We start from the raw sequence: 104,576 nt of genomic DNA, 5'->3' as shown, positions 1-104,576 counted from the left end.
ACATGGCATCTGGTATTTTGTCAGGGACGGAAAAGCATGTACACAAATGACACAAAAATGTAAATATAGATTCTGAAAAACTGTCTGAAAAACAGTAACAGGCTCAGACTGCATGTGAAATTGTAAAGAAGTAATGTGGTATTTGACTTTTTTTTTGCTTCTCATATTTGGATGATATGTTTAAAAAAGAAGTATTTTCAGTTTTTCAAGGTTCTTAGTCACTTGAACTGGCCATTAAAATATATTAACAAAGAACGATGTAACAAAGTATTAATGTATTAGTAATTAACTTACTAAAAGCATACAATAAAATATTATGTGTGTATGCAAAGAGTCAGAAAACCAGGCAACATAAAGCAGCATAACTTAAGTGGAAGCAGTGGAGTTGTGTTCTAAGTAACCTCAAGACATGGACCATCATTTTGTTTAAGAAGGTTACGGCATAAGATGGGAATTTGAAAAACCACTTTTGCCTTGTTGATGTAATGAGACAGCTGTTGTCTCTAATTTCTCATTAATTTGGAACTACTAAACAACAATCACTATGCTGATAACTAACTGAAGGTGTTTTATTTAACAAAAACTAGGTCTGTGTATACTGAACACATGGCAAGAGTCATGTTTTCAATATTGCTGTAATGTTTCCTTATGCACATTAGGTGTAGCTACTGTAAGGCCACTGGAAGCTGTTAATTAAAACACAAGTATCAGTTTTTCTTCTTTGCAGTGTCCTTTTTTATTATTTTCTTTAGGTTAACAAATTCTCTACTAGCAATCCAGGGAACTCTGTAGTTCAGAGATTTTTCTAAAGGGTTCACAAGCACAACATTTATTTCTAAGTAAGTGTCCTAGCAATATAAAATAAACATGTCTTTATTGTGAGACAGAATATTTACTGTTACCCACTCACAAAGATCGTTAAACAAGAAGAATGTAATACTAAAGCAAAATTAGTCAAATAATACAAGAAACCCACCCTCCTGAGAATTTTTCTAAACAAAAGACAAAAAATTCACTATTTCTACAGTGATGTGGCAGCTATAAAATAAGAAATACTTTCAATATACAAAATTTTTTGTAGGAAATAAGTCTTCTCGTGACACAGTATGATTTGTGACTAGATCTTCTTTCTTGCCTACAATTCCCATTTTTTTTAGACTCAAGTTAGTATTTGCTTCTTTAGCTGAGAATGTAAAAGTTGAATAAATGTGACCTTTTTGTACTTGTGGATTATAATCATATACTATGAAATATCTTCAGGTGAATTGAATGCAACTTTAAAAATATGTCCAGAATTAAAACAAACAAAACCCCCACAACCAAACCAAAACAGAATCCCTATTAATTAAGAGGTATTTTATTCAAAAATTCTAAATAGCAGAATCAACTCAATACTTATATTTTTCAGTTTATCCAATCATAACATTTTGAAATGGTATACATATATAGAAAAATACAATCTAATAAATCAAATTTGAATTAGGATGAGAAGAATAAGTTGGAAAAAAAACCACAGCTTAATAGCTATATATTTGATATCAGTACAAAATTACAGTGCCACAATAGCCGCTTCTTTTTACAAGATTTATAATTTAATAAAAATAAGGTGACTTCAAATGTATATTGCTCTCCTCAAATGTACTGAAGGCCTTTGAAACAAGTTCATAGTTACTGAAAATATTCCCATTTGTTACAAGTGTTTACTACACAACTAAGAAATCCAAAATCCAGCACTCTCGTACGTTAATTTTCTGCCTGTGAAAATAATCCTCTACTGATTCAATGCACAAGCAAAAACAAAAAAGGCAAAAAAAAAAATTATTACAAAGAAATAGTGTTGCATTTTTAACGTCTTAATATCATAACACACACAGGTTTCCATCATGGACTAGAAAGGGCCTCCTAAACCTGCAAGCCTTTTTGATGATGCAAATGCGACACTAATCTTCATTTACTTTGCAAAAGCCAAGGGTCAAGTTATTTAACCTTAATGCAGCATATTTTCATCACATGAAAGGTTAGATTTCCTGTCTCATATTAAAATTCTACACACTGGAAAAAAAAAATAGACCAAAATGCTAAATACCATAATCACATGAAACAGTAGTAGTACTACAAAGTCAGACTCATTATTATATAGGCTCTAGTCAAATTTTCCACAGTGGACCTAAAGAACACTGTACCAATTCTTAGTAACTCAGGAGTTAGTAATGGATGCACCTTAGAATATACATCATGTTTCACTCAATGTGGGTGATGAAAAACTTGCTATATCATTCATTTATCACCTCAATTTAACACACTGGTTTTGTTAGTGTCCTTAAAAATACTGATGCTTGGAAATCAACAAATGCTATATTCCTTGTTCTTAGGCAAAGAAAAATAAGCAGACTACTAGGCAGTGAACTAGATCTGATCATGTTATATTGCACTTGGGAATTAGAAGCTAAAATTCAGTACCAATGATCCCATTCAAGGCAATGAGAGTTATTACAGCTCAGCTTCTAATCATGATAGGAACTGTGGGATTTGTTTGTGACAGGAGGCCACAGCCAACAGAGAACTAACAGGTTCTTTCCATCTCTGAAATAGACAAGCTGTAAGGCTCTTCCATGGTCTGCCAATTTTTGTATTTTCATTTTCCTTTTATAAAATCCTATCATTTTTTCAGCATTAAAAGCCAGCAGCCCTGAATACAAAGGGTCACATTCAAAGCAAGATGCATTGCATGTCAGGTTTTCTATGACTTCATTAGACTCTGGAATAGGTCTTTAGTCTGGACCAGAGACAAAAACTGACTAGATTTTCACCAGGGTAATGCTGCTTTGTGACTACTGGTGACAGTGTAGGAATAAACACTGCAGGGCCTTTGCCAGGGTAACCAACAGATTTTTGCAACAATTGGGTTTGCTAAGTGCAACATGAATCTTTAGGATCACCAAGAACATTCTGATTATAGTTGACATATTTTCAAAATACCTGTGAGAGTTTACCATAAAGATTATGTAAGCATCAAAGTTTAGAAATAACTAAATATTAAAAGTCTTTGCTTGGAAAAAAATGCTTTATAAAGAGCGAGCATATAAAACTTTCTTAAAGTTTTCACAAGCATTAAGTGAATCAAAGATCAATGTGTAAATAAAAATTTAAAACAGAAAAAATGGGACAAATAAAATGATAAACTTGATACTGATATCTGTGAACATTTCTTCAAAAATTTCAACTTCTGCTGATAAATGTATCCTATATTTGACTTTGCAGTCACTCTTAAACAAAAGCTATCTCCAAAATGTGTAGTTTATGGAAAGAAATGTAAACCTATAAATTAGGTTCCTTATTTTATGTTTTCTAAATATTGTCAGTCAAATTTAGTATTAGATAATACGCCTTTTGTAATAGAAATAACTTTTTAATAGTGATCATGAGATGCTACAGTAATGGCAAACTGGAGTACTTAGAGAATTTCATAATTCATTGTAAAAGATATATCTCTTAAAATGTTTTCATTGTCTAAATAATTACATAGCTGTTGAATTTATATAATAAAAAGTAATGGTGCTGAAACATAACTCTCAAGAGGACTAGTTTTCTGTTACTGTACTTGTAATTCTTCAATACTTGCAGTATGCATCTTACGCCCATAATTTCTGACTCAAGGGCATTAATTTAATTTCAAAATAAATTTCTAAAAGTTTCTTTAAAAGTTTTAACATCATTCTACAATACTTGCTGTAAAAATACATCAGTGTCAGTATGTCAACATGAAATTTATATTGACACAAGTACATATATATTCTACAATCTTACTGCTGAATCTAGAACATGAGATCAAATACTTTCTGAACCCCCATTCAGGAACATGTCTTGTACAGAACCTTCCTGACAGAAATGGTACTTTAAACTGAATTTGATGTGTTATATTCATGTTCGCTAAGTAACCTGCGTTACCATTTACATATGGTACTGTTTTGTTTTGTTGGCTTTTAACCAAACTGGAAATTAGAGAACATGGAGAAGCAACTATTTGCTTTCATTCTCCAGTAGAATGCAAGGAAATAAAAATCATTTAAATAAGTCTTACTTTATATAGCTTAAGTAAATGGAAGAATCTTTCCATAGCTACAGCAGTTGTACCAATAAAATGTACCTTTTTATCCTGAAAATCATCAAAATGAGTTTCCAGTTGCCACAGTAAAATTAAGATGCAGCTAGCGCTGACAGTAACAATGCTATGGGTGCCTTTCATGTAAGCTGAAGAGATCTCGACTGTGCTTTTTTAAATTTATTTTCATCTCCTTATAATGCTTAGACATGCAAGTAGCCTAATGAGTTTCAAGTCACCACAGTGTGTACATGTAATGAAAGCACACATGTAAGAATTAGAGCTGTAATCTGTCTGACAGTCTCTTAAACCTTTTAACCTACTAAGACTTGGTAAAAACAATCTCCTTACATATAGATAATCAGTTCAAAGTGTGTGAACTAGAAGCCTGCATAAATAACTGAAGTTCTGTTTTATAATCACATCTTGAGACCAGGATCAAAGCCTGACTCCTGATTCTTTACTATATTACTAGTGACAATAAGTTATTTTATAAGACAAAAATAAAGTTCCCCACACTGAAGACCTTGAAAATTCAGTGAAGGCAGAATTATGCCCTATATCCTCTCATATAAACTAATTATATATAAACGAATTGTCTAAAACAAAAACATGTAAAAGGGTAAATATTCAAGCCTATATCTGATATATGTAACTGCTCCCTGCCCCCAACTTTGTTCTGTCTCTCTTAATGACTAAAATGCCATCACAGTTCAGTAAGAACGAACTTGACAACGAAAGCCATGTGCAGATTGTAAATTTTGGAAAGGATGCAGAAATGGGAGTTGAATCAAACTCTTCAGATAATTCTGGATTTATTGGGTATTGCAGTATTTATGGGAGAGATGCAGCTTTGAACAGAAAACCCTAGATAAAAACCCAAACCAAAGCAGAGGTTTTGTTGTTTGAAGAGTTTGTCTACATAGAAATCTCACTGGTATAATTACAGTAGAAGTCTTTGTTTTTATATGTGGCTGCATACAGGGAGTTCATAATGTAATTTATTCCGTTTTTGGAATAGAGAGTAAACAAATCTCATATAAGGCACCTTTGTAATAGTTTAGGTATGTCCACTCTCAGGTCTGTGTAACACAGCTACGCATGTTTGCAAGCCAAACCACCTCCCAATTTGCAACTACATGTCTACTGAAATGTATAAAGACAATGTTGTTCTATTCTCTCTTAAATATAAGAAGCTCAATTTTGCCACACCAAGCTAAGAATAACAAACACGTGCTTTAAACCACTGAATTTTTGGTAGGTTTAAAAAACAAACAGTTAAAGAAAATATTTAGTATCTTTTATGGTAATGAAATGTATTGACATAATGAAATGTCTTGTGCAATGAGATGCGTCTTGTGCAATGAAGCATACTATGAGAGAAACACTGAAAAAACAAAATAAAACAAGGCAAATTAACAGTCTCTTTACAAACAAACCCTCCTGCATTGCCAGCTACATACAGACTTCATTTGTCAAGCTCACTGGTCTCTCAGGGCAGGTGGCAAGGCAGGCCTGACAGTAGCGGAAGTACTGATGTAATCTAGTTATGTTTGGCTGGCAGATACTCTAATTTAAACAGTCCCTGTATTACTCCATCCTGCACTTGGACATGGTCAACCACAGGCTGTGAAAATTAATAACAAGTTTCTTACTGTGCATCAGGTAACCTGTCACAAAGTATTCCTTCCATTGTTTTGGAGAAACTGAAATTCAACCTGAGTAATATACAAACTTAGCTTTCAACCCTGTGGAGGTTTATCCTTGAATATAAAGGCTATGAGTTTTCTCATCAGACACATCTGTTGGAAGCCACAGTCCAATATCTTGTCCCTGGCAGTATCTGAATTAATTGCTACCAGTAATTCTGTGGAACACCTGTACCCTTCTCTGTGGAAAAGCACAGCAGTCTTTGTATCTTGCCCTGAATCTTTTCACTAGATCTCATAGAAAGTACATCATCCCCAGCTTTCTATGGCTCACTTCTGTTTCTGTAAGCTCAGTCCCTCCTGTAAGAGACCTAGGACCTGGAGAACAACTATTTGTAAAGTCTAGAGGGAAACCACAAGACTGAGCCAGAAGAGGAACAGGCATGCAGATGTGATTGATTACACCGAATAAGCTCAAAGGAATAAGCACTGGATATTTTTTTGAGCAGGAGGAAAAAAATAAGCAGAGTTAATGGTCAAAGAATATTCTTCAGTTTTGTAAAACAAGCTATACTCATTTTTTTGTGCAACTACCTTTCAAGAGCTAGGAAATGTAGTATACACCAACAAAAATCAATCAAAATGTGTGTAATCCATCAAGTATCTATGGGAGCTGTTGGCTTCAAGAGCAAACACAGAATCTGTGTAGCAATTCATGTAAAGTTGGTCAGTGAATCAAAAAAGATGATGTCTCCTACGTCCCAGTAAGCAAAATTATAGCACTACATATTATTTTAATTTTTTTCACACAAAAATCAGTGCAGATGCATTAGTCACATGTATGAACATAAGTAATACAAAAAGGAGGATTTAAATATATTGCTCCTATTTTGTACATGCTGATACATTCCAAGACCAGCAACTTTGCAGTCATGAGTGTTTTTTTCTTTGGGGGGAAAAGCAATGTCCATAACCAAGATGTAGGCATTTAAAAAATTCAGAATGTCTTACAGATAAAACTCTGCTTAAGCTTCTGATGTTCCTTCCCCGTTCTCATGTGGTTGCAGTTGTTCTCTTTCTTGTTCTTCCTGAGGTGGTCTCACACGTTTGAAAAAGCCCATCTGTGATTCAGAGAACAATAAAGAAAACTGTGCTGTGTTTTTCAAACATACACACATCCTTTCTCTTTCATAATCAGATTTTATTAGATATTTGATTTCCCACCCACCCCACCCCCACTCTCTTTTTCGTTTTTCTTGGCCTCCAAAGAAATGTAACTGATTCAGCTGATTAAGGGACCAAGGTGTTTCGGTAAGCTGCTGGTACTATTTGAAGGAACACATCCCTAGTAGGGAAAAGAAAACAATACAAATCCCCAAATATGGTACTTACCCTGTACATAACAAATACTAGAACAGCCAAGAGCAATAATCCTGCTAGGACAGCCAAAATTATAACCCACACTGGCACAGGCATAGGCTGTGGTTGAATGCCCCATGTAATGTTTGTAGTAACCTAATAGAAAATCACAATAAATCACACTTTGCACAGCAGTGACAAGCCAACTTCATTCATGCAGTTTCAGTCTGGTATACTTCAATATATTTAATATTTATTAATCATTTAATAATACTTAAATATGACATATTCTCTTTCATGTCTCTATGAAACCCTCCAGGGTTTCAGATGGTCCTTTTGTTCCACATTCACATAGTACTTCATATATATAATAAAGGTCCATTATTCAAGCTTTAAATGCTAATACAGTAGAAGACAATTTTCAAGTAAAATATTTCACTAACAATAATGGTATTAACAAGAACATTAGGACAGTTCATCCCGTTTTTCATTTTAAGTCTTTAAAGCTACAATTATTGTCAACTCTTGGTTTAGGGCAAAAAGTTTTGCTTTGCCCTCAACTGTATGTGTATAACTGAAATTAATATATGAGTCAAATATTTGACAAAATTATCATTATACCAATCCACAGAAAGTTACTCAATCATCACTGGTTTTGTATTCATTTCAAAGTAATTATGTGTGGTAACTCAAGCTGGATGTAAATGACTTACTACTGTAGAATTGTGGATATCTTCAAAGGAAAGGTTCTTATAAGGAAATTCTATAACATTGAAAGAAGCAGAAGATTTGAGAGAATAGGAGTGATTCTGATTTTCTTTCTGTGTAAGAAAATACAAAATTAGTATCACGTGGATAAAAAAAAAAAAATCACTTTTTATGTTTCAGAAGCAGAGACAGAATATTCAGTCACTCACATTCATGAAAGTTTGGGTCCAAAGGCGTGATTTTAAATACAATATTGCACTCTTTCCCCTTTCCAGGTGGCCAACTTGACAGACTATCTTTAAACAATCAGCAGTTCCACAACCCTGCATATAAAAATAAGGAAGGATATTCTGAACATGAAAATATTTGAAAAGTCATTAATGCCATTACCTTACTATAGACAATTTTTTGGCCTCTTTTCCTGGCAAAGCACTAGAAACAAATCAAATGTATTTAATAACCCCTAATATTGAATAATTACTTACAGTCTCCCAAAAGTTTACATTCAGAAAATTATTACATGAGCCACTTGGATCCCAAACATGAAACAGCTGGAAGTGGCTTTAAGGTATATACTTTATCTATGTACATAGCAAAAAAAGTCGGAGGGTGTGGGGGGCAGTTTCTGATCAGTTCACATTACCATCCTCCATATAGTTTTTGACAGGAAAACTTATGGCAATTATCTGCACTTGGTGCCAACAAAATATGCTTTGTTGCATTCAATGGAAGTCTTCAAAATTAACTGACTGCCCTGATCTGTAAGCCATACTTAGGACTACACAAGTTCAACTGGCCTTTCTCAACCACATTTCCATTAAAATCCATCAGATAATACTGATGTTAAACCATGAGTTTTATGAAGAAAACAGATCAAAAGAAGGCTTCATTTTATAACTGTGATTTTAGCTATATTATAGATAAAAGCACTGTACAGTGAAAGTACATTTGCCAGTGTAAGTACAATACAGTGAAGTTATTATGAATACTGGATATTAGTCTGTGAATTAGTCACTGATTCTGAATGAAGTGCCCAACTTGACCTTTGTTTTTCAGGACTTGGAAACATAACAGCACAAAATCATAGTCATATGTCTCACTGGCTGACTACCCCAAGGAAAACTGATGCATACTGGGGGAAAACCCAACCAACAGCTCAAGAGCATATGACTTTTTTGTCTGGTAACCGTTTAAATGGAGGACATGGATTTTTTTGAAATTACTCTTCATCCCATGGAACTTTCATCTTCACCTTCATTTTAAAAAAACCTAAAAGTATTATCAACATATCAATGCTGAGAGCTTACCAAAGTATGCACGTCTCCTTCAATGGCAGCTATATCCCTTCGACTGATACGATGATGGCGATTATCTTCCCTGCTAATTGTTTCATTCTTATCACCATCTTTAGAAGCAGAAATCTAGGATACATGAAGGAAAACCAATAAATAATTCTTACATTTAGATACACTTGAAGAATCCTAAATCAACGTGAAGAAAATACATAATTAATCCAGTTTCTCTCTTCCTAACCTAGCTATTCTTCAGACTCTGACTTTACCTACTGCTGTGATTAAAATGTTACTCCTGCCTTTATTAGACCACTGATGCAAATTTCTGTTAAGAACTAACACAGAGCCTTGAGTATCTTAATTATTTTTCACCTCAAACCTTTGTCATGTATAGAAAACAAATACTCCTCGACTGCAATAAATAATTTAACTTTGCAATATGTTAAAGATTCTTCCTCAACATTTCTGGCTTTTACTCTGAAAAAATAGCACTAGTATGGTACTGATGTACCATATACCCCTGTACACATGTACACATGTCCAGACATACACAGGTCCAGGAGGAACTGGAAAAAGTGAAACACCTGTATTGACCTGTGTGGCATTTGGGTGAGGGCCTAGATAAAAGAACTAGTAATAAAAAAAAATGTGCCATTTTCTTCCAAAAAATAAACCCCAGAATATTTACATAAACAGCACAGAAGCATCTGGCATGTTTTTGTTCATGACCACATTCAATATAATTCCACTGCTTTGCATTTAGAGCTCATACCATACAGTCCTCAAGAGAAAAAAAAACAAGACAAATTTATTTTGGGGTTGACAATCTATTGTCTATTTTTTATTTCACCTGCTATATACATTGACAAGTGCTATCAAACAGTGCAGTCTCATTCCTTAGCAACAGATGAAAACTTAACCCAGATAGTGTTAGATATTCTCAGGGATTTGGGTATTTTGAGTGTGGTTTTAAAACAAATATACTTCAAAAGGAAAGTCCTACTTACCTTAATTTTTAATGGATTGATTTCCATATCAGAAGTGCAGTTCATGGGACCATCAATTTCATACTGAACGATATACAACAGTGTGTAGTTTTTGTATTTGTAAGGCCACTGCAGAGTCATCATCACCTTGCTGAATGCACTTGGACCATTGTTTCTTAGCTGATTATGAAAATAAAGGTAACAGATATAAACTAAAAACTGAATGCTGCCTTCTTTGTGCACGTACTTCTTATTTTAAATGATAAGGCCACTAACCTTTCCCCAGCTACTTATGGGAATAGCATCAACTTGACCTGAAAATGGTAGCTAAACTTCAGTCCCCCAACAGGCAAAACATAAAATGACTTCTGTATTCAGTAAAAAATACTTTGAAGAAAAGCCATATGGAATTAGGTTTTTTTGGAAGTCTGTTGCACAAATCTCAGCTACTGTATGTGTCTTAGCCAAGAGACTCCGAGCACAGATACATACACCCTTAAATTTCATTAGATAAATGGTCTTCTAAGTTTTAGAACAACTTTTAACTATTCTTATTCACACAGCTTTCTCAGTAAATTTTGCTTAATTAAAGAATCTAGATTAAGGCTGTGATCATTCTTTTAAGGAACTTTTAAATACTTAAATTTTTTCAAGGCAAAAGAATTTACAATAATATTTCAGAACAGTTGGAATATCAATGAGAATACTGAATAATTTACAGTATAAGTTACTAAGTTACTTCAAAAGTTTTATCTAGATTTTTTGAAAGGAAGTAAAGGGCTAGGAAGTAAAGGATGTGTAATGATGTAAAAAAAAAAAATCAGCCTTTTCTATTTGGCTGCTGCAAGCACTGCAACCCTTCTTGCAGACACCAGTTATTGACCCAGCATTAAAAAAATTAAATCTTTGTTTCCATGCAAGAACAAATTGAAGAAAAAAAATTGTAATTTACTCCAGAGAAAAGCTACACCAAAAAGATTTAATTTAACACAGAACTGTGAAATTGAAATGAGTAGTAACTGCACACCTCATAGATATGCTGCACTAGAGGCCCAATATCATCTTCTGTTTCTGGATTCTCTTTCGGCTGCCAATTTGCAACAGGAAGGAATATGTGATCAGGAGACGATACACTAAACAGCAGAGCAAACAAGTCATTATTATAAAGTATAAATGATGAACATAATTCACTAGAAAATCTCACTAGAAAATTAACATGCTTAAAATACGATCTCCAATTTTTCTTCCTCTGCATGAAAAAACAGAAAGATCGAGTGGCCTTTATATTAAATGTTCAGTTTTCTTCAGCACATGAAAACATGAGCCTTCTATTCAGATCTTTTTTTTTCCTGCCCTAAACTTTGGATTCATCCTACAGAATCTAGTAAACCATTAACAGAATTGATATATACAAGTCATCCAAAAACTACAAAGTGTGCAATACTTAGATAATGGAAATATTGATGATGCAGAGACTTATCAGTACAGTGATGACTAATTCAGCATGCAGTGAAAACAGTGAAGCTAGCAGTAATGGTTTTCAGTTGTGCCAACCCACACTTCTCAAAAAGTAACAAAATTAGACCACAGTAATGAATGTATAATAATACAATATTAATATTATACTTCAGATTGATGAAGCTGAGAGCATTGCAAACTTATCTTCAACAGGATTTTCAACTTTGGTTCTAAAAAGGATTTTAGAGGTTTTTTGGATGAAAACAGAGTCAGTTCACAGAGGAGGAAAGTGACCTTGAGAAAAGTGTGCAACTGCGAAAACGAGGGGCAATTTTTATTTCTTCTCCTAAAGAAACCTCTGGTGAAAGAGGCACAACACTCCTTTTTGGAATTCATTTTGTAATTATTTAGAATTATTTATGATCTGAAAGTTCAACAGGTGGATAGAGAAAAACATAATTTCTTTACAAATTCCCTAAGGCTTCTTTAAAACTTACACAGATGTGAAAGAAAGTTAATTAGATATAAAGATGCAAACATACAAAACTTATCTGAGGGAGACAATTATTAAAACAGTATCAATGCTTACCCTCTAATTTCAACAGCTGCTAAAATTGCAAGGTCAGCCTGATAGAATGCTACTGGACTTAGATTATCATACAGGTTGGAACTGCAGAGAAAATAAAAGTTAATCACTGAAATGAAATAAGCTAAGTATTTAAAACTCCCAAACCTTAAAACAACTGCGTGAACACCATATCTCTTCATCCACTATAGGAAAGCACAATTACTAAAAACTAAGAAGCAGATTCCAGCAAATTCTCACTTAAATGCCTGACAGTCCCACCCTCAGCACAGTTTGGAGGTTACTCAGCGAGCGGACAGAAGTTAATAAAGGACAAAGAGCTCATGCTGACTCCATCCTTAGACTGCCACATGTAAAAAAATTCAAATGCCAGTGCTGTGGGATAACAGCATCTCTATAGCTAGCAGAGCCCTAAATTCCACAGTTACGACATGTGTTTTGCTCAGAGACTTTTTGGCCTCAAACTAGTCCCAGGACAGAAAAACACACTAGGGCTACTTTTGATTACCCCTCTTTACAGTGTTTAAACCAGTTTACATCTGATTCCTACACTTGAGATGCACCAAGAGATGACAGATATCAAGGCACACAGAGTCATTCATACATAAAATTTCTTTGGACTTTCTTTGTAAACAGAGAAAAAGAAATACAGGGAACACCTATTCTCCTCAAAGTGGAGCTGGGAACAGAATCCTGATCTCCTTAGACACATATGATTATTCTGTCATTTTAACCAGTTTCCTTTAGAAAGATAGAAGATCTATTCTTCACTGCCACTGTAATCAACAAATACATGCAACTGTGTTTTCTTCCTGACCTGTAAATACCAATATGTGCACTGGCACAGCTTACTAGCTGATGGAGAAGAGGGGAAAAAATTTGAACACACAGCAATGTGAGATCAAAGAGATATTTAATGCTGCCAAGGCCTTTGATCAGTATGAATCACTGTATCATTAAAGTGGAATGGTAAGTTTAAACTTATTTAATCCTTGTAGCCAAATGTGGATGAGAATAATTTATTCACTAGGAAAAAAAATAAATAAAAGAAGCAGCCCTTAAGTGATAAGAAGATAAAAAAATCCCAAACAAACACAAAAAACAACAGAAAACATAAAACAACAACAAAAAACAACAACAAAAAAAAAAACACAAGAAAAACAACCAAACACCAAAACCTTTTTCAACCATGGGGGGAACAACCAACATATATTGCCTTTTCTGAAAGGCTTATACCTCTCATCCTTAAAATACATAAAATTTGAAATTCTGGCTTTACTTCAGAAGGAATTCAAACATCAATTTTAAAACAGGGCTAGAAACCCAAAGGCACAGTCATTCTGTGGCACTGCACAAATGTCAGACGACAATGATATGCAGGTAGAAAAATACAGGGTATTTTAAAATGGTTTTGTTCCTCATTATTAGTATTTCACTTGTGCCATGACCTGTCTAAAAGCTGTAAGCAAAATAAATTACATTCCAGCAGAAAATTACCTTTTCTTACATTTTCTCCTCTATTTTAGAACACAAAATTCATCTAAAGGGTGTGTTTATTTTTTAAGCTAGTATGAAGCAAAGACCAGAGAATTAGTCCAGAGTATCTACTTAGTTCAAAGTGTATTTACTTAGCATGTTTTCTACCAGGTGAGGTACATACTCCCAGATTTCCATACCTTCGAATTTGCAAGTCAAACTTCACAGAGGTATCCATTTCAGACTGCTGGTGCACACTGAAACGCAGGCCAGCTAATAGCTTTAGAAATAAAATCACCATGGCTCAGTGGAAGCATGATAAAATACATGATAAAAGCTTCTTAATACAACAACAAAAAATATATATTTATATATATATATATTTATATATACTTAATATACTACAACAAAATTGCTTGAGGCTTGTAGTCATAAGAGAGCACACACAGAGAACTGGCAAATAAAACTTGTCCACTTCATCAAGATTAGAAATGTATGGTCCTCTTTAGATTTCAGCCAGTGCATCACTACCACAAAACAGAAATGTAATATTTACAATCATGCTCACCCCCCTTACTTAAGCCATTTCTACACAAAACTGAGTCTCCCTATGTGTTGCAAAAAGCACTGTAGCCTGAAGAAGAGGGCACAGTAATGATTTGAAATTCAGTTCCCAAAGTTTGTTCTATGTCAGTGATGATAGTTACTTCAACATATGTACTGTTCAGCTTGATGTATTTTAAAGACTTTGGGAATAACATTTATTCATCTATTAAAAATGTCTCATGAAAGAAAAGCACCTTCAAACTGTTTATAATCATGACTGATCTTCACATTATTTCCTCGGAAAATAAGACTTATTGCATAACATCATCTTAATATCTGCTAGGTCCCACTAATATTTATTTAATTCTTCAAATTCCAGCTACATTTGGTGGAAGTGCAGAGGTCTCAACTAGACAAAACTCTCTCTTAAGCCACAAAACAAGGCAGAAGAGAGAAGCATTATTAGGTTTACACTAAAAAAAAAGGTGTGTTATGAGCTAGCTCTTTGTTATATACTAAAAATACATATCCAATAAATCTAAGGACAAACTGAAGAGACACCAGAAATAAATCTAAAGACAAACTAAAGAGGCACCAGCATTCATTAATTCCACTATTTAATTAACTACTCCTTTTGAGTTATGATATGACTCATGAACACGCCTTTCAGGCTTTAATTTAGCCAAAAAGCTAAAACAAATTATCACTGAACTAACCAAACATGTGGGTAGCTAAATGTCAGCTACATCTAATCTTAAATTCCTGTGAGTAAAAATCCTGCCCAGACACTACAGTGATTAAGAAAAATGCTGACTGTACTGCTTGAGATAACAGACACCTCTTGGACCAAACCTTACCTTAATTCCTGCTTTCATGGGATTTCCCAGGTCACAAACTACCATGCGAGTTTGATTCTCTGTTTTAAATGCACAAGACAGTCTTGCTAAAGCCTGCAGTAAAGCAGAAAAAAGAATGGCATTCTTTACATCTGGATACCTGGATGAAAGTCTGGAGAAAAGTTCTAGATATGCTGTGTTAATTTTAATATAATTTCTCAGCCCTAACACAGTCAAGCACTAAAATTAAATAAAACCGAAGTATGAAAGTCTCCATGGAGACAGATATTTTTAATGTAAGATAGATGCTCTTTCCAAGGTTATAAAAAGAGAAATTCAATACTCCTACACTGGGTATCACTGATGATTTTTGTGACCTAAAGCATTTCTCCATATGATTCTTTAAAACCTATATGAAGAAACTCTGGCAATCATGCAAACTCTGCATAAGAAAATAAAGATTCAAATGCAAAATAACATGAATTCTTACTAGCTTACTCAAAAAGATGTCTTAAGAGGAGCTATCAGATTTTGAACAAAGCCACATCACAAAGCACTTAGAATAGCAGAGGCAAACTGGAGAATCAAAGCAAGGCATGGTCCAACATGTATGAAGGATGTGGTTGTAGATCAAAGTTGGAATCTTTTGATATAGGGCAAAAAAAGTTTTCCCCCTAAGATTCTGCAACGTGATATTGATTCATCACAGATTAAATCAAATAAAAACAATAACAAAGAAAATCTGAAAATATATTACTTCTGTATATCTGTAATGGGCTAAACCAAAATTTGGACTATACCCATGTGTATTCAGAGAAAGAGAACTTATACAGACATTTTCTAATACAAGGGAAAATTAGGAAACATACTTTCACTTTTTGCCTCACAGGTGCCTAGTTCTTTATCTAGCATGAGATGCTAAATCTAAATTTAATTAAGGGTACAATTCAAACAAAGTGTTGAAGCAGATAAACTTGGTGTGTCAAGCTCCAACACACAGATGAATATCATTTGTTGTTAGCAGTAAGCTCTTAAATTGGAACCATCCAACCAGGTGTTATACAGCCTTGAGGCTTGGAAGAGCCTTACCATTTTTTCAGTGCTTTACTTTAGGATCAAAGCATAAAACCCACCACTAACAGGCCCTCTCCCACAAACTTCCATAGCAGCACCTGAAATCTAACTACTCAAAGAAGACAGTTGGAATTTTACCTCATTGTTACGAACAACACCTACAAAATCTGCTTGGGGTGGAACAATGACAAAGAGCTCTGCTTCATAGGCTCCTTCTCCTAGATTCTGGGCACTGACAATTAATGTCAAGGGATTGTCATCACCAATATAGATCTGCTTCTGATCACTACAAAACAAATGCAAAAATGAACTGTGCGTTCAGGTTTTCAACTGTATTGAACTGGTTGAACGTAGAGAAACAAGAGACATTCTGAAATTGCACAAGACATTAGAGAAATCTAGAGGCAGTACCTATGCTTCAGGAATATCAGGAGAGCTCTACACTATGTTTAAAAAGAAAAACCCTGTAGTATGTATAATCACAGAAACGGAGCAAATATTACATGCTGTTTTTTAAAAATCTTTTGTACAAAGTTCACAGTAAAACACAAAACCACCAACATTCCTTTAACAAGGAATAAACAATTATGAACAGCTAAATCACTGTGTACATTTTGAATTACATGCCTACTTAGCAGAGGTAGAAAATTCATAATGTTTTGATGGAAGGCTCAACAACAGAATACACCCAAGACCTCTGTAATACATTTTTTCCAAACACAAAAAGAATATCGGTTCAATGTATTTTAATTCCACCAACTACAAGGAAATGTAACTGTATCTGCACTGATATAAAATGCTTCTGAAGTATTTGCATGAATTAGTATATTTGTGAACTGTACTAAATACACACGCATATGCTACAGCTCTGCACTAAGGGCATGGAAAACCCCACCAGATGATGTTACTGAGTAGAGATAATTCACTTAAGAATGGCTTTGGGGCATAAAAAGCACAAAATATCACAACTTATGAAAGAATTATGAGTTGAAATTTGTTTCTTTTTTCCAGGTTTAATAAAACATACACCAATACCAACAATTTTTTTCATAAGATATGACAACACAGCTCTACTCTACCCCTTGCTGGATAAAATCACACCTGTTCACATCTTCATGGTGGGTCTGTCTAGTATTAAATGACAGAACAGTGGCACAATTGCAGCTCAGTGGCACAATTGCAGCTAACACTGATTTGTGCTTGCCATGCATGTCCAGCTTAGCAAGCATACACATAAATCCTGTGTACTTACAATGGGGGATAGGGTGGGGGTATGTGCTGTCCCTGTATTACCCGCTAAAAATATTAGGTTACAAAGCAGAAAATGGGTTTTCTTTAAGACAAATAAACATGAGTTTAGATTGTATACACTGAGGAGGTCTACTTATTTCAATACATCATTTTAACAAAAGTATTACAAGCTCTTGCAGTTTAGAATTGAAGTAGGGAAGTTCTTTTTCCCTGTAGTATTTTTCTCATGTATTTACCTTTCTACTGAAACCTTCAGCTTTGGTTTGCAGACATTATCATCACCACAATCCAGCAGAATATGTGCCTATGCAAAAATCAAATGCATATTGTTGTAAGAATTCCTGCATCTGTTCTAACATACATTTCCAATAATGCTGTTTCACCACCAAATAAAAATTTTCTAAATAGCTGGTTACAAGATATCTTCAACTCAGTCTCAGAAGAGAACAAATGAGTTCTTATAGAAGGGGGTATTGTGCCTTATCCTGACACACTACAACTGTAGGACTGATGTCTACAGACATTAATTGTGTTTCCTCTGAATAATCTGTTCATTTGAGTTGCATCTCCACAATCCTCTTTACAAACAAGTGCAAAAATCTGTATAATGGGCAGAAACAGAAAAACTATGGTTATTACTGTAGGAGACTTATAGGAATAAATATAATATACATAGAGCAGCATAGTAGGAGCAATGGATGAAATACTTCAGTCCTTCAAGACTGACAACTTTAATACTACTCTGTCTACTCTTCTGCAGAAAACTATTCATTATATGCATGAAAAGGAAGTCCTGTCTCAAAAAAAAAGAAACCTGACACAGAGAGAAGGAAGACAAATAGACAAACATACAATAACCATCAATGTTTCCATAATTAAAAGACTAAAGTCTAGATACATATTTTGGTATCTTAATTCTTCAGAAGTTCTAAGATGAACCTTAGTATTGAAAGCTGAAAATGTGTTCTGGGTTCTGTCATCACAGACTGATGACAGAAGAATTATACCTGTCTGCTCATATTAGCGGGAGTGAACTGGTTAAGGATAGGCTGCAATCCTGTTGCATCTGCAGCTGTTCTGTAATCCAGACGATATTCCATAAAGATAGTAATGGGAGTTAGTTTGTCTCTAAATTCAGATTCATCCTGAGGAAAACAAAATTTGAATTACAATTAGAACATGTGAAGAAAACAGCAACAAAAAATATCCTTCATAAGTCCCTATAGGCAACAAATAGTCATCCCAAGAACAATACTGAGCAGTATTTTTATTTATTGTTCATGTTGTAATAACAATGAAGAAGCAAAAACAACACTAAAACTTCTGAGCTCTTTTCACACTAGAAAATTTCTTGTTGGAAAATCTGCAGTGCCAACTTTGAAGATGGACAGTTTTGGCAGTAACATGCCTGTTTTACAAACGCAAACTTGGAGCATACAGAAGTATTAAGTCCTAGAACTGTAACAGTGAGGAGCCTAAAGGGCTATACAATCTCACTTTTTCCTGTCAGACAAAATTCACTATGCTTTTAAGATCCCTCACAGATATTTACCATTGGACATGTGATTTTTCCCCTCCTGAAATTATTACCTTGCACTTGGAGTTGCTGACTTTCATATTCATTTCAAATCATTCTGTTTATCAGATATTGATCCTGCCCTTCCGACATCTTAGAAACCATCTCTTTGCTTTATGTCACAGATTTTTATAACTGTAAACTCTGGTTCATTATTTTCAAAAATGAGAAGAATGAAAATAACTGACCCAGAGCTCATTGCAGGATCTTACTTCAGAAGCTATCTTCTATGAGCAGAAACCTATCGATAATAGTTTTCAAATGGTTCTGCTTTCAATTGAACATAATTTCATAGAGGTCATGTGTCATTACTTTCTTTATGAGAATGTCAGGTGGAAAAGTGTTAAAACTTTACTAATGATCTCGGAGGTGTATTTCCATATATACCCCACTCACAAGGCCAGTCAAAGAAAGGTATTACCTATCCTCCATGAATCCTTAATGATTACTAGTATTTTCATTAGTTTTGCAGATTTGTTTTGGTTTGGGGTTTTTTTGTTTGGTTTGTTTTTTTTAAGAAAGAAATAAGTATTGTTTGTTTGATTTATAAGCACTCAGAGATAAATCTAAGCTGCAAGTAGATAGCTACATTTTCAGATGTCTTTGCTATTTCAGCCAGTGTTTCTTCTACTGGGTTACACTTTTTAATTGTGTTAGCATCTGTCCATGTTTGTGGGAACAGAAAGACTGAGAAAAAGCAAGCTTCCTATTTCAACCTTCTCTGTCCCCTTTGTTACTTGCTGATCTTTACCTTGTAGTTGAAGATCCATATTTTTCTTTACCTCCAAAGTGAAAACACAACCTCTGCTTGCTGACTTTCACATTCCTTGGAAGTATAATTATAATTTTGTGCCAAGATGACTTGTCCAGGAAGTACATAACAATGCTCAGAATTGAATTTCTGATCCATTTAGTGACCAGGACCTTAGTCACAATAATACCTATTGTTCATACTCAGACAGAAGTGATAACCCAGGACAGACATATAGTTTCAGTAATTTTAGTCTATGTGGGGCATGAAGTGTCTCTAGCACTTATTTTTTCTTTTTTTTTTAAACACCTAACACAAGGATTCTGTAATAGACAATGCACCAAAAATTATTTGCCTAAAACATAAGTGGCTACTTACCCTCAAAAAGGCATCGAGTTCTTCACAATTCATTTTCCCCCCCTTGGTAATAGTCATGTTCTTAGTGTGGCTAGGCTGTTTACTGTGGAGAAACAGAGCTCTCCTTATAGCTCCTTTCTGCTTAAGTTTATCCAACAGTAGCTCCACTTGGAAATCTGTCCAATCCAAAGCGGTTAGGTTAGGGATATTTCATTCAATTAAAAACACTACAGATTCCCATCAGAAATGGAGCTGAATGCTGATTTCAGTTACAATGAAAACCTAGTATTTAGAACTTTTAAAACTTCCCCTTCCTTCAATATAAGAATCTGTTTCTACATTAGTTCTCTACATTAGGCACTGTTGTCCTAAACTGGTCTCTGCCTTTTCCTTAAACACTGGAAACATACAAGAAACATTCAAGGCCAGGTTGGGCAGAGTCTACATGGTCTAGGGTGAGGCATCCCTGCCCATGGCAGGGGGGGTTAGAACTAGATGATCTTAAGGCCCTTTACAACCCTAACTATTCTATGAAGAGCCGTGATACATTTATAGTTGCTATAGAACTGCATGAGCAAGTTAAACTTCCCCCCCCCAAAAAAAAAATTTAAAGCAATCTTGTATGTAACACATTACAGCATGTAACTGTATTGCTAATCTAATTACTTTGAATATTTGATATAGATAATGAAATTTAAAATATGTAACAGCCATTTATATGAATCTTGCCAGATGATACCACCTCTATACATGCCATACAGAAAATAAGGAAATTATTTTAGAATCAGTAGACGAAACCTGATTGTAGCAGGCTGTCTGCCACACTACAAAATCTCTTAGCAGTAACTTAAAAACCTGTTTAAAACAATCTTTTCCTAAGTCTGATCCAGAAAATCTGATGAAAAAAATTAACAGTATCAATCATAAGGTCATGATTTCAACAGAAATATGAGAAGTCCTTTGTTGCTTGTCCATATTTTTCAGGCCTAACAATATACATGCTTGAATATTCTTTTCTAAAACTCCCCTCAACAAGAGTTGATCTCAATTCTGTAATACAAAGGATTTTCCAAGACTAGTTACACCAAGTGGTTAAACATATGTCTGAAGTCTCAGGTATGCTCAAATCTCACTGACTTCAACAAAACTTCAGCAAAAGACATGCTGAAGGTATATATAGATGTGTATGGTTACCAGACTGGCAGTATGGCGCTGTAAAAGGTAGTCAACGATAATGAAGAACAGTGACCAGTGCTCATGTCTGCAAACAAGATATAAAAAGACTTTAAAAGTTTTTAAATTAGCAGAACTTACTGAGTGAATTAGGGAGCTTTCCTTTGCCATCCGCTTTTAAGCAGAACTTTACTTTGAAGCTGTTTTGGAGGAAAAGAAAATATTAATTTCATGCACTTTTTCTCTCATTCTAAAATTCTTTATTATTTTTCTCCGTTCAAAGGTATTCTCTTTTGAGACTCTAGTTCATTCCCAAATGCTATTTTCTACTAGTGGAGAAGACACTATAACCTATTAATAAGTAGACAACAATGCAAAGCTTTGTAATCTTAATACATGCAGGAATAGCATGTGAAGCAGAGTGTTTATTACTGAAATCAAATGTGCCTCATCTACTTTTTTTGAAAACTAGAAGGAACTGGAATACCAAGTTAAAAAGGAAGTTAGCACTAGAAAGGAAAAGTGGGTTTGGATACAGTACAGGAGCAAGAACCAAAACCAGTTTGCAGAGATCATTTCCCAAATGTGTTTACCATGAGCTCATCTAAAAAGTAAGTTAATGGGTAAAAACACTACAAAAGCTGACTAATCCATTACCATCTTGAGAAGATCTTATTCTACTCAACACAGCCAATTGGCAGTCTCCGCAGGTGGGATGTAACTTGGTAGTCAATCTAGCATCCATTGAGGAGAATGTTGGACCTCCCACTGTTGTCCAAGTTCTTATTTTGTATTTATTGTCTGTTCTTTCAGAAATATCTATGCTTGATTGCCCTTTTTAATTAGCTAACTAGATTTCCTGAATCCTTTCAAAATTGAAAGTTTATGAAAATAAACACCAAAAACATCCCTCCCCACAAAGGTAAACAAAGATATCCTGCATACCAAGAAACCTTTACATCTGACAGCGAACAGGCTTTGTTCTCTGGGTTTAGAATGGTTGGATTAACTTCCAGGGCAGCATTTACTCTAATAACTGGTCTAGCCCTGCAAAGAAAACATCCTCTTGAACAGCATTCAACACCACGTTAGAAAACACCCTCCCCCTCAAATTGTGAAATATACACATGCACACTTAAGACAATATTTAGTGAAACTGCAATAACAAATAATCATTGATTAGAGAAAAGCGGGAAACTTTTCTATGTCCTTTCATTACTATCAGAGGCAGAACACAGGCAATTGTGTTAAGAGGATGTTCTATCCCTTTCTAGCCCAGACAAATTATTTTCCCAAAATGAGCAAGTATGGATGCTAGTATCAGGACTGCAGTTTAACAGCAGCACCCTGAATGTGTCAGAATCTAGAAAACTGTCACTTGGAAAGCCTTGAAGACATCCTATTTATATTATCTCTTAACTATTGAGAAAGATATATACTAGGTAGACTGTAGATTCACTCAGTGAAAACAGCAGTATAACCTTTTTTGATCTTCAGCAGTTTGGAATGTGGAGTTGCACAATTACAGACTCCCCTTGATGATGCTTGCTTTTGTAACTCAAGAGTGCCATTGAGCTTTGCTTGCATGTAATGTAAAAGCATAAAGGGATACTTACCTATACAAAACAGCTGTGTCAACACCAAAGGCTCCAACAATCAAATCTAGGAATAAGGAAGAAATATTACACATTACAATTCATTTTTTCAAATACACTGTCAGTGAGAGATGGGCTTCTATGAAGTTATTCTAAAGTGACATTTAGAGCAAAGGACCTGGGTATCCATTTTTGTCCACATCTGTAGCTCCTTTCAGCGAGTACCCAAAACTGGGTGGTATAGTGCGAGCAGCCCACTGCCCTTCAAGAATTTGAGATGGGACTGCATTTAAACCATTTGCTCTTCCATTGTAGATATAGACAAGTCCTCTCTTGCCCTCTCCACCATATGGTGCAGCAACTGCAATATCTGTAAACCAAAAGAACAATCACCAACATCTCCAGAGAGAACATATTTGTGCTTACATCAATAACTTCTAATTTTTGATATTACAGTTTCAGTATGTGTCAGTAGGGAGGAAATAAATGTTTAACAAGATCATATATCACAAACTTGGGGAGGAGGAGAATGGCAAGGAATAGTTCTACAAACACTTCTACACTTCAGTAACTGACTTATAGCCAAATCATACGGATTTGAGATGTTTTGGGGAATATTAAACACCCAGAATTGTTGGCACCAAATCACAAAACTAAGAGGGACTATAAGCCCATTTCATTAACACACTCATGTTCCTCCACAGTGTGTGACATTTTAATAATTCTGGAAAATTTAAATCAGCCTGTAACAATGGAAAATAGCAAATTCCAGTCAGTCCTGATCATGGCTTGGCAATGTGTTTTATGGACAACTTTCAGTTAGTGTAATTGTGCTGTTAAAGTTTAATAAATTTGGGAGTACTCATTATCAATAACTAATAAGAAGTAATAAACAAAACGCTAATTGAACTATCTGTAAAGACACCTTTACAAGTGTATGTAAGATCTAAATTAAACATTTCCACAGTTGGTTCACAGACGAAACATGAAACAATATACAGAATAATTACATTACACGTTACTTTTTCTGTAAATTTGAAAAAAAATCATGAAAAGAACAAGGACTCAAAAGTTTAACGTTTTGTATTTTTGACTCATCTTTACAAACCTTATGTAAACAGTAAAAATTCTTATCTTGCACCATACTGTGATGGAAAGCATTTTAATTAATACTCCCAAAATAAAACAGAACAGGAAAAAATAAGATTTAAAAGACTAGACTAAATAATGGCAAAGTAATTAAAAAAGAGACAAATTTTGCTATGATTTTCTCACCTACAGTGATTTCAGATTGAAGTATGATGGAATCAAAACATTTTTTGGATAGTCTCATTAAGTGACTACATTTCTGGCTATCAGCTGTAACCTTCTCAATGGCTTCTGTAAACCGTTGCAGTGATATTGCATCTTCACACTAACTGTATAATTTTAGCAACTAAAGGTCTAACTCAACCTATTCTGTAATACGATGAATGTATGATTTCATTTTAAAAATAAATTTGAGCTGCCTGGGAATTTGAAATATTAGCATATTATAAATTTTTATCTTTCAGAAAATATTTAGCTTGCAAGCAGAATGAAGAACTAAATATGAGCATTTTCTTGCAGAACCCAAATTCCTACCACTCTAGGCAACAAATCTGGAGTATGATTTGCATAACTAAGTTCTCCCTAGTATTCCTGGAAGTTTCTGTCCCCAAACCACATGATTTTCTGTTTCATTGCTCTTCATTGCCAAATGAAAGTAACAAGAAGCACTGGCAATGGGTTTGAGAGTCTACAGCTTCAGTCGTATCAGACTCAAGACTTCCCATCCACATACTGACTCCAGACACTCAGCTCTTGGTACAGATGGCTGTTGTTATGGGATATTTTCATCAGGCTCTTCTATTTTGAAAAAACAAAACCAACCAAAAATATTAAAAAAATCTAGACTTTTCTCAGGAAAATCTCTTCTATCAGGTAATTTTAAAAACCAGCTTTCTGAAACAAAACCTTCTTTTCAGTCATCTGAAGGGGAAAATCAGCTTTAAGCAATGGAAAAAGGAAAATTATATTGGAGATGTCCTAACAAGTCACAGTAGAGAATCAGGTATTTCACCAAAGTTTCTACTGTACTTAAAGTAGTAAACTGATCAGTATAACAGCTAAAATAATCCATGTTGTAGTTTAAATGGTATAGTCTCTGCTCGATGCATACATGTAACCCCTGTTAGCATTCTTGGGAGTAGCATACAAGCATCGAAAGGAGTCTAGACCTTAGTGTCCAACATTCAGTCATGGTTAGAATGCCTAAGGTTTGCATGCAGAATCCACATTCAGTGTGCTGTCTAGATTTCATGTTTGAATAGAAAATACTGATCAATAAATGATGTCCTACCATTGAAGCCATCCTGATCTATATCCCCCAGAGGTGCAATAGAACTGCTGAATCTTGCAAATATCTCAAAACCATTCAGCTTTGTGATGTGAAACCCTCCAGAGGCTCGTTGAAGGCAAATGGAAACTTGGCCGACCTCTTGAAGTTTCCCATCAGAACTTCGATCCATAAAAAGAGGGGCTCCAATAAACAAATCTGTATAACTGGAACAAAAAAAAAAAAAGATAAGTTTCTTCAGTAATAACATGAAAATTCAGCTTCCTTCTCTTCTGCATCTGTTAGAAGGACTAATTCAGCACTGAAGTTAATAATATGAAAGTTACCCATCTTTAAATTGTAACTGAAGGCAAAAACTTATTAAGTAAGCACAAATATACTAGAATTTAATGCATCTAAAGCATATGAATGCACACACGTATTTGTGTAAATAAATACAAAAATAAATCTACAACTTTTTAAAAAATGTTATAGAATCATAGAATAGTTAGGGTTGGAAAGGACCTTAAGATCACCTAGTTCCAAGCCCAATGCAAGGGCAGGGACTCCTCGCCCTAAGCCATGTCACCGAAGGCTCTGTGCAACCTGGCCTTGAACACTGCCAGAGATGGAATATTTACCACTTCTTTGGGCAACCTGTTCCAGTGCCTCAACATCCTCGCAGTAAAGAGTTTATCTAATCTGAACTTCCCCTGTTTAATTTTAAACCCATCACCCCTTGTCCTATCGCAGGGGGGTTGGAACTAGATGATCTTAAGGTCCTTTCCAACCCTAACGATTCTATGATTCTAAGAGTCCCTCTCAGGCATCCATGCAGGCCACCTTCAGATACTGGAAGGCTGCTCCATGCAGCTTCTCTTCTCCTGGCTGAACAGCCCCCAACTTTCTCAGCCTGTCTTCATACGAGAAATGTTTAAGCCCCTTATCATCCTTGTGGTCTCCATTGGACTTGCTCCAATAGCTCCAAGTCCTTCTCATGTTGAGGGGGACACCAGAACTGCACACAGTACTCCAAGTGGGTTCTCACAAGAGCAGAGTACAGGAGCAGGATCACCTCCTTCGACCTGCTGGTCATACTTCTTTTGATGCAGCCTAGCACGCGACTGGCTTTCAGGACTTCAGGCACACACTGCTGGCTTATGTTCAGTTGAGTGCTAGCAAGAAAGTGTGTTGCACAAATACATGTTAAACCAGTAATGAAGACAGAAATCTAGGAAAAGACTTTAATAAAGTAGGAAAGACCTCCTACTTTTTTTAGGAAAGACTTTAATAAAAGCTTTTTTTTTTTTTTCTTTCCAAAAACAAGCTGGGTGGCAGCTGGGAGAAGAGGGCACTTACTTGTCCTTATTGATATCTGTGGCAGCAACTGAATACCCAAAATAAGCAGCCATCTGGAAAACAAAATTCAAACCAAACTGGTGAGTTGCACTGATATAAACACACAAACAAGTTTATCTAAAGTTGTATAGAAAAGATGTTAGTGAGATGATAATATATACCACCATTTTTGTCGTTATTTTCCTTTCTATTCATTACTCTGTTAGAAAGTGAACCAATTAGTTACTTTCCCCATTCCCCATTTCATGATGCAGTCCTTTCTAATTCTAAAATAGACAGCATTTCCTTCATTTAAATAAGATTCCTTTTCTAAGTAGTACTACAAAGTGGGAACTCACAGAACACATACTTTAAGGATTCTTACAGACTTTTTATTTTTTATATTTGGCACATAAGCTAATAACATACAAAATATTATATATTCCAGTACCCTAAATACTGTCTCAACATGTCAACTTTCCATAAGAATAGCCTCCCAGTCACCCACTACACTCAATAAAGCTACATACCTGCTCTCCAGTGAAGTTGTACATGGAAGACATGTTTTTCCCATTATAAATAGACACCTGCACATGAAGAAATACACATTTCAGCGCACCAGTTATTTTTGAGGGTTTTTTTGGTAAAGTTTAAAATTTAAAAATTTCAAATTCCTACCATGCCTAGAGTTCTTGCTGCTCTTGGGACTCCTGATACAAAGTCTGAAAGATAAAGAAAGACACCCAAATAACATCAGGTCACAAAGTGCAATGACTTTGATTGAACAGAGTAGTTCATTGCTAGTGCTCTAGGCATTTTCCTGTGCACTGCATCAGTTGTTCTACACCATTTATTTGAAAGACCTACCCAGCCTATAACATGACTTTTTACTGAAGCAAAGTACTTACCTTCTATGCCATCACTATTGAAGTCTCCAACAGTCACCGAATAACCTGATCAACAGACAAAATTAGTAAACCATTTTAAAAACCTTACTAAACCTTTCATTTCTTTACACTCTTCATAGGTCTTTATGCTTTACCTTTAAACACAACGGAATAAATACTGCCTTTAAGTAGCTTAGACTGTGAACAGCTACATGAGTAGAATATAATTCATCACCATCCATGAATTTGAGGTCAGAAGATGGAAATTTTAAAATTATCATCCTGGGATCTGTCTTAGTCTGTCCTTGTTTTTTTCTGAACCCGGTTAGACATATATAGAGGTAAATGATAACTTCCCACTCCTGTAAGGGACTCTCCATTATTTTTCTTCCCAAACATGATTCTTTCACATTTTATTTTGTTTTGGTAGATTATTTAGAAACAGCTGCTTTTCTAAAAAAATAGGTATAAAAAAATAATTTGGCACATAAGAATCATACCTCAGCCATTCCCAGATCCAGCTCAAGTCATTGAGCACAAAAAAACATGGAAGTATTTCCATTTCTTTCATCATCAAGTACTTTTTGAATCAAGCCTATGGCAAGATAACTAAGCTTCCATCATGCATAAATTACTGCATTTTCAGGTATGTAGCTCTTTAGTTATCTGTCAAGTGTTGAATTAATAGTAGTATGATTTAGACTTAAATATGGATACTGCAAGGGATTTTTTCAAGTACAGCTAGGTTTGCTTCATTTTCAAACTACGCACCCAAGTAGCTGTCATCAAAAGCAGCACTGGCAGGTCTGGTTGCTAACTGGTCATCATACTTTGCACTGTAGACTTTGGAGTCATATTTAGCTACAATCTCTGTTACTCGATCAGAAATAAGTTGTCCTAAAGAGAAAGAAACAGCTTAAAATGACAAATAAAATGTGTGCACATTCATTCAGTAAGCAACAGAACTCATTTACAGATCGCCTGCTTCTAAAGCAACAACTTTTCCCCAATACTGACCAGAAAATAGGCAACAGCAGGAGCACTAGAAAGGATATAAATGAAAATCTGTATCCAACTTCAGCAAAAATTTATGCACAGATTTAATCAGAAGCACACTAATAGTTTTCACTGAAAACAGAAGCTGCATGTAAACCAGGATTTAAATGGGTCTGCCCAGTTAGGTAACAGTAAGCATATGCTTACAGTAGCGCAGACCTGAGTCGTTGCTCCTTGTCTAAATACTATGACATGAGAGCTTAATACAGCAGCCAAGAAGCTAATGAGATGAGCATAGTGGATTACTGCCTTCTGTTCTCACTTCACCAGCATCTAAGTGGTGACTTCATCACATACTTTTCTTTGAGTTCAAATTAAATCTTGAATCACAAAAAGTTTTCAGAAGAGAACTTACTTCACATACATACTCATACATGTATGAAGTATAGAGAAACTAATCTTCCAGCATCTCAGAATGTGGAATAAAAATTTGGCACAAAAAATCTAGTTTTTAGAAGTATACTATTGTCTTCTATTCAGAGGCAAGATTTTTTTTTTCTGTTTTTGGTGGTAGTAGAGAATAAGGTTGTTTTAGAAGATGAGATGTCACTTTTGGTAAATAACATAATCTATATCATACTGTACCTTGAGTTTCAATTATTCCATTTTTATCAGAATTTAAAATGTAGCACAGGAAACAAGCTTCCTGTGCTGCTGTTTCTAAGTGTAAGCTGGCGTAATACAGAAAATCTCTTATAAACTTAGTATTAAAAAAAAAAAAAACAGGCAGCAGAGTTTGGCAGCTATGTCCTGATGGCAGCATCACCATCTTCTGAACAAAGAGCTATAGCAAAACATGGAATGATCCTGCAAATACTGACTGAAACCCACATTAGCAAAATATATAGGTAACGTTCTGTGTAACGGTGCAGTTAGAGGCAAAATATGCACCATGGCACAAAAAGATCAATATGAACAAATGCAATACATCTTTGCTGTCAAAGAAAAATAATGATAATTCTCTTTGGAGGGTACATTTCTCTTTGAAAATACACACTTCATGCATGCGTCAAAAATTACGAAGCATGTAGATTTTGAAACAAGAAAAATATCCTAATGGAAACTTATCATGTTCTTTTCTGGTGGAAACAAATTTCAGATTTCTGGAAAATGCCTTGAAAATGATCATAGAGTTATTTTTAAAAGACACATCTATACAATTATTACTTCGGTTTTAATCTGTAGTTGCCTTGATTATTCAGAAATATTCTGAAAGACAAAGAATTATTTCTGTTAGTTCTCTTACTGAGGAAGACTGACAGTGTTTGGAGGAGTGCAGATACAAATGACCAAGAGGCTAAAGACTAAAATCAAATAGTCAACTTCTCTGACTTAAATGATGTATCTCACCTTGCCAGTAAAAACTTCCAGGTCCTCCAAGCAGCACTCTGTCTCCCTTGGAGGGCAGGGAGAAAGAAAAAGAAAAAAGAAAACACATGAAGCATAAAGACATGAGAACATGTCTTACGGGAAGTAATGTTTATGGGAAGTAATCCCATGCATGTGTATCAGTGTAGCTTCACTGACCCCAATACGTTTTACTTTTTTAAGTAATGATTCATTGAAAATGCATCTTGTAAAATACTGAGATTAAAAAAAATATGCCTTCAGTGACTTGCTTCTCTATTTCACCCATTTAAAGTTCTAGGCAGAATTCTGCTTATATTGCAATAGACCCTTCCTCCAACATATATCTTAAGACAACAGAAATACAATTAGGAGAAATGTTAGGAATGTTACAAGATAATAACAACAACATGTTTTTAGGTTAGTACAAAAACCTAATTTCATCTTCTGCCCCTGCCACATTCTGTAACATATCTTTAAAAAAGTTTAATTCAGAAAAACTGTAATGTAATTTCCCTCAGTCCATATTCCTTAGTACAACAGCAATCCACAAACCATTTTATGAAACTTCAACCAGATTAGCTGTTCCAGTGCTGGGAATTTGTTAAGTACTGAAGTGGATCATAAGCTTTGCTGCATAATTAAGCCACTTATTCAGGTTTTAATCTTAAAAACTCCTATATTCACCACTAAAAGAATCTAGGTCAGAGATTTGGAGGTACCTTATACCCAGGCTTGCCCACTCAGCTGGTTTTGGATTAGAGCCCAAGGCTGGTTTTAACTGGGACTGGAGTCTGCACAGTAAGGCTGAGAGGTGTATGCAAAATAGACACAGTCCTACACTGCACTTTGCACACTTTCCTCTGGAGGAAAACAAGAGTGTCCTTGGGCTAACAGTGAAGGGATATGACACAATAAGACATTATGAGGTGTGAAGAACTCAAAAAACTTTCAGATCACAAATAGGACTTGTGTGGTCTTAACATGTCCAGACTATGCTAAACAATTTAACTATACAATATAAAAAACTACAGTTAGCGCTCAGATTTGTGCACAGTTTTAACATGCTTGAATTTAAAAAGTAATTGTGAATTTAAAAGAAAAAATAAAAGATCTATAGAAGGCAGGGAGAACATAAAAGTACGAAAACTAAGACAGCAAAAAAAAAAAACCAACACTCTATCTGCTCCCTGATGAGAAAAACGAAACAAAATTCACAAGAACACTGTTTAGTAGTTCCCTTTTAGCAGTAAGTTATTCTTCCTCAGGAAATACACTAGCTATGCACCAATCCCTTCAAAACAAGTGTCTCAAAAGCCTGACTATTACAGATTATTTCATTTGAGGACTAGCTGCAACAAAGGTTTATAGTGGATTATTTGTTCAGGATATGATTCCTACAAGAAGTGGAAGTGTGCTGCTGTGAAGATGTAGGGAGAAACCAGTTCATAATATCTGAGTGGGTTGAAATTCTTTTGCTTATTTAAAAGAATGAATTTGGTCATGGTTCTTTCCCCCAGGAACGGTAGTTCACATTTAGTTTTGTCATAGCTTTGTTTGCATGTGGTTGTTAACTTGTAACTGTCTGCTGACTTGTAGGAATTGATGAAAAATATCACATACCTTTGTAAAGTCAATACTAAATCCACCTTGACAAAATCCCTGTCCATCAGCATCAATAGTGGCTACAAACAGGATGGATAGAAAAAAGAGAGAGAAAAATGAACAGAATAAATATTTTTAGTACTAGATCAGATGATTCTGTGGATACTTCCCAGTGCATCTTCCAAAGTAGCCTTGCACTCCTGAACTTGAACCTTAGAATTTTTTTTTTTCTCCTAAATCCATATTTTTGCTTTATTAACAATTCACAACCAAATGCTGTGTCAATTTTAGGGTTGGCCTGGTGTATACATAACATTGACATACATCCTAGCCTAACACAATCAAAGTAAACTGCAACTCCATATTCCTTTGTATTTAATTTTCAAAAGTTTTGGGGAAAAATATTTCCTATTTGTATTCAGGAAAAAAAGGTATCTGGAAAATAGGGAGTAAGTTTTTCTTTTGGTATGGAATGAAAGTCTGAAAGGTACATAATGGTAAGTTGCTTCAAGTATTGGCTTAAAACAAAAACAAACAACAACAACAACAACAAAGAATACCTGGCTGAACATCTCTACATGCTAAGACTGATCCCAGCAAGAACTGTTACGGCGGAGTTAATCTTATGAATATACAACTCCAGAGCAGAAATGTTGAGGCCCCATTATCTGGAAGTGTAACTACTTAACTAGCATGATTTAGTTTAATATATGCTTGTTTAACTTATTTTTATGTTGGACCACACTGGCTTTCATTCCTGCTGTTCACCAATGATCTTCAGCAAATAAGAAAAAAAAATTTTTTTAAAATGTATCTTTTAGACTTCCATATTTTAAAAAAGGTTGTAAGTGTCTGAATAAGCTACCAACTCAACTACATGATAGGGATGCAAAGCTTCTGGAAAATAAAAAGTCAAATGTTCAACAATGAATATAATTAAAACAATGCATTGCTACGTATGTATGCATACATGGGAATCAGAACTTACTTGTGCAAAACCTTGGCTTCTAAAATGAGCTTTCTCTTCAAGTTACTTGAATAACAACAATTAAGCTTCAGAAAATTCTACAGCTGGTCTTTGAATAAGCACTTGCTACATAATATTGCTCAAGTGATTACTACAGAATTGGTCCTTAAAAAAACTGAAATTCTCAATCCCAGTGATACTTGGATCTAAGATTTTCCTCTAACCTACAGTAGAGAATCAAGGTCTGCATCCTGAGCAACAACTGGAGGAGAATCCAGATGTCTGGATGTATCTTAGATTTTCTTCTAATTTCTACGAGGCTGCACATGGAAGGGGGAAATACGTGTAAAATATCCCACTTCAAATGTACACAAGATATAACACAAGAAAAATTTCAAACACAAAAGCAACAGAAGGTGTCTACACTTACTTGACCTGCAGGGTGCATATTCCACAGATTTAGATCCAGCAAGCAGGTAACAAGTTCCTACGGGCTCTCTCTCTTGTTTTGTTTCAGTTCTCCAGTGGTACAGTGGAGCACAGGCCTAAGGAAGAGCACACAGCAGTGAAGAAAAACTCCTCTTCAAAATGCTAGGGGTACAGACTAATATCCAATTTATACTATCAGCGCTGGGGCAGACGTATCACTGGTTTGTATCTTTAGAAATAGCTGATCTATCACAAGAATTTCAGAAACAATATATTGTTAAAGCAACAACTGGAAAGAGTTCATGAAGAATTTAGAACACATTCTAACGTCAGCAAACTAATTCTACTGCTTTCCTCAAAACCAGACAAAATCGCTACAATCTTTGTTTATACAAAGTTCAGAAAAGGCTAGCCAATAAATTCTGAAAAAGACAAGTCATGCTGATTAGTGGGATTTTAGTTACATTCTGAGTTATCTGGATCTTCTCACATTTTTTTTCCATTACAGTATTCCAGAACTGGGGCATTTCAGGGGCATCAACCTACCAGAATTTTATCAGTTTTGGATCTCACAGAGGCTCCAAACCACTGATGAGACTTAAATTCTAGTGGATCATCAGGAGCAAAATCTCTGTTGCCTAAAAATAAAAAAAAAAAAAAAAAAAAAAAAAAAAAACAGAAGAATGATTTCACAGGCTTTAAAAATATCTATTACTCATTTTTACATCTTGGGCCAAATGCAGCTCTTTTTACATATGAAGCAGTAGCACGTTACTGATTTGTTGTGAGAACGCCAAGTTTATGGCATCTTTGACAATGACACAGTAAATACCTCATACTGGAGATATTTGACTTTCAAGTCAGATTACAGCACTGCTCAAGAATCAGTGCCAAAGCTAAGTTAGGACTAAGGATTCTGGAAGAAATATTGCCCTAATTAAATTATGTAAATTTACCTTCGGCTAGAATCAGAACAGAAATTCTTCTGTTATTCTACCAAGTGTTAATTTCTATTCTGAATGTCACTGAAGTGTACAAAGAACAGCAGCCAGCATTCTTAAAAACTACCAGTAAAGCGAAAGACTCTTCAGTAACAAAAAGGTTAGAGAGTTTTTCATATAGCTGAATAAGTTAAATAAGGGATAATTTGCCCTGATGTTTTTATGTGAACTGTTCAGTGATCAAGGTTAGTAGAAACAACTTAATGAGTGGCATTCCTGCAAGTATGAATGTTAAAAGTCTTCAAATTATTTAATGTCTCTTATGTACTTCCACTGGACCAACACTGGAAACTTTGCGAGGTGAGAGAATGAGAAAATGGATAGAACACTCTGCAAAACATCTGTTTTAAAAGAAGTCATCTAAATGGCTGGTTTATGGTGCCTAAAGATAAAGGAGTCAACAAAGACAACCGTCATACATCAGTTCCACAAACTGCTGTGGAGAATCCCCAAACCCTGTGAGTCAGACTTGTGACCACTTGAATCGAAACTTCCTTGCTTGTCTTACACCCTGTAAAGAATGTTACTTCCATAAGGAAAATCCCATGAAAAAGACAACAAAAGTGATTCTAATCTGTAGAGACGAGCAAGTATACAGACTGTTTTTTGCTTTTAGATTAGAACGTGGAAATGAATGCCAAGTGCATAGCTTCACAAAGAACTACCATGTTTTCTTATAATTTTATTAAAGGTAACTAAAAAACCCACTTCCTACTGTCATACACCCTCCTCCCCCACTCTCTTATTGAACACCTGCTAAATACAAAGGCCTGATGATTAGCACATCTGCATAGATTTATGTACGTTTGAACATTTGTACTATCACCTTTGCACAGACAGAAATGTAGTCTGGAGACCTGCATGTCACCTTCTCATGGTACAGAAAACCAAAACCAGATAAAGATGTATTCCAAATAGGGATTTGTCTTTAGCACACTTCTAAAATGTGTGGTTTATTGATATCTTTTCCCTTCTTCACCTTTAATTCACGAAAATCCACACAAGGACAGTATTGCTCAAAGAATGCAGTTACATGACTGAGTTTCAGATGAAGCTGCCACCAAAAGGGGCAGCAGTTCCCATTTGCTAATGTCCACAGGTTCCTGCAGGAAGTCTCTGTATTGGCACTACTGCCTTCTGTTCATTTAGTCCCAACATGAACCACCTAATAAGGTACCCATTAAAAAAAAAAAATAAAATCTGCTGAATCAGAGACCAACCTAGATAACTGCATAGGGAGGGAAGTAGTGCTGTAACCTCCTGGGGAGAAGACAGAAACATATGGATGGGAGCAGTGTCTTTTTTGGCAGCATCAGGGACTTAAAATTGGTTTATTCTGCTAGTAACCACATCCAAGGCTATGCTGCCTAGAAAGACAGATTTGGCTTACATCCTCTGTTTGTCTAGCTACTCTTGAATATAAAGAAATCTCTCAGTTTTACCTGCCAAAAAAAAACCTTAAATAACAGAAAATCTGATAATGGTTATGGCATGGCATTTTACACCTTTCTCTACTCATGGAAACTTATACAATGCTATATATTTATGACTAAATTGAAATGTAATATAGCAGTTTTATAGCATAAAGCAGAATCCTGTTGTGCTAGGTACACTAAAAATGTCTAGGATGTAAACTTCCCATGCAAGTTTAAACAACAGCCAGCGAGTAGAAGGAATAGTTTTGCTACAATAACAGGTAAGCAGCCGCTCGACATTATTAGCAATCTGATTTTATCACAGATGTTAAGGAAATTAGTTAGGGAGTTGCTGATCAGCTTCAAACTGTTGTAGCACAGGAAAATGCATGAAGACACAAAAACTAGATAAAATAGAAAAGTACATACATTAGAAACAGGCTTTTTGGATAAAAAAATTGCAAACGCTAAATACAGGCCAAATTCGATGCTAACTCTTTCTTTAAAAAGTAACCTTTATTTACTCACACTCATTCAAAATTCTTCCCAGGAAAACACTGTGTAAATGGACTATAAGACTTTCCCTCAGATCTAGGAGAAAAACTAATTTCATGAGGAAATCTGGAAAACACCTTATCATCAAATATCCCCTTGCATTAAGTGAGAAACCATTTGGCTTTCTGTTCCTGAATGGGGAAAACAAACTTAAAGAACACTCAAATGCAAGCCTTCATTGAAGCAAATTAGTGTTAAATAACACGGTTTAACTATTCTTTAGATCTGTCCCAGGAAGATACAAGACTGAGTTCAGCATCTGTGTTTTAGTGTAAGTAAAGGGCCTAACTTATTATTTTAGCATGGTATAACTTTTCATTGGTAGTTAAAAAAACGTGTGTTACCCCTACCCTTTAAAAACAGTACCTACATTAAACAAAGCAAATGGTAATGCAGGTAGTATTCAAACATATAGGGATTTATAAATGCAGACCAATATTTTGATGTATTATATGTAAGCCTTACTATTATAACAGTTCTAAAAGCCACTGCTGGTTTTCTTGTATTTCTAAAATTCAGAGTGTCTCAAGAATACCTTAGAAATGTCTTTAAAGCAATGATGTATGCAGCCCTGAGGAGAATGACTTACGGGGTTGGTTGACAAGCTTACCATGAGCTGCCAGTGTGCACCAGCAGCCCAGAAAGCCAACTGTGTGCTGGGCTGCATCAAAAGGAGCGTGACCAGCACGTTAAAGGGCGTGATTCTACCCCTGTACTCCACTCACATGAGACCCCCACCTGCAGTACTGTGATTCAGCTCTGGGGCCCCAACACAAGAGGGATGTGGACCTGTTGGAATCAGTCCAGAGGAAGCCACAAAGATGCTTTGAGGACTGGAGCACTTATGCTATGGAGACAGGCTGAGAGAGCTGGGCTTGTTCATCCTGGAGAAGAAAAGGCTTCAGGAAGACCTTAGAGCAGCTTCCAGTGCCTCAAGAAATCTGGAGAGGGACTTTTCACAAGGGCCTGTAGGGACAGAACAAGGGGGAACAGCTTTGAACTGACAGAAGGGAGGCTGAGATGAGATAGGAAGAAGAAATTCTTTATTATGAGGGTATTGAGGCCCTGGCACAGGCTGCCCAGAGAGCAACCTGGTCTAGTGGAAGGTGCCCTTGCCCTTGCCCATGGCAGGGGGTTGGAACTAGTTGAGCTTTGAAGTCCCTTCCAACATAAACCATTCTATGATTCTATGATTACTTGACTCTTATCCTTAAGGGAAGCTAGTGAGACTAACACTGCTATACAAGTATGTGGGATACTTCCTTGGTAAAATGAAGTTTTACATACAGTAAAAAACATTTTATGATTCTATTATTTTTAAAAGGCATTTTAACAAATATAACTAGGCAATACAAACTATGACCTGACTATACTCAAGAAAATGTTCAGAATTTTTACAGAGTGCTATGTGTTGGACGAAAATGCAGCTACTACAGGGCCTTGTACTTGATGGATCATTAATTCCAGGATTATGTCATTTGACCACAGGGTATTACTTTATATCTGAAAAGACAGCTAATGCCATGGTTTTTCTTTTGGTCTTTCTCACTGTAGTAGACATCACATGATGATTTTATATAATCTTTTCATCAGGGAAAAAAGGCTGACACGCCAAGTCAACAGCGCTTTGTCTCACCAAGTACTTTCCAGGTGGGGTAATGGGGTTATCAAGGCAGGAATTGCTTTAAAAAGCCATTACATAGGTGTGTTGTTGCTGTTGGACAAAAAAAAAAAAAACAAAAACATTATCACTTTACTGTGTTACAAAGAACTTAAAATTTATAAATTGAAACTAATGTGGAGAGATGCTGGGGATAAATTGTAGAAAAGGGAAAAAATAGTCTAAGCCATTTTCCAAGTAAAACAAAAAGATCAAAAAGTTCTTTCAGTGCTGGATTTTTTGTCTGTCAGCTTTGACAGTTTTTTCTTTTTCCAATGTAAATGTTATCACAGAAACAATGGTGTTGTTACGAAATTACTGCAGATGAGTAAATTGTAACTTCCTGCCTGTTTGCATCCTAATGAAAAACCTGAACATTTGCCCCTGATCTTGAGTGCTTTATTATCACTTAACTGAGATAAACATGAGCCATGAGGCTGATGAAGCTGATGAAGCCTGGTTCAGTGTCATCATGCTATGAATACTTAGGAGGTCGTAAAATTTAAACAGTCATGGAATTTCCATTAAAATAAATCTCTCTGTAACTTTGCCAATTGAAAAGACAATGAAAAGTAATGTTGAGCCTTTTAGGTAAATGAAAACTTCATGCAGCTAGCCAAAAGAAAAACAAAATATAAGAGCCCTGTTTCCAAAATATGAGAAACTTACATAGTATGAAGGTATCTCCCATCCAAAATCTCAGCTTTAGTTAATGGGGCAATAGGGAGTGAATACAAGCTTATCTTTACTTGAAACTCCCAATGCTGTTTAGCAATCTTGGTTTAGCCACAGTGTTTTGTTAATGACTCAGGGGGACAGAAATACAGAACTTCCCACTATTGCCCTTCCCTCTTAGGAGGTATGAATCCTGCTTTTTTCCCTGGGTGGTGCTGGAACAAAAGCATCTTTTCCTTTTGCCTAATACAAGACTTTTTTTTTTCCAACTAGTCATACAGTTGAGATCCAGCCACACACACGCAGAGCCAAGAGTATCCATGCAGGACGATACCTAATCACAAAAGCATGAACATTTTTCCACTGTCAGCTATAACAACATGCAGAGGAGGTTTCATACATTCCGCTGCCCTCTTTTGTATTCGGAGCCATAGCCAGAGTCCAAAGCAGACTTCAGTTACAGTACACATGATAAAGAAAACAACCAAATACAGTGAGACTGAGGTAATGATAGATTTAGCAAGATAAATATCAAATCATCTTACTACAAATGAATGAATGGTCTTTACAAGATTTATTGCCTTATTGTTGACTAAATCAATAGCCTTTGAGATTGAAATCCCCCATACAGATTGCACCCTAATACCAATAAAACGATCATCTAAAAAGAAAGCAGCATATTTTCACAAAATACCAACCTATGCCACACTTCCTTATCCATCTCCTTACTTATGGAAGTGGAAAGGATAGAGTAACTGCCTCATTTGCACAAATGATGAAAATCTTCAAGAGACAAATATAAGCCTGTGACACCCACTCCAGTCATAACTTCCCAACATTGGCAAATCTTATGCTGCACAATGCTACAGCACAAAGCTGTGCAAGGCTGTTAAAACACCCAGTTCAAACTAAATAGGTCACAGATAGATACAGCCATACCAAACTGGTGGTTTAGGCTTCCAGACAAAGCCTCCTATTGTCTAGAATCACCCACTTCGGGATGGGTGGGGAGACAAATCTCACCATAAGGGGAAACATAAGGAGGAATCAGGAGAGGTTTTTATAAATATTTTCCTTTTCAAAGCTTCTTTCTCTTTTTTTTTAGCACAGATCAAAATAACCAGTCTTAGAATTTCATCTAAAAATATTTAAGAACAAAACAGTTCTCTTAAATTACTCTGGTGCATCAAAACACATGGTGCGGGGAGAGGAAGGACAGTACAACTATCAAAGTGATAAAACCTTCTACAACAAGGGGCTACAACGAATTCTTTTCCAATGCAATAAAAACACACCACAGAGTTAAAAACGTTTGAGATGCTGTTAGTGTATAGTATACAACAGCTTCTGTAAGTTTCCTCAATCCTGAATTTTGATACCTGAAACAGAGAATGAAAGCAGTAGGGAAAGCTGTTTCCAAAAGCAGTACTGATAATTGAGCAATGCATCAATGGATTTTACTGCATGTCTCAGAAGAGCAAAACAATACATTGCCTGACCAAGCAGATCTTCCTGTGCTAAACCCAAAATCTGCAACTCATTAGCATAGAAATTCAAAGTTGCTTTATGAGCATCTTTTCCTTTGTAACAGTTCATAGAGCTGTCTGCATTTCATCAGAGTATTCTAAGTGCAGGAGCTCTTTAAACACTCTCAGTACTACATTTTTCGACGCTGACAAAGAGCTATGCTTTCAAGCATTCTATGCTGGAGCAGGTACGGTTCTAGATCAAAGTTTTCTTTGTAAAACTGGCAGGTTTCTGCAAGAGAAACTTCACCATCACAAAACTGGGTTTGTTACATTTTTATGAAAAGCCATGAAGGTATGCTATGTCTACCAACACAATTCCCACTTTTCTTGACCAAGGAAGAACTAGGACCCCAAAGATGAAGAGTAAAATAGTATGAATAATGATGAAGACTGTTTCCTTTTGGAAAACAAGCACATAGAAAATTCAGTTGGTTTATATTTATTTGCTGCATATTGCTCACATATGTACACTCTGATTAACTCCAACTGATTAGATAGGTCTCTGAAGAATTTTTTGGGTTTTTGTCAGAATGAAAATTCACAGTGATCCTGTTCTCTAAAATTCCATGGCCAAATAATGAAGATATTTATCTATATGTCAGACAATTAGCTGCTATTCCATGTATGCCAAACTATAAAATACATAAAACAATAAAGCACCTAAAAAGCACATTTGACAACCGCTCTGCTCACTGGTTTTGTTGTCTAGCTCAGTGAGCTTTTGATCCTTCTCTTGTACATAAAGACACATTTAATTGCATATACAAAAAATGGACAACTACACAAAACAAATATAACTCACAAAACAACCTTTAACTCTTCAATAATCTATTCCCTGAGCAAGATTGTGGAAATACTTTCAATAATATTGAGCTTTGCTGTGCTAGTCTGTGAAGGCTGTGAAAGGAGAAAAGGGAGAGAGAACAGATGTGTCTTTAAAACAAATGGGTTTGGACCTTTGTCTCAAAACTGATCAGAAACAGAAAACGTTCTGCTATATTAAGAGCACTCCTTTTACAGTTTTTTCCCACAAGAAATATCTTTTTCCTGGAAAAAGCTCCTAGGCAGCTGGCAGATGAAGCCAACTGTTAGGCTTTCAAAAGGAGGAACCACCTCTCCAGTCAGTTGCATAGACAGAGCAGTACTAGGGCTCAGCAAGCTGTAAGAGCAGTTTTTTCCACCATTTGCTTTCCCAGATTGTTTCTTCTTTATAAGATTCAGAACATTCCCCTATTGCTATGGATTAAAGCACACAAAAACAAAAGTAAATTTTCAGTCACAAAATTATCTGGTGTGAAGAATGGAGACAAGTGAACACAAATACTTACCCACCTTGACCTATAACTCGTGGATTTTGGTAGTTTGAATATGAAATGTAAAACATCTTGCAAAGGAAAGGATTACTGATCTTGTTTATGCTTATGACAACCTTGAAGAATATACTATCTGGCAAATAAAAAATTCTTCCCCATGCTTGTCCTGAAAAAAATAGAGCCTCCTGGACATTCTGAAACTCTGACAGTTAACTGAGAGAGAAAAAAATCCAAAGTATTTTACATAACAGTTTCACTGGAATTGTGGGGATGCTGTGGCAATTGTAGTAAGAAGTCAAATACCAGAACTTTTAGTTTTGTTACAGTAGCACGTTCAGCTATTGAATTAACTAGATAAACAGGAATAAGAAAAAAAAAAGTTCAGTGCTTACACAACATTTTTAATTCAGCTCTATTTCTATCTACAGTTGCAGGATAACTGCAGATAAAAGGACTGCTTCATATTTCAGTTTTGCAACAGAATCAACAAAAGCATGCATGTGAGCAAGCTTGCTCTGCAGTTGATTCCTTTTTAAGTTCATGTGCTTCTAAGTGCAAAAGCTAGCCTGAAATACATGCCTACTGATACTTGAAAGCCTTTAAAAAAAATATTTTTATTCTAACTTTCTGGCCATAGCCATACAAACACATCCAGTACAGCTATATGCACCCCTGAATTTGAGGGCATTTACTATCACACGTTTGTTTGGCAATTTTCACATAGTCATAACCATGTTAAATCAAATCCAACTGATTGCAATGCTAAAATGCTCAGAAGCCCCACAGCGAAGCATCTTTACATTTGGGAATTGTTAATGTGCGGTATAAACATTTTGCCTTCCAAAGCCACCATGTATACCACAGTGTCAAAAGCAGTATAATGTACACAGAAACACACACATGCAGACATCTCTACAGATTATTTTCTAGTGTATTTTTACATGAGTGTAACCACTGTGCTGGGAGATGTAGGACAAGGGGAGATCCCTATTCCCCTTCACAAATATACTGCTGTTTTAATTGAGAAAATATGTTGTGCAGGAACAGTAAAAGAACACTTTCAGCCATCAGTTTAAAAATTGTACTATATGGTCTTGCAAGGGTATTTTTTTTGTGTGTTACAGGCTGGTGAGAAGGGCAATACATATTTTCAGCATGAAAGCTTCAAATTCCATGAATGAACTTCTATTGCCCAGCTTCTTTTCTGAAAGAGCCAAGTTGTTATGCACAGGAAAGAATAAACAAAGTAAATTTGGTACTACAAGAAATATCAGCTTAATATTTCTTTCCTCCAGAGGAGCTGAGGTGAGAGTAAATGCAAGTAACAAGCAATGCTGGTATAAGGTAAGGGCTTGAATAACTCCTCCAAAGATTAATACAAAGCAGCTAGTATGGCTACATAATAGCTGTTGCATTTGTCTCACATATATGACCATGTATCTGTGCTAATATGATACTGAAGCCAAAAGCAAGTGTTTGAAAATAAGACCCAATTCTGTACAGCCACTACCATGCAGCTGAGCTTAGCATAGCCTTTGTACAGATGGAGAAAAGGACCCGTAAAGCTGGAGGAAAGCTTAACTAAAAAAAAACAAACAAGTAATTTTTAAGAAGAAAAAATAATTGCGAAAGAATAAAAAATCTTGCTTGCTGGACCTCTGTAAAACCCTACTCTTGCATTTATTTTGTGATACAATCATGAGACAAGCAAAGACAACCTCACAGAGTCAGAACTTTCCCTTGCTATGTTCACAACACAGAAATGCGGCCTTTTCCTCACACACACAGTGTGGAAGGTGCAGTGGCTTGCCCTTGTCTGGGAGCTGCCAGCTATGCTGTCTGACATGGGGAAGCAGGAGGAGGAATAGGGGCATGCCTTCTAGTAGTTATAAGTTTGCAACTCCACATATGGAGTTTGGCATCAACAGGTAAACAGAGAAAAGCCACAGGTACAAATGTCCTCATTTTCCCAGGTCAGATTTCTCACTAGTTGTACACAGTTAGAAAAGAACTCTGAAGAATACATCTAATTAATTGCACAGAACCTGTGCTGCTTTTTCCATTAACAAAACAGTTAAATAATCAGAGGGAAGGAGTGAGGGATGATATAAAAATCTGCCTTGTACTGCAAAGATAAGCAATACCTCTGGAGGAACACATCATATTGGATAAATGTTGAAGCAGTGATGGATGAACCTGAATTCTTTTAGAGGCTGCGTCTAATCATCTACCAAAAGCACCTCCACATTAGCACCAAAAATCAGTGGTCAAATGTGCTTTCCATTTCCTGCAACATGAATCACAAGTTGTCCCTAACCCTTGTTTCCTTATGAGGTAGGGGCAGGCAGTGGTGGGGGTTTATACTGTGCTAGCAGTAAGACACTGTCATCATAACACAGGGAATCAACCATTCTATTATGCACAAAGAGAAAGACATTTTCTTTTGTCTTAGTGCATTTATTATTTTATTATACTGAAACACAATGCCCTTTTTACCCAGAGAATAATTGACAAATGCATTATTTCCCAATTCATTGCCACAAAGCTAGAATGAGTTAAAACGTGCCTGAAAAATCCTGTTAAGCCATTATGACCTGCTGGTTTTACTGTTAAATTTCAAGCAGTTAACAAGTCCATTACTCACTGTACCATATACTCTAAGCACAGATGAACAGCAAAGCAGCCTGTCCCCTGCATCTATCTACTCTGCCTAGCATATGGAATGCAAATGTTCACAGTATAAGCAGATAAACGCACTGTAATTCCCACATGAAGATGCATCTAGAACCTACCCATGTGGTTTGTCTTTCCCTACCAGAAGTTTTTTGGCTATTAATTACATTAGTGGTGATTATTAATCAGAGACACAGCTTACTAGAGATCTTCAGTATCTGGCAGAAACATTCCTCTACAGTGAAATACAGAGACTGATAATGACTTATCAGCCTCTATATGTACTACCGTCAGATACTACTATTTTTATTTTGCAAGACAACTGTAACATGTTTCAGAAAAATATATGCAGATTTCAGAAATCTAATCACAGCATTTTGCGGTATATTTTGACAATCGAATTGAAAGAAGAGCTTCTCCACTGTATTGTACACAATTTAAGAAGGCCACATAAATCTAACAGGCTTTAGATTGCTAAGTCAAAATTCCAATGGAGGCAACAATGAAATATAACCAGCTAGACCTTAAAAGCACAGGTGTTTCCTGTGCCCTGCCACATAGGTCTTGCTAACCCAATCCCATGACACAGAAAGGTTTTTCCTTCCACATGCTGTAGAAAACAGGATTCAACACTAAGTGGCTTGAGCAGAAAAGCACATGCAATGCATTCTCATACAACTTGCCACAGTCTGTGGAAAATACTGTGTGTACAAGAGCATGAAGACTGCGTGAAGTGTTTAAAGTCCGCATTGCTGCTGATCAGCTATAGTATACTTCAGAAATCGGTAAGTAATGCCTCTGACCGGAGGTACCTTGACTGCTGCTATCACAAATAATATGAAGCTATATGAGGAGAAGAATTTAAAAAAAAAAAAATTTAGCAAAAACTTCCACAGTTTGAAGTTTATACTCCCAGTTTCAGATTAAACTTCCGAGTACTTCTGCCTATACCATTTTTGTTGATATTAAATAATATCTTTCCTCACATGACATGTTCTTAATAGGCAGTAACACCCATATGGTTTGTTGTGAATTAGGTTGCTAAATGTGTTAGGACTGCTGGGAAGTACAGAGGAGAAATATAAATAGATTAAAACAAAAGAAAAATAACATATGCTCACTCAAGCTTTCAGCACATAACAAGGACAAAAGAATTCTAAAACAGAGGAGAGAAAAAAGAAAAAAGAAAAACAAACACCAAACCTTGACAGGTTGCTAGTCCAAGAATGGCTGTATTCACATCAACTACAAAGAAATCCCATGTGATTCTGAATTTCTTCTGCTCCCTCACACTAGGATTAGAGCAGAGACAGCTCATCTCCCCTCACAGCAAGCTACATGTTACCTGTGGAGTCAAATACAATCGGCTGGCAGTTTCTGTTGGAATTCCAGTTACATTTGAGCACCTGGCCTCCTTCTACAATGTTGTGCTGGGTAGTGTTTGCTTTCGGAGCTCCCACCAGAAGAAATACCCTGCAGTAAAAAGAAATAAAACAAAAGTTTCGACACCCAAGGCATACACGTTGTTACTTTAAAACACCTGAAGAGTTACTAAATCAAAAGCCTTGCTCAGCCAACTTTAAATCAGACAAGAAGAACTTCGAGTTTCAGAGAAATTCGTATTAGGATTCAGGACTTGGGCCCCTTTTTTCTGTAAGCAAAAGCTGCCAAACAAACAAACCCCACCAACATTTACCAAAATAAGAGAAAAATAAATTATTCTGTCCTACTTAAAATGACATTTAAAAACAAGATAAACACTTCTATAATCGGGATTTTTCTTTTTTTCCTTTTCAAATATACATATGTACTCAGCGGAACAGGAAATCATGTATTTCTGTAATGTAAAAAAAGTAATTGTCTGGCATCGTTTCTGGTTAATTTTGTGCATAAGAGTAATTCAAGGAACTCAGTTAAAAATGGAAACAATGTATAAACAAAACAGCAGTGCTTCTGAGCTCAGAAGCTACAAACTGGTGAGTCAGCCTAGTACTAGGCAAACACTTTTAAAAATAATCTCCAAGTACCCAAGTGATGGTCAAGCACAGGTTTGTACATTAATGCATCTTTACTGAAATTCATTACACAGTAATCATCTCTTATTAAAATCTGTTGTGCTTTTATAAATCTCTGCTTATATTAATATGTTACATGCATTCCAAGCAGGAACTGTTGAAGAGATTATGCCTGTGAGGTGGTAAAATTCACAAGTTGCCAAGTAAGCAACAGACCGAAAAAACTCACACCAAACAAGGCTCCAACAGGCTATTAACATCTTCCAGGGACTGTGACACCTCCAAAATATACTGGACTCATCGGCACTTTCCTGAGGGTAGTAAATTTGAAGTACAGACAAAGACATAGAGAAGATATAAAACTAAATACTTCATCAGCATCTGCTCTGTTGCTTCCATTTAGACTGTTTAAGATAGAAACTCGCTTGTAAGCACAAGTCTTACAATCAGGCACTATGGTTATTTAGTTTTGAAATTGCTGAATGCTGAACAAGCTGCAAGACTGGTTGAAGAGAATGTTTACAGGAAGGCAGATCCAGGCTTACCAAACTTGCTCTGGTTTTCACAGTCATCTCCCAGACTTCACTTTAGTACAGAGCTAAGTTTATATTTCTTAACATGTAAATATCTGGTATAAACAGGTGGTATCTCATCAAAGCTCAATTCATCAGCAGACCAACAGAAGAGCTAGTTCTCAACCGTGCAATTTTTCAGAAGCTTAAAAATTTCCTGGTGTGAACCTGAATAGAAAATCCAGGTTAGTTGGCAATCCATTTGTCTTCCTTAGTTGCCATTCAAGATTTCAAGAAGAATTTGAAATGCTTTAATCAACTTAAAATGTTCTCTCTGGGCATAACAGAAATGCTTAAAAATAAGCATCATAATGCCAAGTAAAAAAACACAGTCATTATTATAATTGCAATCTATTAAACAAGTGGTAGCTTGCCTTCCGCTTTACTCTTACATCACTAGCTTTTGATAAGCCCCCCAAACTAAATATTTGTTAAAAAAAAAAAAAATCATTCCTATTCTAATCATGTACTTTAACACTTTCTTACAATAATCTTTGATATGAGGTTTATTAAAAAGATTACCAACAAATAAATCAGTATGTGACTCCACAAAGGTTTAGACACTGCTTCTCCCAAAGCAAAAAAAAAAAAATCAAGTATTTTTCTCATCACAGAACAAATGAACAGATTGTGGTAGGTCTTATAATAACATACAAATTAGAGACAGAGAAGCTGCCTCTAGTCCACGTGTTTTGTGAAAGGAGCAACAGAGGGAAAACTGTTGTTTCCATAGGAATACACCAGCTATGATTTGATATTGTGCACTTCCACATGATGCGGCACAATGCTGCAGATGAAACTGGGAGTGCATTGACAGCTTCGGTCAACACGCTTACAGCAATAATCACTCACCAGTGCTTTACCATGGGCCAATAAACTGGTATTTCCATGTACTTATAAAATGGAAGGCAGACTGTCAAATGCAATTCGTTTAAACCATGTCATGTATGAGAAACCTTTTCTAGTTTTTATAAGGTTATGTTCATCAACTTTGTATTATATGCCCTCTACCAGGCATCACATAGCACCCTGATACAAGACTACTGGAGCAGGGCTTTAATACTGGACTCCTAAATATGCTTTATTTTGGTATCCAGCAGGTCAAAATACACTATGAAACAGCTGCTTGAGCATTCAGGAACTAGTAACTCTCCTTTGTTATCAAGCTAGTCAATCCAAGTAGCTTTAGCTCAACTAAATTCACGCAATCTCTAGTACTCATATGGAGAAAAAGCGACAAATACAATTTCACCTAATACCATTAGAGCCTGTTTCTGTAAAATTTGCAAAGCTACTTTGTTCCAATTATGAGCTTAAATTTAAGCACCAGGGGGTGCAACACCAGGAGTTCACTTAGCAGATACACAGTAACTTCTAATTACACAAAAAAAAAAAAAAAGAGAGAGAAAAACATTCCTTCAAAGACATAAAGGAGTCTTCCATGCTGCCTGAAAACCACTAGTGTTCCAAGTTACTAAAAGAAAAAAGCCATCAGTGTTTTATTTTACAGCCATGCACTTTGAGATCACTAGGTATTACAAAAATAATTGAAAGGTTCCAAACAGTGATTCCAATTACAGTTACTTCACATAGGTACTTATCAGAAAGCAAGGAAGAAAGTTTACCACCCACATTTACCAGTCTCCTGATAACTTTTTGCAGCCACACATGCCAGCTTAGAAATAAAGGGAGAGACACAAATAGAATATTTTTCTTAAGTACCAAGACTTAAATAGGATTAAGACAGCACAGAAAGATGTTGCAACACATGCAAGTCAAGACAGGATGACTTCTAATATTGTAGGCAATAAAGAAATGCAAATAAAGCTAGGCTGATATATTGCATAAAGGCTTGCTCAATAGCTATAAAATTTGTTCATAAGGTTTTATGACTTAGAGAATTCCCCACAGCATGACAGAAGCTAGCAGCCTTTTCAGCTTTAAGATAGGAGAGGAGGGGGAAAAGTGACAAAAGCTGGATCTTAATGTAGCCCACACTTGAGAAATGCAGACTATGCAACACCATGACTTTGAAGTTAGTGCCACAACTATTCAAAAGTCTGAAATACACCAGCCTCTGCTCAGTTGTCATGTAATACGAAATGGGAACATATTCAGAAAGCAGATGCAGAGTGTTTACATGGAACTTCTTTTCCAGAGTCAGCAACAGCTTCGTGACCTGCACAGACACAATGCAACCCATACGAGGCACTTCTGCAAAGAGCAGTCAAAAAAGAGGACAGAGGAAATTCTGAGATTTCAGTGGGACAAAGCCCATGAGATATAATGAAGCAAAATGCCATACCTTCATCTTTCTACACGCTATTTATCACCACTGGTAGCTGCATAAGCCACGGACTGGTAAGGCTATTCAGAAAACCTAGCAGTGCAGTTTGTGCCACGTTAGGGAGCCTGCTTCCCAGTGAGAGGGCCTCAGCAGGCAGAGCCACTCCAGACCGGGAGCAGATGGAGCTGAGCTGGGGGTGGCGTGGCTCTGCCCAGCAGTGCCAGTGGCTGTGCACACCAGTGCCAGGGTCCTGCCACAGAGACCCCATTTTGTGTGGGCCACCACGGGCACTGGAGCTGCTAGCCCAGAGGGGACAGGCACAGCTCAGCATAGCTCGTTCATGAAATCATCACAACTGTATCATGAAATCACAGAATGGTTTGAGTTGGAAGGGACCTTAAAGCTCATCCACTTCCAACCCTCTGCTACGGGCAGGGACACCTCCCACTAGACCAGTCTGCTCCAAGCCCCGTCCAACTTGGCCTTGAACACTGCCAGGGATGGAGCAGCCACAGCTTCTCTGGGCACCCTGTGCCAGCACCTCACCACCCTCACAGGGAAGAACTTCTACCTCATATATCACCTAAGTCTCCCCCCTGTCAATTTAAAATCATTCTCCCTTGTCCTGTCACTGCATGCCCCTGTAAAAAGCCCCTCTCCCGGTTTCTTGTTGGCCCCTTCAGGAACCAGGAGCTGCTCTAAGGTCTCCCCGAAGCCAGGGGAGCCTTCTCCAGGCCAAACAAGCCCAGCTTTCTCAGCCTGTCTCCATAGCCGAGGTGCTCCAGCCTGCTGATCAGCTGCGTTCGGCACGGGGCCCGAGCGAACGTCTCCCATCAATGAACCGCTCCGAATCTCTTCCGAGAACTGCCCAGGCGACATCTCTGCCGTGCGAGCTATAAGGGAGCAGCCCGGCCGCTGACACGGGGACGGCAGCAACCCCGCCAGAGGAGAGAATAGAAGAAAGGAAGGAAAGGAGCCGCAGGGCCAGGGCCCTCTACTCCCGGGGAGCGGCAGCCCCGACAGAGGCCGGCCGGTAGCGCGTCGGTGGGCAGAAGAGGGCGGGCACTTACGAGGACGGGTCGGGAGCGAAGAAGTCCACGGCGAAGCCGAAGTAGCTGCCCTGCGGACCCGAGTACACGGCCGGGCGCTCCACGTCCAGGTTGAAGGCGCCGCCGGGGACCAGCGCGCCGCCCAGCAGTGCTAGCAGCCGCAGCCACAGCCACGGCCCCGCCATGGCCCCACCCGGCAGGAACGAAGCGAAGTGACGGAGGATACGGAGGGGCCGCGCGTTTCCCGCGATCGGCGGCGGCGCGGAGAGGGAAATCACTTCCTCTCGCCCTACGCCCAGTTCCCTTTTCTGCGCGGGACGGGAGAGGCAGGAAGGAGAAGCGGCATCATGTGGTGCCGGAGGCGGGCCTTGCCGTGCGCCGCACCGGGCCCGGCCCGGCTGTAGCGCCACTCACTCTCGCCCTTCCTCACTGCCTGCTGCTGGCACGGCCGGGTCTAGCTGTAGGAGCGCCGGTGCCCAGCCAGGGAGAGGCTCTACCCCGCTCCGCTGCGACTGGAGCCACAGGCGGCTGCGGTTCAGATGGACGGGAGGGAAAGCACCCGAGCCCTAAGCAGTTTGTGCTGGATCCCAAGGCCAGAGAAGCACTAAAAGCAAGAAGAGGAGACGGTATGCATAGTTCGTCTTAAAACTTCATCCTTGGTAAAACCTTCTCAGTAAAGCCTTTCTTGCCAAGTCTTGAAACAACCTCTGTTGTGAAAAGAGTGAAATAAGTGTGGACTCATCATTGAGGAAAAAAACCATCGTTTTTCAAATTAATGGAATAGTAAACGGAGTAGTTTAAAGTCACACGGTCCCCACAGAGCCCCGCAGCATGAAGTATTCCTGAAGTTTTGACACAATTGGCTTAATTCAATAGATACAAAGTAGCATATTGAAACTTTGAACTAGGTGCCTTTAACATTGCCTGTTTTCATTTTAATGAATTGTTCCTTCAAAGAACCCAAGGACCTTTTTTTTCTGAAAAAAAAAAAGGGGGGGGGGGGCATTTTTCATCACTTAAGGAATCACATATCAGAGTACCAGTTTCCTGTTTTCTCTTGGAGTGCAAATTTACAGTCACTGTTGGGTTTGGTTTGATCTTTCTTTTAATAATGTCTGATCAGCCTACATTCACTGATACCATGGTATTTAGGCTTGCAAGAACAAATGTGTCATGTATAATTTATCCTAAGGGAAAGGACTGAACATTAATACTGGGTGATCGTTTCAATTTCTTTCTAAATACATACAGGAATTTCCTTAAAAATAACTTCAACACTTATATCTTAATACATCCAGATTTCATATTAACAGGCAAGATAAATTAAGCAGCCTTGAAGTCAACAGAAAATATAATAGAGAAAGAGGGTGAGTGATGGCAATATTTTAAAAGCCAGATGTAAAATATGTAAACTAGGTTGTACACCATGGATTCTTGACAAGCCTACTGACACTTACCTACTGTTAAAAGGCTTGGGTTTTCTTACAAGTTCATTTGGAAAGATTACCCATACACGGAAAAAAAAGAAAACAAGTATGGAAAGAGAGAGAGGGGAATTCACAATAAATTGTTCTCACTGAAAAGGGGCTGCAAGTTCAGTTTTTATGTATAAAATGCTTTAGATCTTGTTTCTTCCCCACCTAGAAATACACACATCACCTCAAAACTTGCACAACCCTGCAGTGCTGCTGCTCCACTGTAAGCAATAATATTTTTCAAATTTATGCTTAAAAAATAAGTACATTTTAAATGTAGGTTTTTCAGCAATCTCATGCTTTTAACACAAAGGGAGAACCCCCAAATGTTTCCATTTACTCATTCTCATAATTTTCCTGTCCTCAGTAAAGTATATCACAGCTTGACAAATAGCAGCACACAGTGGTTTGTTCAAGTAAATCTGTGGCAGAGCCAGAAAGAACCACCAGGTAATTCTGTGCTCCAGTCACTTGTTCTTGATACCAAGCAATAATAATAATTCCTTAAGGAAGCCATCTTAAGGATTCTTATTCTATCAAGAAACAGAGGACTTCTTATACCTAGATTTGATACGTGTTGCTAATTTTCCTGACTTGGCCACCTCTTCATAGATAAAAATAAATAAATAAATCATTAAGGTGAATTTTTATAGTTATTTACTGACTTTTCTTGCAACTGTTGTACTACAGACCCGATCAATGCAAAACTGTAGATGAGTTAGTACGTTACTAAATTCTAGCAAGTAGGACAATAAACTAGAGTGGTTTATATGTACTTTGATTAATAAGTCAGAAATTTAGGGAAAAGGAAGATTTTTTCTTGATTATACAACTTCACAACATTACACAAATAGTGAGGGATACATTATTTTTAAGGTATCAGAATTGCATTACCAAATAATAACTTCTGGGTTTCTAAGGATTGGCTGTGTGTAGCACTACTACTTGTTGTCAGCAATTGCTAAATAACAGGTCAGAGGAATGATTCCGGTTTTATACAGTCAGGGATTACTCATCCCCAGGGAAGTCTATCTTCAAACCATTTCCTCTCTTCAAGAAGATAACTGCTTTTTCAACAGCTGTTTTGTGCATATCTGTTCTTTCCATCATTTGACCCAAGGTGAAGCTGCCTGTTTTTTTCTGACTCAGCACTCTACTCCACATTCCCACTGATTTTAGTCATCAGTCGCAAGCGGAAGCAGTGGCGTTGCTGCTGTCTAGCCTTAATGCAGAACACAGTCAGAGTCAGTCTAGGCAGCCAGGAAGCATAGGCACCCTATAGCATACCCTACATGGTATCATACCAAATGAAGTGCGCCAGTTTGGGATTACACTTCTAATCAAAGTAAATCTTGCTGTAAAAGAAGGAAAGTATTTTCTGTTGCAAAAGAGATCAAGTGATTGATTCCATTGCTTGCATTGAACTACTATGTCCAGCAGAATCACGGATGGAGGAATGAAAGCCTAAACCAGACTTTGCAGTTAACTTGAAGCAGGAAACACCCAGTGAAGATATGATTTTTCTTTACTAGCTTGTTTAGTTCTCAGCATGACTAAAATAAACAGCTACTGAGATCATATTACAGAATGTAAACATATGAACTCTATGTTTCTAAAATATAGAAATACTCTCCCATCATCTCAAGTTTTCAATTTACAGGCTACTGATTAAGATATCCAGTGGTGAAAATTAACCACTAAGAAGTGGGCAGCAGGCACTTTTAACAAGGCACCAAATTTTTTCTTTGCATTTATAATTGAATACAATTATTTTGCAATTCTTTGAGGCCAAAAAAACCTGCTTTCCATTATTCAGTAGATGAAACTAGTTTCCTGTTACAAGTTGTTAGTCTTGTTAGTTTTTACTCATACAGGTAGTTAGTAACACATCCAAATAAAAACTGCAAGATGCAAAACACTTAGCACTTCTGCTAGACATGTACTCAATTGTTTTACTGCTCCTAAATCTCTGGCCTGTAACATGGATGTAGTATTTCAGAATATTTTGCTTTACAATTATGCCTCCTTTTGACATTACGCTCATCAGCAAGAAGTGGACAAAATCCTATAATTTGCTAGATATTGCAGATGCACAAGCCACCATGGTCCTACTTGCAAAGGCGCAGCAAGACATCCAGCATACAAGCGATAAGCTTCAGCCTCTTAGGGGATACAGTGCTTTACAGTACCAGTGGTGTTACTATCTGGAGCAAATAAAGGATTACCACTGATTTGTTAATGATTACTGCTATTAGTCTCCCAGAAAAGCCTTTGTCAACGTGAAAGTTTTAGTACGTATTTTGCTCTTGTGACATCCAGACACTTGAACTTTTAAGGAGGCTTAGCTGCCCCAAACTTTTTAAGAACTGACTTGGTTTTTAAGAAGGTCATATAAAGCAAGCCTAACTTGTCCAAAAAGATGGACTTTACATGTTATTTTGGTTTGGTCAGTTGATGCCTTTTATTTATATTTTAATATTAATCTTTCATATTAATTTTCTTTATAATATTAAATCTAAAAAATATGGAAGCATTATTGGGTGAGAATCACAAAGAAACCACTACAGCAATGTTGTAAGCTTGATTTGCCTTATTGCCCCTATGAGCAATTCACCACATCAACAAAATCTCATTTTTTTTTTTTTTGCAAAAGCTTTCTTTAGCCTAGGGCTATAGGAGTATGTTTTCTTTAGGACAATGGCTAAACTTTAAAATCAGGTTCTAGCTGGTGAGCAACTTTCAGTGGTGTTTGAAATCTTCCAGTTCAAAAGCAAGTGAAGCATATCAGGATTTTTCCTGATTTTTTCAGCACCGATAGCTGTATTCAGTCTTAGTCAGTGTCTTTCCACAAGCCCTTTTTTGTGTTTTATAGACTGCTTGTTACTCACCAGTTTGTTTTTTGGTTTTTGATTTTTTTTACACTACATCTTTAGAGCATCAAATACAGGGATAACTTTTCTTGATTTACAAAAGGATTCATATTTCTCTAGTCTGACAAGGTGAGTCACTATAAATCATACGTGTGTGTGTCAGGTTTTGCTTCACAGAGCACTTCTGCAGATCTAGTAAATATATCCAGATGTTGCTCAGTAACACCCCCAGAGACCTAAATATTTTTTAAATATATTTTTAAACATCTTACTCTAGAGAAAAGAATCAACAGGAAATAATATAAAAGAAGAAACAGATCAGAAAAAAAACCTCCTGACCTCTGTAATATTCTCTGCAAAATCTCAGTAAAAATGCATATACAAGATGTAACAGAGGCACAAAAAGCTAAATACCACCCTGTTCCATTGTGGGAACACCAGCCCAGAGGGGAAAGCCTGGGAAGTCACCACACCTACCTCCCAAACCATGGTAAAGGAGTTTTCAGGAGACAGGCAGGGAGAACCTGGGGTCTCATGTCTTCCAGTGGGAAAGGTCTTGGCAGAGCTATCTAGAAGGGGATAGGGAGAATTTGCTAATCTAGAGAAGATAACAGAGTTGGCTTTCTGCCTCAAGTAGGAAAACAAATGAAACATTGAAATCCCAGTCTTGCTTTGCTTTTCCATCTCACATGGAGTATCCGTGTTGTTTACAGAAGTGTTGCTTTATTTCTGCTTCTCCTACCCTACTGAAATGGGAAACCTTGCATAGCACCTATGTAACCCACTAGATGAAAATGCTCCAGCTCCCTCTGAGTTACTACTGCAGTACCAGCTCCTTTAAAGGCTGATACCATCAGACAGAACCACACTTAGACCTTTTGCCACATCCTAATCTACCCTTCTGCTTTTATCCTGCAGAGCCAGTAAATACATAGCAGGCACAATCAACACGAGTGCTAATATTATGCTTGGTTAAGTAAAGAACCATCCTTACCTTCATGGCTCTCTCCTCCACCTTTTTCTACCTTTTGAGAGAAGGTAAATCACTTGCTGTACGCCATGAATTTAACTTTTTATATTCACAAAAGGTCCTCTTGAACACACTACTTTTATGCAGTTCCACAAAGCTGAGAAAGACACCATTATTTGCCCAACGCCTTAATGCTGATTCTTAGTTGCATCTAAATTTCTTTCCTGAGAACCTTTCCTTTCTTTTGCTTTACACTGCTTTCATACAATTCTGTATTTTCTGATGAGACCATCAGCCATAGCAAGTGCATACAGAGCAGGTTCCTAGAACACACAGGCAGTCTTTATTTAGAAAGTGCAAGTGACAACACCTGGCAAAAATACTCATGAAACAGCATTCTTCCTGGAGCAAAGAGAAACAGAACACTTCCCTACAACCAGGATCTGTAGGCACAGAGGACAGGGGTCACTTTCCAATAGGTTTCCATTTATGGAGAATTTTAGGAAGACAAGAGGCATTTTCTAGTTTTCTTCCATTCTTGCCTGCTTCTGGTTATACAGGAATACTGGAGATTACTGCTTCCTGTTATATAGCTATAACCATTCTGCCTTTAGTGCAAATGAGCTTTGATTTAGTAAAAGTGTGGCTGCTTATGTATGATTCACTTTCTCTTCCCTAGTTTTTGAGAACTTTTCACTAATTTTTCCTAGTTTTTTTGGTCATGCATTTTCTAAATACTCAAATAAAGCTCAGTCTTAAAGAGCAGTCATCACTGCTTTAACAATTTACTATTCCAGAAACATAATGCAACATTCTGCCTTGAAGTATCTGTACTCTAGTGCCCCTGTATCACAATAACACTTCCACATTCCTGCTCCAGGAAACAAAACCAAGTTTAAAACTTACAAAGAATTCTCTGGTTAACACTTAGGGAAAATAAATTCTTCAGACTGCACTGTGCTCAGTAATGAATTCAGACTTTTACTGTGTTGAAAAATAGTAAGATGCAGAGCAAGTAGGATTGAAAGACAATGAGTCAAGTAGAGCCAAGCTCCTTCCCATCTGACACTGTGAATATTCTTTTACACTCAAATACAGAAGCACTAAAAGATTGCAATAAGGCAGATTGACATGGAGAAAGGTATTTCCCTCCCTTTCTGTCTCAAAAAGAGTGCTTCAGGTGTTTAACCCCATGGCCTTGATAAAGCAGCTCAGCCATCAGCTCTAGCCTTTAGGCTTCAGAGGACATCTTAGAGAACAAGCTTCCTTCCTCTTCCCCCTGAGGACATCCCCTTTCTCCAAAAACAAAGAACACCAACTCACCCTCACTTCGAAAGCCATTACATTTTGATCCTCTGTATCCAAAGAATACTGTCCTGTCTGGAATTAATATAAAACCAAAGCATCTTGTTATCTATGAAACATTATACTAGTGACTATGTTTTTGTGGAGTTAAAGAACAAATGTTTATGTCAAGGAATAAAACTAAAGCAAGTGGATCATTACAGAATCAGGTCTTTAACCCTTCTAACAGAGGGTCTAGCCAGGAGGGTGTGTGTTTGTTGTAGGTTTGTTTTGTTTTAGAGGGGTTTTTATTGTTTGCTCCCAAGACATTAGCCTGCAATTGCCAGGAGGTTGCTCCTATAAAATCCTGCGTCTAGACATGGGTACTGCTGGTGAAAGAACTTTTTTTTGCATCTATCAAAAAGAAGTCTGCCAGTTAATGCACTCATCAGTGACAGAAATAGCAGATGCTTCTGCTTTGAATAAAGAAAACATTTAAAAGCTCTTTCCTTTTTGCTACCTTGGGCAAAAATTCCTCATTCCACTTCTCCCTACCTCCCCGCACATCCAGAGAACAGGAAGTTATTTATGTATAAGCAAGTGTTCTGTAGAATTGTAATTTGGTATTTTTGTGGAAGACGCTGTGTGGGACAAGATCTAACATGACTATTTATAGATATAGACATTTTGTACTGGTAAGTAAAAAACTGAATAGCTTGTGGTAAAAGGCTGACACTACTGAGATGAAGTGTAGTTCCGATTCCTACTAGCTTCTCATCCAGTGGAAAAGTTCCCAAAGGTGAAACAAGAGCAGTTAAAGACATTCCTTTTGATCCCTTATAGTTTATCCCCTCTTATTTTGGCTTTTTAAGACAGATCTTTGCTATATCCTTTCTGCCAGGCTTTCCTAATCCTCCTTCTCTCCATTTTATAAATAGAACTCATGAGTGTTTAGGCTCATAGTAAGAGCATGCGCTGCCAGGCAATGCTGTGCTTTGCTCTGTGTTTGGGGAGGTAGCCCAAAGGGAGAATGAAGCCAGCTGCTTTATACAGTCATTACTACACTAGTTGATATGGATCAGAGAGGCCAGTCAGTAGGTAGTGTTTATACTTGGAAGACAGAAAGAAACAACCAAAAGAAAGCAATGAAAAGTAAGGATTAAATGTTACTTGACTAGAAGCTTTGCTGTTATGCGATTTTTAAGGAAGCATTAAGTTGCTCCTGTAGGATTTTCAAAGTGGAGAGCAATTAATCTTTTTCTTAAGTAGTCTACTGTTCCCAAGCCATGACAACTAAACTACTTGACATGTCAAACATTACTAAGACTGGTAGAAAACACTGACTGAAAGCTTGTGATGGATTTGTATTATTCTATGAAGAACAAACTACCATGATGTCTTCGATCCAATCTTTACATGCAATATTCAGAGCACAAGACTGACAGCCTCAGCAACAGATGGTAAACTAAGGAATAAATCAGGAATGGAGATGAAACATGAACAGGACCAAAGATCTCCTAGAATAGCTAGTCTGTTAACATACACTAGAGTCCTGAGAAATGTAAGATTTAAGCCGATTTACTACAACTATAGAAAATATGCTACACCCAAGTTATACGCTGAGAAGGCAGTTTTATTTCAACACAGATCCAAGGATGCAGCATCCATAGGACACATTTCCCTAGTGGCAGACTGTACAAATTATGTCGTTTTGCCTTGTGAGCCTTCTATAATAATTTGCTTCTGCTTCTTTTCATGCCTTTATTATTATTATTATTATTTTGGAAGGGAAAGCTGTGATGCTTTCTTTTCCATTTTATTTTCCTTTTAACTTAGGAGTCCATCTTAGTCTGATTAGGTATACTTAGGGTACATCTCAGGTATACTTCAGGAACTCCTCCTCAGTTTTAAGCCAGACTTGCTCAAATTAAGGTCTAAATGTATTACAATACTCTGTAACCACAAATGTAAAATACATTACCTCTGAGGTCTCTTTCACTAAACAGAAAGGAAATGCTGCTATTTTATGATTGAAAGATGTGATTACTTTTGCCATTCATTTCAATAATGTGCTATGAAAGAGCTTACTGTGCTCACATATGAGGGATATAACATCATAGATGAATAAAATATCTTGGCCTTATTGCCAATAGCAGCAACAGCCACTCTCCGTAAAAAGACAGAGAATCTCTTGAAATGCAACAACTAAAAGTGACAGACTAAGCCAAGGTCACTTCTATGCCTCTAAGGGTAGTGTGAGGGAAAGAGAGAAGGGTGATTTGCAGATACCGCTGTAAAAGCACTTAAGGTGTTCACAGCTACATAAAATATGTCTGGTACATAACCAGAGGGAAAAATTAGTATTTGCTTCATTGAAGATTTCACTGATTAAGTCCCATTCACAGCAATGAATCAAGCACCTTAAGAGAGAATTTTTAACTAAATTAAAATTATTTTTAATTAAAATTTCTAATTCTGTAAAAAAAGGTTTCTAGCACTGAAACACATCAAGGGATTGTGTTCTTCATATGTAAAATATATCAGCTCCTTTTTTTATATCCGTTTTCTCTACTTGGCATCAAATCAAAGCTAAGGAAGGCACAGGATATCACTTCCTTCAAGTACTTTTCCCTAGGGGTCCAATAATACAAGGTAGAAGGAGTCACGTTCAAAACAAGATGTAGCAGAGCTGTGGAATTGTTGCTTTTCCAAAGGATGCTAAAAATGCATAAGAATTCAAGGGAGAAACAGGGAACACACTCAGAAGAGGAAGCCATCACAGGCTACATCTACTAGAGTAAATTGTTGGAAGCAAAGTACAACAAGCTCCGAGATGTGCATGGGCTTGTGATTCTCTTACCTTTTGCTTCCCCTACCTTTTGCTTCCCCATGTGTCTGGCTTTTAGAGTGTGATAAATGGTCTCTTGGTCAGATGCAGTGCAGCTGCTGTTATAGTGGTGTTTGCAGTTCCTCTGGCCTTCCCATAGCTCACTTTTCCAATTCTTGCCTTTTTCTTTTTTATGTTATTCAGGGAGTATTTCTGCTGAGATACTTCAGGTAGATATACATGAGAAATGTTTGCGTATGAGAGCAATCTTGTTCTCTCAGTTTAAGACTGTAATAATTTCACTGTGAGGGAGACAGAGCTTTAGCCTTGTTAATATTTTCAGTTTAGTCACTCCATCATGCTACAGTTTCAGTAAGTTACTAAAACCACTCCACATAGCACAGGAATAACAAACACTGTTTATGAAACTTCTGTTATTTGTAAAATAGAAGCTTATAAAATATTTAAGACTGTGTTGCTTATTATGCTCAGGTCATTTTTAAAAAGGGGCATACACATTACAAAATAAGCAGAAATCAGCATTCAGAATGTCTGACACTGTTTTGACACTTGTTATTCTACACATCTGATGAATGAGCTGTAAAAGAAAATCTCATACTTTGAAAAATACTAATTTGTATGTGTCACTTCTTTATGCACAATTTGCTTAATACAAGTAATCTATTATGACAGTGTTGAATTGCAAAGAAAAGTACCACTGGTTCCAAAGCTTATCAACAGCAAAACCTCCCCTTGATACAAAAAAACAGTTGGGAAGCGTTGTCCATTCCGTTACAAACAACTAATAGATAATGTGATATTTCATAGAATCATAGAATAGTTAGGGTTGGAAAGGACCTTAAGATCATCCAGTTCAAATTTTTTCCAGGCCTTTAACAGCAGTGTTGATTATAAAACTCAGGGAGCTCTGAGTAACAAAGTAGTGGCAAGCATAGAATTCAATCATAGAGGTCTCAAAAAGAAACAAAACCAAAAAAACAACCTATAAGAATTTAAAGCTAACCAATTTAAGCAGTTCAAGCGTGCTACAGAAATGGTATTTTAACATACAGCAGAATTCAAAGCCAACAAATACTTTATTCCCACAATAGCAAACACCAAGAATGAAAGGCATGGGTTTTCTGCCATGTTTTTTATATTACTTTTGTCTAGTAACAAAGGTACTGTGAAGGCTAAGTGCTAAACTAGTGCATTGCCTCAGTGAATGTTAAAGCCATAGTTTTACTATGCCTCGCACACAGTGATCTTTTAAGATAGGTATAAAACTAGACAATGCAAGGAATGGTGGAGGCTGCAAGGAACAGGAATTACAGAGGTGTTCTTCCCCTGGCTTATGATCCTTTCCAGTCTGACCTCGATCCAGTGAGTGTCTCACACCAAGACTTCCTGCTCCTTTAACTGTGAAACACTAATTTTGACCAATACAAACTGGACGGCCACTGAAGTGAAGATACTGTTATTTTAGAATTCAGATTCTCATTTTTCCATGACTCCCTTTTATATCAGGCTAATCTCAAGAAACTGGCATCGATAGCAATAACTTGGTGGTAAGTCACGCTGAAGTAGACTCAATTCTATCACAGCGTTCATTTCCAATATATTAATCCGTCACCTAGCTTAAGTCAGGCCTTGGCATTCATTTTTAATTGAGCATTAACTGACTGAAACGCCCAATCAGCTGCAAATTTAGGCTTCTTTAATCCACAAGATCAGGAACTTCAAACAGGTTATATTCAAGCCTATCTTCAAGCAGAAGGCAGAAGTAGCAGCATATTGCTACTAATCCTCAAAAGCATGCCTGAATACTACACTAACAAAGACTTCTTTAAAAGCAGTCACTCTACTTTCAGGGTTAGAAAACTAGACAGACCAACCAAGCAAAGAGGCTGGAACAAGTCCAGTTAGAAATGCCAAAGTTGAAAGGGTGAAAACCAAAAAGGCAGAGCAAACTACCATTTCCAGACCATCTGAAGTAATCCACCGAAAACTACTGCCTACGAAACCAAGTTTTTCTTCAATTTACAGATACTCAAGATACTCTAATACTATGCAAAGCAGCTGTTGTAATGTTTAAATGATGCATGCATAGAATCCTAGAATAGGGTTGGAAAGGACCTCAAGATCATAAAGTTCCAACCCCTCACACTAAACCATGTCACCCAAGGCTCTGTCCAACCTGGACTTGAGCACCGTCAGGGATGGAGCATTTTCAACTTCCTTGGGCAACCCATTCCAGTGCCTCACTCAAAAGCACACACACACACACTCCTTTCCCTGCTCATTTACCTCTGTGTTTTATTATCTGAAATGAGTTACCCTGTCATTCCTCCACTGTGAAATGCAAATTAACAACACTGACTGGGCCAAGGATTTAACCTGTTTAGATGAGTGAAACAGATCAGCGTTATATACAACACACCAGCCTCTAAGACACAAAATATAGAAAGCCATTTTCATTCTTCATAACGCTTACTTTTATTCCCATTTAAAATATACAACTTCAGAAAATCATGAATCATACATTCCAATGGTTTGCATTCTTAAGTGTCCTGATACCCAAGTATCCTAGTACTGGCCAGTATAATACAATAATCTGTCAGCACTGTTTAGAGAGATTCTTCTATGAAGAATCTATAGATTCTTCTTTCTATAAATAAATATTTATATCTGATATTGCAGCTCTTCCTTAAACACTTACAAGTCAATTTCAGTAGGCTTCCTTCTCCCAAACACTGCTTGTTGTTCCTATAGGAAAAAAAAAATGCCACAGACCCCCAAAAGGGCAAAATAATTAAGTCAGCCAATTTAAAAACAGCATTCAAGATTCAAGAGTCAATTTAGTAGTGTCAGAAATAACCAATAAGGCTAATATTACCACCCAAAAGCAGTTTGAGAAAGGTCACTAACAATGCCACAAATCTTAATGACCTTTTAAATAGTAATTTAAAGGCTTTAGGAAAAAAAAATTATACAAATGATAGCACTAGCTCAGCAATACTATTGCAGATACTGTTTGTGTGGCAAGGAGGCATAGCCCTTGAAAAAGCCCCACTACTGAGAAATCTTTATGACAGGGATTCAGTAGATTTTTGAAGGGCACATTGACTCCATTTAAGCCTGACAGTTAAGTGCTGCCTACATGGTACACAATGCAGAGTACAACGCTGCTCCACTTTGAGGCGACTTAGTACTGCAGAACTTGGTGTTATTTATAGAACACCAAAAATACGAAAGGCATTTTTTTAGACTGCAATATCCCTGCTCTACAGAGCTTGAAGTCTTTGCTAATACAAAAAACACAGCAGGGAAAGAATGAGACTCGAGTTAACAGTGAGTGATGTATAACATGTATTAAATCAGTTAATGGATGGGTAGGAGAAAAGAACAGCAGGGGAAAAAAAATAAAATCAGCAGATGAATTTTATGCTGCATTAAGTGTAGAAAAATAATTGCAGTTAAGTGTAATTTAACAGAAGTCATTATCACTTCTGCATCAGAACTGAAGAGATAAGTGTTTATTGCTGTATTAGAAAATGAAGGTATTAACAGTTTGGTATGATAACCTAACTTAAACAGAGAAAAATCCATACACGTATTTTAAAGTTGACAGTTTTTATTTACAGTTTTGTTGGCAAAAGGCAGTGGGAAATTTTAAAACATTTTAAAGAAAGGGCACCATATTGTATTGTATGATGTACGAGTTCACAATCTTCAATATCCAGCTGATCAAATAAAGCTAATCACCACTTGAAGCGTAATATGCATCAGCTTCATTAGAGTATGCTGCCTAAAGAACACTTCGGGCAGTTTCTGAATCATCACAATCACTAATAAAAATGCAGTTCCGGTGAAGAATGTTTTATACTGTACCTGGTATCAAATTGCCCACTTACGCTTTCATACTGGCAAAGAAGTTACACTTCCTACTTTTAGTTTAAAGTTATAATCTTGTTTTCTGCAACTTCAACTGTCAGGTAATTCACAACTACTCTGAATATTTTACTGTGAGCATAGTCAAGACTGGAGTAGATGACACTGAAGGAAAATATTCATGGTATATGATGTGCCCATCAGAATCAGCTGGGTAACCATAAACATCCCGTTTAAGAACTCTATTCAAAAAGGAGTAAAAAATAATATAGTCAGTTTTCATTTTGTCACATAGATTTAATTTATCACTTGAGCTTTTTATTCATTCTTCTAAGTCAAGAGTATTTAGTTCTTCTTCTAGTTCATCCAAGTCCTCTCCAGTGAAAAGATTTTCATCAACTGGAACTGCATCAATTACTCCATTTTCCAACTCCTCATCTCCATCATTATCTTCCTCCAAGTCATTTTGCTCACTGCTGTTTATATCACCACCAGAAGCTTCACTTAATTTATTATCTGCAAGTAAAAATAAGTCTAACACATTTCAGTGTCACAAGTTTCTTAATCACTAATTAGCAATCCTACTAAACAGGCTTTAAAGTTTTGACACCGTAAAGAAGTCACTTTATTTGTATTTAAGTAGACTTATATCACTTAAATTGCATGTACCTGATTAATATGCAGGTTTAGATCACCAATTATTAGAACAGGTTAAAAACCCCAAACCTTGGATTGCCCAACTCCTCAAACTCCTACTTTTGTAGCTAGGTCACGTTTAATAAGCTGCTCCTACTGAATGTCTGCACTTAAAAGACTCAGTATCTTTAAGATCAGCATATGCATTCTGCAACCACACAAAGATCAAGACTTTGCTCTAAGAAATTACAAGCTAATGTAAGCTAGCTAGAAAATATGAAGAAAACCTTGGATTTTTGTTCATATAGCATATATGTAAAGTACTTAGCATTTTCTACAAGCTTTTTCTTTAATAACTGCATGTAGCACTGATAACAGTTTCACTTCCCTGTCCTTTATAAAGGACAAGATCAAGAATCAAGCAGATCAAGAATTGATTTCTGTCTTTCGGGAAGCTCTTATATTAATAATCTTGTATTAGTGATGCCTAAATAAATGAACTTACCATCTTTTTCTATTGAACTGTATGTGCTGAATCGCTCAGGACTAGCCACAGTAATACCAGTATCCTCTACAGCCTTTGGGACGTACAGGTTCAAATCTACATCATTTATACACACAGGGTCTTCCATCTGAAAAATAAACAAAAATGCTCTGTGTGATTTACTTCTCTACAGAAATTCTCATTCCTAAAGGATTTATACAAAAAAACTTTAATCTTCCTTTTGATACAAATTTGACAAAATCTACTCTGCAGTGGTGTTAAATTATGAACCAAGCTCACTAATTGCACTGTAAGAGCTCTCAAAAAGTTTTCAAACTTGAATGCAACTTCAAATATTACTCAAGTTAACACAGTTCTTTACCTCATCATCTTCTCCTGTCCCTTGAATATAATGGGTGTCATCTGCTTCTTCATCATCTGCATCAACCAGCTCTGGGCGGAATTCAAATACTTCACGTCCACAGATCTATTTATAAGGAAAGAAAAAAAAAACAAAACCACACAACCAAAAAACCCCTCTTCATTTAGGACTTCACAGAATTTAGAATTTGTACTGCTATACACAAAAAAAAAAACAAAACAAAAAACAAACCACCACCACCCCCCACCCCCCCCCCCGAAAAAAAAGCCAATAAAAAAAAAGAGGGGTGTAGACGGTATGGGGGCAAGAAAAGGAAAAAGCAATTCCAGGCCAGCTATCTTATTACAAGAACTTACACTTTTCTTCTTATGCTAAGAATTGGACTGGAGAACATACCACTAATGCTTTGCCAGCTTTAAAATCTGCTTTCCTCCTCTCCATATCTTGCTCAGCCTTATCAAGTTTTTCTTGTCTTTTTCTTCTCTTCCATGCAATAAAACACTCTAGAGTAATTTTGGTAACATTTGGTCCTAAGGCAGCACGCTGTCAAGTAAAGAGACTAATTAATGCTAGAAATTATTTTCAAAGGCTATAACTATTAGAGATTTAATTACTCTTTTCTGGAAACTAATTAAAAACATGTCTTTTTAATTCCATCTTCACTCTCACCACTGTTAAACACACACCATCCGTTCAGTTTGACTCAACACACAGATTTCCTTTTAGTGAGATGAACAGACATGAAAATTAACATGAAAAGTGCAGGAAGAAAGAAGCCAATAATAATTGCTCAGGTTCTTCTCAGAGCAACACTGCCAGGCAATATTGACAGAAATAAGCAGAGCAGCACATAAAAACTTCAGGGCCCCGTTCTCTTGGTGTTGCTTCTTCATTACAGAGTTATACAAAAACTATGGAGGCAATGAGCTGGGGATGACAAAGGCCCATAGAAGCAGTTGTAACAGATAAAGGATTATCAACACCTGCACTAAGTATGCAGCCACAGTTTAATCTATTTATTGGGTAGTAGTTTCTAAACAAAAACATGAGTCAGATACTACATATCCTTCACCCTAGCTCATGCAGCTATAGAAACATTTTATACTTTGAGATTATTAATTAGGAAGTTATTTACAACTGTATCTTCAAAGTAATGAAAATAAATACTACCAAAAGGTACCTGAATGACAACTTTACCTCTTTTTCTATTAGATCTTCTAAAGAAATTTCATCTTGCTTTTCCTCCTTCTTTTTATCTTTTTTTAATACAAAACCTGGAGGAAGAGCATGGCGATACATGCAGTTGTCTCCTCCACCTGGACATACCCAAAACCATCCATATTTGTTGTTTTCAATAGCATCAAGGAAATATTTGCAGACCTGTTTAAAACAAGAGTTGTTAGCAGCACATTCTTTTTTCATCCCTAGCAATTTACACTAAATGTATAGCTACTACATGTCAGAAGTACATTAACTCAAAGCCAGCTGTGCTCAAAATAGAAGAAACATGTGAAATGCATTGCTACTAAAAAAAGTAGACAAAAGAAGTGCAACTACTTATGTAAAACTCATGTAGCTGAAGAGCTTTCCCCCGTTATTATAATCCCAGTTTAGAAAGCCTGGATGACTCAGAAGACTGGCAAGTGCGTACTGTTTTAAAGTCAGCAGCAAATGTAGAAGCATGCTGACAGTCTCTCCCTTCCTGCTCATCAACACCACTGCAGTTTTAATAAAAATAAATATAATCTGCATCAGATGTTAAATCTCCCAGCTCATGATCCTGAGTTTAAGATGTCATTCTGGAACTTCTAACAAGCAATTCATAGGTCACACTTAGCCATACTGAAATTTAACTTTTGCAAATTTAAGCAGTATTGAAGATATTATCTGTTTGGTATTGAAAACAAGGTGCAATAATTCTGAAGAATGAAAAAGGGTTAAGATATTATACCATTTAGAACACAAACTGAAGAATACTCTTGAAGTCAGGGGTCAGGAACTACAACTGCCTCAATTAGTAAATTTCAGCTTACAGGAAAGAACTTTAAATTTAAACTTACATGCTTAAATGTCACTCAGTCCATAAATAAGCCAATACATATATATAGCAGTTGCTGAAATGCGATAACAGACCTAACTAATCACAATACTTGAATCTTCTAAGCAAGTGTAATGCATTAGATATATGACAAATTCCTTCAGCATTTCCATTTTGAAAGCACTTCATCTGCATACCATTTGTATTCAAGATGAGAAAACACCTTATGATGACTGAAAAAGTTTTGGGTTTTTTTTAAATAAATACATTATTATAAGTACTGTAGACTCAGAATATTGCTATGATAACCCACTCGATCTTAAAGATAATGATAAATGCATCTAATACTAGTCTGCAGTTACTTCTCTCTACTGCAGCTCAGTTAGAGAAAAAAAAAAAAAAAGAGACATACTATTTGAGTTTTGGGTTTTTTCTTTTCTGCCTCACCATGCTTCTTGTTCACCACTTCTTCCAGCTTCTTCTCATCCCAGTTATCCATTGTATCTAGAAAAAGACAACGGAAAATACCAACAGAAACAAAAATTTCAAATACTAAACACTGCTATCGTTTTATGCCCTAGTAACAGTTTTAATATGCAATTTTTACATTTTAGTTAGTCTACAGAATGGAAAATAAATTCAGGCTTTTATAATGAAGTTTTCAAACTCCCCTGTGCTGCTCACAATACTGTTTCCTCAAAAGCCTCAGAAATTCATATTTTGACAGGCATAAACTGTGTTTCACTGAAAGACTAAAAAATGGCATCATCCCACCTGTACATTAGCAAGCATAGACAAGGGAGAAGAAAAAGGTTATGACTGAGTAGAAGGTTGAAGGCTATTGACCAAAAAAACAGGTAATAGAACTTGAAGATTGAACAAGGTAATATTAAATTTTATGTGTTAGAAGTTAAAAGTAGGCTCCATCAGAAGAAGCAAGATCACTGATGGCAACAGTAGTAGTGAATCTGTGGAAGCCCATCACATTCATTTAGGATGACACAGGCTAAAATTCAAATGAAGACTGAAACATCACGAATTGAGGAAAACCAAAAGAAATTATCTTGACTATAAAATCTCTAACCCCTGCTAAGTAAAATCCAGAGCACATAGCAAACAAATGATTTTGGGAAAGAAGACAAGTCAGACAAAATAACTCCAAAGAGTATCCCGAATTCTGCAAATGTGCACATTTGGGCAAACACTAGAAATAATTCTGGAAAGCAACTCTGGTTACTCTTTACACTTCCTCCTTTTGCACTTTCATTCTATAGAACTCGGAAGAAACTAGCAACTACCAGAAAGACCAAACACTATTCAACTTGCTACCTCTATGATGTAAAGTGCTATACAGCAGAATTGAAAAAATACTATCCAGTGTAACTAGGTCAAAATTTTTTCTGTATAAGTTAAGAAGCATGTTCACAAGTATCCTTTAAATGAGCTTCACTATTGTTCATAATTTTGAACATAGTGGTGTGGGTTGCTTTGGTCACTGAGCAGGCTCTTTAGGATCACAACCACAACACAAGACTCTTAAAAGTCCAGTTTCAGAATCAGAATAGTTTACTAGTAATCCTGTATAAGTTGTATACCTTTTTCAAGATCCTCATCTCTTGCATCAATGTAGACACTTCGCTTTTCACCCTTCCGTTCCAGAGACAAATCATGAGAAAACTTGCACTTGTCTCCTTTAGTGCACTGTCCTTGCTTGAAGAAAGCACAAACTACAGATTTGGGGTCAGCACCTGAGGGAAGAATGTTGGTTTTTTTTAAATATATTTTAATATTATTTTTAAGCAAAAGCTGTATATTAAAAGTTCTGAGAAGACACTCTTTAGGATCTGTTTTTAAAAACTGAAGTTGTTTTAATATGAAATTCATCACAAGTAAATACTTCATGCCCTGAAAATGTCTTATTTAGTTTGTATAGCATTATACTTGCATTAAGTATCAAAGCTGGCACTGCACAATTTAAAGAAATATGAACAGCAGTTTGCCTGAGCAAAGTATTTATTCATATAATGTAATACATACAAGATTCCACTCTGGGCAACTTCCTTCCTACACAGTAAAGTAATTCCCTTCTAATACAAAGTAAAGCATCTCCCAATTTCAGGCTTTCCTTAGCAGATCAACACCACAGTAGAACAAATTCTAATAATCTAAGCTGCACTCATTTACTTTCTTTAAAAACAGAAAAAAATGGTTGCCCATACAGTATGAACTATTCAATCAACCTAATCACAGTTTAAGTAACTATCATCCCACTAAAGGAATTATTTGACCCTTAGGAGGCAAGAGAAGAAATGAGAGCAGATAGAAATGTATTTATGAGACAGAAATCATTACTGCTACCACCAATAATAATCATGGTAAGAGTAACAACAAGGGAAGAAAATACAACACCTCACCACCCGCTGACCGATAACTTGCCCCACCCAGCCCGACCAAGCACTGACCAATATGTAGTCCAACCCCGCAAAGCACTAGCCCTTCCAGGTAACTCCCAGTTACATCCTGGGCATGACGTGCTGTGGTATGGAATACTTCTTTGGTCAGTTTGGGTCAGGTGTCCTGTCTCTCCTTCCAACTGGCTTCCCCTGCTCCCTGGCAGAACATGAGGCTCAGAAAGTCCTTGGTCAGACTAAACACTTGAGCAGTAACTAAAAACTGCTGGTGTTATCTGCTCTGTTCCCAGGCCGAAAGTCAAAACCACAGCGCTGCACAGCTACTAAGAAGGAGAAAAATGACTGCTACTGCTAAACCCAGGACAGTATCCACCCCTTATTCCATACCATTCACGTCATGCTCAGATCCCACATTTTCAATATACCATCACTCTTATCTCAGTGCGCTCTTATCTTAGGGCATGGATCAATCCCTATAAACCTGTTGAGTCCATCCGGTCCTTGATGTCGGGCTCCATCTCTTGTAACAGTCTTTCAGAGCAGGAGAGGCTGTGTGCAGTGTTCACACTCGTGAATCACCTGGACAATAGGGTCCATTGCTAAGTCCACCCCTCAATCATGAGTCCATCTCTAGGTTGCATCTCTGCCCTCATGGCCTGAAGTGCCATGGGCCCACCAGGCCCAAAATTATTCACCCTCCCCTTCAGCAGTTTCTGCTGCTTGTCACTGGGGACTCCATACCACTGCCTTCCATCTCTGATGCTTCCAAAGCACTGGAGGGGCCCAGTGGACTAGATACTCACCCATACTGTCCCACACCCCCTGCCACTCATGACTGTCCAGCCTTGGGGAAAATCTCTTGGTCCTCCCATATCGTCATCTAATTCCATTCAAGACCCAAACCCCACTCTGCTTAAATTTCAAGATCAGACAAAATGGTCATGGGTAGAACACGCGCTGTGTGTGTGCGCCAACATGCTGATCCCCATCACAATTAGCAGGCAGGTCCCAAGGGTACCCAAAGGCCATTCAAAACCTTCAGAACTCTCACACGATGCTGCTGTACTTGTCACTGGGGCTGGTGTAGCTGCTGTGCTTGCCAGCTCTCCCACCACCAGCTTCTCTTTTTCCTAGTCCTGATCTTCCTCCTCTGCCTTGCTGGGAAATGCTGCATGGTCTCCTGCATCCTCCTGGGGCTTGACAGGGGGCTTCCGGGGGATGCTCTCAGCCATTGCGGGACTGGGCTCAGCCATGGGGCTCAGCTCCTCCACCACCTCCTCTCGCTGCTCAGCAGCTGCCCCCTTCCACTCCTCAACGGCCCCAACCTCCTCCACCGGCAGCCGCTCCCTGCCAGCCTCCAGCCCTGCTCCCACTGCCGCTTGGTCCCCGGGGCCACTCTCCCAGGCCACTTCGGCTGCTGACAGCTCCTGGGGCCGCCCCCCCCTCGGCTCCCTGCAGCCGCACGAAGAAAGAGCCGAGGTCAAGGGCCAGGACGGTGAAGAGCAGCAGGGCAGCCAGGTACAAGTCCATGGCCACATCCGTCCCACCCTGCTGCCAGAGCCCCCCCCCCCCATATTACAAGTCATTACCATAAAGTTCAATAAGTCAAGAACCTTAGCCCAAGCCCCACACTTGATTAACACAGCAAAAACCGACTCCAAGTAAGGTACAACATTCTGAAACTGTGAGATCAAGAGAAACAACTTTGAAAACCAATAAATCAGCATTGCGATGAGTGACTATTAATCCAGTCAGATCCGTCATTACCTCAACCCTTCATGCCCCACGTTGAGCGCGAAAAAGAACTGTCATGGTTTAAACCCAGTCAGCCATAAATCACGCAGTTGCTCTCTTACACCCCCCCACCCCCCCCTTTTTGCCCTCCCCCTGCTCCCAGAGGGATGGGGAGGAGAATCAAATGAATGCAACTCCCACAGGTTGAGATAAGACAAATCACTACCGCTACCATCAATAATAATAATAAGAGAAATAACAAGGGAAGAAAATACAACACCTCACCACCCGTTGATCGATAACTCACCCCACCCAGCACGACCGAGCACTGACTGATACCTAGTCCAACCTCGCAGAGCACTAGCCCTTCCAGGTAACTCCCAGTTACATCCTGGCCATGACGTGCTGTGGTATGGAATACCTCTTTGGCTAGTTTGGGTCAGGTGTCCTGTCTCTGCTTCCTCTCCGCTTCCCCTGCTCCCTGGCAGAGCATGAAGCTCAGAAAGTCCTTGGTCAGACTAAACATTTGAGGAGTAACTAAAGACATTGGTGTTATCTGCTCTGTTCCCAGGCTGAAAGTCAAAGCCACAGCGCTGCACAGCTACTAAGAAGGAGAAAAATGACTGCTACTGCTAAAGCCAGGACAGTGGATCCATAAGAAAGCTTGTTGGCAATCTCAATAGAAAGTCAAAGCTTTAATTAAAACAGTACTAGTCCTCTGAAATAACTGTAAACCAAGAGCTACTTTATTTGGAGAAGACTGACCACTGCAGCTCATATAATGAAAACTGGCCTTTGCTGCTGCTATGTGCCACAATGAGCAAATACCAGGTTTGCCTTAAAGACATACATGGAAGTCACACCTGTCTAGTAAAAAAGTATTGTGCACAATTAGTTCCAGGAGATTAACAAAGCAGAGAGTTGATAACATTTCATTAATTCCTAAAAAGTATGACTTTTTTTCTCCCACGTGGCAGTCAACTGCAGAGTTTCTCAGCGTTATCAAACACTTTTCATCACAAAACAAGTTTGTTCAATAACCAAGTTCAAGACCAAACTTCTGAAATCAAGTCCTACTGTTAATGAGGTAGGACAGAAGTAATTGGAAAACTTACTGTTCTGATTTGAACATGATTTTTATATGAAGACAATTATATTAAATTCCTTGTAATATCTAGATGTTCACATTTCCCTGCAGACAGCCTGCTTTAAACAAATACCATTACACACAAAACCCCATGCCACTCATCCAGAAGCATCCAATTAATAAACCTGAAATCAAAGTAACTACAGCTGTCCTGTCAATATCAACGTACCTTTTGATATTTAATGATCTCAAAACCAAAAAACACAAAAAACCCCTACAACAACAAAAAACCCACACACAAAAAAGAAACAAACCAAACAAAAACCCAACAAGTACTGGGTACACGACAGAGAAAGAAACAGCCATATCTACTTCATTAAAAAAATGAACTGACATTTTTAAAGGATTCTTTTACCTGAAGTACATACATGAGTAAGAGAACATAGTTGAAGAGAACTTAGTTACCCATACCTTTGCTAATTTTCTGTGCAGCAACCACAGGCTTAAAGAGTTCATTTAATTCTTGTAATTCTTTTTTCTTGTCTTCTTTTTTTAGTTTCTTCTCACTTTCTGACTGAGCAGCCTATAATGAACCCAAATTTGAAGTTATTAATATGAAATTAGAATGCCATTACTCACTTCACCTGAACTGTACATTAAAAAAGCAAATCATTCTGGTTTATAACGAAGGAGGGAAAAACCTGTGATTTCTAAGTTTCTCAGAACTCATACCCTTGCACAAACGGCTAGTGCCATCTAGTGGTACTGACCTTTCAAACAGAAGATACTGCAAATGTAATTTGTCCGACATGTGAAATACTGGCAGGTGCCATTATATCACTCAAGTTACCTTTATTGCACCTTTACAGACTAGGAAATCAAGGGAAAGATACTGAGAGTAGGAGAGGAAAATGAGTTACTCTGTTGTGATACATTAACAATGCAACTATTCAAAGCGGTAACTTCCAGATCTGTGCAAAAAACCTATCTGTAGTGCCTTTACATGCTGCTCTTTGCTCTTTTTCTTCATGTATACCAGTATAATTCCAGGAAACTTCTGTAGAAGTTGGAAACTGCTTTTAGAACACTATTTGTCTGAATGGGTATAAATTCAACATATCAATGCTTCAGTGAAAACCAGTGGTTTGTAAGACAAGAATATTTATTTTACAGGTACTACGAGCCAAGGACTAAAAAACAAGTTCACCTAGGAAAGGAAAAATTTGTGTCAAAGAAAAAAAAAAACCCTGATTCTGCCTTACCCTTTCTGGATAAGCCAGAAAAGGCCTGTATCTATACCAGAGCCACAAAGAGGGATGAAGGCAGATGAAAGAGGACATGGGACAAATGTAATTAGATTTTAGGGAACTATAAGCTGGTCAGTTTTACCTTGGTGCCTGGCAAGATCAAGCTGCAGATCCTCTTGGAAAGTACACTAAGGCACATGGACAATAAGGGGCTGATAGGCAACAGCCAATATGGCTTCACTAAGGACAAATCGTGCCTGACATTTGGTGGCCTTCTGCGATGGGCCACTGAATTGGCGGATGAGGAAAGAGCAACTGAAATCATCTACCTGGACTTGGGCAAAGCACTTGACACTGGTTCCTCACAATACCCTTGTCTCTAAATGGAAGAGTCATAGATTTAACAGATTGACCATTCAGTGGATATGAAATTGGCTAGATGGTCGCACTGAGCTGTCAATGGGTCAATGTCGAAGTGGAGACTGGTGACAGTGACCCTTGGGAGTCACTGCTGCGACTGATCCTGTTCAGCACTGTTGCCAGTGACATGGACAGTGGGACTGAGCGCACCCTCCGCAAGTTTGCTGATGATGCCAAGCTGTGTGGCAAAATCAACATGCTGGAAGGAAGGGATGCCATCCAGAGGGACCTAGACACACTTGAGAGGTGGACCAACCTCATGAAGTTCAACAAGGTCAACTGCAAAGTCCTGTACCAAGATCAGGGCAATCCAAAGCACACATACAGGCTAGGCAGAGACTGCAATGAGAGCAGCACTGAGAAGGACTTATGGGGTTGGTTGACAAGAAGCTCACCATGAGCTGTTAAGTGTGCACCTGCAGCCCAGAAAGCCAACTGTGTGCTGGGCTGCATCAAAAGGAGCGTGACCAGCACATTAAAGGACGTGATTCTACCCGATTCTCCCTGCTATGGAGAAAGGCTGAGAGAGCTGGGCTTGTTCATCCTGGAGAAGAAAAGGCTTCAGGAAGACCTTAGAGCAGCTTCCAGTGCCTCAAGAAATCTGGAGAGGGACTTTTTACAAGGGCCTGTAGGGACAGGACAAGGGGAAACAGCTTTGAACTGACAGGGGGGAGACTGAGATGAGATAGGAAGAAGAAATTCTTTATTGTGAGGGTGGTGAGGCCCTGGCACAGGCTGCCCAGAGGCACTGTGGCTGCCCCATCCTTGGCAGTGTTCAAGGCCAGGCTGGATGGGCCTTAGAGCAACCTGGTCTAGTGGGAGGTGCCCCATACTGAAAGGTCCTATTTTATGTAACATGCAGACCCATGTATGTCAACTACAAAAAAAGAGTACTTTAAGAATTGCTTTTGTTTCACCCTAGGGTTCAAAAAGCATGAGGATGACTTTTAAAAACCCTAAACAAATGAGAAGAGGGAAAAAAAAACCTCACAAAAACCCCGAAACAAAACAAGGAAAAAAAAAAAAACAAAAAAACCCCAAACACAAAACCACCCAAGACACAAACAAAACAAGCAAAAAGCAAAAAAACACAACAAAAAAAAAAACCAACCCACAGTCAAAACCCAACAAAACCTTAACAGCAATTCCATTTGTATCTTGAAACTCAAGAAAAATTGCTTTAAGTTTTCTTTTTTTCTAAGGGACAACCCTAACAGAGAACTATTTTATAAGGTAAGAAAGTATGATCCAGTCTAAAAATTAGATTCCAACTTCCATCAGTCAATAGCTATGAACATTTGAAAGCAAAATTACTGGGGTAGTTTATATAGTGGTATTCCTATACATGCTACAGATTCAGGGATTTCATACAAAAATTTCAGAAAGAACATCTGAGCAACACCAGTGTTTCCAAAGGGACATCAAAGCAGTCCTCCTCTCCACAACAAGAAATTATTAGATCTAATGACCCAAATATCAACTTTAAACCTGCACTTGACATGTTATTTCACCTTTATGTTATGTACAGAATTTACCATAAATTATTATATCATTAATTTAGCCAATGCAAATATTCCACAAGCTGGCTCATAAAGCAGGAAGCTCTGTAAATACTTAGCAACTAGCTCCCCCTAGCACTGTAGGAGTAAGAGACCTGGCTTGCTTCTCTAATAATATTGTTTCCATGAAACCCATGCTTTCTCATTAAGTATCTAAGTGTATCTCAGCCACATCACATTTTAATTCATCATACAGAAGAGCAGTGTAAAGACGGTGGCTGAGAATTTCATTTTTTTTGAAAATTTCACCAAATAGATGCAGACTTGTTTCCACTTTAATAAATAATATACTTCCATAAGCAGAACAAGCACATACAGGCTTATACTTTTTCTAATCTTCCCCCAATTCGAGTTTTATTATTACTAACAGCTACTCATATTTTTAACTGTTGACCATTTCTTAGATTAGGTGGGAGTTACAGAAAAAAAAAAAGGGGGAACGAACTTACAACTGTACATTGCTGACATCCAGTTTCTAGAGTTTCATTTGAGATACACCTTAATTAAGTTACTATCAAAATACAAAGTAAACAATAAACCCACCCTTGCTGTGGGTTGTTTTTTTAAAAACCAAACAAACCAAACTCCTGTGCTCTGTACCACCTTTACACAGGCACATCCTTCCCATCTAGACAAGTTTTGCAAGAGGACTATTAGTGAAATCTGTGCCAGTCACAACACATTAGACAAGTTACATCTCAACTGTTCTCTACTTCAAGATTAGACGACAATCTAGATGTCTAGTGAAAGACTATTTGACTCTGCAGTGGGAAAACATTACAGAATAAATGCTTACCTGACGTGGATTTTGCTGACCAAATTTAACCTGGTGTGTCACAGCCTTGATGAATTTCTGTTGTTTTGCACCTTTTTTATTCTTTAGGCCAAATGTTCTGTCCTAAATCAAGAGACACAGCCTGAAACTTTGTTACAAAAGGAAAAAAACTGACACTCCTCTCAAGTTTTCAGTTAAACAGACTCTAACACTGCAAACAATCCAAGCAGCAGTATGGACAATATTCAGACCTCTCACACCATTTTTTAATTCTTTTCAAAAGAACCTACTAAATGCTGCCAATCAAGTAACAACTGAGGGAAGTATGAAGACTGAGTAGCAGTAAAGATGCCTTATATTTTCCTATGTACCTGAAATAGCTTATTACTTCTATCTTCAAGTATTAATATATAAATGTTACATATTTGTTATGCAGGTGAGTATTGCCACATGTAACATATTACACTTTTTACTTTCAATTATTTCATACTTTTCATTTTCTAATTAACTTGAAGATAAGGCCTTCCCCTATGTCAAGTCCAGACAGATGCTTGTACTCCTAAACTCCACTGCAAGAACTTTCCGTTTGCTACCTGAAACAATTTTTCCTTTGCATCTCCATTTTTACCGTCAGAGAAGTTTTTACAAGACCTATCTGTACTTAAGAAAAAAAAACCAGCCCACTAACACATGAGTATTTGAATCAGAAATTAATTATTTCCTGCAACTGAAATGCCTACATTATATACCTATCGAGGCTATTGACTTGATACCGACTCTTTTCCTTCAAGGAAAAAGTAATAGATGTTCACCCAGTTATAAGACCTCTGTTCAAACATACTCTTGGAAGCCCTAACAATCCAAAAATATATTATAAAAGAACGATAGAATAAACAGTTCCAACTTTCCAGAGTCACTCTGTTTTTAGATATATCCCCTATTAACAGCAGTTAGTCCTCAGTTACTTTATGCTGATTTGAAAAGTCTGTAATTTGTAAAATAACTATCTGGGAAAGAAAATACATTACTCGCACACTTCATTTCTGTGCAAATGAAACGGACTACATAATCACTGTGTATTTTAATTACATAATATTTGTTACTAATCAATGCAGATCTTTCTCCTTTCAGCTGCATGTTTTTGTATGTAGCTGAATTCAGCAAGAACATCAGAAAATCTAAAGCCAATAGAGGGCAAGAACAGCCACGCTAATATTCTCAAATAACATAGAAACAATAATCCACAGTGCTAGATTTAAAAGAACACTTGCAGTAGACGGATATTCTGCCCAAACAGCAGAACAGCTACTATCTTTCATGCCAGCAGATGCCCAGGCAGGAAACCCAAACCCGAATCCAAGAAGAGCAGCGACGGTCGGTGATGTGACAGATGCGGGCGGCACTGGGGCCACCAAGGGAACCTGTGTCCCCCACAGACGCTTCGGGGCTGGACTCGGGCACCAGCGGCGAGTTTTCAGGGAGGGCGGCATCCGCCGGCAACACCACCCGCGCCACCGCTACAGGGAACGGCGGAGGACTGAGGGGAAAAGCTGCCCGCGCCCGAAGGGGAACAGCAAGAAGCGGCAGGCTCCGGCAGTCATTGAGAGGGACGCGGCAGGAGAGCGCCCCGGCCGGTGCGGGCCGACGCGGCGCTGTTCGCTTTACCTCGATTATCTTCTCCTTCTTCTTCTGGTCCGCCTTCTTGCTGCCCCCCGCCGGTTGCTGCTGCTTCTTGGGGGGCATAGCGGAACGGCTGGCAGGACAACGCTAGCTCTCGCTCGGCGGCTCTAAGGGTCGCGGGGCAAAAAACCCACCGCCAGGATAGCGCGGCCTACCTCACTCGTAGTGCCGGCGGGCGCGAGGCACGCTGGGAAGGCGGCGCGGGAGGGACCAATTAACCTCCCGGCAGGCAGCGCGCTACTGGGTGATGACCGGGTGCTCTGTCCAACGTCACGGAGGGGCGGGGCACCCTAGCTCGTGCCGGGCCGGTGCCGAGCGCCGGTGACAGAGGGCTGGGCGAGGGGGCGTGGTCAGTGGAGCCTGCTGGCACCGGGAAACTCTGGGGCCGGGGGGCGCTTGTCAGCGATCATGGGCGCGGACTACCCCTTGCCTTCCGTGGGGGTCGTGCCGCGCTGTGAGGAGAAATGGTTGTGTGAGGGGGATGGCGGTCCCCGAGGGACCTCCCCGGTTGAATCTCAGCCCAGCTCTGGGAAAGGCGCCTTGTAGTGGTCAGTGAGTGGTTACCCAGCGGGAGCGGTGGCCTGTGCCCCGGTAGGCGGTGTCTGGGTGGAGGTGCCTGCACCTCCGCCATGCTCAGCGCTTGCACCTCCGCCGTGCTCAGCGGCAGGCCTCCCAGCGGGTGGCTGCTGAACGAGCTGGCATGATGAGCCCAAGCCCTGCTGAGCACAGCAGCTGTCCTGAAAGTAACAAGTTCAGATAGTGCCTAACGGCTTCAGGGTGGCTGTTGGCCATGCATTGGTAGGGATGAGGGTCAGCCTTGTGGGATCAGACACCCTTAGCAGTGCTGCTGCACTTGCAAGGCACTGAAGGGGAAGGCCCGCTATAAAAGCGGTGGTGAAAGGTGGTGAAAAGCCCGCCAGCAGATTTGCAGGCAGCTGGAGGAACACAATAAGCACCCACACAACCCTGTTTGTCTTCAGAGAGTGCCTGAAAGGTGCTGAATCTACTGGTACACATGGGTTTCATGTTTTAGGGAGGGAGTGGGGACGTGTAAGGTGATAGTGCATCATTTGTATGTAGCTGTACTGCATACACGCATGCTATTTCTTTGCCAGAGGGAAAGCAACTGCTGTATGAGTATGCAGCACACCGATGCTTATCAATAGCAATGATTTCCTTAGGATCAGACTCTTAAAATCATAGAATACAAAGCTGGAAAGGACCTCAAGAATCATCTGGTCCAACCTTTCTAGGCAAAGCATGACCTAGACTAGATGCCCCAGCACCCTGTCCAGATGAATCTTTAGTAGAGTCCAACACTGGGGAGTACACCACTTCCCTGGGGAGATTATGCCAATGGCTGATTGTTCTCATTGTGAACAATTTTCCTCTTGTGTCCTGTTAGAATCCCCCAGGAGTAACATCATCCTAGAGAGCCTACAGACTAGACAATCAAATGTGAGGAAAAAAAACCAGATTCTCACAGGCTACTTCAACAATCAATAAATACAACTTAGGTCAGTTGCTTGCATGGTGCTCTTTTTTTCCCCTCTGAGTTCCACTTGACAGATACGTCTTTCTGTAAAGACTGTGATACCTGGGAATAAAGGGTTAACATTGTGCCTGCTTGCTTAAGCAGTCATTGTGCTTGGTGAAGCAGAACTGTAGGAGTCAAAGTTCCTAGAATGGTGAAGCAGAATTGTAGGACTTACAGCTGCTAGGCAAAATTGTAGTAGATAAGATTCATAACTTGTGTGAGGAACATTTAAGACATTCTTGTTTAAGAAAGAAAAGGAACAAAAGATAACCAGAGTAACAAAATTTGCAAACTTGACAAGTTTCTGCTTTAAGATACATAAAACCGGCTTGTACTGAACCTGAGGTTTGGATAGGACCGAAACCCTATTGAGTCTGCATGAAAGCAAGAGGTTACTCACGGTGATGAAGAGGAACTACAGGCCTTCATCCTCACGACCCCCTAACGACCACGACCAGGAGGCACTGTGCAAGCGCATCAATGGGACAAATGCCAGAAAACTAATTATAATACTAGACGGGAATAGGTTTTGCATATGTATTAAGCATGAAGTAATCTCATGTTTATGTAATCATTTTATGTAATATAAACAAACTGAGTGGCAAAGAAAAGGTGCACATACCTGTGGAGGAACAATCCCCCATGCGCCTCAGTGCTGAATAAAAGCATACCTACTTTACAACTTTAACGAGTTGTGGAGTCTATCCACTTGTAAACTGATTCCAAAAAGAGAATTACAATGCTGAACTCTGATCCTATATTGGGTGCATTGACACACTAGCTAGGATTATGGGGAGAGAATTTGGTACTGCAAAGAGCTCGAATGTTTGAATATTAGCTTCCCACTGCCCTGGGAAACTCTGCTACTACCCCATTCCTTGTAAATAAGCAGTCTTTCTGTGTAGAGAAGGTATGCTGTACTTCATATACTTTATGAGAATTGGGCCGGATTTAAGTGTGTGAAACAAAGGTAGTCTGCCAGAGGGAAGATAGTTTCCTTTATCCTCTTTGTTTTCTTTCAGTGAGCCAAGGTTGGGTTTGGGTTCCACCAAGAATGGCACAAATCTTTCTGTAGAAAGGGTGAAACAAACCCAAATCACCTCCAGATGTCTAAGCAGGATCATGGTCTGAAATATAAATTCCATGGAGTTTCTTAGCCCTGACATACACTACTAGTTTCTCATACTGTAGCTTGCATGCATGTTCTCTGACCATGCTACAGATGTGATTTTTACTTTGGTTTCATAAGATGGGCTTTCATGACTCTTTTCCACATGTAGAGGAGTTTGTGCAATAGGAGGAAGTGCAAAACTTTGGTACTATGTTCACTGTTTGTGAGAGGTACCTGTTTCTGCTAGAATGACTAGGACTAGGAAAAAAGTGCTTTATAAAAAAGTGTAATGCATAAGGGGATATGTTATCCAAATTTGTTAACTTTTGATTTCTGAAAAATGCTCCAGTATAATAGAATGGTTTGGGTTGGAGGGGACTTTAAGATCATCTAGTTACAAACCTGCCTTGAACAATTCCAGGGATGGGGTAGCCGTAAGTTCTCTGGGCAGCTTGTTCCAAAAATACTAGTTGCTGATAACAGGTTTAAAAAAAAATTAAAATGTTAACTATTTTAAACAATCTCACAAGTGGGTTTGCCTTTACCTGAAGCAGGAATAACGTAGACTGTATTCCCCCCCAAATTCTTTATGTGCGCCACAGGAAGTCTATCCCCCTCTACAGTATGTAAAAGTTCTGACTGGGCTGGGCCAGCCCTGTTGGCAGATCGTCTGGTGTTGACCAACCAGGTGGCTTTTGGTAAATGTGTGTCCCAATGTCTGAAAGTCCCACCACCCATTGCTCTCAGTGTAGTTTTTGGCACTTGTTCTGTGCTGCAGTGACTCCACATGCTCAGACACAGCAGCACATGAGGGACTTCACGCAGAGTGATGGGTTCAATGTTGGAATGATGGTCAGGGAAGTCAGGGCCAGTCACTGGTGACCTGTAGGAATCTAAATCTGTTTCACCACAGTAGCACAAATTTCCTTATTTCGAATAAGGTGCTTAAGTCTCACTGTGATATAGTTTCATACTTTGTACAATAAGTAAAGATTCTTCTGTTCCTCACCAAATTAGCAGTTTCTGGTAGTCTGCGTCCAAAAATATTTGAGTAACAAGGCATACTTTTAAAATGATCACATGGACTAAAGGTAAGAAAACAGGTTATTCTGTAGGCAGCAGCAAGCTGTTCCCAAGCTATGCTTAAAGCACCCACAGATCTGCAACATGAAAGATCCAGCTAGTTCAGTGAAGTATCTTAATTTTCAGAACGCTTAGCTACATGACTATACCAGCCATTTGTTACGTATGTCACTACCAGGGTGCTCAAGAAGGATGGAATATTTTGCTCCTACACAGTCTGCAATTTGGTTTTCAAGATTAGAATCACAAAGAAGCACAAGGCAATGGGAAGTCTAAGAGGCTGATTAACATGTACACTTTATTACATTGGGTAAGATTGATAATGTGAGTCACATCAGAGTGATCGGTGTCAGCAACTCAGGGGTCCTAGTGATCATTGCACTTTGTGTGGAGGTGGAATCCCTTGTGATCATTGTGCTGTGTGCAAAGGGTATGATAAGTGTCCCTGTCAATGCCACAGGGAGGAGGAAGAAGAAACAAGGGAATAATTTCCCTGGGTCAACTGCAATATTGTGCAAAGAAATGTTTTTGTTCATTGTTTAAATTGTATGAATGTTCTTAGAAAAGGGGGGGGTAGGTAACTTAGAGACATGTCCTGTTACAGAACGTTCTGAAATCTGTGCGCTGAACAAATAAATACAGAAGGAGTGGAATTTATGGGGGATAAGATGGCAGTCAGACTTGTGAAAGACATCATATTTCTTCACCCGGAGACAAGACCCCAACAACAGGTGGAGAAGCCCGGGAAAAGAAGACAACAGGCTTGGCTGAAGAAGCCCAGGAAAAGAAGACAACAGGACTGGCTGAAACCCAAGAAGCCCAGGAAACCAAAAAGTATAAGAGACTATCCCCAGAAGTTCCCCATGTGTGTCTCGGGCGGAGCGGAGACTCCCCGGCGCACCCAGCGCTGCTTGCTTATTGTCTCTGGATATTAATCATAATAAAAATCATTTAAAACAGATTGGCGATATTAGGTTTTTATAACAATAATAGCAAATTTTCTGATGGATCAAGAAGCCATACGTAGCAGCACACAATATTTGGAGCCTAAATAGGAGGAATTCGGTCTAGAAATTAGGGTATTTTGCTTGAGCTATTGGGACAACTTGCTGCCTTAAGTCAGTCAAGCTTGTACTAATGCCACTGTGATTCCACTGTGCAAAAAGCCAGGCCATAATGTTTTCCTCTCCTATAAACTGCATTGTGTTTGTGGCAAAAATTATCGTATCTCCCAATGTCGTGGTTTAAGCCCAGCTGGTAACTCAGAACCACGCAGCTGCTCACTCATTCTCTCCCTTCTTCCCTCTTCCCGCGCCTGCTCCTGCAGTGATGGTGAGGAGAATCAAAAGAGTGCAACTCACATGGTGTCATGGTTTAAACCCAGTCATCATGTTAGCCATGCAGTCCACATCTCCCACTGCCCTTTCTCCCCTGCCTCCCCCCGCTCCCGGAGGGATGGGGAGGAGAATCAAAAGAATGTAACTCCCGCAGGTTGAGATAAGAACAGCCCAGTAACTAAGCTATAACACAAACCACTGCTACTACTACCAATAATAATAATGGAAATAACAAAGGAAGAGAATACCACCTGTCGAAAACCAGCCCGACCAAGCAGTGAGCCAGCCCTTCTGGGTAACTCCCAGTTACATCCTGGGCATGATGTGCTGTGGTATGGAATACCCCTTTGGTTAGTTTGGGTCAGGTGTCCTGTCTCTGCTTCCTCCTGACTTCCCCTCCTCCCTGGCAGAGCATGAGACTCACAAAGTCCTTGGTCAGAGTAAACATTACTTAGCAACAACTAAAAACATTGGTGTTATCAGCACTGTTCCCAGGCTGAAAGTCAAAACCACAGCACTGCACCAGCTACTAAGAAGGAGAAAAATGAGTGCTACTGCTGAACCCAGGACAGGGAAATAAGGGGAGAGAGTACAAAACTAACAGGATAAAAGGAAAAGAAAACAATAAATGCTAGTGATGCACAATACAGTTGCTCACCACCTGCTGACTGATACCCAGCTTGACCCAAGCAGCTATCCTGTCTTCTGGGTAACTCCCCACAGTTTTTATACTGGGCATGATGTGCTGTTGTTACTGTAAAAGGTCAGAGAAACTCTCTAAGACTCAGTTTGGAGTTTTAGAAAACAGGCATTCTTTATTGCAGCCCTGGGCACATACACAAATTGTTTCAGAAAGGTGAGCACACCCGATACTTGTCCACAGCATATATATATATATTTAGAATGCTCATGCATATTCATAGCTTTTCTAGGAACTAATTATAATATTTGCATCCTAATTATGCATGTGTTTTTTTTCTGGATAGGGGTCTTTGGTGGTTGTTGATAGTCTTCCTCACTGTTTACTGAATGACCTGAGTGCTTGCCCACACTTGCAAGGTCTTAGTGCCAAGTTAGCAGTTGGTACGTCCTTGCTTCTGTTCTCTTCCAATCTTGCCATGCTGGGTGCTGCTCTGCTATCTTGAAGGCTTGCATTCTTGGTCTTATTTACTGTCTTCTTAGTTGTTATCAGTCCCATGACGTTCCTTTCCCCATCAGCCAAATATTTCTTTCTCTCTATGTGTTAGTAAGTTAGAACAGTTTGGTCTATTCTACTATGTTAAAGGCAGACATACTATTGTTACTTTTAAGGGTTAAGGTTACATTTCCCCCCTTGGAGACTTACTGGATATACATATATCCTGTAAGTCTCATTCTATACCCTTTGCTCATATTTGATTCTAATACACCATCGTGACCAGCAAGTAGAAAATTGAATCATGGGTCTTGCAAGAATAGAGACACAGATGATTATTACTGTAATGATCACAAACTAGTTTTTTAACCATATCTAATTTAGTAGCCAAGATGTAAGTCTATGCCATAATTCTTCAAATACCCAGTTAATATCACCTCTAACAGCCTGATGTAATATCTTTCTTTGCTTCCAGATTTCTGCTAGATCTGTGGATATTCTGCCATTCTGGTGTATGTAGGTGCCAAGAGCCGCACAGTTCTGCAGTCTTACCTGGAATAGGCTACACACTTCAATCTGTAATGCCTGTATAGCACCTGGGAGTACAACACCCAACGTACATTTTCCAGCCCATCCTGAGGGAAAGGGCCTTCCTAGCAGTATTAATACGCAATCAATACCACCCTTCCCGTTCTGGAGCATTCCAATAGCCAGTTATGGGTCCCTTGATCTGGAGTTGCATTGTCCAGCTACAGCCTGGATAATGCCCTACCAAGATATTGCCAGAGCTAAGGGTTTTACCCAGTACCAGCAGGTATTGTCTGAGATCCTGTTTTCCCTGCAAAAACATACCACCAGGAACAAAAGGCAATCAGTAAGGCTGCCCATATAAGCAGTTCATTTGGACTCAAATGATTCCTTCCTGGCTGCATTTGTAAACTTAACAAAGCAATTGGTAGGGCTTATAACCAAGTTAAAGAAGTTTCTTGACATATTTTAATTGTACGTGGGAGAGTGTTAGGGAATAAAGAGGGTACATGTAAGTGCCAAGGTGTATATATGTGCATACCCTAGGTAGACCTCAGGCTAGTGGGGAAGTGGAACATATGAATCAAACACTCAAGTTACAAATAAAATATGTCAAGAAACTTCTAATTGCTTTGTTAAGGGTACGAATACATCCAGGAAGGAATCATGTGAGTCCATATGAACTGATAAATGGGCAGCCTTTTGCTTCTGGTGGTATGTTTTTGCAGGGAAAACGTGACCTCAGTGCTTGCGCACACTTGCAAAGTCTTAGTGCCAAGCTAGCAGTTGGTGTGCCCTTGCTTCTGTTCTCTTCCAGTCTTGCTCCATGCTGGGTGCCACTCTGCTGTCTTGAAGGCTTGCATCCTTGGTCCTATTTACTGTCTCCTTGGTTGTTATCAGTCCCATGATGCTCCTTCCCCCATCAGCCAAACATTTCTTTCTCTCTACATGTTGATAAGTTTATAATAGTTTGGTTTATTCCGCTATGTTAAAGACACACATGCTATTGTTAGTTTAAGATTTAAGGTTACTTTTCCTCTTATCCTATACCCTTTACCCATACTTTATTCTAATATCCCATTGTAACCATCAATTAGAAAATTGAAACATGGGTCCTGCAAGGATACAGACACAGATTATTACTATAATAATCAGAAACTATTTTTTTAACATGTAATTTGTAGTATAAAATTGAATCATGGGAGCTCTCTGTGTGTAGGTGATTCCCAGCACCAGCTTCCTTTCCGGGGTCCTCCAGTGTGGGAGCAGGCGATGGAAGCTTCACTTTGTGAACTGTGATGCTCTGGGACACCTGAGAGAGGGCACCAGAATACAGCACACAGGTGGAGTTTTAGCTAAAATAGTGAGGAAAGATTGCCATGTTGGTAGCATTGTTGCAGAGCTCACACGGTATAGGTGATGCCCAGCACTAGCTGTCAAAGCTTGCTGCTCAGGTGTATAAGCGGGAGCTGGAAGTTCACACTCTGAGAGCCTTGCTCCAGCATCTTGAAAAGGAACATCGAAGTGCAGTTTTAGGTAGCAAAGGTAGGGCAGATTGTCATGGTGGTGTCACCATTGTGGAGTTCACGCTCTGTTGGTAATTCCCAGCACCAGATTTCTGACCTGGCTCATTGCCTGTATATGCGTTAGCTGGATGTTCGCACTCTGTGAGCATTGCTCCTTAAACTGGAGAGGGAGCATAGAAGAGGCACTCTACAAGGATAGAGATTTAAATGGCAAAGCTGAGGGGGATTGCCCTGCTGGTGGCACCGCTGCAGAGCTCACACTCTGTTGGTGATGCCCAGCACCAGCTTTCTGATCTGCCTGCTCGGCTTTAGGAGAAGGCTATATGTTTACACTCTGTTAGCCTTGCTCCAGGACACCCCTGATTGTGCACCAAAAGAGACACTGTAAGCAGACGGAGTTTTTTGGAACAAACCAAAGGCAGATTATGATGTTGGTGACTATTGCAGAGCTCACTGTGTGTAGGTGATTCACAGCACCAGGTTTGTTTCTGGGCTCCTCCACTGTGGGAGCAGGGGGTGGAGTCTTCAGTTCATAATCTCTGCTCTGGGACACCTGAGAGAAGGCACCAGAAAGACAGCACGCAGATGGAGTTTCAGTTAAAATAGCAAGGGCAGACTGCCATGTTGTAGCACCATTGTGGAGCTCACACTCTGTTGGTGATAGCCAGCACCATCTGTCTGATCTGGCTCCTCTGCTCTATAAGTAGGAGCTAGATATTCAAACTGAGAGCCTTAATCTACGATCTCTAGAGGGCGCATCAAAGTACAGTTTTAGGTAGCAAAGGTGGGGCAGATTACCATGTTGGTGACACAATTGTGGAGCTCAATGTGTTTAGGTGATTCCCAACACCAGGCTTCTTTGTGGGGTCCTCCAGTGTGGGAGCAGGGGACAGAGGCTTCACTTTGTGAATCTTGCTCTGGGAAGAGAGATGGCACCAGAAAGACAGTGCACAGATTGACTTTTAGTTAAAATAGCAATGGCAGTTTGCCATGTTGGTGGCAGCGTTGTGGAGCTTACACTGCATAGGTGATGCCCAGGACAAGCTGTGTGATCTGGCTGCACAGCTGTATATGCATTAGCTGGATGTTCGTGCTCTGTGAGCCTTCCTCCTGGATCTCAAGAGTGAGCATCACTATAGTACGCAGGTGGAGTTTTAGTTAAAGCAGCGAGGGTGGATTGCCATGTTGGTGGTACCGTTGTGGAGCTCACTATGTATAGGTGATGCCCAGCAGGAGCTTTCTGACCTGGCTCCTCTGCTGTGTATGCAGAAGCCAGACTTTCGCATTCTGTGAGCCTTGCTCTAGGAACTTGAGAGGGTGCATCAAAGAGGCACTGCAAGCAGATGGAGTTTAAGATGGCAAAGCTAGCAGGGAGTGCCCTGTTTGTGGCAAGGTTACAGAAATCACACTTCATTGGGTGATGCCAAGTACCAGCTTTCTGTTCTTTCCCCTCCACTGTATATGCAGCAGCTGGACGGTTGCACTAGGATCTCTAGAGGGCACGCTGAAGAGACACATCATATAGATAGAGTTTTAGGTAGCACAGCTAGGGCAGATTGTCATGTTGGTAACACTGCTGCAGAGCTCATGCTCTGTTGGTGATACCCAGCACCAGCTTTCTGATCTGGCTCCTCGCCTGTATAGGCAGCAGCTGGACATTCGCACTCTGTAAACCTTGCTCCTGGATCTCAAGAGGGTGCACTGAAAAGACACAGCATATAGGTGGAATTTTAGGCAGCAAAGCTACGGCAGATTACCATGTTGGTGACACTATTGAAGAACTCAGTGTGTGTAGGTGATTCCCAGCATCAGCTTTCTTTCCGGGCTCCTCTGTGCGAGAAGGAGCAGTTCACTTTGTGAACTGTGCTCTGGGACGCCCGATAGAGGGCACCAGAAAGACAGTAAGCAGATAGAGTTTTAGTTAAAATAGCTAGGGTGGATTGCCATGTTGGTGGCACCGTTGCCGATTTAAAAGTAAGTCATGCCTAGCGCCAGCTTTCTGACCTGGCTCCTCTGCTTTGTAAGCAGGAACTGGATGTTCGCACTCTGTGAGCATTGCCCCTGGAACTGGAGAGGGAGCATAGAAGAGGCACTGTACGCAGAGGGAGATTTAGATAGAAAAGCGAAGGGAGATTGCCCTGCTGGGGGCACTGCTGCAGATCTCACACTTGGTGATGCCCAGCACCAGCTTTCTGACCTGTCTGCTCGGCTTCAGGTGGAGGTTGGATGTTTGCACTCTGTGAGCCTTGTCCCAGGACACCCGTGATCTGCACCAAAAGAGACACTGTAAGCAGAGTTTTAGGGAGCAGAGCTAGGGCAGATTACCATGTTGGTGATACTGTTGAGGAGCTCACTATGTGTAGGTGATCCCCAGCACAAGGTTGCTTTCCAGGATCCTCCAGTGTGGGAGCAGGGGATGGAGGCTTCACTTTGTGTATCTTGCTGTGGGACACCTGTGGGAGGGTACCAGAAAGGCAGCATACAGTCGGAGTTTTAGTCAAAAAATGTTGGTCAGAATGTCATGCTGGTAGCACCTTTGAGAGGCTCATGCTCTGTTGGTGATGCCTAGCACCAGCTATCTGATCTGGCTGCTCAACTGTATATGCATTAGCTAGATGTTTGCACTCCTGTGGGCCTTGCTTCTGGATATCGAGAGTGAGACCAGAAAGAAAGGCTGGTCTGGGTTAACTAATGTACAAGGGGGTTGTAAAAGGGGGTTGTACAAGGGGGTTAAAGGAATTTGCTTGCTTTGTCTGCACCTATCATGCCTACTAAGCAGAACAAAGGCACTAACTATTGATAAGGAAAAGCAGACACATGGTTCTATTGACAAGGAAAAGCAGACGCCTGATTCTACTGATATGTAGCTATTGATAAGGAAAAGCAGACACGTGAAGCAGATGGTTTATGGCTGGGACACCGACCAAACTCTAAGGCCACACGTAAAGACTAAAAAAGGTGAAAAGTTCAAGAAGAGGAAGACTCATTTACTTCATCTCGAGACCCTCGCCCATGACCGGGGGGGCACTGCGCAGGCGCAAAGGACCTTCTAGCTCATTATAATACAAAGCGGGGATAGGACATTAATATGTATAGGTGTATTGTGCAACCTTATGAATATATATAACTTTAGAGAATAAATGTAGAAGGAAACAACACTGAGGAATGCATAACTTTGAGGAATTATCCCAGTGCGTCTCAGCGCTGAATAAAAGCATGCCTACTTTGCAACTTTAACAAGTTGTGGAGTCTGTCTGCATATCAGGTTCCACCCTTGGATTTGTGGCAATTCCCCAGAAAATTCCTTCATATCCTGAGTGCTTCTGTGAATTGACTTGGAGTGACCACTCAGGTTCATGGAGCACATTCCATCGACATCTTCACATCCACTTCCTTGGGCTAATATAAAATGTCTATCATTGCCTGATTCTGCAGTGTCGCATGATGCACAGAATCAACATCTGTTAACAACCCTGACAGGGCATCACTAGTGGCATTACTCTATAAAAAAATCCTCATTTTCCAGTTCAGTGCAAAAATAGAGCATGCATTCACACAAAACAAGAGTTCTCCAGGCAAACATGCCTGCCATAGCTGAAAATAAAAGATAGTTTTAAAAAATTGCAAAATCTTGTACAAGTTTAAAAAAAGATGCTATGCATGTACTAAATTTAGCTGTATAAAACACTGCCATTCCTTTTATGCTATTCTAACAGGTGGATCCAGAAAGTACATTTGCTTTTATCTTGATATTTTGTGGGGGTTGGAATGTATCAAAACTGTCAGAGACCATGGGAAAGAGGCACTACAGCAGGCAACAAAGAGTAACCTGTCCCTGACTGGTACTTGGAAGATGTTGGAACTGGCAAGGAACAAGGACATCAGAATTGGAAAGAGGATGTTGATAAGAAAATCAGTGTTGTGGTTTAAACCCAGTCAGGTAACTTATTCACTCACTCCTCCCCTTCTTTCCCTCCCCCTACTCCCGGAGGGACAGAGAGGAGAATCGAAAAGAATGCAACTCCCACGGGTTGAGATAAAAACAGTTTAGTAACTAAGGTATAACACAAATCACTACTGCTACTACCAGTAATAACAATGATAAAGGAAATAACAAGAGAAGAGAATACATCACCTCACCACCAGCCAACTGATAACTCACCCCCCCCCAGCCTGACCAAACACCGACCCATACCTCCTCCAACCCCGCAGTCTACCAGCGCTTCGGGCTAACTCCCAGTTACATCCTGGGCATGACGTGCTGTGGTATGGAATACCTCTTTGGCTAGCTTGGGTCAGGTGTCCTGTCTCTGCTTCCTCCCGGCTTCCCCTCCTTCCTGGCAAAATCTTGGAGCAGATCCTCCTGGATGGCATGCTAAGGCACATGAAAATCAACAAGGTGCTTGGTGATAGCCAGCATGGCTTCACTAAAGGGAAATCCTGCCTGACCAATCTGGTGGCCTTCTATGATGGGGCTACAGAACTAATGGACAGGGGTAGAGCAGTTGATGTCATCTCTCTGGACTTGGGTAAAGCATTCGACACTGTCCCACATGACATCCTTGTCTCTAAATTGGAGAGACATCAATTTGATGGATGGACCACTCGGTGTGTAAAGAACTGTCTGGATGGCCACAAGCAAAGTGTTGTGGTCAATGGTTCCGTGTCCGGCTGGAGACCTGTAACGAGTGGTGTCCCTCAGGGATCAGTGGTGGGACCGGTCTTGTTTAACATCTTCATCGCTGACATGGACAGTGGGATGGAATTTTGCTGATGACACCAAGCTGTGTGGTTTGGTTAATATGCTGGAGGGAAGGAATGCCATCCAGAGGGACCTTGACATGCTTGTGAGGTGGGCTGATGCCAACCTCATGAAGTTTAACCATGCCGAGTGCAAGGTCCTACACCTGGGTCGGAGCAATCCCAAGCGCAGCTACAGGTTGGGCAGAGAAGAGATTCAGAGCAGCCCTGCAGAGAAGGACTTGGGGGTGTTGGTTGATGAGAAAATGAACATGAGCCGGCAGTGTGCACTTGCAGCCCAGAAAGCCAACCGTATCCTGGGCTGAATCGAAAGGAGCGTGACCAGCAGGTCGAAGGAGGTGATCCTGCCCCTCTGCTCTTGTGAGACCTCACCTGAAGTATTGTGTGCAGTTCTGGTGTCCTCAGCATAAAAAGGACATGGAACTGTTGGAACAAGTCCAGAGAAGGGACAGAAAGAGAAATTCCAGGCAGCGTATTAATGACAGGAGAAGAAATCTTGATCTTCCCTTGTATTTGTATTACCTTTACTCCATCTATAATTTCATCACCTTCATAATGATGAAGGTTTTCATACCTCTCCTGATCAAATGGAAATGTCTAAAGACATCTTTCTAGCAGACTATCTGGACATGTGCCCTTCCCATTGTTCTCAGGTTCCCTCCTCCACTTGCTCTTTGGTCATTCAGCTCCCCTCAACTCTGGTTCGTGCTTTGATCTGCAGGGAGTTAGAAACTTACCCCTTCTTTCAGAAGTCTCATTAAACCTTTGGTCAACACCTTAATTGTGTTTATCTCTCTCCTTTCTTAGCTCTCTGTTTAAAATTGTTCTACCAAGTCCATTTTTCAAGGTGGATCACATTAGCTGCTGCTTGGACTTGTCATAGAGCAGAGGAGGTTTAAAGTTGATTAGATTATGTATTGTGTAACTTGTGTTTGTTGGCACTGAAGAAAAAACTCTGTGCATGGTGCAGTCCAGTTCCCCAAGGAAAGCAGAAGGGAGCTGGTGCAAAGAAGCTGCACCATCCACCTGCAGACCTCAGTGGAGGAGTTGCATGTGAGGAAAAGCACTGAAAGTCCCAGAGACTGCTGAGGGAACTGTGGGTCTTGGGGAAGTGAGGAGCGAAGTTGCCCCTACAGTGTGGGACCTCAAGGGACTGCTCCTCCTTGATGCCCTATGGCCATGATAATGATGATGAAGACACATCCTCATTCTCTTAGGCCTTTGTGGCTGGGATATCAGACATAGCCAAGGGGGCAAAGACCTGGGTTTTGTCAGGGACATTTGCCAGTGCCCTTGGCCATTGCACTGCAGACAGTCCTGCACTGTCCCACACCTGTGCCTGTGTCTGTTCAGTCTGAAGACACCAAACACACTTCTTCAGCTTCTTACCACCTCAGTATGTCTCTACCTGTAGTGGTGTTCTCCCCATTCTTGCCAGCTATTACTTTAACAACAAATCCTGGAAATCCCTCATTTCGATCATGGCAAAACATGGACAGTTGATGAAAAATATTTCAGGTAATGAGAACATGCTTATCCTTTTAAACATGTGTGAAGTGCCTCATGCTCTCAGGCAGCATTCCGCTCTCTGACCATATGTACCCAGTGCTAGCTCCAGAGGAGCCTGTGTCCCTGAAGACCAGCCCTGAGGCTGACAGATGTCACACAGCAGCTGCTGCAGACCAGAGCCCATTGGGAGCTGCAGCTGGAGCCTGGGCAGAGGATTTCTATGTTTGTGTGAATATCCACCCCCTAATATGAAGAAATCAGTCTTACAAGCAGTGGGGAAGTCATAATACATTTCTGGGGTTTAGCTCACTGAATGGTTACTGCAGTGCTTAATCCAAGTAAGCAATAGAACTGTGCACACTGGACACCAGTTCTGGCAGTCTGATCCCTGTGTTTGAATTCTGCAGCCATGCTGAAGCATTGTCCTGTTCAGGGAGTGCCTCTGGCACCAGTGCTGCAGCTCTGGCATGCAATGATTGCGGCTTTGTTCAATTGAGTGCAGCGCAGAGAGAGCAGGGAGAAGTGGACGAAACCCCATGGATGGACTGCCAGGTTATGGACTTGTGGCAGGAAAGAGAGAAATTTGAAAATGGTTCTGCTTTAAAAATGGAAAATAACATGGTTTCCCAATCCCCATTTCAAAGCACTGATGAACATGAGAGGGGTGGTGCTGTCATGCAAGTAAGGTCTCAGGGCAGAAGCATAACAGTGTCATCACTGGAGTGTTTTTTCCTGTAAAAGTGTCATATTTGACTTCATTATAATTTGTTTTAGTTAGCCAATCACCGTTTATCTCTGAGGAAAGTCCTTGACTGCACAAAAGTAGATACTGGGAAACAGCTCCACTTTTCTGTCCCAGACAGCTTGCTGCAGTCCTGAATTTCATTGGATGAATGAAAAAAGTTGCTCAGAATGAGCCTTTGAAGTATCACAGTTAGACACATGTCTTGTGCAGCTGTGGAAGGATGTCCACTAGCTTGCTCCACGTTATTTAGCTCCTGTGGTTGTTGCTCCAAACTGGACAAAAGTTCACCAACTTCATTTTAAAAACGGCATAGATACTAAAATCCATATTGGTTTTCATAGTGACTGTATGGTGAGGAATCCCATGTAGGTGTTCAGGCATTGTGAAGAAATGGGTCTGATGACTTGACCATCTCAAGTTATACTTGTAACATTTAATTAAAGTGAACATTGGCCTAGATTTGATTTTATCAGGGATTTCTCTCTCTCAGAAGGACTGCAGATTTTAAAGCTTATCTGTTCTGCAAATAATGCCTTATCTCTGCATGTCCCCAAAAGCTAGTACCTGCAGAACACTGCGTCTTATACAAATCTCATTTTTGGAATAAGATCAGTTTCACTTCCATTTTTGTGTGAACATCTAGGCCCTTCCTATGTGAGTACTTGTGTGGTATTTTGTTGTTCCAGAGTCTGGGGATTCCAGGTTGAGAGAGAGGGGAGACACAATAGATAAAAAACACACCTAGTTTATTATTATAGGAAAAGAGAGGGAGGAAGAGGCAGCAAAAGGTGAAAGTATCTGTGACGGATATTTTTGATGTTTATCTTACCAACCCCAAAGACTATGTGAAACCAGCCCTGAGAGACATCATCACAGTGCAGGGTGGCAGGCTCAACTTTAGTGGATGTCCCAGCAGAGGCATTGTTGACCAGGCTTTTAAGTTGCAGAAGGCTTTTATGCTAGAGAAACTGCACATTCTAGTGTTGGGGGCCAGCCTACATCGGAAGGAGTGTCCAGTTATGGCTATTTACCACAACTGTGCAGTTATACAAAAGGGTCTCTGTTCGTGGATTTCCAAAGTGGACTTCGGGACTTCTAGGGGATTTACAAAGTGGACTGCAGGACTTTCAGGGAATTTTCAGGGAGGAGCCGCCACGGATCATTACCTCATGTGCCTTGCAACTGGTATAAGACTCCCTTTTGCTAACAGCAGTGTTAACTCCCCTGTTTTCAAGGTTATGTTCCCACAACCTGTGCCAAGCAGTACTGTTTTATTTTTCTGTGTTTCAACAAGGACCAGAATCAATAGTCACTGACACATGCCACCCCATGGTTCATGGATGGAACACACAAAATTTTTACCATCCATACTACACTTTTGTAAAATATACTGTCTATAAGGGAATGAATTAGTGCTGAAAGATAAGGAACACAATATAAAATACATAAAAACCCAATATCTATTACCACTAATAATATAACAGCCTTTTGCAGCCAGTTCCACCCCCATGTCCATCCCTGAAAGAGGTTTTCTGCTGTCTGGTTAGTGAGGGTCTTCAGGTTCTGTATTTATGCATGTATTGAACTGGAGTAGTCACTTAAATTTGGCAACATAACCCATCAAAGTTTTCACACCCATGGTTATGTACTAAAACCAAAAAAATGCAATTGCTACTTTTTTTTGTTTTGTGCTATCAAGGCATTGAGCACTTTGGTTTCAGTTCTTCACAAATTGGTAATAAGTCTCCAGATGAGATGGTGAATAAGCAAAGCAAAGTGGTGATGTCCAGGCTCCAAAACCAAGGTTTCACCAATGCGTTGTCTTGGTAACCTGGAGATAGATGTTGTTACTGCCAAAGACAAAGTCCTTGGCTTTCTTTATCCTCTTCTATGCTTAAGGCATCTTAAATCACACATGAGCAGCTTCTTGACATTAGCCTTGGAGAAAGAATATTCAAATACAATAGTTACTATACGTATAACACTTATGCTAATGATGTCCCTGCTTGAGCAGAGGATTTGGACTAAATCATCTGTCGTGCCAACCACAGGCTGCTTGGTCTGCCGTTCCCTCTTGGATTGCCCTCTTGTAACACAGAAGGCTATTCCTCACATCAAGGTCTGGCATAGCATGTGTCCCCGCCTCTCAAAGCCTGCTGGGTTGCAGCCAGCTGCGGAGCTAAAGGCCCTTCCTGGTGGCAAATGCAAAGGCCAGCCAGTCTTGCCCTTGACTATGGTAGGAGGCATTTGGCCAACCTCAGTACTTGCACCTCGTTGTCAATGCAGAGTTTCACCTGCCTCACCCAGTAACAAGTTGTTCCTATGGCAAAGCACATGCAGATTTACATTAGCAGTATAACTACTACAGGGTGCAGCATTATGTTGAAGACGCTGGTGGCAGTGGGGGACCAGCAAAAAAAAATAAATAATTCCCACCAGTGAGGCTCTCCCACCCTCTTAATAGGTTCTATTATCTGCTTTATAACGCTACTATCGAATTAGAATCTTTCTAGCTTCTGCCTTAGCATTTTCTAGCAGCTGCCATAAATTTGCATGCTCTAACATCTCTTTTGCAAGTGACAAATCCATATGATACAAGGTCTAGATAATTATTAGCAACTGGCTAGTAAATACAGGTGATTTATACACAAAATCACAGCCTCTAATAATAGCTATGTTGCAAGCACACATATTCAAGTCATTACTTCTCAGTTGCCCCCAAGTGATGTTTTGCAAATCATTCCTTTTTCTCTTCCTCTGTTGCATTCCACTAGGGGTCTTCAAGGTCAGCTCCTGCAGCTGAGGCACTGGGTTCTTCAGCTTGTCTGTCCAACTCATGGGATGGCTTGACAAACTTTGCAGGCAGCCACAATGGACCTGTAGGTAGGAGGACATAAACATCCCCCCTCCCCCAGGTTATCGGTTCCACTGGCTGTTCCCATTTCTGTGGGCCCAAAGGATCACAATACCACGTTTGCCTTTAAGCCATGAGGATTTACAAATATGGCAAATGAGGATTGAGCTGTTGACTGAGAGTCAGGGCAAGAACCCTCGAATTTGCTTTGCTTGAGAAGACAGGTTAAAATGTTTCTTTAAAGCAGAGGCATTCAGGTGAAAAAGGAATGGGAAGCAGCTGCAGAAGTAAATTGCAGTAGTAACAGTGAAGGAGTTTGCTATGTCATTACCCGCAATTAAAGGGACAAGCAGGTTGGAATGTGACCTAATATAAATAAAAACAGAATAATTAGTGCAGCAGCCAATACAGAAGCCCTACGAGCCCCTGCTCTGACACCTCGACATGCCCCAACCAACTTGCAAATGTCTGTAAATTTTTCCTCTGACTGGGGCCTACACAGCCCCGCAATCCCCACATCATATGCTAGCTGAAATAAAAGTGCATGAGCAGCCCCGTGACCATCAATCTGCCTTTTTATAGCATTGTCCAATTGGTCTGTGAAAGACACATAGGGTTCCTGAGACGCCCCGGCGAAGACACACGGAAGAAGGCATCTCCCCCCCGACTTGATACAGGCACACACCTCCAGGCCCAAACAGCCACACCGCCAACCCACTGGAATACCACAGGGTTTCAATCTGAGCTATGAAGCCAAATAGAAACTACATCATTCACAGTGACTGTCTTAAGTCACTATAAATTCCATTCTATAAACAATCACTCCTCAGGCTGTTTCCCAGACCGACCTTGCACCCATGCACACAAACACTCCCTGGCCTGCTCAAGACCCAGGTGCCCTATCAGCAATTGTTCTTCTTTAATTATCCACATAGCAGGAACAGGACTAGCTTGGAATGTAAATCTGCTACTTGTTGCTCCAAGTCAGTGTTCTTATCTACCTGAATAAGTTTCCCACTTATCCCACAGAGTACTCCATGGCTCAGGGGTCCATCCTGGCCTTTCCACTGGCGGTGCATCAGGAGCCGAATTGGAGGGCAGGTTCTTCTTGGTTACACAACCCTATCACAACTAAAATGTGGTGCAATCCGGTAGCTGTGCACCCCCCCTACCCTGACCCACTCACACTAATTTGGAAAACATGGAGCAACCCAGCAGCTGTGCACTCCGCTACCTGGCCCCACTAATTCTTTCTATACCCAAGTATTTCTCACAGTCTCTCAGACCCGGAATCCCATCCCTATTGCCAGTTATGTTCCAGAGTTTGGGAATTCCAGGTTGAGAGAGAGGCAAGGCACAACAGACAAACCAGCTAGTTTATTATTGTAGGAAAAGAGAGGGAGGAAGAGCTGGCAAAGGATAAAAGAAACAGTGACAGATATTTTTGGTTAGTGTTTATCTTACCAACCCCAAAGACTACATGATGACGATTAGGAAACCAGCTCTGAGAGGCATCATTGCAGTGAGAGGTTGCAGGCTCAGCCTTAGTGGATGTCCCAGCGGAGGTAACGTCGACCTAGGTGGTGTAAGGTTCTGCCTCCCCGCATTGCATGAGGCTTTGTGAACCATGCTCTGGGTTTCCTAACAGAGGGCACCAGAAAGTATGTAGGTTGAGTTTTAGTTAAAAGTAGCAAGGGCAGATGGCCATGCTGGTGGCACCGTTGTGATCACTGGCTGATCTCACCTTGTATAGATGATGGCCAGCACTAGCTTTCACATCTGTCTCCTCAGCTGCATAAGCAGGACCTGGTCTTTCTCACCCAGAGAGGTTTGCTCCTACATATTGAGCTGGGGAGCAGAAAAGATAGAGCATACAAGCAGAGTTTCAGGCAGCAAAGCAAGGGCAAATTCCTATGTTGGTGACACTATTAAGGAGCTCACTGTCTGTAAGTGACTACCAGCACAGGCTTTCTTTCAGCCTCCTCCTCTGTATGAGCAGGGGATGAAGGCTTCACTTTGTGAATCGTGCTCTGAGATTCCTAACAGAGGGCACCAAAAAGACAAGTACAATGGTGGAGATTATTTAAAACAGCAAGGGTGGATTGCCATGTTGATGGCACTGTTGCGGAGCACATTGTTTATGGGTTATGTATAACTTCAGCTTTCTGACCTGTCTTAGCTGCTGCATTAGCGGGATCTGAACATTCACAGACAGCCTTGCTCCAGGATCTCAAGCGACCGCACGGAAAGACACATCCTAGGAATGTAGTTTTAGCAGGAAAGTTAAGGCAGTTTCCCATGTTGCTGACACTATTGAGGAGGTCACTGAGTGCAGGAGATTCCCAGCATCACTTTTCTTTCAGAGCTCCTCTTCCGTGGGAGCAGGAGATGGAGGCTTGTTTTGTGAACCATGCTCTAGGATGCCTGAAAAAGGGCACCAGAAAGACAGTACACAGGTGGAGCTTTAGTTAAAATAGCGAGGGTGGAGTGACATGTTGGCAACATGTTGCTGATCTCACTGTGTACATATGATGATCAGACCTAGCTTCCAGACCTAGCTCCTCAGCTTTATGTGCATCAGCTGGACTTTTGCACCCTGAGAAATTTGGTCCGGCATGTCGAGTGGGTGCAACAAAAAGACACAGCATAGAGATGGAGTTTTAGGGAGCAGACATAGGTCAGATTCCTATGTTGGTGACACTATTCTGGAGTTTAATGTGTCTAAGTGATTTCCAAAATCAGGTGTGTTTCCAATCTCCTCCTTTCTGGGAGCACGGGATGGAGGGGTTATTTTGTGAACCGTGCTCTCAGACTCCTGACAGAGGGCACCAGAAAGACAGTACACAGGAGGAGTTTTGGTTAAAATAGCGAGGGGGGATTGCTGTGTTGGATAAACCATTGTGGAGCTCACTGTGTAGCGATGGTGCCCAGCACAAGCTTTCTGACCTGGCTCAACTGCTGCACATGTAAGACCTAAATGTTCACACTCTGAGAACCTTCTTCCAGGATCTTGAGCATCACAGCATATTGATGCATTTTCAGCAGAAAAGTTGGGGCAGATTCCCACATGGGTGATGTTATAGAGGAGTTCACTGTGTGGAGGATATTTCCAGCACGTTTTCTTTCTTGGCCCCTCCTCTGTGCAAGCAAGGGATGCAGGCTTCACTTTGTGAATCTTGCTCCAGGACACCTGGAAGAGGGTAACAGAAAGACAACATGGAGGTAGAATTTTAGTTAAAATAGAGAGGGCGAACTGCCATGTTGGTGGCACCTTTGCGTAGCTCACTGTTTATGGGTGCTGCTGAACAACATTCTGACCTGACTCCACACCTTTATGTGCAGCAGTAAGGCTTTCACACATTTGCTTTTGCATCCTGAGCGTATGCACCGAAAAGACACAGCATAGACATGGAGTTTTAGGGAGCAGAGCTAGGGCAGATTACTATGTTGGTGACAGTATTTCGGATCTAAATATTTCTAGCATCAGCTTTCTTTCCAGTCTCGTGTTTGGGTGCATGGGCTGGAGGCTTCAATTTATGAACCGTGCTCTGGGACAGCTGACAAAGGGCACCAGAAAGGCAATAGGAAGCTGTAGTTTTAGTTAAAATAGCGAGGGCAGATTGCCATGTGGTGGCACCATTACTGATTGTCTATAAACAGTGAGCTCCACAACGATGACAACAATGTGACAATCCACCCTCACTATTTTGACAAAAATGCCAACTGCATACTGTCTTTCTGGTGCCCTCTTTCAGGCATAGTAAAGTTCACAAAGTGAAGCCTCCATCCCCTGCTCCCACAGAGCAGGAGCCTGGAAAGAAAATTGGTGCTGGAAATCTTCATACAGTGAGCTTCTCAGGACTCTCACCAGCATGGGAATCTGCCCTAAATTTGCTGCTAAAACTACACCCCTATGCTGTGTCTTTCGCTGTGGCCAATCAAGATCCTGAAGCAAGGCTCCCAGAATGGGAACCTCCAAGTTCTGTTTATGCAGCTGTTGAGACAGGGTCAGAAAGCTGAAGTTCACATAACCTATAAACAATGAGCTCCGCAAAGGTGCAGCCAACATGACAATCCGACCTCAATATTCAAGGAAAAAACTCCACCTGCCTTCTGTCTGTCTGGTGCCCTCTGTTATGAATCCCAGAGCATGGTTCACAACATGAATCCTCCATCCACTGCTTACACAAAGAGGAGGCTGAAAGAAACACTGTGCTGCTAACCACCTCCAGACAGTGAGCATCTTAATAGTTTAATAAACATAAGAATTTGCACTAGCTTTGCTGCCTTAAACTCAATTTGTATCATCTGTTCAATTGCTCTGAATCCAGGAGCAAGGCTATTAAAGTGTGAAAGTCCAGGTCCTGCTTATGCAGCAGAGGAGACAGGTCTGTAAGGTGGGGTTTGGCATCACCTATACACAGTGAGCTAAGCAATGGTGCCACCAACATGACAATCCACCCTCTTTATTTTGACTTAAACTCCACCTGCCTGTCTGGTGCCCCCGCTAGAAATCCCAGAGCATGGTTCACAAAGTGAAGCCTCCATCCCCTGCTCCCAGCGAGCAGGAGACTGGAAAGGCAACTGGTGCTGGGATTCTCCACACAGTGAGCTCCTCAAGACTCTCACCAACATGGGAATCTGCCCTAACTTTGCAGCTGAAATGCCATCCCTGTGCTTTGTCTTTCAGAGAGGCATGAACCCTTTCTGGTGGCCTCCCTAAGGCGGCCGGTTCACAAAGAGAAGGCTCTATCCCCGGCTGCCGCAGGCGAGGAGCCAGAGCAGAAAGCAGCTGCTGGGCCTCAGCAGCAACCAGGGATCTCTGCAGCATTGTCACCACCATGTCAGTACACTCCAGTGTTCTTGCCTAAACCAGTAGAAGCAAGGCTCTCAAAGAGAAGCGTAAAGCTTCTGCTTCTCCAGTGTAGGAGACAGAGCACAAGGCAGCTACTGGGCATTCAGACAAAGGCTCAATCCCCTGCTCCCACAGTGGAGGTGTCAGTTGGGAAAGATGGTGCTGCGAGTCACGGGTACAGAGTGAGCCATGCTCCAGTGTAAGCACCGTGGCAATTTGCGCTGCCTTTGTCTTCTAAAGACCATCTTCCTACGGTGCCTCTTTGAGGTTCCCTTGGCAGAGCCAGGTGTAGCGCTCACATAATCCAAACATCCAGCTAATACATACACATTCGAGGAGCCAGAGCAGAAAGCTGCTGCTGGGCCTCTGAAGCAACCAGGGAACTCTGCAGCAGTGTCACAAGCATGTCAATGCACGGCAGCGTTCTCGCCTAAAAAGACCAAGGCTCTCAAAGAGATGTATTCAGCTTCTACTTCTCCAGTGTAGGGGCCAGAGCAGAAAGCTGCTGCTAGTCATTCAGTAAAGGCTGCATCCCCTGCTAAAACGGTGGTGATGGCACTCCAGAAAGGTGGTGCTGGGGATACCTGCACAGCGTGATCTGTGCTCCAGTGTCAGCAACATGGCAATGCAATGTGTACTACCTTTGTCATCTAAAGACCATCCTCCTACAGTGCCTCTTTGATTATCCTCGCTTGAACCAGGCTCAGAGCTCACAGATTGTGACAGTACAGCTAATGCGTATACATTCGAGGAGCCAGAGCAGAAAGGTGTTGCTGGGCCTCGGCAGCAGTGTCACCAGCACGTTGAAGCACCCCAGCTTTCTTGCCAAAAACAGTAGAAGCAAGGCTCTCAAAAAGAAGCATTCAGCTTCTGCTTCTCCACCAGAATAGCCAGAGCAGAAAGCTGCTGCAGGGCATTAAGCTGAAGACTCCATCACTTGCTACGACGGTGGAGATGGCATTCCAGAAAGCTGGAGCTGGGGATCACCTGCACAGCATTATCAGTGCTCCAGTGTCAGCAGCATGGCAATGGGCACTATCTTTGTCATCAGAAAAAGGTCTTTCTACAGTGCCTCTTTGATTATCTTCGCTTGAGCCCGGCGCAGTGCTCACACACTCCAAATGTCCATCTACTGCAAATACATTCGAGGACCCAGAGCAGAAAGCTGCTGCTGCACCTCAACAGCAGCCAGGGAGCTCTGCAGCAGCTCATGTCAGTTCATATCAGCTTTCTTGCCTCAGATGTTACAAGTAAGGCTTTCTAACACTTGCATTCGTCTTCTGCTTCTCCAGTGTATGAGCCAGAGCAGAAAGCAGCTGCTGGGCATTCAGCTGAAGGCTCCATCCCCTGCTACCACCGTGGAGATGGCATTCCAGAAAGCTGGTCCTGGGATCACCTGCATGGAGTGAGCTGTGCTCCAGTGTCAACAACATGGCAACATGCACTACCTTTGTCATCTAAAGACCATCTTCATACACTGCCTAATTGCTTATCCTTGCTTGAGCCAGTTGCAGTGCTCACAGATTGTGAACTTCCAGCTAATGCATATACATTCGGGGACTTGGAGCAGAAAGGTGTATGCTGTACCTCTGCAGCAACCAGAGAGCTCTGCAGCAGTGACAACAGCATGTCAAAGTGTGAAATACGAACTCACGCCTCAAAACAGGATAACAAGGTTTTATTGAGGGACAAAGTCAATAATGCAAAAGCAACAGTCCTGGGCGTATGACTGTAGCCAGAGGCGCAAGTGATTAGTATTTGTTACAGGTTTATATACTTTCACTATTACATTAGTTACATACATACTCATAATTCCTGTATGTAGGCGGCGGATATTATAACTATCTCCAAGAATTTATTATCATAAGTTTCCTCTTCTTGGCGTCTGCGTACTGCTCTGAGGTGGTTGTGGGCAGGGGTCTTGAGGATGAAATAAGCAGTCTTCCTCTTGTGAGTAGGGGTCTTCAAGGTGAAGCAAGCAGTCTTCCTCTCAGTGTAATTTTCACCTTTGGCACAGTTGGATGCCCCAGTAATCACACAACCAGCTATAGCTATAATTATTCTGATAATTAGCAAAGATTTAAAACTGTGTGACTTTCCTGCAAAATTTAATGCAGGATGGGTAGACAAGGAGTGTCCCAAGCTAGCAGATGCTTGGGAGGCTCTGTCTCTAACTGATAATGAGAAGGACGGTGTGAAATAACTCATTCATGTTTAGTGGTGACACTAAATCCTGTTTTCTCACCACAGACTTACAACACTAACATTGTTCTTTAAAACTGAAGATACTTTAGAAGACTAGTGTGAAACAATTAACTCATGTTTAGTGGGACCACTAAATTCCACAGACTTACAACATAAATATTGTTCTCTTTCTACAACCTAAGTTAAGCTAAAAAGTACTTTAAATATATGTTTTCCAGGCACTGGCTTTCCTTATAGCACGCCCTCCCTTCTTTCTTTTACCTTTACAAATTCTTTTGCTATGTGACTCCGCTTTGATCAAGAGATCTGGACCTTTTCAACTTGTCTAGTCTTGTGTCTTTAGCGAGTTTTCTTTCTGTTATTGTAAACTGGTACAGTTATATCCACATAACCACACCTATGATTAGTGAAAGCCAAACCATTTATGAGTTTATCACAGAAGCACCCCAGCTTTCTTGCCTAAAACAGTAGAAGCAAGGCTGTCAAGGAGATGCATTCAGCTTCTGCTTCTCCAGTGTAGGAGCCGGAGGAGAAAGCTGCTCCTGGGCATTCAGCTGAAGGCTCCATCCCCTGCTACCATGTTGGAGATGGCATTCTGGAAAGCTGGAGCTCGGGATCACCTGCACAGCGTGATCTGTGCTCCAGTGTCAGCAACATGGCAATGTGCACTACCTTTGTCATCTAAAGACCATCTTCGTACTGTGTCTCTGATTATCCTCGCTTGAGACCGGCGCAGTGCTACCAAAATGTGAACTTCCAGGTAATGTATGTATAGAAGTGGAGCCAGAGCAGAGCGATGCTGCTGGACCCCTGAAGGAACCAGGGATCTCTGCAACACTGTCACCAGCAGTGACAGTCAAAGCCTAAAACGGTAGAAGCAAGGCTCTCAGAGAGAAGCATACAGCTTCTGCTTCCCCAGTGTAGGAGCCGGAGGAGAAAGCTGCTCCTGGGTACTCAGCTGAAGGCTCCATCCCCTGCTACCACAGTGGAGATGGCATTCCAGAAAGCGGGAGCTGGGAATCACCTGCACAGCATGATCTGTGCTCCAGTGTCAGCAGCATGGTAATGTGCACTACCTTTGTCATCAGAAATAGATCTTCCTACTGTTCCTCTATTATTATACTAGCGCAGTGCTTACACGATAAAAATATCCAGCTAATGATGCAGGAGACGATCCAGAGCAGATAAGTGCTGCGTGGCATTCATCTGAAGGCTACATCACTTACTACAAAGGTGGAGAGGGCAGGGAAGAAAACTTGTGCTGGGGATCCCCTGCACAGCGTGATCTGTGCCCCAGTGTCAGCAACATGCCAATGTGCGCTTTGTCATCTAAACACTATCTTACCAGAGTGCCTCTTTGATTATCCTCACTTGAGACAGGTGCAGTGCTCACAGACTCTGAACATCCAGGTAATGCATATACAGAGGAGGAGCCAGAGCAGAAAGATGCTTCTGGACCTCTGAAGCAACCAGGGATCTCTGCAGCAGTGACACCAACATGTCAAAGCACCCCAGCTTTCTTGCCTAAAATGGTAGAAGCAAGGTCTTCAAAGAGAAGTGTTCAGCTTCTGATTCTCCACCTGAGGAGACAGAGAAGAATGCTGCTGCTGGGCTCTCAGATGCAGGCTCCATCCCCTGCTACCAAGGTGGAGATGGCATTCCAGAAACTGGTCCTGGGAATCACCTGCATGGAGTGAGCTGTGCTCCAGTGTCAGCAACATGGCAATGTGCACTACCTTTGTCATCAGAAAAAGATCTTCCTGCAGTTCCTTGCTTGAGCTAGATGCAGTCTTTCCACAATAAAAATGCGTATGCATTCAAGGACCCAGAGCAGAAAGCTGCTGCTGGGGCTCAGAAGCAACCAGGGAGTGCTGCAGCAGTGTCACCAGCATGTCAATGCATGCTAGCTTTCTTGCCTAAAATGGTAGAAACAAGGCTCTCAAAGACATGCATTCAGCTTCTGCTTCTCCACTGGAGGAGAGAGAGCAGAAAGTTGCTGCCGGTCATTCAGATGAAGGCTCCATCCCCAGCACCCACAGTGGAGATATCAGGGAAGAAAGCTGGGAATCACCTGAACACAGAGAGCTGTGCTCAGGTGCAACCAGGGAGCTCTACA

The 104,576-nt window shown here is 39.6% G+C and overlaps 2 protein-coding genes across 2 annotated transcripts; both read right to left on the bottom strand.

Annotated features, from left to right (window-relative positions):
• Window positions 1–2,632: 2,632 nt before the first annotated feature.
• ITGAV (integrin subunit alpha V) lies at window positions 2,633–49,885 on the bottom strand. Its single transcript, XM_057421918.1, has 30 exons — window positions 49,526–49,885; window positions 44,927–45,054; window positions 33,307–33,398; window positions 32,762–32,876; window positions 31,383–31,444; window positions 29,763–29,808; window positions 28,128–28,253; window positions 27,378–27,422; window positions 27,148–27,191; window positions 27,000–27,056; window positions 26,491–26,543; window positions 25,156–25,358; window positions 22,954–23,145; window positions 22,797–22,842; window positions 22,126–22,227; window positions 21,322–21,380; window positions 20,029–20,183; window positions 18,331–18,468; window positions 17,560–17,627; window positions 16,211–16,358; window positions 15,020–15,112; window positions 13,817–13,896; window positions 12,144–12,224; window positions 11,124–11,229; window positions 10,118–10,276; window positions 9,126–9,239; window positions 8,028–8,141; window positions 7,824–7,931; window positions 7,144–7,266; window positions 2,633–6,872 (listed from the first exon to the last, which is right to left on the bottom strand). The coding sequence occupies exons 1-30, from the start codon at window positions 49,687–49,689 to the stop codon at window positions 6,777–6,779; spliced, it is 3,117 nt and encodes a 1,038-aa protein (XP_057277901.1). The 5' UTR covers window positions 49,690–49,885; the 3' UTR covers window positions 2,633–6,776.
• Window positions 49,886–62,546: 12,661 nt separating this feature from the next.
• ZC3H15 (zinc finger CCCH-type containing 15) lies at window positions 62,547–77,397 on the bottom strand. The gene is made up of 10 exons (XM_057421919.1): window positions 77,260–77,397; window positions 75,616–75,717; window positions 72,065–72,176; window positions 67,957–68,109; window positions 66,774–66,865; window positions 65,521–65,703; window positions 64,720–64,866; window positions 64,324–64,428; window positions 63,963–64,089; window positions 62,547–63,337 (listed from the first exon to the last, which is right to left on the bottom strand). The coding sequence occupies exons 1-10, from the start codon at window positions 77,335–77,337 to the stop codon at window positions 63,144–63,146; spliced, it is 1,293 nt and encodes a 430-aa protein (XP_057277902.1). The 5' UTR covers window positions 77,338–77,397; the 3' UTR covers window positions 62,547–63,143.
• Window positions 77,398–104,576: the final 27,179 nt, after the last annotated feature.

This window comes from Pezoporus wallicus, unplaced genomic scaffold (assembly GCF_028554395.1).
Source record: "Pezoporus wallicus isolate ANWC-B61680 ecotype Strahan unplaced genomic scaffold, APGP_CSIRO_Pwel_v1 contig_6472, whole genome shotgun sequence".
NCBI lineage: Eukaryota > Metazoa > Chordata > Aves > Psittaciformes > Psittacidae > Pezoporus > Pezoporus wallicus.
The sequence above is the reverse complement of the archived record's forward strand: the minus strand, read 5'-3'. Positions and strand labels throughout refer to the sequence as shown.

Coding starts and splice junctions, on each gene's coding strand:
- ITGAV (XM_057421918.1), bottom strand. CDS start 49,689: ATGGCGGGGCCGTGGCTGTGGCTGCGGCTGCTAGCACTGCTGGGCGGC. Junction 27,192..27,377: donor CAATAGTGATGGCATAGAAG/GTAAGTACTTTG, acceptor TTTATCTTTCAG/ACTTTGTATCAGGAGTCCCA. Junction 25,359..26,490: donor ACAGATATCAATAAGGACAA/GTAAGTGCCCTC, acceptor TTTTTGTTCCAG/TTATACAGATTTGTTTATTG.
- ZC3H15 (XM_057421919.1), bottom strand. CDS start 77,337: ATGCCCCCCAAGAAGCAGCAGCAACCGGCGGGGGGCAGCAAGAAGGCG. Junction 64,867..65,520: donor AAGATCTAATAGAAAAAGAG/GTAAAGTTGTCA, acceptor TTTACTTGACAG/CGTGCTGCCTTAGGACCAAA. Junction 64,429..64,719: donor AAGCTGGCAAAGCATTAGTG/GTATGTTCTCCA, acceptor CCTTATAAATAG/ATCTGTGGACGTGAAGTATT.